Source organism: Zingiber officinale, chromosome 4A (genome assembly GCF_018446385.1).
Source record: "Zingiber officinale cultivar Zhangliang chromosome 4A, Zo_v1.1, whole genome shotgun sequence".
NCBI classification, from domain to species: Eukaryota; Viridiplantae; Streptophyta; class Magnoliopsida; order Zingiberales; family Zingiberaceae; genus Zingiber; species Zingiber officinale.
The window spans coordinates 23,617,332-23,761,510 of NC_055992.1; the positions used below are offsets into that span (position 1 = coordinate 23,617,332).

The 144,179-nt window shown below is 38.2% G+C and overlaps 1 protein-coding gene and 1 non-coding gene across 2 annotated transcripts; both read left to right on the forward strand.

Moving 5' to 3' along the window:
• Positions 1 to 67,269: 67,269 nt before the first annotated feature.
• Positions 67,270 to 119,190, forward strand: LOC121969713 (epidermal growth factor receptor substrate 15-like). Its single transcript, XM_042519940.1, has 13 exons — positions 67,270 to 67,656; positions 78,387 to 79,512; positions 80,754 to 80,966; positions 81,035 to 81,255; positions 82,265 to 82,339; positions 101,414 to 101,485; positions 102,690 to 102,788; positions 102,939 to 103,010; positions 103,079 to 103,193; positions 109,210 to 109,278; positions 114,123 to 114,441; positions 118,291 to 118,378; positions 118,499 to 119,190. Exons 1-13 carry the CDS (start codon positions 67,528 to 67,530, stop codon positions 118,961 to 118,963), a joined length of 3,063 nt encoding a protein of 1,020 aa, XP_042375874.1. The 5' UTR covers positions 67,270 to 67,527; the 3' UTR covers positions 118,964 to 119,190.
• Positions 119,191 to 140,455: 21,265 nt separating this feature from the next.
• On the forward strand, positions 140,456 to 140,561 carry LOC121973916. The gene has a single exon (XR_006109821.1). It is a non-coding gene; the product is annotated as a small nucleolar RNA R71 (small nucleolar RNA).
• The last annotated feature ends 3,618 nt before the right edge of the window (positions 140,562 to 144,179 follow it).

A 144,179-nucleotide genomic window follows, 5' to 3' on the forward strand; every position in this document is an offset into this window, starting at 1 on the left:
AAAACCAAGTGGGTCATAAAAGATCGGACACTTGGTGTGAGAAGTCCTAGTGACTGAAGTCAGGCAGTCAACAAAGTCCTGGTGAGCGAAGCCAGGAAGAGGAAAAGTCCTAGTGAATGAAGCCAGACAATTCGAAAGTCTTAGTAAGTGAAGTTGGGTAATTGGGAAGTCTTAGTGAGTGAATCTAGGTAATGAGAAAACCCTGGTGAGTGAAGCCAAGTGGAAAGTCCTAGTGAGTAAAATCAGGTGGTAAGAAAATCTTAGTGAGTAAAGCCAGGTGAAAAAATCCTAGTGAGTGAAGTTAGGTGGAGAAAAGTCTTGGTGAGTGAAGCCAGACATTAGAAAATCTAGGTGGATCAAAGGTTGACAGGGCACCTGGTATTTGGAAGTCTAAGTTGGTCATAGAGGACAGAACACTTGACACGAGAAGAAAAGTCCAGGTGAGTCAATGGTTGATTGGACACCTGGTGTTTGGAAGTCTAAGTGGGTTATAGAGGACTAGACAATTGGCATGAGGAGAAAAATCTACATGGGTCAAAGGATTGATTGAACACTTAGTGGAGAAGTCCCAGCAGGTCAAGGGTGACTGGATGCTAGGCAATAAGGAGTTCCAACAAGTCATGGTTGATCGGTTGTTGGACAAGGAACCCTAGGACTCGGGTTTAGGAGCTAGGATCAATCAATTTGGCAAATCTTAAGCGATTAAGTTCCATCTTAATTGCTTAAGGCTCAAAATCACGAGAACAGAAGGGTGTTGAATCACTTAGGGTAAGTGATTTAGCAGGCCTTAAGTGATTAAGGTAATCACTTAAGAAACCTTCTGTTTGAAACAAAAGCTATGGTAAACGATTAAGAAGGGAAGCTTAATCACTTACAACGTTCTTGCGATCGAGCAGAAGGGAGCAGAATTGATCAGGCTAATCAATTTTGCCCCTCTTAAGCTATTGGGGTAATCGTATAAGGTTTGAAAATATAACTATTCTGAAGAAGTTTCTGACATGGTAATCACTTAAGATATCTTTAAGTAATTAAGGCGCCCGAAGAGCTCTAGAAAAGGGTTGAATGAGCACTGTTTTAGATCTTATTCACTCACAATTTCTCAACCACATATGGCAAGTTTTTAGAGACTTAGAGTGAAATGTTGATGCATTTCCAAGTTGATTAAGAGGTGGTTTCAAATAAGAAGAGAGCAAGCTAGGGTTTCATTGTTGTACTATTGTAAGATTTCATTTGTATTAGCTTCTCATCCTCTTCTTCTTGTATTTCTTCGTGTGTGAGCTTGTATGAGACTTCTCCATCTCCGGATTATTTATGAGAAGGAGGTCTTTCATAGTGTATGTGTGAGAGAGGGTTGAATCCTTAGATTATCACCTCAAGGAGGTGGATACCAAGTAAATTAAAGCGTTAGCATTGGAGAATTTTTTGCTTCGAGTATTCTGCTACAAATAATCTTCATCGAATTGAGTGAGCTATTCACCCCCCCCCCCCCTTAGCTCCCCCTTGTTCCCAGCAAAGGTACCCTCGTGCTCCGCAGATTGGAGGCACCTCTAGTTGCCATGAGGCACCTTGTCACTATTAATCTGAGGCGCCTCTAGCTCCATTAGAGGCACCTCTAGCACTATTTATCTGAGAATGAACAACTCCAATCTCTTAGGTGATGCTCCATCATCCAGAGTTGAGCTCATCCAAATTCAACTCTAATCTTCTTTTTGAGCAAGCTTCCTCCCAGCTTCTCGTCCCTCGAATGCTCAGTGCGCATCCTTCTAGTCCACCAGTGTACTCTTCCATAAGTTTTCATCCCTCGGATGCACCGTACTGTCGAATCATTTTTCGTGCCACCCTTCTTGCTTGCCACATCTTTTGCTCAATTTCTTGTGTTCCTAAGTTCCCACACACTTAGACATAAGACATCAAAATGATACAGGACCTAACTAACTCAATTGATTATATCAAAACTAACCTGGGGTACTTACAGAGTGGACATCAATAGTGGATGCCTACTACATATTAAAATACCTGGAGATAAGTATTTTAGAAGAATTATTTTTAACTTTGGAATTACATGAGTCATGAGGTGCAAATTTAAGAAAAGAAAGAGTCAAATCAGAACCTAGCACTAAAAGCTAACAAGAATTACGAACCAGAGTCAGTTCCTTGAACAATGAAGACGAAGAAGCATTTATTATAAGAAAGCTAAATAAGTTTTTTAAAACTAATAAATTTAATAAGACGTTGTTCGTGTTAGGATCTTAGATGGCTAGAGGGGGGGTGAATAGCCTCTTTAAAAACTTAAACACAATTTCTATAAGGAAACTTGTTAGCACAGCGGAATTAGGAAACTAAAACAAAAGAAGCAAGGACACTAACACACGAATTTACGAGGTTCGGGGATAACTTGCCCCTACTCCTCAGCGTGTCCGTAAGGTGGACGAATCTTTGATCTTCGGTAGATCGCACCCCGGATAAATTCCGGCTAAAGATCCTCCTTCTCGATGGAGTAACCTCTCCACAAAGTCTCAAGAAATATATATGTTAAAGCACAAGACTTACAGAGCTCGGTGGCACAGAAGAATGAACTAAAGCTTACAACCACGCGAGGATCAGTGGAAACAGAGAACTTGACAGACAGCAGTTTTTCACCCGAGAGCTCAAGAACACCACAGCGATCAACAAAACGTTTTTCACTTTCTTGTTTTTTTTTCTTGTTCTCTCCTCTCGCTTTTTACTGCTTCTTAAGCTCCTGTTCTCACGCTGTCACGAATCGTGGTCAAGCTGCACAGAATCATCGCTGCAGCCAATCCCTCTTCCTCCTTACCTGGTTCTCTGACCTCACACCAATGAAATCACATTCTTCACTGGTGTCTTCTGAGCTCGAACCAATCACCAGGAGTCAAGCAGATCGCAGCCAGATCAACCAGTAGCCGTTGTTGCTTCAAATGCACCATGCGCCGCGAAGCACAGCAGAAAGGCCATTTGTCATATTCCTCTTATGGACTTAATTTGAAATTAAGCTCGGAATGTACCTGTGATCCTGCAAACTCAAAAGCTAACACCACAGAGGGTTATATGAATCAGGCAGATCAAATGCAGTGGAGGAATCGCAGAAACAAAACTGATTATGTGTGTGGATCGGTCACCAGACCGATCCATGGACCGATCAAGACATATCCTGATCGGTCCACAGCTTGTCTGATCGGTCGTGGAGACCGATAAGGCTGCAGGTGGATCGGTCTCCACGACCGATCCCTGCCTTCTTCTCTTCGCAATACCATCTCCTGATCGGTCTGAAGACCGATTAGATTGCACTCAGTGTGCTACTGAGTGTTTCCTGATCGGTCTACAGATCGATCAGATTGCACTCAGTGTGCTACTGAGTGTTTCCTGATCGGTCTACAGACCGATCAGAACCGAGTGTTTCCTGATCGGTCACCGGACCGATCCATGGAAACTCAATTTCACTGGATCGGTCTGCCGACCGATCCACTGTCTTATGTATCACTGGATCGGTCTGCCGACCGATCCAATGTACCATGGAATCATTCTGACCTAATTCGGTCCATAGAACGAGCTCCCGAGCCCTCTCTAACCTAGTCCGGAGAACGAGCTACTGTGCCCTCTCCGACTTCGTCAGGTCCAGAGAACGAGCTACCGAGCCCTCTCTGACCTAGTTCGGAGAACGAGCTACTGAGCCCTCTCCGACTTCGCGTGCCAAGTTTCAAACTTGGACTTTTCCCTTCCACTCGATCAACCTTGATCATTAATCAAAACGAGTTTAATTAACATCTGATACAAACTTAAATCCGTGTCAACATCAAAACAACAGTCTGGTTAGACTGTATCAACAATCTCCCCCTTTTTGTTGTTTGACAACACGATTTAAGTTTAGATCAGAAATGTTCTTATTTTCATAATTTTAGGGGAATCAAGATCCTCCCCCTAAGATGAATACACCATGATGTAAGGAAGTCAATAACAGAAATCAAGATCCTCCCCGTTATCTTCTCCCCTAAAATCAAATCTTCATACATCTCTAAACTTAGATATCCTCTCCCCCTTTGTCAAACACCAAAAAAGTGCAAATGAGGTGACAAAACTCAAAAGACTCCCCCTTAACCCATACTGTCGTTTTCTTAATGCACCTAGAATTCCCTCTAAGTGTATTATGAGACAGTAATAAAGAAATAAGAGGCAGTCAAGACAAAGCATATGGACAGCATATCAATAGTCAATAGGAAATGGCACATAAAGAAAAACAGGAAAATGAGCAGCATAAATAGATGAAATAAGCAAATATCCATGTCATACAAAAATATCCAACAGAATCACATCCAAAACACAGACAGTCAAACAGAGTGTATTAATCAATGTCCTCAACATGAGGAACATCATCATCATCTGTGGGAGGCACGTAATCCTGCGGCGGCATGCTGGAGCTCGACGGTGGATGGCCCGAGAAACGCTGCGGAGGTGGGTAGTTGGCCATCCAGCCCAGAAGCAGCTGCTGCGTCACCAACTGCTGACTACGTAAGTCATCGTAGCGCTGGTCGATCCGAACACGCAGTCCATGAAGCTCAGCAGACAGTAGCTCAGCGATCTGCCAGCGCAGATCAGGATCGGCCTCTCCATCGTCAGCAGCAGGAGGAGTAGCAACAGGAGCAACCTGTCGTGGAGGTCCCGTGGTAACTCACCTAGAGCTCTCCCATCCTTCCACCGAACATCCCCATTTTGTCCTATGATTCCAGACTTGGAAAATGCCCGTTTCCCAAGTCTGCAATCCTGTCTGACCATCTTGACTGTTCTACCCTTAGAGACATCAATCTGAAGGATCTCGAGCCAATCTGTAATTATATGCCCATAAGGCATATAAACAGTGGAGCTGCTAGGCTGAGAATGTGAAATGATCGAAGAATAGATGCTCGACATGATATCAAAATCGAGACGTCGACGTAAACCATAAAGCATAAGACAATGATATGGTCGGATCTCAGATAATGGTTTAGATGTGATAGGTAGAAGGCAGTTCGTGACAATCTTAAAAAGAATGTAGTCTTGAGGAGATAATCTCAAGGCTGCAAAAGTAGGGAAGTCAACATCTAGCTCATCTAGTCCATCCGGTCTAGGGTGTCCAAAGAAATACTCATAGATGGAATCAGGTGAGACATCAAGTGGAGGAGGTAATGACTCTGGTAAATCAGGATAGATGGGAAAAGGATCTCCTGAACACATCCGACAACCTAGATACCCAAAGAATTCTCTGATGGAGAAATCGATAGTTCTTTTAGCGACTCGGGTTTTATAAACACCATCACCGTTCTGATGAAGATTGTTATAGAATTCAGAGACTAGATCATAGTTGATGTCCCTTTCTAGGTAGACTACCGAGTCAAGTTTATAATAGGCTAGGGTTTCGGATACAGACGGACAAAATTCATCCATGTACTTTCGATCCACAGATCGACATGGAAGCAGCTTGAATGTCCTCTGTTGGAATGCTTGCTCAAACTGGCGGTTCGGGAATCTTGACGAAGAGGAAGGTTGAGGTCGGGAGGCTGCCTGGGACTTGGATTTCTCAGGTGACTTAGATTTAGAGGTCCCTTCACCCACTACTTTCTTTCTAAGGTTTAACAAAGTGGTAAAATGGGGCAATGAGTGAGCACCGGAGCCACCAGCACAACAAAAACATATATGGTTAGAAATGAAACCGAACTGCCAACGTTCTAGAGAGGTAGAGAGTTACCTTGGTGCCATTGAACTTTTGGCTATAATTTCGGAGAGCTAGAGCTTCAGCTAGGGTTCGGCTAGAGGTCCGCGTGCAATGAGAAGAGAAGGAGTGAGGTGAGGGAAGGAGTCGGCTAGGGTTCCACGTGAAAGAAGAAAAGAAGGGATCGGGAAGTTTTAATGGTGTACTGATGGGTATACAGTTGATGAAATGATCGGACGGCTGTCCGATCAGGAGAAATCCTGACCGATCAGGGAACGGCCTGATCAGTCAGGGATCAGGCCCAGTCTGATCGGTCCCCGGACCGATCCCAAGAGGTGGCTGCGTCTCCGATCGGTCGTGGAGACCGATCAGGCTCCTGATCGGTCCCGGACCGATCCAGCGATCTGCAGATATGTGCCAGAACCACTGATCGGTCTGCAGACCGATCAGATATCGAAGAACTCTCCTGATCGGTCGTAGAGACCGATCAGATATCATCCTGATCGGTCCCTGGACCGATCAGTGTCTGATAATCAGTGACTTCAGTCTCTGAAATTCGTATCGACAGCTCTGAAACTTGGTTCAACAACTTCCAAGTTCAGAACCTAGGATCTGAAGAGCCCACAGATTATATTCAGTGATACCAATGAATATTTCCTAATGATGAGCTCTAATGATTTGGAATTATCAAGGGCTCGAAGGTTTCAGACACAACAAATGTGTTGAATCTCAAAGTTTCAAAACCAGAGAAGTTTGATTTGTTTGTTTGCTGAAACTATGATTTATAGTGAACTAAGGTAATAAATCTGACTCAAGCTATCGGTTCAAAATATATCCTTCCTATGAGTAGTTACAAGTTTGTCAAAATATGTCAAATTTCTTCACCAACTTATCCTATTTTCAATCAAAATCAGGAAGGTATCAATCAAGGGTATCAATCAACACATCAACCAGGTTAGATGATTTTTAGACACAGATCCAACCAAGATTCCTTGGTTAGAATATATGAGTAAGATCTAGGAGCCAAATACACATGAATTATGTAATGGCCTTCCCCATACTCAATTTATGTCTCTTCAACCTAATTATTCAAGGGATGCATGATACATTTTGAATAATTTGGTTGATCCTAGCATCTCACCCCATTTCTAGCAAACAAAAATATTTTGTTAAACCTTATAGTTTGTGTGAGATGTCCCCAAGTTGCCCAAATTAATTTTCCAATTTCTCTTGTCATTTTAATGGTCCTTATTGATCATGATGTGGTCAAAATGACTTATTGAGCCAAGCACATTCCCAATTCCCTCCTTAAATGACTAAATTTATTTTTCGGAAGGGGTTTGGTGAAAATATCGGCTAAGTTTGACTTTGACCCAACATATGTGAGTGCAATGTCTCCCCTAGCTACGTGATCTCTAATGAAGTGATGACGCACTTCAATGTGTTTGGTCCTAGAATGATGGACTGGATTTTTCGTTAGGTTTATTGTGCTAATGTTGTCACACAACACTTGCACTCCTTTATATGAAAGTCCATAATCTTCTAGAGTGTGAATCATCCACAACAATTGTGATACACTCTCTCCCATGGCAATGTATTCAGCCTCGGTCGTGGAGAGAGCAACACAATGTTGCTTGACCAACTAATCAACGATGAACCTAAAATTGGCAACCCCACTAGTGCTTTTCCGATCAATTTGCACCCAGCATAATCGGAATCGGTATAGCCTATCAAATCAAAAGACTCAATATGAGGTACCACAGTCCTACTCTAATCATGCCCTTGAGATATCTTAGAATTCTCTTAACTACGATTAAATGAGATTCCTTGGCACAAACTTGATATCTAGCGCACATACCCCAAAAAGTATGTCCGGTTGACTAGCTGTGAGATATAGAAGACTACCAATCATGCTTCTATATTGCGTTAGATCAACTAGTTTCCCACTCTCATCATTGTCAAGACGAGTGTTTGTCGCCATTGGAGTGGACACTTCCTTAGAGTCACTCATGTTGAATTTTTTGAGCATCTCTTGAGTGTATTTCGTTTGATGGACATAAATTCTATCTCGAGTTTGCTTGATTTCAAGTCCAAGGAAGAAAGTCAATTCTCCTACTAGACTCATCTCAAACTCACTTTCCATGTGAGAAATAAATTCATTCAAATAGCCCTTGTTATTTGAGCCACAAATTATGTCATCGACATACACTTGGGTTACAAAAATGTTTTCACTATCTCTACGCAGAAATAGTGTTGGGTCTATTTGGCCTCTTACAAAACCCTTTTCTAGTAAATATGTTGACAACCTTTCGTACCAAGCTCGTGGTGCTTGTTTAAGCCCATAAAGTGCTTTCTTGAGCTTGTACACGTGGTTTGGAGCTTCGGTATTCACAAACCCAGGTGGTTGTTCAACATAGACTTCTTCTTTAATAAAGTCATTTAAGAAGGCAGATTTAACATCCATTTGATAGAGCTTGAAACCTCTATGTGCAGCAAAAGCTATCATCAAACGAATGGACTCTAATCGAGTCACGGGAGCATAAGTCTCATCATAATCAAGACCTTCGACTTGACTATAGCCCTTGGCTACAAGTCTTGCCTTGTTTCTTACAACTTCTCCCTTTTGATTTAACTTATTTTTGAAGACCCATTTAGTTCCAATAATGGTGGTCTTCTTAGGTCTAGGAACTAAGTCCCACACTTGGCTCCTTTCAAATTGACCTAACTCATCTTGCATAGCTATGATCCAATCAGGATCGCGCAATGCCTCATCAACTAATTTTGGTTCAATCTCTGAAATCAATGCGACTTCATTAGACTCATTTCTAAAGAATGACCTAGTCCTAACCCCTTGTTGGATGTCTCCCACAATTTGGTCTTGGGGATGACTAGTGGCTATCCTAGATTGTCTTGGTGTTGATGGTGCCTCATGAATGGTCTCACTAGGCACAGGCAAGGACTCAATATCAGGCAAAGGATCAGATTGAGTTCTTTGTTGCCTTTGCTCATCAACATCAGAGTCAACTTCGACTCGTTCTTCATTTTGATCATTCAAACTTAGATTTCTAAGTTCAAATTGAATTTCTCCTACATCCCTTGATCGATCATTTAAGTTAGGGATTTCTTCAAAAGCTACATCAGAGGACTCTTCAATCAATTTAGTCCTTTTGTTGTAGACTCGATAGGCTTTGCTGGTGAGCGAGTACCCGACCAGTATCCCTTCATCAGCCTTGGCCGAAAATTTTCCAAGATGATCCTTGGTGTTCAAAATAAACACCTTACAACCAAACACCCTAAGATGTTTAATTGTAGGGGTTCCCAAACAAAGTTCATGAGGAGAGTTTTCCTAAAACCTATGTCGGGACTCGGTTTTGCACATGTTCAGTATTCACAACTTGACCCATAAGTAACTCGGTGGTAGTACTCATTGAGCATACTGCGACCTCTTGTAAGACTCGGTTCTTTCTCTCCACAACCCCATTTTTTTGTGGGGTCCTTGGAGTAGAGAACTCATGCCTATATCCTTTTCTTGACGAATTCTAAAACCTATGATTTTGAAATTCCCCACCATGATCACTTCTAATGGTTTTAATTGTTGTTGATTTTTCATTTTCAGTTCTTCTACAAAAGGAAATAAAAATATCTATGGTTTGATCCTTAGTTTTCAAAAAGAAGGTCCATGTAAACCTAGTAAAGTCATCAATAATCACTAAACAGTATCTACTTCCATTTAATGAAATAACACTACTGCAATCAAACAAATCCATATGTAATAAGTCTAGGGCAGTAGTTGTACTTACAGTGCTTTTACCTTTATGAGGCGCTTTAGTTTGCTTACCCTTCTGACATGCATCACATAATTTGGTCTTTTGGTACTTGATGCTTGGTAAGCCTCGCACTAAACCTTTGTTGACCAGCTTCTGGATATTCTTCATGTTCACATGAGCCAACCTCCTATGCCAAAGCCACGATTCTTCTTCTTTTGACATGAAACACTTAGCAAGAGCATTAGTAGCACTTTTAAAAGAAACTTGATAAATGTTATCTACCCTTGTGTCTACTAGTACCGTGTCAAGTGTGTCAATGTTTTTGACTAGACATTGACTCGAATGAAATTCAATTGTGTAACCCGTATCACACAATTAACTGACACTTAGGAGATTAAAAGTCATCCCCTTGACTAGAAGGACATTCTTGATTTGGAGATATTCGGATATATGAATGTCTCCAACTCCTATAACCTTAAGACTACCATTGTTACCAAATGACACATTACCTCTATTTTTGTTTTGAATGGTAGAAAATAGTGACTTGCCCCCGGTCATGTGCTTGGAGCATCCACTATCAACAAACCAAGTTGATAGACGCTCCCCCTTTACCAATGCCTACAAGACACGAAAGATAGATGTTTTAGGTACCCAAATCTTGGGACCTAATGCATCTAAAATGAAAGACTTAGGCACCCATGCCTTTGTTACCTTCTTCCTAGTCTCATGAACCCTAGAAACATGTGATCTATGAAATTGGGTTCTTGACACTAAAGAAATAAAGCTAGACTCCTTAGGTTGGTATCCTAATCCAGCCTTGTTGTAGACCGCCCTTTGGGCATTTAGAATCATGTCTAGGGTCTTAGAGCTAGTTGAGAATTTCTCAAGCATTTTCTTGAGTTTCTCAACCTCACCCTTCAAGGCCTTGTTCTCACCCTCAAGGAGCTCTAGATGTAGGTCATCAACCTCATCTTCCCTAAGAGCTCTCAAGTTTTCTACTTCTTCTTTTAATGATTTATTTTCTGTTTTTGATTTTTTAAGCAATGTAGACAAATGTGTAATAGTCTTATAGCATTTTTCTAAGTGAGAAGAGGTTACCTCTTCATCATCCGAAGATGATGAAGTCGCGGCTGAAGTGCTTGAGTCATCACTCTCGGACTCGGACTCCTCCCTTGCCATGAGTGCCAACTGCCGAGTACTCTTCTCCTTCTTCTCTTCCTCCTCCGATGAGCTTGAGGAAGATTCATCCCAAGTGGCCTTGAGAGCTTTCTTCTTCTTGGCTCTTTCCTCCTTCTTTTTGGCCCGTTCCTCCTTCTTGAGTTTTGGACACTCACTCCGGTAGTGGCCTTTCTTGCTACACTCATAACATGTAACATTAGTCTTATCGATATTTTGATCATTAGGTTTACCTTTTCCTTTATATCTCCTGCTTCTTCTCATGATCCTCCTCACCAAATTTGCCATCTCGCTTGATGATGATCCACCTTCATCATCGGACTCGGAGGAGGATGAAGATGAAGGAATCTCTTTCTCCTTCTTCTTTTCTTTCCTTCTTCTCCCATCCTTGCTCTTTTCTCTTGCAACCAAAGCTATACCTTTCTCCCTTTGACCTTTGTTAGCAAGTTCATGAAGTTCCATTTCACAAAAGAATTCGTCTAATTTAACAATGGAAAGATCCTTGGAAACCTTGTAGGCATCTACCATAGATGACCACAAGGCATTCCTTGGAAAGGATTTAAGAGCGTACCTTACTAGATCGCGATTCTCCACGCGCTCATCTACGGAATGTAAACCATTGATGATTTCCTTGAACCTCCCATGTAGTTCACTTACCGTTTCGTTTTCCTTCATGGTGAGATTTTGTAGTTGATTCAAGAATAGGTCCCTCTTGGCTATTCGAGAATCTTGAGTTCCTTCTTGGAGCTCGATAAGCTTGTTCCATAAATCTTTTGCACTCGAGAATGGACCTACCTTGACGAGTTAGTCCTTGGCAATCCCACATTGTAAGGTGACAACCGCCTTGGCATCGGCTTGCCCTTTACGAGTTTGTTCAGTAGACCACCTTGATGAATCGAGTTCCTTACCTTCTTCATCCTTCGGTGGTGTGAAGCCTTCCTTGACCGAGAACCACATGGAGATATCAGTCTTGAGGTAATACTCCATGCGACTCTTCCAATATTGGAAATCTGCTCCATCGAAGAAGGGTGGTCTGTTGGTGCTGAATCCTTCCTTCATGGCCATCTTCTTGCTCCTTAGGATGTTAGTCCAGTTGAAAGAGCACCAGACTCTGATACCACTTGTTAGGATCTTAGATGGCTAGAGGGGGGGTGAATATCCTCTTTAAAAACTTAAACACAATTTCTACAAGGAAACTTGTTAGCACAGTGGAATTAGGAAACTAAAACAAAAAGAAGCAAGGACACTAACACACGAATTTACGAGGTTCGGGGATAACTTGCCCCTACTCCTCGGCGTGTCCGTAAGGTGGACGAATCCTTGATCTTCGGTAGATCGCACCCCGGATAAATTCCGACTAAAGATCCTCCTTCTCGGTGGAGTAACCTCTCCACAAAGTCTCAAGAAATATATATGTTAAAGCACAAGACTTACAGAGCTCGGTGGCACAGAAGAATGAACTAAAGCTTACAACCACCGAGGCTGGAAGCAGAGAACTTGATGAGTCACCGAGAGCTCAAGACCACCTCAGACGATGTAAGCCACTTTCTTGTGCTTAAGCTTGGCTCCAATATTCACCCATAGCTGCACAGAATCATCGCTGCAGCCAATCCCTCTTCCTCCTTACCTGGTTCTCTGACCTCACACTAATGAAATCACATTCTTCACTGGTGTCTTCTGAGCTCGAACCAATCACCAGGAGTCAAGCAGATCGCAGCCAGATCACACCAGTAGCCGTTGTTGCTTCAAATGCACCATGCGCCGCGAATCACAGCAGAAAGGCCATTTGTCGTATTTCTCTTATGGACTTAATTTGAAATTAAGCTCGGAATGATACCTGTGATCCTGCAAACTCAAAAGCTAACACCACAGAGAGTTATATGAATCAGGCAGATCAAATGCAGTGGAGGAATCGCAGAAACAGAACTGATTATATGTGTGGATCGGTCACCAGACCGATCCATGGACCGATCAGGACATACCCTGATCGGTCCGTGGCTTGTCTGATCGGTCGTGGAGACCGATCAGACCGCAGGTGGATCGGTCTCCATGACCGATCCATGCCTTCTTCACTTCGCAATTCCTTCTCCCTGATCGGCTCAAGACCGAATTATCGATTTCGATTGCACTATCGAGTGTTTCTGATCGGTCTGATTGATCGATTACACTCCGAGTGTTTCGATCGGTCACCGCGATCCATGGAAACTCGCGACCGATCCACCTTTATCATCGATCGGTCGCCGACCGATCCAATGTACCATGGAATCATTCTGACCTAATCCAGAGAACGAGCTCCGAGCCCTCGACCTAGTCCGGAGAACGAGCCACCGAGCCCTCTCGGACCTAGTCCGGAGAACGAGCTACCTCTTCCTTCCAGTCCAGAGAACGAGCTACCGAGCCCTCTCTGACCTAGTCTGGAGAACGAGCTACCGAGCCCTCTCCGACTTCGTCAGGTCCAGAGAACGAGCTACCGAGCCCTCTCTGACATAGTCCGGAGAACGAGCTATCGTGCCCTCTCCGACTTCGTCAGGTCCAGAGAACGAGCTACCGAGCCCTCTCTGACCTAGTCCGGAGAACGAGCTACCGAGCCCTCTCCGACTTCGCGTGCCAAGTTTCCAACTTGGACTTTTCCCTTCCACTCGATCAACCTTGATTATTAATCAAAACGAGTTTAATTAACATCTGATACAAACTTAAATCCGTGTCAACATCAAAACAACAGCCACGTCAGACTGTATCAACAGTTCGCTCTCCGCAAGTGTACGGAAATGTCGCAAGTAATATAAAAGATTATCGTATCGACAGGGATTGGAATAAGCACTAGAAATATTTCAAAGCGAATTAGCTAAACAACTAATCAATTGATTTCAAATGCTAAGGATGAAAAAGAAACCTAAAATGAAAGATTAACAAACAAGAGTTTTGGGGTTTGAGTTATGATAAAGGGAGGTTCTAGGAGTTTTGGTTTCTTTGTAAGATCTCTTGAATGCATATGGTTTACCAATTCTTATTTCTCAATTGTCTAATATGTGTAGAAGGTTGTCGGTTCTCTCTTGCAATAGATAACTGGCCTAGGACTAAAAAATGTACCTAATTGTGATCAATTAGATATGAACCTACGTTGTCCTTACATAGGATTGCACCTATTACTATGCTTCCCTCAGATATCAACATAGAAGTTCATAGCTTCTTAACCCATAAAGATACAAGGATTAAATCATAAAATCTATCCTACCCTTTTGAATATTCTCATTTCCCCTTCAAGGTTATCCCTCAAATGCCCTTACACGGGCTTGCACCTGTCACGTGGATCCCTCGAAAAATCGAGTGAGAGTTAATCTCTACAAAATCTATAAGATATCCAAACAATCAATCAAGAATGAGAATTAAGCCCTAATCACAATTAATCATTCAAGATCCAATTGATACAAACTAGGCAACATCATAGAAACAAAGAAATGGCAAATCCACAAGAGTTTACATCAATTTATCTCACAAATACTCCCTCCATCCTAGAACAAAAAGATCTACTCCATAAAACGAAGAAAGAAAACTAAAGATAAGAAGATTACAAACATTTCTTCAATCCCAATCCAAGAAGAGGAGAGAAAGAAAACTTATCTACAATATAGCTCCATCTTCGGATCCAATCCTCGCTCTCGAAGTCGAATTCACCAAGATCTCCCTTTAGATCGCCCAAAAATCCTCCCAAGAATGGGAGGAATCCACCAAATCTTGCTTTCTCCCAAAGGGGAGAAGATCCCCTTTCAAATCTTCAAAGAGACTTTAAATAGAGGGGGATTTCGGGCGCCACACGGCCCTGAGGCATGGCCGTGTGAGGTTCACACGGCCAGAGCCTTTCCCCTCTCTGCCATCCATACACACGGCTAGAACACTTTTAAGCGCTAGGAACCCTGCACGACTGTGTGGTGCACACGGCCAGGGCCTTCTTGGTCTTTGGAAACCTTACACGGCCATGTAGATCTACACGGCTATGTAAGGATTGAACTCTGATTTGCTTCAAAACTTGGCACGGCCGTGTGAGGTTCACATGGCCAGGCCTTCTTCCTTTGCTGTTGCTGCCACACAGCCTCTGAACTCCACACGGCCAGAGCTCCCTACCAATGCAGGGCCGTGTCTGGTACACGGCTAGGTGCCTTCTCGATTGCTTAGCTCATAAATTTTGTCCAAGAATGCAGAATCTTTACCGAATTTGACTCCTGTGTACAGAAAATGCACAAAAGCAGATCTCCGAACAAAAAAAGTAAATATGCTAAAAGGAAAACTGGAAGTACAAAAATGCATAGATCAAGCATGCTCAAAGTATGTAAATGTGCGTCAAAACATGCATAAAAGTATATAAAATCTACGCACATCAGACGCAGGCCAAGAAGTTTTTTCTGGGAAAAAGTAAAGTGAGATGCTGCAACTGCAATAAAAAAGAATATATCAAAGACAACTGCCCTAGTTTGAAAAAAGAGAAGGACAGAGTCAAGAAAGACCAAACAAAGGAATCTCAAAGCAATGTGGGACAAGTCTTCATTAGAAGAGTCCAAGCTTGAGGAGTATATCCGACTAGCATTAATGGCAAGTCACCCAAAAGAGAGCATCGATGAAGGGGGATCTACTTCAAAGGAAAGCAATGATGAAGGGGAAGACTCAAACTATGAGCTAGTCTAAAATGATAAGTGAGGTATGTCTTCTACCTCTGGACCAACTTTATCAAGGTATTAAATTGATGTCTAAGTCTTTATGAAAATTAGGATCCAAGAATGTAAAATTAAAAAAGGATAATTGATCTTAAAATTAAGTTAGCAACAACATATCCTTTAGAACAATTTGATAACCTTATAATTGGAAATAAAAAATTAAAAGATCAAATAGAATTGTTAAAAAAGAACTATGCACGCTCAAATTCAAATTCTATACGAATTTCAAATTTTAGAAATATTGGAGGACTTCGTTGATATTTAAAAAATTATAAGGGCCAAATTGTAAAAATATCACACTCTGCACTTCATTTCTACATTCATTCTTTAGTTTCTAAGCTACCAAAGCCAGTAAGAGACTACTCCACCTTCAACGAATGAGACCTTTCTAGTTGGGCTTCTACTACTTTGGATTAGCAACTTCTCGGATGGCAAACTAAATAAATTCACTATGTCTCTTACTTTATTTATGTTTTATTATTTTAATAAATTAACTGTGTGTCCTTGCTAAGTTCGATAGCAAGAGAAGTGTTAACTTTTTATTATAGGCTATTCGCCTCGCTTTAGCCAGTCCATGACTGTCCAATAGTAAATACTTACTTAAGGGTTAGTTCAAAAAATAAGAAATAATTAAAAAAAAGGTTATAAATCAAACAATACTTACAAAACATGTAATATGGTTCGACAACCCTAAGCTCCTAGTCCTCAGCCTATGATCAATCCTTCATGTGGATTACCCTCAAACAATCACTAGCTTTTTCCTTCTTGACAAATATGGAAGGTGGAGAAATCTATTACAATGCACTTAGGGATTACAATGTAACACACTTAGAAAGTTTAAAGAATATTCCAATGAAGCTCAAAATTTGCTTGAATATTGTTGGGAATGTTAGTCTTCAATCATCTATCAGGTTACTTTTAGCTTCTTTATTATTATTTGACGTCCAATAGTCGACTGGTAGCCTTCATCAATTGATTGAATCACTATTATGGTTAGCAAATCTGAGCATTATTAATTATCAATAACTTATTCCTCATAAATTTTTTTAGCAACAATCGATTGAAATCTTTCATCATTTAACTGATGTGATAATCAGTCAACTCATAATCGGCTTAGCCATAAATAAAAACATTTTATTTGTTGGTTAGTTGGCTCTAATCGATTAATCAGTTGATCGGTCCACAATAGTTGATTGAACTATCTCATTAATCAACTAAAACGAAATACAAGCTGGTCCATATCCCAAAACTCATTTTGGGAGTTGAAGTTTCACTAATCGATTGATCTAGTCCATAAGTTGGCTACTTAATACTACAAAATTGGTCTGGATCCTAAAACACCCCATTTAGAGTTTAAAGTTTCATCAATAGACTGATAAAGTGTTGGGATATGCCCGATGCGGTGTGTGCTAAAATATGTTTCGTAAATATGTACAGCGGAAAATAAAACAATAATAATTTCTAAATTATTACATCACATGTACCACACGAATACAAGGATAGAATATGTTAAACATTATTACATAATTAAATTTTTAAGGAAAGTAAATTTACGCTAGGTGTACTTTACAGATGGCCTATACAAGAAAGGCATCAACCGTAGCGACATTATCGAACCTCACCTCTATTTTTATCCACACCAAGCACCTCAAGACAACTCCTTGAGTGCAAGACTCTCCTTCGAAAGTTACTAGCCATGAGCGAAGAAGAGGGATCAAGAGGAAGAGGAAGAGAACACACACAAGAGAGAGTTTTCTATATTGTGGTGGTCACAACAACACAGGGAAAGGCTTCCCCTTGTTGGTAGCTGCAAAGAGAGAAGGGAGAGGGAGAGGAAAAGAGAAATTAGGTTAAGGTTTTCTAAAAACCTTACAAGCCAATTAATGATCTCATGTGTATAATTTTCTCTCAACCATATCAATATATAACCCTCATTAATGAGTTGGATTAGAAAGCCCAAATTCAACCCATTATCCCTTAACCAAAAATTAGCCCATTAACCTCTTGGTTTGGTTCACAACTAAACCAAGTTGGTTCATGACTAATTCATTATTAAATCAAATATGATCTAACTCTTCCATAAGAGATGTGACCCATCCGCGCTTCCATTGCGACAAATATTTCCATATTTGTCCTATGTATGGTTCAATCAAACATTTATCTCTTGATCTAAAGATCCTATTCTTTAACTTGTTTTACGTCTTTTAGAGACTCGTTAGTGCGTGTAACCCAATAAGTTCCTGGTTTATCTTGGTCGTCCATAATTAACTACTTAATTATAGAACGATCATGAGTGACACCTAGTAGTACATCATGATCCCTAATTAGCTAAAAAAATCATAGTTGATCTTAGAATTAATTCTAAACCCTTCAGCAGCTACAGTGAGTCATGCCTCGTTCCATTTACTCGTCTTATACCCACTTGGTTCAGGACATGGTCTATGTGTCTTGTCCCCACTAGGTTGACTACTATTGATTGCTACTCGGAAAACCTATCGGTTCCACTGTACAAAAATTTTGTATAAAGGTCTGAACATTTTCCTAGCTACCATGTGTTCTTTTAAATTAAACTTGGATCGCTTGCGGAACTTAACACGTTTGATCCTAAGTTTAATTTATTTGTTCTTTTAGGTTTAGACTTGGATCTCCTGAGGAACTTAACACGTTCGATCCAAATCACCTAGGTCATGAAAAAAATTAAATATCTATTTCCAAAATCGGCTTCCAGTACTGCATGGCGAGGCACATGACCTTCTTGGATATGGGAGCAACCACCACCGACTAGACAAAGCCTTTTAAAGAAATTAAATATTTAACCTTCCTATAGTAACCCTAGGTTAACCACTAAGAACAATCAAATGACAAGAAAGAGAAAAAACAAAAGAACACAACTTCGAAAACTAATTCGAAAAACTAGAATCGCATGCCTCTTGTATTTGGAATTTTTATAAAGAAACAAAAACTAACATGATGCGGAAAACTATTATTAGTTATACCTTTCTTTGTGAATAATGACCTCTAGGTCTTCTACCGTATTCCTCTTCTAATCTCGGACGTTATGTGGGCAACGATCTTCCGAGACGAGGACCACCTAGCACCTTCTTCTCCTTCCTTCAAGTTTCGGCCAAGCACAAAGCTTCCAAAAGATGAAGATCTTTTTCCACCAACCAAGCTCCAAGGGATGCAAGCTTTCTCTCCTTCTTCTCCAAGCTAAAATCTGGCCACCACTTGATCTCCAAGGAAGATGAGAGGTTCGGCCACACCAAGGAGAGGAGAGAACTTGAAGGGGTCGGCCACACCAAGGAAGAAAGAGGGAGAAAATAGAATAGAGGTTGTTCACCTTGAAGGCACCCAAACCCCCTCTTTTATAATCCTTAGCTTTGGCAAATAAGAAAATTTAATTACAATAAAATTTCCTTAACTTTCCTTGACAAGAATTAATTAAGAAAAATTAAATAAAATTTCCTAATAACCCATGTCATGACCGGCCACCTCATGGAACAGCAAATAAGGCAATTTTCAATCAACCAATTAAAATTCCTTATTTGTTTACGGAAATTTTAAAAAATAAAATTTCCCTTTAAAATCCCTTCATGGTTGATAAAAAGAAATTTCTATATTTTTAATTTTTCAACATGTGAATAATTTACAAAGAAGAAAAATAAAATATCCTTTCAATCTACAAATAAGGAAAGAGATTTAATTTCTTTTCTTAATATTTTGTAGAAACTTATAAAGAGATATTTTAATTTCTAATCTCTCTTTTAAATTATATCTTCCACATAAGAAAATTTTAAAATTAAAATTCTTTTCTATTTTAATAGGGTCGGCCACCTATGCTTGGGTTCAAGCTAGGGCTGGCCACCCATGGACCAAGGTTTGGCCGGCCCTAGCTTGGTTCTCAAGCTAGCTTGGCCGGCCCCTACAACATGGGTATGAAGGTGGGTATAGGTGGGTATAGGTGGGTATAGTACTCTATAACTAAGAGACTACGATAGGGACCAAGAGGAGGAAGTGGTTTTGGTCTCCCGATAAAATTAAGCATCCCGTGTTCGCCCCGAACACACAACTTAATTTTATCAATAATAATTCATTCCACTAGAGAACTATTATTGAACTACCGCACCAATCCCAAATTATATTTTTGGGCTCCTTCTTATTATGAGTGTGTTAGTCTCTCTGTGTTTAAGATGTCGAATGTCCACTAATTAAGTGAGTTACTGACAACTCATTTAATTAATATCTTAGTCCAAGAGTAGTACCACTCAACCTTATCATCATGTCAGACTAAGTCCACCTGCAGGATTTAACATGACAATCCTTATGAGCTCCTCTTGGGTACATTATCAACCTAGATCACTAGGACACAGTTTCCTTCTATAATCAACAACACACACTATAAGTGATATCATTTCCCAACTTATCGGGCTTATTGATTTATCGAACTAAATCTCACCCATTGATAAATTAAAGAAATAAATATCAAATATATGTGCTTGTTATTATATTAGGATTAAGAGCACACACTTCCATAATAACTGAGGTATTTGTTCTTTTATGAAGTCAGTATAAAAAAAACGACCTCTAATGGTCCTACTCAATACACACTTAGTGAACTAGTGTAATTATATAGTTAAGATAAACTAATTCTATTACACTACGACCTTTCAATGGTTTGTTCATTTCCATCTTGGTCGTGAGCTACTGTTTATAATTTATAAGGTACTGATAACATTATCTTCTGTATGTGACACCACATACTATGTTATCTACAATATAAATTAATTGAACAACTACAAATAAAAACAGATAAATTTGACCAAATGTGATTCTTTATTCAAAATAAATGTCTACAAAAGCTTAGGCTTTCAGTATACACTCTAACAATCTCCCACTTATACTAATGACTAAACTGCCATATCTCCTGCCATACATTTGATTCTCATCCCCTCCACATGCCGATCGAAAGCTTTTTCTGGAAGGGCCTTAGTGAAAAGATTTGCCAGGTTATCTGCTAATGCAATCTTGGCGATGACAACTTCTCCTCGCTTCACGATATCTCGTATCAGGTGGTACTTGCGCTCTATATGTTTACTTGCCTTATGGGCTCGTGGTTCCTTCGAGTTTGCAACTGCACCGCTATTATCACAATAAATTGTGATGATTTTGGGCAAACCAGGAATCACATTTAAGTCCATTAGAAAGTTCCTGAGCCATACTGCTTCTTTAGCTGCCTCAGAGGCTGCCACATACTCAGCTTCCATGGTTGAGTCTGAAACGCATTTCTGCTTAACACTCCTCCATGCAATGGCTCCACCTCCTAAAGTAAACACATAGCTTGATGTAGACTTACTGTTGTCCCTATCTGATTGGAAATCTGAATCCGTGTAACCCACAGGGAGCAAATCGTCTACTTGGTAAATTAGCATATAATCTCTAGTCCTCCTTAGGTGCTTTAATATATGTTTTACCGCAGTCCAATGTCCTTGTCCAGGATTACTCTGATATCTGCTAACCATGCCCACGACAAAACAGATATCAGGTCTCGTACACACCATTGCATACATAAGGCTTCCTACAGCCGAAGCATAAGGAACTGCTTTCATGTCCTCTACCTCCTTCGATGTCTTTGGAGACATCTCTTTAGATAGAGCCACTCCATGCCTAAAAGGTAAGAAACCTTTCTTGGAATTCTGCATGCTAAAACGAGCAAGGATTGTATCTAAATATGAAGCTTGGGGCAGACACAACATTCTTTTCTTGCGATCCCTTATAACTTTGATCCCAAGAATGTGTGCACAATCTCCTAAGTCCTTCATATCAAATTGTTTGGACAACCATACCCTTACATCCGATAATACCTTGACATTGTTGCCAATTAACAAAATATCATCTACGTATAGTACAAGAAATATCACCACGTTTCCGTTACACTTCTTGTATACACAAGACTCATTCGGACATTGAATAAATCCATATGACTGGATTACTTCATTAAACCAGATGTTCCAAGACCTTGAAGCTTTCTTCAGTCCATAAATGGACCGATTGAGCTTGCACACTAGATGATCTTTGCCTTTTTCAATGAACCCTTCTGGTTGCTTCATATGGATGTTTTCTTCAAGACTTCCATTAAGGAAAGCTGTCTTGACATCCATTTGCCAAATCTCACAATCCATATGAGCGGCAATGGATAAGAGTATCCGGATAGACTTAAGCATGGCTACCGGTGAAAAGGTCTCCTCATAATCGATTCCCTCTTTTTGAGTGTACCCTTTCGCAACAAGCCTTGCTTTGAAGGTTTCTACCTTCCTGTCTGTCTCTCTTTTCCTTTTGTAGATTCACTTGCATCCAATAGCTTTTACACCATCAGGTGGTTCTACAAGCTCCCAGACCTTATTAGAGTACATAGACTCTATTTCAGAATTCATTGCCTTTTGTCAAGATATTGCATCTATATCTTGAAGTGCTTCGTCATATGTTCGGGGATCAGGTTCATGTTTACCCGGGATCAAGTCCGAAGACTCTCCCAAAAACATGAATCTCTCAGGTTCCCTTACAACTCTCCCACTACGACGAGGCACAGTCTGTGGTTGTGTATCATATGTGACACGTGTTGCAGTCTCTTGTGGTACTTCATCTTGTACTGTTGGTACTAAAGTAAACATGTCCTCTCTAAGTTCTTCTAAAATAATTTTGCTACTAGGCTTGTGATCCATTATATAGTCTTCTTCTAAAAACTGGGCATTGGTGCTAACAATGACCTTCTGGTCTTTAGGACTATAAAATAAACCACCTTCGTTCCTCTGGGATAGCCCACAAACACACGAACTTCTGTACGGGATTCTAACTTATCAGCATCTGATTTCAGCACATGTGCTGGACTACCCCTTTCGCCCATTCCACAATTCTGTGGGAGTAGAAGATACTGATTTAGAAGGTACTAAGTTCAGAATGTGCGCTGCCGTTTCCAGAGCGTATCCCCAAAACGAATTTGGTAATTCTGAATAACTCATCATTGATCTAACCATCTCCATAAGAGTCCTATTCCTTCGCTCTACCACATCATTCTGTTGGGGTGTACCAGGTGCGGACAATTGGGATTGAATCCTGGCCTCTGATAAGTAATTCTTAAACTCTCCTAAGAGGTATTCGCCACCACGATCAGACTGTAGTGTCTTGATACTTTTACCTAGTCGTTTCTCCACATCAGCCTTGTACTCTTTGAATTTATCAAAGCACTCAGACTTGCGGCGCATTAGGTAAATGTATCCGTATCTTGAATAATCATCTATAAAAGAGACAAAATATTCAAAACCACCTCTTGCCTAGTAGACATAGAACCACACAAATCAGAATGAACCAATTCTAACACTTCTTTAGCTCTATACCCCTTGGCCTTAAAAGGCCTCTTGGTCATTTTACCTTCCAAGCAAGATTCACAAGTTGGAAAATTTTCCAACTCTAATGAACCCAAGAGTCCATCGGCTATAAGCCTTTGAATCCTACTTAAGTTAATATGACCAAGCCTTAGATGCCAAAGATATGCTTGGTTCATTTCCGAAGGTTGTTTTCTCTTATTAGTGTTAGAAGATGTGTTATAAATTTCCATATTTTGCTTTGTGGGAGAAATTGGTTTTAAAGTATATACATTGCCAACTAATGCACCATAACAGATAATCACTTTATTTCTCTTTATAACTACATTGTTATTAAAGGAAACAGAATATCTATCCAAATACAGTTTAGAAACTGAAATTAAATTCTTTCTAAAACTGGGTGCATAAAGATAATTTCTTAAAACCAATTTTCTATTCCTATCAAAAGATAAGTAGACATCTCCCACTGCAACAGCTGCCACCTTAGTAGCATTGCCCATGTAGACGGATATCTCTCCTTCATATAGTCGTCGGGTTTCCTGGAACCCCTGCAAAGAATTGCAGACATGATCAATGGCTCCCGTATCTACACACCAGGTGCTGGTAGATAACGCCGCTAAACATGTTTCAACAACCAGAGCATAAGATATACCTTTGTTGTTTTGATTCCTACGAGGACAGTCCACCTTCCAATGCCCTGACTGCTTACAGATGAAGCACTTACCCTTCGTCTTCTTCACTCCAGCTTTAGGTCCTGTACTCTGAGATTTATTCACCTTCTTTGCTGAGCTAACTTGTTTTCTTCTTCTTCTTTCCTTTCGGTTTAGAAGTAGTATTTTCAGCATAGTGAATCTGAGAATTGTGACGAAAGAAACCTTCTACTGCCTAAAGTTCTGTCAGTAGTTCCGCTAATAAATATACCCTTTTATTCGTATTGTAATTCAGGCGAAATTGCTCAAAACTTCTAGGTAGCGTTTGGAGGATCATATCGATCTGGGTTTCCCCATCAATTTCTCCTCCAAGGATTTGTATTTCATTTAGATAAGTCATCATCTTTAGGATATGATCCCTCACGGGAGTACCCTCTTGCATGGTGGCCGTCATTATCTTTCTCATGGCTTCTTGCCTAGAGGCCCGATCCTGATGACCAAAGAGTTCCTTTAGATTGTTCATAATATCATAAGCTGTTGGTAAATCTTGATGCTGATATTGCAATACATTTGACATTGAAGCCAAAATGAAACACCGCGCCATCTCATCTGCTTTTACCCATTTCTTATGATATTCAATCTCCTCTTGGGTAGATTCACCAGTGAGTGTATCAGGGCAAGGCTCAGTCAGTACAAACGTATAGCTTTCAGCAGTAAGAACAATGTCCAGGTTCCTTTTCCAATCTATGTAGTTAGGATCAATAAGTCTGTTCTCTTTTACTATGATGGCCAGTGGGTTGAAAGTCATCCTAAGAATCACAAATAACTTTTGGTCAGAACTCTAAATTTAGAATAATATTGATTCCTCAAATAATACTATTTTAAATTAACCAACACCTCAAAACACCGTGAATTTTGTATGCCATGATAGTGTGGACGTATACAAATTCAACATTTGTAAAAGGAGGGTGTAACCCATTAATTTTATTATCTTGTCACCCTAACTTTTTGACAAATAAAATTAATAGTTGGTTTCCTTTGGTCACACAAATAATAGCAGTGACTCCGATGGGGAGGATACTATTAGACGTGCCTAAGTGTATACCATTACTTGACACTAAGTTCATTAATAAGATTATGCCCCTTCCGATGGGGAAGATCACACGCTCTTAATTAATTTCCTATAGTCATCCAAAATGGAAGTTTGATCTAGTGATCCACAAACAAACTCATCCGATATGGAGGAAGGCACTCAGAGCCAACACGCAAGCTTGTTTGCATTACTTACAAACCAGTAATAGAGACCGTGGAATTTATTTAAAATCCCTCTCCCACTTAGTTATTTAAAGTGAGGAATTTTTGACTATGCTAGCCTACTTAATATGCATACTAACAAGCACACACAGTACAGTATAAAAGCAATAAATAGAAAAACTAATTTTCAGCTATTATGGCTTTTATCTATTGTTGTCCTCCGTGTGTTGCCATCCTTAGCTGCTGCCATTTTTGGCCACCGCCACCGGGTCTAGTTGTCGCATCCATCTTGCTCCTTGTTCCGCTGCGCCTCTGGTCCTCAAAAGGTTCCACGCCTTGCAAGATTCGATCCGCGACATAAATAGAATTTTACATTTTTCGATCCTATATTCCTCGAAGGAATGTACATGTATCTAGATCAAAAATAAAATCCTAATAAAACTAAATACAACTCCTGCTGTATTTTATAATACAATCATGCACACACAATAAAATGCCCTTGACATGTCCAAGGGTCCAATCACACATAATAACTATAAGCCATAATAGTTGGATCCTGCATCCACAAAGTTAGCACATCCTACTATTATCCTGCCTAAATTATGTATGACATGTGCATAATTAAACTAATACCAAATACACAGAGGCAAAACCCTAGCTCTGATACCAATTGTTGGTTGCTACTCGGAAAATCTATCGGTTCCATTGTATAAAAATTTTGTACAAAGGTCTGAACCTTTTCCTAGCTACCATGTGTTCTTTTAAATTAAACTTGGATCGCCTGCGAAACTTAACACGTTTGATCCTAAGTTTAATTTATTTGTTCTTTTAGGTTTAGACTTGGATCTCCTGCGGAACTTAACACGTTCGATCCAAATCACCTAGGTCACGAAGAAAATTAAATATCTATTTCCAAAATCGGCTTCTAGTACTGCATGGCGAGGCACATGGCCTTCTTGGATATGAGAGCAACCACCACCGACTAGACAAAGCCTTTTAAGGAAATTAAATATTTAACCTTCCTATAGTAACCCTAGGTTAACCACTAAGAACAATCAAATCACAAGGAAAAGAAAAAACAAAAGAACACAACTTCGAAAACTAATTCGAAAAACTAGAATCGCATGCCTCTTGTATTTGGAATTTTTACAAAGAAACAAAAACTAACATGATGCGGAAAACTATTATTAGTTATACCTTTCTTTGTGAATAATGACCTCTAGGTCTTCTACCGTATTCCTCTTCTAATCTCGAACGTTGTGTGGCAACGATCTTCCGAGATGAGGACCACCTAGCACCTTCTTCTCCTTCCTTCAAGTTTCGGCCAAGCACAAAGCTTCCAAAAGATGAAGATTTTTTTCCACCAACCAAGCTCCAAGGGATGCAAGCTTTCTCTCCTTCTTCTCCAAGCTAAAATCCGGCCACCACTTGATCTCCAAGGAAGATGAGAGGTTCGGCCACACCAAGGAGAGGAGAGAACTTGAAGGGGCCGACCACACCAAGGAAGAAAAGAGGGAGAAAATAGAATAGAGGTTGTTCACCTTGAAGGCACCCAAACCCCCTCTTTTATAATCCTTAGCTTTGGCAAATAAGGAAATTTAATTACAATAAAATTTCCTTAACTTTCCTTGATATGAATTAATTATGAAAAATTAAATAAAATTTCCTAATAACCTATGTTATGGCCGGCCACCTCATGGAAGAGCAAATAAGGCAATTTTCAATCAACCAATTAAAATTCCTTATTTGTTTCCAGAAATTTTAAAAAATAAAATTTCCCTTTAAAATCCCTTCATGGTTGATAAAAAGAAATTTCTATAATTTTAATTTTTCAACATGTGAATAATTTACAAAGAAGAAAAATAAAATATCCTTTTAATCTATAAATAAGGAAAGAGATTTAATCTCTTTTATTAATCTTTTGTAGAAACTTATAAAGAGATATTTTAATTTCTAATCTCTCTTTTAAATTATATCTTCCACATAAGAAAATTTTAAAATTAAAATTCTTTTCTATTTTAATAGGGTCGTCCACCTATGCTTGGGTTCAAGCTAGGGTCGGCCACCCATGGACTAAGGTTTGGTCGGCCCTAGCTTGGTTCTCAAGCTAGCTTGGTCGGCCCCTACAACATGGGTATGAAGGTGGGTATAGGTGGGTATAGTACTCTATAACTAAGAGGCTACGATAGGGACCGAGAGGAGGAATTGGTTTTGGTCTCCTGATAAAATTAAGCATCCCATGTTCGCCCCGAACACACAACTTAATTTTATCAATAATAATTCATTCCACTAGAGAACTATTATTGAACTACCGCACCAATCTCAAATTACATTTTTGGGCTCCTTCTTATTATGAGTGTGTTAGTCTCCCTGTGTTTAAGATGTCGAATGTCCACTAATTAAGTGAGTTACTGACAACTCATTTAATTAATATCTTAGTCCAAGAGTAGTACCACTCAACCTTATCGTCATGTCGGATTAAGTCCACCTGTAGGGTTTAACATGATAATCCTTATGAGCTCCTCTTGGGGACATTATCAACCTAGATCACTAGGACACAATTTCCTTCTATAATCAATAACACACACTATAGGTGATATCATTTCCCAACTTATCGGACTTATTGATTTATCGAACTAAATCTCACCCATTGATAAATTAAAGAAATAAATATCAAATATATGTGCTTGTTATTATATTAGGATTAAGAGCACACACTTCCATAATAACTGAGGTCTTTGTTCCTTTATGAAGTTAGTATAAAAGAAACGACCTCTAATGGTCCTACTCAATACACACTTAGTGTACTAGTGTAATTATATAGTTAAGATAAACTAATTCTATTACACTACGACCTTCCAATGGTTTGTTCATTTCCATCTTGGTCATGAGCTACTGTTTATAATTTATAAGGTACTGATAACATTATCTTCTGTATGTGACACCACATACTATGTTATCTACAATATAAATTAATTGAACAACTACAAATAAATGTAGATAAATTTGACCAAATGTGATTCTTTATTCAAAATAAATGTCTACAAAAGCTTAGGCTTTCAGTATACACTCTAACAACTACGTCATACCTAGCCCAAGTAATCCTTCCTTGTTATGTGGATTCAAATTACTCGTACATGTGTACAAGAATATCACACTCTTAACATGTGATACTTTGGCCAAAGACTTTGAGTAATAATCCTAATGAGTGGCCATAGGATATACATCTTCTCACAAGGAGCGGTGAATCCTCTATGGGCTATCAAAACACCTTTGGGTACTTCAACTTATATTCAATCATCCCGGGTCTACACCTCAATGAGATGCTTGCTTAAGATGTCAAAGTATAAGTCTCCATGACCAAGATGACTTATATACCTCAAGTCGAAGGAAACTTATACTCGTATCATAGTAAGAACTTCACAGACATATCTATTTATATGTAGAGAACCATATGCAGTCTTACAGCGAGTCACTTCAATGAACTAGTTACCATAACCAGCATCCACGTTTAACTCTCGACATCCCAATGTCTCCAGCTACTGAGAAAATAGCCCTTGGTCGAACCAAGGAGTATAACCCATGCTAGTCTTACAGAATCGATGGTATCTGAATACATCAATTCAATGACTAAGAAAATTTCAATATATTCATAATTACATATGTAGAGATAATCACCAGTTGCGATTTAATCATAAATTCTCTCATGCTATGAATTATTACAGGCATTTAGTAAATGAGTTTAAGACAATCAAATATATAATATGCACTCAAATAGTGAATCTATATTTATCAAATAAATAGAAAAAAGATAAGGTGATTTCCTTAGGACATTCCTCAAATTCTAACACTCCCACTTGGCCTAAAGTCAATCGCCATGGTGTCCTAAATCATAAGCACAGACGTGACTCTCAAACTTACTTTGTGGTAGAGCCTTTGTCAAAGGATCCACTAGATTCCTTTCAGTGGGAATTTTCTCGAGTTATATTTCTTTCCTATTAATAATCTCTCTGATCAGATGATAACGGTGAAGCACATGTTTTGATCGCTGATGAGACCTCGATTCCTTTTCTTGCGCAATGGCTCTAATGTTGTCACAGCAAACAGGTAATGATTCAACAATAGATGAAACCACTCCAAGTTCAGTAATGAACTTCTTGATCCAAACTGTTTCCTTTGTTGCTTCCGAAGCTGCAATGCATTCCGCCTCACAGGTAGAATTTGTAACAGTGTCTTGCTTGGAATTTTTTCAACTAAATGCGTCTCCATTTAATATGAATATGAATCTAGACTAGGACTTGGAGTCATCCTTGTCCGTCTAGAAACTAGCATCTGTATATCCACATATGGTCATATTACCATCTCCATAAACTAAGAACATAGCCTTAGTTCTTCTTAAGTACTTAAGGATCATCTTGGCAACCATCCAATGATTCATTCCTGGATCATACTGGTATCTGCTCGTAACACTCAGAGCATATGATACATTGGGTCTTGTACATAACATAACATACATGATAGATCCTATTATGGGCGCATAAAGTATCTTATCCATGCAAATTCTCTCATCTTCTGTGTATGGGCACATAGACTTTGAAAGTTGAATTCCATGCCTTATAGATATGAAATCTTTCTTGGATTCAGACATGTTAAACCATTTTAGCACTCTATCTATATACGTCGATTATGAAAGATCAAGCAACCTTTTCAATCTATCTCTATAGATTTTCATCCCGAGGATGTAAATTGCTTCTCCCATGTCTTTCATAGAGACCGTATTGGACAACCAAACTTTAACTGTCTGTAGAACTGGCACATCATTTCCTATAAGCAATATGCCATCAACATATAATATTAGGAATACGACTACACTCCCACTAACCTTTTGATATACACAAGGTTCATCTGGATTTTGTGAGAAATCAAACTGTTTGATCACCTCATCAAAATGGATGTTCCAACTCTTGGATGCTTGCTTTAGTTCATAAATGTACTATTGAAGCTTACATACTTTATTCTTGTTGGCAGATGTGAAGCCTTCGGGCTGTGTCATATACACATCCTCAAGCAGATTTTCATTAAGGAAAGTTGTTTTCACATCCATCTATCATATCTCATAATCATGATGAGCTGATATGGCTAGGAATATCTGAATGGATTTAAGCATGACTACATGTAAGAAAGTTTCGTCATAGTCAATGTCTTGCCTTTGATGATAAACCTTTCGCCACCAACCTTGCCTTGTAGGTAATAATATTACCATCCATGTCAGTTTTCTTCTTGAAAAATCCATTTGCATTCTATAGGCGTAATGTCTTTAGGTGGGTCCACCAAGTTCCAAAACTTGGTTTTCGTACATGGAATTCATTTCCGAATTCATGGCTGTAAGCCACTTGCCCTTTTCTGAACTATTCAGAGCCTCTTTGTAATCAGTAGGTTCCTCATCCTCAATGAGTTACACATCATTCAATTCTTTTATAAGAGATCTATATCTCTCAGGAATATTATGTGTCCTACCTAATCTACGAGGAGATTGTGTCATAATCGGTTGTGGTTCTTGACTAGGCAACTCATTAGTGTTTATTAGAGTCTTTTGAACTTCATCAAGTTCAACCATACTCTCACTTGCTTCTTGTATGAGAAATTCTTTCTCTAGGAAGGTAGCATGCCTTGAAACAAACATCTTTTGTTCCAAGGGGTGATAGAATTGGTAACCCTTAGTTTCCTTAGGGTATCCAATAAATAAACACTTATGTAACTTGGCATCCAACTTGTTTGATATAGTCCTCTTCACATAAGCAGGATATCTCCATATCTTCAAATAAGATATGAGAGGTTTCTTACTAGTCCATACCTCATATGGAGTAGTTGAGATCGCCTTCGTCGGTACTCTGTTTAGCAAGTAAACAGTTGTCATGAGTGCATAATCCCAAAAGGTCTTGGGAAAATCTACGTGATCCATCATTTATCTAACCATGTCTAAAAAGGTTCGATTATGCCCTTTCGATAGATCATTATATTATAGCATATAAGGCGGAGTCCATTGAGACAATATACCATTATCCCTTAGATAATCTAAAAACTCTTGACTTAAATATTCACCACCTTGATTAGATTGAAGTATCTTAATATTTTTACCAAGTTGTTTCTCTACTTCACTTCTGATTTCTCTAAACTTTTTAAACGCTTCAGACTTGTATTTCATTTGATACACATACCTATAACGAGAGTGATCATCAATAAAAGTAATGAAGTAGCTATAACCCCCTAATGTATGAGTTGTCATTGATCCGCATACATTGGTATGTACGAGCCCAAGTAACTCATCAACTCATTCACCCTTTCGACAAAAAGGTAACTTTGTCATCTTGCCTTTTAAACATGAATCACATGTATCTAATTCAAATGATTCGAGAACTACAATCTTTTGCAATTCGGACATGTGTTTCTTACTTATATGGCCTAGGCGGCAATGCCACGAGTAAATGGTTAATTGATTATCTATTCGAGCACGTTTATTACTCTTTTCGATATTGAGTACGTCACTAGATATATCTAATGCATAGATGTCATTGCATAAAGTTCCGGTCCCATAAAGAACACCATTTAAGGTTATATAACAATAATTGTTACTAAAAGTTAAATGGAAACCTTTTCTATTTAAGAAAAAAATAGAAACAATGTTCTTTATTAATGTTGGAACAAAATAACAATTATCTAGTTTTAAGACAAGTCTACTAGGAAGCTTTAACAAGTATATTCTGATGGCGACTGCAGCAACATTTGCTCCATTCCCAACTCATAGACTTATTTTTCTCTTAACGAGTCTTCTGCTATTCCTTAGCCCCTGTATGTCATTACATATATGTGAGTCACACCCAGTATACAATATCCAAGTGTCTGAGGAAATAACATGACAATCAATAATGAAAATGCCTGAAGAGGATGGGGCATCGAATGCCTTATTCTTCTTCACGGATTCAAGATAAATCTTGCAATTTCTTCGCTAGTGTCCTATCTTGCCACAATGATGGCATGGACTCTTTTGTGTCGATTCTACTGTCTTGGCCCTTTTGCTCTTCCCTTTAGCCTGATGTTTTGGCTTCATCTTAGAACCTTTCTTGGAGGAGTCTACTAACATCATAATCTTCTGTTCACCCTTAACAGAAGGCTCCACAGTCTTGAGCATATTTATCATCTCGAGAATGGTTGATTCCAAATTGTTCATCCGATAGTTCATCACAAATTGTGAATGACTTTTCGGTAAACTATGTAGAATTAAGTCAATACTTAACTAATGATCCATCGTAAAATCGAGTGATGCTAAACGCTTTATGTAGTCATTCATCTTTAATACATATTGTACTTCAGACGAACCCTCCTGCATCTTTGAGCAAAAGAGAAGCTTGGAGACATCGAACCTTTTGGATCTAGCTTGCTCATCAAATAGCTCACGAAGATGATAGACAATATCATAAGCATCTAAATGCTCATGTTGTTTCTATAATTTAGGAGTTATAGCGGCTAGCATAATGCAACTAGCAAGTACAGAATCATCCTTATATTTCTGAAGGGCCAACAGTTGGTCCACAGTTACATCAGTATCAAGACTTATGGGTCAAGGACATAAGCTACCTTCTCAGCTTTGAGAACAATTCTCAAATTTCGAAACCAATCCAATAAGTTTGGCCCAGTTAGTTTGTTCAAGTCCAAAATCAAACGCAGATTAATAGAAGTCATAATTAAATGATTAATCTAGAAATAAAAAATGAGAATGTATAAGAGACATGATTTTATTTATATAAATAATTTACATAAAAGTCCACTTATTTATCAAATTCAAATTCCCTTGTTTTGAATTCAGGAGATGGTAGATTTTCTCCAAGTGGGTTGATATCCACCATAGATAAGATTAACCTTGACTTTGGCTAACAAGTCATTCTTAGCTATAGTGGTAGATAACATATTTACCAATTGCATATCACTTATATGCAACTATCACATTATGCTAGCAACTAATTGATCTTCGCATAAACATCGGGTTGTTAACATACTAACAAGTATATATCAAAAGCACATCACCCAACTTCACCTTTATCCACATTAATCATGGCTTTGGCACAACAAATCAACGCTTCTGTTAGAGATTATACAAAAAATCTAGTTTTTTTGTAAACATTTATTTTAAAATAAGAATCACATTGATCAAATGTCTACATTTATGCTAACTGTAGTTGTCCATTTAATTTATATTATAGATAGCATGGTGTGAGGAGACACACAGAAGTTCATGTTATTAGTTCCTTATAAATTATAAATAGTTGCTCACAACCAAGATGGAATGAGACAAACCATTGGAGTGGTTGTAGTGTAATTAGGTATTAGTTTATCTTGACTAATAAATTACACTAGTACACTATGAGTGTATTAAGCAGGACCATTTGAGGTAGTATCTTTTTATACTGATTATATAAAAGAACAATACCTCTGTTATTATAGAAATGTGTACTCTTAATCATGATATAAAAACAAGCACATATACTTAATATTTATTTCTTTAATTTATCAAAGGGTGTGATTTAGCTCATTAAATTAATAGGCCCGATAAGTTGGGAAATGGTACTATTTATATGGTGTGGTGTTGATTATAGAATGAAACTGTGTCCTAGTAATCTAGATTGATGATGTCCCCTTGAGGAGCTCATAAGGATTGTCATGTAAACCCTGCAGGTGGACTTAGTCCGACATGACGATAAGGTTGAGTGGTACTACTCTAGGAGCTAGATATTAATTAAGTGAGTTATCAGTAACTCATTTAATTAGTGGGTATTCAATATCTTAAACACAAGGAGACCTAATACACTCATGATAAGAAGGAGCCTATATAGTAATATGGGATTGGTGCGGTAGTGTAATAATAACTCTTTAGTAGAATGAGATATTATTGTTGAACTTGAGTTGGGTGTTCGGGGCGAACACGGGAAGCTCAAGCTCATCAGGAGACCAAAACCAATTCCTCCTCTCGGTTCCTATTGTAGCTTCTTATTTATAAAGTCTTATATCCACCAAAACCCACTTTCTTACCCACCTCTTGGTGGCCGGCCAAGCCTAGCTTGGAACCTAAGCTAGGGCTGGCCAAACCAAACCAAGAAGGGAGCCAAGTTGTGGCCGGCCCTAGCTTGGAGCTCAAGCAAGGGTGGCGGTCCACATTGAAATCAAAAGAGAGTTTTAAATTTTGAAATCTTTCCTTTTGTGGAAGTCATGGTTTTAAAAGAGAGTTTTAAAATTTTAAAATCTTTCTACACGGGTTAAAAGAAAGATTTGATATCTTTCCTTATTTGTAGTTAAGAGAAAGATTTTAATTTTTGATAAAACTTTCCTTTTTTGTAACCATCCACATGTTTTAAAAGAGAGATTTTAATTTATAAAATTTTTCTTTTATAACAAACCATGAAGGGATTTAAAGAAATAAATTTTTTAATTAAAATTTCTTACCGGAAACAAATAAGGAAGTTTTAGTTTCATGTTTAAAACTTTCCTTGTTTGGATTTAAAGGGGTGGTCGGCCATGACAAGAAGAAAAGGAAGTTTTAATTTTTTTTGTTTAAAAAACTTTCCTTATTTGCCAAGACCAAGGAATATAAAAGAGAGGATAGAGGTGCCTCACCTCACAACACATCTATTATTCTTCCTCTCTTATTCCTTGTGGATGGCCCTTCTTATTCTCCTTCTCTCCCTCTTTGGTGGTCGGCGGCATCATCTCTTGGAGCTTGGTGGTTGGCTGGATTTTTCTTGAAGGAGGAGTAGAGAAAGGAGGCATTGTTTCCTATCATCCCTTGGAGATTGGTTGGTGGTCAAAACTCATCATCCTCTGGAGGTTGTTGGTGGCCGAAACTTGGAAGCTAGAAGAGAAGGCTCGGGTGGATTTCCTCTTGGAAGATCGTCGCCCACACGACGTCCAAGAGAAGTAGAGAAATACAATAGAAGATCAAGAGGTCTATAAGCTACGAAAGGTATAACTAGTTATAAGTTTCCGCATCATAACTAGTGCATCCTTTTTTTATATATCTTGTAAAACCAAACGCAAGAGGTTATCGATTTAAGTTATCATTTTTGTCATCGATTTTATGTTTTCGATTTCATATTTCGATAATGTGTTTCTATTGAGGTCTCTGTAGTTAAACCTAGTTTACTTTGAGAAGTTTAAATATCCGATTTCTTTGAAAGGCTTTGTCTAGGCAGTGGTGGGTGATCTCATACCCAAGAAGGCCTAGTGCCTCGCCACGTTTGACCTGGATGCCGATCTCGGAAATAGATATTTGATCAACTTCTGTAATATGGTTTAACTTAGGAAGACCACATCGGTTGAACTTGAAGTAAGAATGTTAAGTTTCGTTCCCAATTCAAGTTTAACTTTTAAAAGGAAAATTTGGATTAATAATGTTAAGTATCGTTTGCAATCCAAATTTAACTTTAGTAGAACACATGGGTAGCTAGGATAGTTCTATGCTTGTACACATTTTTGTACAGGGGAACTAGGACGGTATTCCGAGTAGCAATCAACAACTTCAAGTTTAAAACCAACCCATTAATCATGAGATTGCATCTCTATGGTTTGAACATGTTTAATTTCAAGTTGAGCTTGACTTTGGCCAACAACTCAAATAAGAACTTAAACTCTAGTTCTTACCATATTAACGAAAGGTGTAGGTTTTAATATTGAGTAAGGGATTTAGGTCTCATCTACATCATGTAAAATTCTATCAACATGACATTACGCGCATGACATAAATGATGACATGACACATCGCACGCATGACATAATAATGACATAACACATCACACGTATGGTATAGCATGACACATCATACATATGGTAAAATCTAATCACATCACACGAATAAAAAATCTAATCATATCATAATTAATACATCTACATGACATACAATATGGTATGTTCATGACATAAATTTACATATGCTATAATTTTATTTTAGAAATAAAAATATGTTATAAATATGATTTTAATAAATCAAGATTTATCTAAGCAAATTAGGAAATCAATTTCTAAATTTAATTAACATATCTCATTTAGAATCTTTCTATCAATTAAGAATCTTTAATTATTTTGGAAACAAATTTCTAAATTAATTTTCTAACCATTTAAGAAACAAATAATAAATATTTCTTAATTTATAACAAAATAATTCAAATCTAATTTTTTATAATTTTTTAAATCTTTATACATTTAGTATTTCCTCACAATTTAGAAAACTTTCCAAAAATAGAATATTTTAAGAAATATGAAAATTTCAGAAAATATTAATTCTATAATTTAATTTAGAATATCTCAAATCTAGATTTTATTATTTTTAAATCTTTCTAAATTTGGTATTTCTTGATAATTTAGGAAACTTTCTAAAAATAGAATATTTCAATAAATCTGGAAATTCTAAAAAAGATTAATTCTATAATTTAATTTAGAATATTATATTTCATATCTGAATTTTTTTAAAAAAAAATCTAGAATCTTTCCATATTTGGTATTACCTAACAAATTAGAAAAATTTCTAAAAATAGAATATTTCTTAAAATTTTAGAAAATTCCAGAAATAATAATTTCTAAATTAACAAAATATTTCTAAATTTAATTTTTTGAAATTCTATAGAAACTTTCCAAAAATGGAATTTCCTAATAATTGAGAAAACTTTACAAAAATAGAAAAATCTTAATAATTTCAGAAAAATTTTAAAATTAATTACAACACAAATTATAAACCATAAAATAATTTTATGATCATGTCAAAGCACGATCAGGCTCTGATACCACTATCGGAATATGCCTAATACGATGTGTGCTAAAACATGTTTCGTAAACATACGCATCCGAAAATAAAACAATAATAATTCATAAATTATTACATCATACGCACCACACTCATACAAGGATATAACATACCAAACATGATCACATAATTAAATTTTTAAGGAAAGTAAATTTATGCTAGGTGTACCTTACCGATGACCTGTAACGAGAAGGGCATCAACAGTAGCGACGTTGTCGAACCTCGCCTCTATTCATATCCACGCCGAGCTCCTCAAGACAACTCCTTGAGCACAAGCCTCTCCTTCGGAAGTTACTAACCACGAGCGAAGAAAAGGGATCAAGAGAAAGAGGAAGAGAAACACACAAGGAAGAGTTTTCTCCCTTATGGTGGTCACGACAACAAGGGGAAAGGCTTCCCCTTGTTGGCGACGGCAAAGAGAGAGGAGAGAGGAAGAGGAGAAGAGAAATTGTGTTAAGGTTTTTCAAAAACATTGTAAGTCAATTAATAATCTCATGTGTATAATTTTCTCTCAACTATATCAATATATAGCCATCATTAATGAGTTGGATTAGAAAGCCCAAATCCAACCCATTATCCCTTAACAAAAAATTAGCTTATTAACCCCTTGGTTTAGTTCACAACTAAACCAAGTTGGTTCATGACTAATTCATGATTAAACCAAATATGATCCAACTCTTCCATAAGAGATGTAGTTCATTCGCGCTTCCATTGCGACAAATATTTCTATATTTGTCTTATGTATAGTCCAACCAAACATTTATCTCTTGATCTAAGAATCCTATTCTTTAACTTGTTTTACGTCTTTTAGAGACTCGTTAGTGCGTATGACCCAATAGGTTCCCAATTTATCTTGGTCGTTCATAATTAACTACTTAATTATAGAACGATCATGAGTGACACCTGGCAATATATGATGATTCCTAATTAGCAGAAAAATCATAATCAATCTTAGAATTAGTTCTAAACCCTTCAGCAGCTATAGTGAGTTGTGCCTCATTCCTTTTACTCGTCTTATATCCACTTGGTTCAGGACATGGTCTATGTGTCTTATCCCCACTAGGCTGACTATGTCACACCTAGCCCAAGTAATACTTCCTCATTATGCAGATTCAAATTACTCATACATGTGTACAAGAGTCTCACACTCTTAACATGTGATGCTTTGGCCAAAGATTTTTGAGTAATAATCCTAACGAGTGGTCATAGGGTATACGTCTTCTCACAAGGAATGGTGAATCCTCTATGGCTTATCCAAACACCTTCGAGCACTTCAACTTATACTTAATCATCCCAGGTCCACATCTCAATGAGATGCTTGCTTAAGATGTCAAAGTATAAGTCTCCATGATCAAGATGACTTATATACCTCAAGTCGAAGGAAACTTGCACTCGTGCTGCAGTAAGAATTTCACAGACATATCTATGTATATGTAGAGAACCATATAAAGTCTTACAGCGAGTCACTTTAATGAACTAGTTACCATAACCAGCATCCACGTTTAACTCTCGACATCCCAATGTCTCCAGCTAGTGAGAAAATAGTTGCTTGACCGAACCAAAGAGTATAAACCATGCTAGTCTTATAGAATCGATGGTATCTGAATACATCAATTCAACGACTAAGAAAATTTTAATATATTCATAATTGTACATGTAGAGATAATCACTAGTTGTGATCCAATCACAAATTCTCTCATGCTATGAATTATATAACGAACATTCAGTAAATGAGTTTAAGACAATCAAACATATAATATGAACTCAAATAGTGAATCTATACTTATCAAATAAATAGAAAAAAATGTAAGGCGATTACCTTAGAACATCCATCAAATTCTAACATAAAGTACATCAATTGACTTAACCAGATAACCACAAACAAAAACCCTTTCTGTTTGATAACTACTAAGTCCATGACTCATCCATTAGTCGATTGGTGTTTAGTACTAGTTAACTAGTACATTGACTTTGACTATAGGACAAGTCTACCTATGTTGAGATCCACCCTCACCAAGATACATTTCTCTCAACACTCAATTAACCTAGAGTTTATACTTGCCTCAAAGCTATCTTTTGTTTGGCCCCATGTTCTTCGGATGCACTCAAGCCCTTGACTTCTCTCTATATCATCCTTAATATCTTTGCCTTAGAAGCTCACTTCCCTTGACTCTTCACTGATGTTTCTTGTCCTATGGTCCTCAAATTCTCATCTCATCCTTCATTGATCTACACAAATCACCTCGAGCCATGTGGTATCCATTGACCTTAATCATGCCAAGTCATCTCCATGTGTATTCCTCTAAGTCTACATGAGTTAAATACACACATCAAAACCAAAGGTAATCTTAACTTAAACTTATTGTCCAAACATCAAAACTTATGATCCTTCCCAATCACCAAGAAGGTCGATTGCACTAATATCACCTATGTACGTAGGGGTCTCTCACTCTTAACTCCTTCAAAGTCTTAATTACCATGTCTCCTCGGATTACTCCTTATCCTACGGGCTCTCAAATATCCACGTCATCCTTCTCTGAACTCCATGGACCTTAAACTATCAAGTCATCAATAACCTAGCCACGCCAAGTCTCCATGTATATTTTCATCAAGTCTTGCATAATTTTATATACATATCATATTCAAAGTGTTCTTAACTTAATCTCTTTCTCAAACTATCAAAATAATAATCAATCTCAATCTTAAAGGAACGATTGCACCAAATTTTTTTTTAATTTTTTTAGTTAGCACTAGGTATCCTGACTAATTCTAGGGTGATCGGTTTAGTCCCACGGAAGTTTTTCACCACCACCAAGGTAAATCAGAAAGCACTCATAGCAGGTGACCCATCAGCCCAACATTTTGAAGTCAACTATCTATTAAAGAAAATGTATCCATTAATTCGCCAAAGCTAAGACTCAATCTTTATATGTTAGGAAACTAAGAAGGCACCATGCTGCCGCACCATTGCCTTGGAGGCAATATTCTTCCTTTTTGATGGTTAATAATATATTTAAGTTAGGTAAAACATAAATGAAAATTAAGGATCTAAATAAGCTTCCCCTGCACCTAAGCTCCCTCTTGATCTAAGAATTTTGCAAATATTACTAGAGATAAGTTTAAGATTTTAAAATTTTAAACTACACTTACTTCTCCTCCTTTATGTAGGATCAAAAAGTACGATAGAAAAGGGGGGGGGGTTGAATTTCACTCATTTGAAAAACCTTTCTTTTACTTTTCAAAATCAAAGTAGATATGTAGTTGAAAATAAAACAAGACAAGAAGGACTCGGGATGCTTACTTAGTTCATAGTCCAACGACTACTACTCTAAGACCCACGATCCCTTGGACTATTTTTGAAGGAGCAGATACTAAAATCTCCTCTCTAAAAAGCTTTCAAAGAAGAAGGAGAGTGTACAGAGATAAAGATAATAGAAACAAACTACTATCCCTTTAATAGTAAATGCAAGTAATAAAAAATACTGACAACTGAAAGATGAAGTTTAGGCGTAGGTTGTCGAAGAGCCTATCGGTGTAGTAGCAGTAAGACTTGCATGAATGAAGTGGTATAAAGAGATGGATCGGTGAGAGAATTGATTGTCAGTCTAGGACCTCGAGACTTCTTTTATCATTTTTTTTATTTGGTCGATTGATCCATTTTCTGTCGACCAACATTCAAAATCATCTAGTTCACAATCTACTCAAATCGTATCTTCTGTGCCTTTGATGTTGACCAAGTCAGTAAGTCTAGGAGGAATAAGAGGGTGAGCTATGATATGCGTTGGTTATATATATTTTTAGGCTTGTTTGATGCACATTTACATGTATTTCATGTATATAATCTATGTTTATTGCACTATATTTTATTATTATATTATACTTCTATTCTATTTGTTCAGAGATCTGCTTTTTGCTTATTTTAATTAACAAGACACAATTTGAAGTAAAAAATGGAATTGAAAGGCACATTGAAGCAACTTGCGAAGATCCAGCTATTGTGCCCAAAGGATAATCACATATATTTATAATGGCATGATATTGTCCACTTTAGGCATAGACACTTATGACTTTGCTCTTAGACTCTACCCAAAAGGTCTCATGTCAATGGAGATATCATATATCTTTTTAAACTCATGATCTTTTCCATATATTTCTAATGTGGGACTTTGATTGAATCTCCCAACAATCCTCTCAAACAAAAGACCACCATTACTCTCATAGTTCGAGCTTCTCCGCGAGCATCCGATCACCTTAACCTACTCCGGGCCTTCCCCATGAGCATCCGTTCACCCTGACCTACTCCGGGCCTCCTCACGAGCATCCTGGTCACCCTGACATGATTCGGACCTCTCCATGAGTATTTGGTTACCCTGATATTCTCTGGGCCTTCACCGCGAGTATTCAGTCATCTTAACCTACTTCGGGCCTCCCCATGAGCATTTGATCACTATTGACCTACTCCAAGCCTGCCCTCAACTTCATTCGAGGTCACCTCACATGGCATCTGGTCTAGATCATATCTCTGATACCATTTATTGTGCCCAAAGGATATTCATATATCTTCACAATGGCATGATATTACCTACTTTGGGCCTAGGCCCTTATGACTTTGCTCTTGGACTCTACCCAAAAGATCTCATGCCAATAGAGATATCATACATCCTTTTAAACTCATATCTTTCTAATGTGGGAGTTTGATTGACTCCCCAACATTAGCAACCTAGTCGTGCCCCCTAGCACGACCGTGTGCCTTGAGGCATGGTCATGCCTCCCACCAGAGGCACTCCAAGGTGTGGTTATGTGAAACCACACAATCGTGCCCCCTCCAAAGCCAAACTCTAGCCTGGCCATGCCATTTTTCTAGAGATGACCAAGGGAGGGGTCGTACCTTTAGACACGACCATGCCTCCCTATCTAGGGGAGACACACATCTAGGGGATGCTAAATGGCACGGGCATATGGCGGAGAAAATGATGGGGTCGTGCCCCTACTATAAAATGGGATTTTCTCCCCCTTTCACTTATCTTGGGTTTGGGGTTTCACCCTCATTCCTTGGGGGAAGGTTTTCCCCCTTGCGAAAACCCTAGAGCTTCATGTTGGAGCAATCTCAATGGTCCGTGTAACCATATGTTTTGATGTTTGGGCAAAGGATTTAAGTTAGGTTTATCCTTGTTATTTGATATGTGTATGTGAGTGTGCAGGTTTGTAGGATACACATATGACTCAGCTTGATGGCTTCGGGTACGGTGATCGATAAAGCATCCGAGGGACCGTGGACATGACAGCAAGGACAAGGGTCGAGGGAAGCAACTTCGAGGCATACGCGAAGGATGGCATTGGGGACGAGCCGCGGGCTTGGATGCATCCGAGGAACGAGAGCCAAAGGAGGTAGGCTTGAAGGCAAGAGGTCAAGACTGTAAAGAAGAGTCAAGTGAGTCGTGAGGGTATGAGTGCATGAGAGATTGCACTCGGAGAAAAATCCCGATGGGTACCGTAGCAGTCAATGGGGGTACTGTAGCAGTCAACGGGTACTGCAGCAGACAACAGCACTGTAGCAGTCGACTGGTGCACTGTAGCACTCAACTGGTAGAGAGTCGTTGGGTTGGCACCAGTCGACTGGTGCAAGGACCAGTCGACTGGTAACGGTAAAATAGCAAGGCTATTTTCTTCCAAGCTCTATAAGGAGCTTGGGATGACCGGCCAAGGTGACGAAATTAGACTTGGTTAAAGCCTAATTAGTAGTCACAAGAGTTCTCAAGTGCTTGTGTAATCCAAGAGGTTTTGGTAAGTTTGTGGTGAGGTTTCTCCACCCACAAGGAGTGACTTGAGATAGTCGGAGTTTGCCGGGGACTAATTCATCGACGGATTGAAGGATCGTCCACCTTACGGACAGCCGTGAAGTAGAAGCAAGTTATCTCCGAACCACGTTACATCGACGTGTATTGGTTTGCATTCTTTCCTTTAGTATTTAGCTTTCGTATTTGAGCTTGTATTATTGTATTTCCGCTTGTGTAACTAACAAATAAGTAGGAAGCATTCGATTTGGGGGCACCGTCTATCCAACCCCCCTTCTAGCCGGTCACCGATCCCCTACACTTCATTCACCTCAGATTTGCATGATATGTCCACCTCCAGAGCAAGGATATCATCCAAGAAGATCGACATCGAATTGATAAACATTTCTCTATTCTTTATCACGTGTTTTGAATTGTAGGATATTTTATTTCTTATCTCTTATTTGTTATTCCTTCGCAATAGAATAGATCTCCAGATCTAGGATGTAAGGAGTAGTTATGATGTGATATTTGTTGGGTCACTCTGAAGCTAAAGGGTGAATAGCTCATCTCGCTCACTTGCTCGCTTCATAGATGTTGTTTTTGCAACAGATAAACTTGAAGTGACAAACTCCCCAATGCTAACACTAGGATTTACTTAGTATCCACCTCAAGAAGATGTGACTAATCTAAAGATCTACACTAAGCACATTCTTCACTATCAAAAACACTCCTAACAAACAATCCAAAGGTGGAGAAACCTCTTACAACTCACACAAGCAATACAACTCAAAACAAGAAGTAAATACACAAATACAAATGAAAAATCCTCTTGCTTGATCTCTTATTGCTAGTGAATGCCTCTTGCAAGCTTAGAAGTACAGCAACACCTCAACCCTAAGTTTCCAAGAACTGGTAGAGAAAATGGAGTAAAGAGTTATTATCGTTTGAACTCATCGTCTCCTTTATATCTGTGCTTTTAGGGCTTCTAATCGATTGAGCCTACTCTCAATTGATTGCCATCTCAGATCCAGTCAATCCCAGTTGCTCAAACCTCGCAACCTACTCAAGGGTTATATCCCAATCGATTGACCAATCAATTGAGGAGGCTTTAATTGACCAACTGATTGATTCAAAGCACCTCTGTGCTCTCGTAGAAGACCTCGGAATCAATTGACCAATCAATTCTGTTGGATATTGAGGCCTTAAATGGACCAAAACGATTTAGAGGAAGAAAGCCATCAATTGTTGAAAGTCGTAATTGACTTCAAAATTGAAATCTACGATTCGCGTAGATAGATTTAGACTATTAATTTGCTCAAAATCGATTAAGGGTGAATGAGAAATTAATGTTTAAAGTCAACCCAAAATAACATTTGTTATTCATTAATAAAGTGCATAGGAGAATAGTCCCACATCGGAAATTTTCGATGTGTATTCTCTACTTATTAATGAAGATGTGTTAATGGAGTTAACACAAAAAATAAAAGGACAGGTGACCCCTTAGCCCAGGGCGAGCAGGTGCTCGCACCTGTGAGCCCGCCACCCGCCACGTGCGCACGTGCGCAATGGGCGCTTTGTAGGCGCACTTTGCACTTCGCACTCGGGTGACGTGTCAGGCTCTTACCTGACGTGGCAGCGCCTATGCGGCATCCTCGTGGGCAAAGGGAGATGACTGGACAGTTGACTTAGGGAATGGATGGCTACCGTTGATCAACGTTGATCAAATAGATATGATGGATCGCTTGTGATGCGATCTAGAGCGTTGGATCGCAAAGAGTAACGATCTGACGGCCTGGGATGAGGCTTGATCTGAAGCATCGAATCAATGGATCCAGATCCGATGGCTGATGACAATAGGCGGGATCTGAGGGTCACAACTCCTCAGATCTGATGGATGAGATTGAAGTGGGCTTGGTGAAGGGTTACAACCCTTCAGAATAGATGATCTAGATCGATCCAGCCCAAGGAACACATCCACTCACCCAAAGGACACTCAACCTCTTCGTTCAGTATAAATAGAACCCTCCAGATGATGGAAAACTCACTCAATCTTCTCTTCTCTTCCTCAAGCATTCATCACATCTTGTGCATTCAAGAGTCCAAGAAGTCTACTAAAGGTTCGCTGGTCTCGAAAGTCGGAGTGCTACGATTCCGAGACGTTCGTCATCGTTGTATCTTGGGAACGAATTGCAACAATCCGTTAAGCACCGTAGCGGAGCAATATCGTTTACGGAGATAGTGTCGAACACTAGCCTCGACGATCAGTTTGCATACTCCAGAAGCTACCCGGAGACAACAGTCGTAAATGATATTTCCTGCAAACTGATATGGCTACCAACGACATTCCGACGGCCGTTCCGACCGTCGTTCCGACCGCCATTCCGACAACCATTCCGCACGGAGAAAAGCCGGAGAAATTCACCGGAACCGACTTCAAAAGATGGCAACAGAAGATGTTGTTTTATCTAACAACGCTAAACCTTGTACGGTTTTTGCACGAAGACACGCTAGCCGCTACGGAAGGAAGTAAGGCTGCTAGCGATGCGTGGTCTCATGGAGATTTTCTGTGCCGCAATTATATACTCAACGCCTTGGACAACACGTTATATAACGTATATTGTTCTCTGGAGACGGCAAAATCTTTGTGGGAATCCCTTGAGAAAAAATACAAGACCGAAAATGCTGGATTGAAGAAATTCATCGTCGGTCGATTTCTGGATTTCAAGATGGTGGACTCAAAAAGCGTCTCATCTCAAGTCCAAGATATGCAATTAATACTGCATGATCTGGACGCCGAAGGCATGAAGCTGAACGAGACATTCGCAGTTGCTGCAGTAATTGAGAAGCTCCCTCCGTCATGGAAGGATTTCAAGAATTACCTAAAGCACAAGCAAAAGGAAATAGGGCTGCAAGACCTGATCCTGAGGCTACGAATAGAAGAGGATAATTGAAAGTTATCCGACTCCAGAGGAACCAAGCGGACTATAGACGAAATGTCCAACCTGGTCGAGCCGAACGCCAAAAAGCCGAAGCAGTTCAAAAGGAAGGCTCAAGCAAAGAAGTTCAAAGGCTCCTGCTACAACTGTGGAAAGGCAGGACACCTATCCAAGGACTGCAGACGCCCAAAGAAGCCAACCAAGGGGCCAAAGGATGTTGCGAATCATGTCGCAACCTCTCTTGAGGACTTGGATCTCACTGCGGTTGTATTTGAAGCCAACTTGGTGGATACCAACCCGAAGCAGTGGTTCATTGATACTGGAGCAACTCGTCATATCTGTTCCGATAAAGCGATGTTCTCCAAGTATACTCCGATAAATGGCAGGAAGCTCTATATGGGTAATTCCACGACGTCGCCAATTGTTGGACTCGGGAAAGTTGTTCTGAAGATGACGTCCGGAAAGGAGCTAACACTCATTGATGTACTCCATGTTCCCGACATCAGTAAGAACCTAGTGTCTGGAGCGGCATTGGTAAAGGCCGGATTTAGGCTAGTGTTCCAGTCAGACAACTTTATACTTACGAAGAATGGTGTCTTCGTAGGAAAGGGGTACCTAGAAAAGGGTCTATTCAAAATGGTTGTAATGCCTGTACTCCGAAATTTTGATGGTAATAAAATAAATGCTTCCAGCTATGTTGTTGAGTGTTTTAATTTATGGCATGATCGACTCGGACATGTGAATAATAATACTCTCAAACGTCTCGTCAAATTAAATTTATTACAAAACGTCAATGTTGACGGAACACTCAAATGTGAAGTGTGCGTGGAAGCGAAAATGACGAAACTACCTTTTCATTCGGTGGAAAGGACGACAACTCCTCTAGAGTTAATACATAGTGATCTATGTGACTTGAAATTTGTGCAAACTAGAGGAGGTAAAAAATATTTTATTACTTTTATCGATGACTGCACAAAGTTCTGTTATGTCTTTCTTTTAAGAAGTAAAGACGAAGCCCTAGAGGCGTTCAGAAACTATAAAACAGAAGTTGAAAACCAACTTGACAAACGAATTAAAATAATTTGAAGCGATAGAGGTGGAGAATATGGTGCACCGTTTGATGAATTTTGTACAGAATCTGGCATTATCCATCAAACAACGGCACCTTACTCACCTCAATCAAACGGTGTTGCCGAACGTAAAAATCGAACACTAAAAGAAATGATGAATGCCTTGTTGATAAATTCAGGCTTACCTCAAAACTTGTGGGGGGAAGCAATATTATCGGCAAATCACACTCTCAACAGAATCCCTCATAAGAAAAATGATAAAACTCCATATGAACTATGGAAAGGCCGCGAGCCATCGTACAAATACCTGAAAGTGTGGGGGTGCTTGGCAAAGGTCGAAGTACCTAAACCAAAGCAAGTAAAGATCGGACCTAAAACGTTCGATGCGGTATTTGTCGGATATGCCCATAATAGTAGTGCATATCGTTTCCTAGTTCACAAATCAGACATTCCTGATATACATGTGGGAACAACCATAGAATCTCGGAATGCGATATTCTTTGAAAACGTATTCCCAAATAAAAAGGGAAACGTTGAAAGTGATAACAACGGAAGTTCAAACAAAAATGACGTTACCGAACTTAGCTGTTATAAAAGGACTATTGACGATCAAAGTGAAGAGTCACGTCGTAGCAAACGGGCTAGAGTTGAGAAATCGTTCGGGCCAGATTTCATGACTTTCATGTCAGAAATGGAACCAAGAACATTAAGTGAAGCTCTCTCTAGACCCGATGCTCCAATGTGGAAAGAAGCTGTCAATAGTGAAATTGAGTCTATCATAAATAATCATACTTGGGAATTAGTAGACCTTCCTTCTGGTAATAAACCATTAGGTTGTAAGTGGATACTAAAACGTAAGTATAAAGCTGATGGATCAATTGACAAGTATAAGGCCAGACTTGTAGCCAAGGGGTACAAGCAAGAGGAAGGCCTTAATTACTTCGATACATACTCACCGGTGACAAGGATTACGTCCATACAAGTGCTAATAGCCATTGCAGCACTGTATGACCTTGAAATACATCAAATGGATGTTAAGACTGCATTCTTAAATGGTGAGTTGGAAGAAGAAATTTATATGGAGCAACCCGAAGGGTTCATGGCTCCTGGAAATGAGAAAAAGGTGTGTCGACTTGTTAAGTCGTTGTACGGACTTAAGCAAGCGCCTAAACAATGGCACGAAAAATTTGACAAAGTAATGATGTCAAACGAATTCAGAATAAATGAATGTGACAAATGCATTTATGTCAAAAACACACCTGAAGGCTATGTAATTGTCTGTCTATACGTAGACGACATGCTAATAATGGGCAGTAATCATGATGTAATCATGACTACAAAGAAAATGTTGACCAGAAATTTTGATATGAAAGATATGGGTCAAGCAGATGTTATATTGGGAATTAAAATTCTCAGGACATCAGAAGGGATAGTTTTAACACAATCTCATTATGTAGAATCTGTATTGAAAAAATTCAATGCGTACGATCTCTCTACAGTGAAAACACCTATGGATCTAAGTCAACACTTAGCAAAAAACCATGGTGAGACCATATCGCAGTTGGAATATTCTCGGATAATAGGCAGTTTGATGTATCTCACAAACTGCACACGTCCGGATATTGCCTGTACGGTCAACAAACTGAGTCGTTTTACGAGTAATCCAAACGACACCCATTGGAAAGCATTGATGCGAGTTCTCAGATATTTGAAATATACTATGAACTATGGATTACATTATGGAAAATATCCCGCTGTGTTGGAAGGATATTGTGATGCTAATTGGAGATCAGATACAAAAGACTCCAAATCCACTAGTGGATATGTATTCATGATCGGTGGGGGAGCAGTATCTTGGAAATCCACTAAGCAAACTTGCATTGCTCGGTCAACTATGGAATCCGAGTTTATAGCACTAGACAAAGCAGCTGAGGAAGCTGAATGGCTGCGGAATTTCTTGGAAGATATTCCTAGCTGGGTGAAACCTGTGCCTGCCGTACTAATCCACTGTGATAGTCAATCGGCGATTGGAAGGGCACAAAGTAATATGTATAATGGGAAGTCACGACATATACGTCGTAGACATAATACCATTAGGCAGTTGATCTCGAATTGAGTGATTGCAATCGACTATGTTAAGTCCAAAGATAATTTGGCAGATCCTCTAACGAAGGGGTTGAGTCGAGATCAAGTATACTGCTCATCAAGAGGAATGAGATTAAAAATCTACAACTAAAAACGACTGTAGCGGTAACCCAACCTTGTTGACTGGAGATCCCAAGATCTTGGTTCAATGGGACAACGAAGTTACAGAAGTTGTGGTCCAACACATTAGATAGTTTATCTCTATCCCAATCCTAGGATGAATTTGTGCTGTCCTACCTCATGTAGTGAGGTTAAGCTTATGCTTTTAGTGACTTCTATACCTGATAAGGTGGAGTATGGTAGGATACTCTTGATAGAAGTGTCACCTATGTGAGTGTGAAGACAGGCCGCTTCAATGAAACACTCATGAATCCAAGATGGTATCCATGGCCGAAACGGAACCAACCATGAGAACCTAAAGTAGGTGAGATAGATCTCTGTGTGGGTGTTATTGTCTAAGTATACACCAACAGCTGAGCAGTTCAAGACATCACGTTCACTGCGCAGCCTAGTATACTCGATAGCATTTCACTACGGAAGGTTCAAAGCCACAAGCTACCTCTCCCGATGCAGTGACTTATCGATTGGACTCTTGAAAAATGTCAGCATGCATACACGCATTGCATTAATTTCCATTCATGTGGGGGATTGTTGGATATTGGGGCCTTAAATGGACCAAAACGATTTAGAGGAAGGAAGCCATCAATTGTTGAAAGTCGTAATTGACTTCAAAATTGAAATCTACGATTCGCGTAGATAGATTTAGACTATTAATTTGCTCAAAACCGATTAAGGGTGAATGAGAAATTAATGTTTAAAGTCAACCCAAAATAACATTTGTTATTCATTAATAAAGTGCATAGGAGAATAGTCCCACATCGGAAATTTTCGATGTGTATTCTCTACTTATTAATGAAGATGTGTTAATGGAGTTAACACAAAAAATAAAAGGACAGGTGACCCCTTAGCCCAGGGCGAGCAGGTGCTCGCACCTGTGAGCTCGCCACCCGCCACGTGCGCAATGGGCGCTTTGTAGGCGCACTTCGCACTCGGGTGACGTGTCAGGCTCTTGCCTGACGTGGCAGCGCCTATGCGGCATCCTCGTGGGCAAAGGGAGATGACTGGACAGTTGACTTAGGAATGGATGGCTACCGTTGATCAACGTTGATCAAATAGATATGATGGATCGCTTGTGATGCGATCTAGAGCGTTGGATCGCAAAGAGTAACGATCTGACGGCCTGGGATGAGGCTTGATCTGAAGCATCGAATCAATGGATCCAGATCCGATGGCTGATGACAATAGGCGGGATCTGAGGGTCACAACTCCTCAGATTTGATGGATGAGATTAAAGTGGGCTTGGTGAAGGGTTACAACCCTTCAGAATAGATGATCTAGATCGATCCAGCCCAAGGAACACATCCACTCACCCAAAGGACACTCAACCTCTTCGTTCAGTATAAATAGAACCCTCCAGATGATGGAAAACTCACTCAATCTTCTCTTCTCTTCCTCAAGCATTCATCACATCTTGTGCATTCAAGAGTCCAAGAAGTCTACTAAAGGTTCGCTGGTCTCGGAAGTCGGAGTGCTACGATTCCGAGACGTTCGTCGTCGTTGTATCTTGGGAACGAATTGCAACAATCCGTTAAGCACCGTAGCGGAGCAATATCGTTTACGGAGATAGTGTCGAACACTAGCCTCGACGATCAGTTTGCATACTTCAGAAGCTACCCGGAGACAACAAATTCTAGCTGCCTTGCATTATCATGAGAGAAACTTCCCCATTTGATCAATCGATCGATTGAGAATGCCTGAATCAATTGATCAATCGATTCAGGGTCTTTCTATTTTGTGATAAATGACTGTGAATCGATCATCTAATAGATTTGCGCAACCCCAATTGATCAGTTGATCGATTGGGTTGTCTTTGCTTGTAACACTCTCCCAATCGATTGGGACCTGGTTCAATCGATCATCTAATCGATTGACCAATCCTAACTTGTTAAACTCAAGTCTAGGATTTTCTTACCCAACATCGGGTCAACCATGACCTGTTGGGATTTCCTTGTGCCTAGCATCCGGTCAACCATGACCTGTTGGGATTTCCTTGTGCCTAGCATCCGGTCAACCTTGACCTGCTTGGACTTCATCACCAAGTGTCTGATCAAACCTTTGACCTACTTGGACTTTTCTCCTCGTGCCAAGTATCCGACCAACCTTGACCCACTTAAATTTATCGTCTCGTGCCAAGTGTTTGGTCCTCCATGACCCACTTGGACTTCCAAACACCAGGTGTTCGGTCAGCCTTGATCCATCTAGATTTCTACTAGCCTACCTTCACTCACCAAGGCTCTCCTTCTGCCTAGCTTCATTCATTAGGGATTTTCACCTGACTTCGCTCATCAGGATTTTTTTCACTGTCTAGCTTCACTCACTAAGACTTTTCCAACTGTCTAGTTTCACTCAATAATCGAGAATGAGATCGTCCGACCGTCGAAATCGGGAAGAAACATGTCGAGGCTGCATATGATGCAATGTCCTTGAAACAAATTTGTCCCACATTTGGCTGTGCTTTGAGGTTGTTATGGGTCATCTGCTTTCCATGATATAATGATAAACCACGATCGCCATCAAACACTAATGGTCACGGTGAATTGAGTTGGTACCAGATGTTCTCATGATGATTCTACCAAGCGAAATTGCACGGTAGAGAAAGTGGTTTGGAAACAAAGATGGAACAATTTTTTCTGTATCTCTCTATGGTTTTGCTCTGCTTATGACCCCCTCCTTATAAAGGAGCTCAGACTTTGGCTAAGTTTACCTCACTTACCAAATCATTTGAGGTATTCTCCCTTACTTCCCCTTGTTTGTCCTCACTTCTTCTTCTACCTCGTCCTCAGATGATGAGAAGATCACTCCATATCATAATTGATGGTGAGAGCTAAGAAGGTTTGTTTGTCAACTCCATCATCCTCCAACGAGGAGGATGTGTCATTCCATGTTGCATTCAAATTCCTTTTTTCCCACCTTTCTGTTGGTGTTACCTCCTTTTCTTTTTCTTTCTTTAACATGGAGCAATGATTCTCACATGCATCTTAGTCACGATTTCACCCTTTGGCATTGAGAAAGTGTTCAACTTTGTTCACTAGGGGATCTCTTCTTGCAAGTCTTCCCTCGAAAGATCACCTCATGCATTGCAATCACTTCCTCTCTTTGTTAGTTGAATACTTTTCAATTTTTTTCATTTCCTCTTTAAAAAGAGCAAATTCAAGAACTATCTTTACTTTTGTATTCACAACAATATATTTATTTATTTGAAAGAAAATCAAAATATAATATTACAAACCAATACATGATTCACTCACATAATCTTCAGGTCTTATATTAAGCTTGATTTCTCACCCCAAGTTCAGAATGGCTCATTGCTTTGCTCTCAATCCATAAAATGTATCATCTTGATCATTTTAATCTTCATAATCTCATGCTAAGTCTATCCTACGGTAATGAATACAAAAGTTCAAATATAAATATCTAATTGAAATTATATCGTTAACCTATGGTTATTGAGAAGTCTAATAAAAATTAGTATCCTTCAATTTCATTTGAGTTATGGAATTTTTTTAATTATTAGTTTTTGTTTTTTAATAAAAAAATACTTTAATATAACTATATATGAATACATATTTTTTTAATAAATTATTTGATTTGTCCTAAAAAATATTATAAAAATAGAAAAAATAAAAATGAATTATTTTCATGACCATAACTTTTTCATGGTTTGAGCTCTTTCTGCAATGTTAGGCAATTAATATGGAACGAAAAACTAATATAGATGTGCACTAGATTGTAAATAAATTGACTGTTTGTGAGAAAGTTTGATGCTTGGATTAAATGAATAAACTTCAATAAATTTTAAACCTAATTAATAATTAAATTTGAATGCATATATTTAATTTGTTAATGTTCATCAATAAAAAATTACGTGACCAGTGGAAAATTTCGGCTCAAAAAATTGAACACGTGGATTAAAAAAATTATGAATCATTCATAAATAATATTAATGAATAATATCTGCGAATGAAAATTATAATAAGTAAAAATTCTCAAAACAAATAAAAAAAAGTTTATAATATCAAACTTAATGACCAACTAAAAAAATATCAAAAATATAAAATTATAAAATAATTAAATAAACAAGTGTTCAATAACATCTAAATCAACTAAGTTTAATTTTTTTAAAAAAAATCATGTTGAAACAACTATTTTAATGATTTATTTTATTTTAGATTCATTCGATTATCTTGTATAATAATATACAATTTAACTTGGGCGTGTTTATAATTTTACTTCAACTTAAAAAAATAGTAAAAATAAAAAAGGGCACCCTGATTTTTATTATCATTAAAAATGTAGGATTGGGAAGTGCTAGGGGGTGAATAGTACTCATGACTTTTTCACAATTTTTGAAAATATACATAATAAAACATAGCAGAAAATAAGTAAAAGAATGAAAAAGAATACACGAGAACACAAGTAATTTTACTTGGTTCAGAGTCTGTGACGACTCCTACTCTTAAGGCTCACACTCATTGAGTGTTTACTTTGGACAATTCACTATCAATTTGGAATAGTACAAATATGAGTACAGCAGATTTATAACTTAAGTACTACAATTGAAAATATATTGATGACTTCTAGGGATCTAGAAGGTCGTACTTTCCATCGTTGGAGCAGAGTTCGAGTGTCGTAGAGGTTCTCGAAGCAGCGTACAAAAGCTAAAGATGCTTGGAATTGATTGTCTTGAAGCTGCTGGTCGAACATCTTTTTATAGCCAAGTTGGACGTGATCCAGATCTACTGATCTTGGGATCAGTGTTTGACTCAACACTGATCGGTCGATTGATCCTCCTGATCGGTCAATTGAATCCGCTGAATCCACCCAACCTTTCGTCCAGATGCTGCCATTCCGGGTAAGATCTTCGTTCGTCAACTGATCTCGATGTTCGGTCGACCGAACCCTCGATGATCCCCAACTTATCTAGTCCGATCAACCCGGCCCGATCAAGTCGTTGCTTATCCACCATTCGATTGACTGAACCTGATCGTCGACCGATCCCTTGGTCAAGGCTGCTCATGAGTTGATCTGATCACTGGGTTTCGGTCGACTAATCCGAACGTTCGGTTGACCGATCAAGGTAAAATCCTAACCTGCAAAATGTTAGTCTTCCTACAAAACAGAGTTAGAATAATAGGCAAACAATATATAAAAATTAACTTTTGACAGTCTCTCGACTGTCCGGTCCTAACTTTGAGTTTTGTTGAAACTCTAGGTCAGATTGATGCCTACTATTCCATCTTCGAAGAATACGTCATCACTTACTCCTCTCAGAAGAAATTAACTAGTGAAGAACTATGATTGTAACATTAATTATCATCTAGGTGACGCCAATGTGGTGACCGATGCCTTGAGTCACAAGTCCGCAATGTTGTTCTAGCTAACCACTCAACAACAGTTGATATCCGAATTTCAACGGCTGAGTTTGGAGCTAGTGGCACCAAATGAGCATATTAGTTTGTCAACATTGACCATAAAATCAAATTTATTCGACCAGATCCGGGAAGGATAGATGATGGATCAATAGTTAATGGAATGAAAATGTAAGGATGAGGAAAAGGGGCGTGATATCTATTTGACGATGGATGGAGTGGTGTGATACAAGAGCCGCATTTGGGTACCTAAGATAGGGTCACTCCGGGAGGACCTCATGATTGAAGCACATACCACTCTGTACTCCGCTCACCCCAGAAGCACGAAGATGTACAAGGATATATAATTACTGTATTGGTGGCCAGGCATGAAGAAAGACATAGTCAAAGTAGTGCACGAATGCCTTACTTGTCAGCAAGTAAAGATCGAACATCAGAGGCCAGCAGGACTACTAGAACCACTCCCGATTCCCGTCTGGAAGTGGGAAGAGGTTTTTATGAATTTTGTGGTGGGACTACCAATCTCACCTAGAGGATCAAATGTTGTGTGGGTTATTGTGGACCGATTGACAAAGTCACGTCGACACACTTTCTATGAATAAAAACCACCTACATGATGACACAGTATGCAGAACTGTACATACAAGAGGTAGTATGATTACATGGAATTCCAGCTCAGATTGTATTAAACAGAAATCCAAAATTTACCTCCGGATTTTGGGAAAGTTTGCACCATGGATTAGGTATAAAGCTCACCTTTAGTACCGTTTTTCATCCACAGACGGATGGTCAGTCTGAACAGGTGATTCAGATTTTAGAGGATCTGCTGTGAGCATGTATGATAGACTTCAAAGGAAGTTGGGAGTCAAAATTGCCCATAGTAGGATTTACCTATAATAACAGTTATCAGACCACTATAAGTATGGCTCTGTATGAAGCGTTGTATGGAAGGAAGTGTAGAACACCATTGCATTGGGATGAGGTCAGAGAGAGGACAGTTCTGGGCCATACATAGTGACCCATACAGTGGATCTGGTGGCTAAGATTCGAGACAGCATGCAAGCAACGCAAAAGCCGCCAGAAGAGTTATGTCGATCAGCGATGAAGGGATTTGGAATTTGCGGTAGGGGATCATGTATTTCTCAAGGTATCACCAATGAAGGGGGTGCTGAGGTTCGGAAAGAAGGGGAAGCTCAGTCCAAGGTATATTAGGCCTTTCGAGATTTTGGAGCATATTGGAACTCGAGCGTATTGGATTGCCCTACCACCCCATCTGTCAGGAGTTCATAATGTATTCCACATATCAATGCTTAGAAGGTACATTTCTAATCCTTCTCATGTGATTGGTCATGAGTCCGTGCAGTGGAGGCCAGATTTGTCTTATAAGGAGATGCTAAAATAAATCCTGGATCGCCAAATCTAGAAAATTGAGGAGCAAGGAGATTAAAATGATAAAGGTTTTATGGGGAAGACAGCTGATGGAGGAAGCTACCTGGGAAGCTGAACAAGATATGCGCAACCGCTATTTCGAGGGCAAATTTTTTTTTTAAGGGGGGGGGGGGGGGAAATTGTAAGGTCTCATGAACGTAAATAAGGGATTTATTTACATAATTTTTTAGGGATTCCGTGAGCGCTAAATATAGGTTAATTTATATAATTTTCTACGAATTTTAGGATTTTTTTAAAATTTTAAATGAACTTGTATGATATGATTTAAGGGAGATAAAACTGCTAAGTTTGATGGAAACATATGACACCCCATTAAGCTGAGAACTAATTGGCCTTAATTACCCTAAGTTAACAAGGTAACCTACGTATGAAAGCAAACACTACCGCTCAGTGTCCACTGTAGCCCTAAAAATGCCGAACCACGCCATTCCCTCTCGCGATTGTCGCTTCCCCCTCGTTGTCGTCGCTACACAGATCGACGGAGCACCTCACCAACAACTTGGGCTCGGACCAAGCTTCGCCTTCCGTAATTATATCCATGGAGGACATCTGGATTGGAGAGAGAAGCACTGTCGGCGCGGTAGCATGGGGTGAGGACTTTCGGAGGAGGCGCAAGGAAACGAAAGGCAAGTACCTTTCATTATGTTGAGCTGAGAACGGTGAGGTATGGAACAAGTAGCTAAGGAAATGATTTTCTTGTCTATAGTGTCCGATCTATGAGTTGTGTGGTGTTTTTTGATTCTCCCTCATGATGTTCTTAGTTCGGCTTGAAGTTCAGTGGTGTTCTTGCTTCGATTTGGATTTTCTATGAGGTTCTTGTGCCGATTTGTGATTTCCATAATGTTTTTGCTTCGGTTGGAGGCTTCCTTTGGATTTCCGCAATGTTTTGTAGCGTTTAAGAATGAATTTGGGGGTTGTAGGGTTTATTTGAGGTGTTTGTAATCTAGTTCGGTGTTTCCCTGTTTTCTCTGGTTGTTTATGTCTTGATCGTAGTTGTTTTGCTTGTCGTGTCATATGAAATTGTTGGATTAATTTAGAAGGATTGTTCGTTTCATTGCAGTTCTATTTCAAACCTAGATGTGGTTGCTTCTGTTTTTCCTATCACTTTTGAAATGCTGGAATGATTTGAAAGGTAGGTGTGTCGATTGGGATCTGTTACACTGAATTGCTGCGGATTTTCTTGTGGATTTAACTTGAAGTGTTCTGTTGCTTTGGCTAGCTGAGGTTTTAGTGTGTTTTGCTTGGAAATTGATTCAATAGTGTTTTGGATTCTTTCGATGACGTTCTATTCCACTAAATTTCCGTGTGTGTGTTAGGATGTATACTAAAAGCCTAGCTTTTGGTATAAACATTTATCTAGAAATAAGAATCACATTGGTCAAATGTCTACATTTATGATAAATGTAGTTGTTCAATTAATTTATATTGTAGATAACATGGTGTGTGGTGTCACACACAGAAGATCATGTTATCGGTTCCTTATAAATTATAAACAGTAGCTCACGACCAAGATGGAAAGGAACAAACCATTGGAAGGTCGTAGTGTAATTAGGTAGCAGTTTATCTTAACTATATAATTACACTAGTACACTTAGAGTATATTGAGTAGGATCATTAGAGGTCGTTGCTTTTATACTGACTTTATGAAGGAACAAAGACCTCAGTTATTATGGAAGTGTGTGCTCTTAATCCTAATAAAATAACAAACACATATATTTGATATTTATTTCTTTAATTTATCAATGGGTGAGATTTAGTTCGATAAATCAATAAGCCCAATAAATTGGGAAATGATATCACTTATAGTGTGTGTTGTTGATTATAGAAGGAAATTGTGTCCTAGTGATTTAGGTTGAGAATGTCCCCAATAGGAGCTCATAAGGATTGTCATGTTAAACCCTGCAGGTGGACTTAGTCCGACATGACGATGAAGTTGAGTGGTACTACTCTTGGAGCTAGATATTAATTAAGTGAGTTGTCAGTAACTTACTTAATTAGTGGACATTTGTTGTCTTAAACACAGGGAGACTAACACACTCATAATAAGAAGGAGCCCAAAATGTAATTTGGGATTAGTGTGGTAGTTCAATAATAGTTCTCTAGTAGAATGAATTATTATTGATAAAATTAAGTTGTGTGTTCGGGCGAACACGGGATGCTTAATTTTATCGGGAGACCAAAACCAATTCCTCCTCTCGGTCCCTATCGTAGCCTCTTGTATATAGAGATTTATACCCACCACATACCCACCTTCTTACCCATCCAATGGGGTCGGCCAAGCTAGCTTGGAACCTAAGCTAGGGCAGGCCAAGACCAAATGGATGAGTCAAGTTGGTGGCCGGCCAAAGCTTGGGTCCCAAGCTTAGGTGGCCGGCCACTAGAATATTAAAAAGGATTTTTATTAAAATTATTTCTTATGTGGATATCATGATTTTAAAAGAGAGTTTAAAATTAAAAATTTCCTTTTATAGCTTTCTACAAAAGATTAAGAGAAGAGATTAATCTCTTTCCTTATTTGTAGATTAAAAGGATGGTTTTAATTTTTGGTAAAAACTTTCCTTATTTGTAAATCATCTACATGTTTAAAAGAGAGTTTAAAATTTGAAATCTTTCCTTATTTGTTGATTAAAAGGTGGATTTTAAATTTTAAGAAAACTTTCCTTTTTAACCATGTTCATGATTTAAAAGAGAGTTTAAAAATTAAATATTCTCTTTTATAAGTTTCTACAAAAGATTAAGAAAAGATTTGATATCTTTCCATATTTGTAGATTAAAAGAGATTTTAATTTTTAGAGATAACTTTCTTTTTATCCACATGTTTAAAAGAAAGATTTTAATTTATTAAATTTCCTTTTTATAAACCAATCATGAAGGGATAAAAATTATTAGAGAAATTTTATTTTTAAAATTTCCGGAAACAAATTAGGAAGGTTTTAATTCTTGATTGAATTAAATTTCCTTTGCTTAGATTATTGTGGCCGGCCATGTTGATTAATAAAAGAGAAATCGATTTTATATCAATTAAATTTATTTTTCATGGCAAAGGAATTAAGGAAGTTTTTATTAAAATTTCCTTATTTGCCAAGACTAAGGATTATAAAAGAGGGGGTAGGGGTGCCTTCATGACAAGAACTCTATTCTATTTTCTCCCTCTTTTTCTTCCTTGGTGTGGCCGACCATCCTCTCCTCCTCTCTTCTCTTTGATGGCCGAACCTCATCCTTCTTGTGGAGATTCATATGGTGGCCGGATCAAGTTTAAAGAAGAAGAAGAAGAACGAGAGAAAGAAAGATTTGTTTCTAGCATCCCTTGGAGCATGATGGTGGTGGCCGAACCTCTTCATCCTAGGAGAAGTTTTGATGGCCGAACCTTGCAAAGAAGAAGAAGGTGCCTTGGTGGTTCTCGTCTCGGAAGATCGTTGCCCACACAATGTCCGGGATTAGAAGAGGAATACGGTAGAAGATCAAGAGGTCATTATCTACTAAGTAAGGTATAACTAATATTGTTTTCCGCATCATGTTAGTTTTATCTCCATGTAAAAATACCAAATACAAGAGGCATGCGATTCTAGTATTTCGAATTAGTTTTCGATGTTGTGTTCTTTTATTTTTCTTTTCCTTGTGATTTGATTGTTCCTTTTGGTTGACCTAAAGTTATTTAAGGAAATTAAATATTAGCTTTCCTTAAAAGGCTTTGTCTAGGCGGTGGTTCTTGTTCCCATATCCAAGAAGGTCATGTGCCTCGCCATGCAGTCCTGGAAGCCAATTTTGGAAATTAATATTTAATGGAATTAATAACCTAGGTGATTTGGATCGAACGTGTTAAGTTCCGCAGGAGATCCAAGTCTAAACCTAAAAGAACAAATAAATTAAACTTTGGATCAAACGTGTTAAGTTCCGCAGGTGATCCAAGTTTAATTTAAAAAAACACATGGTAGCTAGGAAAAGGTTCAGACCTTTGTACAAAACTTTTGTATAGTGGAACCATTAGGTTTTCCTAGTAGCAACCAATAGTGTGGAGCCAACTCAGTATTGTCATGGCTTTGATTCCTTGACTAGTTGTAGTTTTTGTGTGGATTAAAGTCGGATTGATGAAGCTATGCTCTCTCGATTCCTATCATGAATTCATAGATGAGTTGTTCATTCATGCTTGCTTCATAGTCTATGAACAAATTCTTATGGAATGTGTTCTATTTGCATTGTGGATGCACTTGATTGGTTCTCAGGTTAGCTGTAGTTTCTGGGAAGCAGTGGTAAATTGTAACGTGATTTCAAATGCATTTTTGTACCTTGTGAAGGTTTCAAATTTCTTTTGCCATTGTAAGGTGATTTCTTTTCTTTGGATTCCTTTTGTGTTCCTGTTCTTGGTTTTGGAATTACACTGCCAGTAAGGATTTAAGTGTTAAATTCAGTTTTAGCTTTCCTATGTGAATGTATACTTCAATTGTTTCTTTCAAGGTAAGAATGTTTACCGAATGAATGGAAGGAGCTATTGAAATAAATATAATATGGATAGATTATGTTTTCTTATGTGGCTAATTGGATGGGTATGAGCATATGTGGTGACAGTACGGGTTGGGTGCCCCAAGATGAGCTCCGGGGAGGGTCTTTCTAAACATGACTGATACTGTAATTTATGGCTGATACTGTAATTTATTGTTAGCTTCGGCTATATAACTACATGTCTCCTAGGAGGTACCTCTAGGCTCATGAGACTGATTGACTAGCTCAAATAGTAGTTACCGGATGTGTGACATATCTACCCATATAACTGTTTATGTATCGTATTTTCCCTCTTTATTCGGTATTAAGTTTACGTTCTATGTCTATCAATTACTGTTCCTGCTACTTACAGATTTGTTATTATTCATATTGGATTGTACTTGTTGGATTCGTAGACTCATGATGCCTACGTTATAGGTGAGAACGTCTCCTAGGATATGACAGAATGCATGCAGACGGAGTAGACGAGGAGGCGAGATGGACGCATGACACTGTCCCGATGCCTTAGGAGTGCATAGCATACTTGTTCCCGTGTGAGATCTTCTTCGTTTGTATAGGGAGATGTTTGGAGGATTTATCGTTTCTTTCTGTTAAGTTCTTACTTGAGATGCTGTCATTCATATTGGATAAGGTGATTCATTTCGATGAAGTTGTTACTACGGTTATTTCTATAACAGATGTTGAGAGGGTTGTTTTTTTTAAAAAAAAAACTTGAGGAAAAAACTGAGGATGTTTCACACCTCCACTTGTTGATGATCATTAGACATTAGTGTGTTTTATGAGTGCACTTGTACATGTTGTTTGCTTGACTTATCTACCTACTTGACTTATTGAGTATATATGCCTGGTAGATATTTGTTATTTACTTTCTTTTGATAATTTAGTAAACTTTTAATTATCCTTGAATATCTAATTAAAAGATAGGATGTCTCTTTCTTCAAATACTTTTAAAATTCTAGGCTAATTGTTTCTTTTTGCTTAACTCCTATTTTTTTAGTGTTTAAAAATTCGTTATAGATTTAGTCTAGGGTTTCCTTAGACAACATGATCGTATAATTTTAGGGAGTCACATCTCATAAGCACACTAGGATTACCTTGCTGGTGTATTAAAAAAAAATCTAGAATAGTGTGAGATGCATAGGGTATTGTTTGAACTTCAGATGTTTATATCTATGCATCAATATAAGTCTGAGCGAAAAATACTAAAGTACATTGATTAAGTTAAGTAATTCTTCTAAATGAATAATGAGCTGGATAAATGCACTTAACTTGACTAACTAAGTGAATGCTACAATCTTCTAATAGTTAACTAGTAACTAAAGGTTAGACATTTAAAGATATTTTTTATGATTATTTTTAAAGTAATATTAGATTAAGGGGGAAAAATCTTTTGAAAACTATTTAAAAATACTTTGAAAAATATTTTAAAAGATATTTTTGAATATATTTTTAAAATTATTTTGAAAATTACTTTGAAAATATTTGAAGACTTTTAAAAATTATTTGAAAGTTTCCTTAAAAAGCCATTACTTTAAAAATTACTTGAAATTATTTTATGAATTAAAAAATTACTTTGGAAATCATTTGAAAAACTTATTTGAAAATATTAAAAAAGTATTTTAAAAATTACTCTGAAAACCGATGTTAAATACTTGCAAAATATTTTTGAAAACACTTGAAATGTTTTTCTTAAAAATGTGTTGAGAATTACTTTTGAAATTACTTTAACATTTATTTTGTTTGAAAAATATTGTGAGAAATACTGAAAATTTTATTATATTTGAAAAATATTTGTAAATTATTATAAAGTTTTGAAAAAATTATACTTGTAAAATAATTGTCTTTAAAATTTTTTAAAAGCTTTTTGAAATTTTTTGGCAAGTATTATTGATAAATCTGTGAACAATAAAATATTTTAGAATAATCTTTTGAAATCTTTTTGAAACTCTCTCAGCAATAGACCTGAAAATCTTATTATTAACTTACTTATTTACATGTTTTATACTTTTTGTGGAACTTATTTATATGTCCATTTTTTTATGAATGTCAAAGATAGAGAGTAAGAGTTTAAGTAAGAAAAAGTAAGAGTTTTATGAAAATATATTAACCCTAAAATAATCAAGAGAATAAACAAAAAGTTAAACTATTTTTTATTCTCTTAAATCATAATCATATTATTTTGTTTTTGTAATTTTTCTAATTTTAATTCAGGTTGTCATTGCATAAAAAAGAAAGAGATTGTTGATGTAGAGTACTAATGATCAAACTTAGGTTTTGATAGATAACAAATGGATTAAAGTTAGATATTATGTTATATAACATTATTACCAAGTGTGTAGGACTTTACGTGTCTAGAGTACCTAACACTAGGCTGAAATCCAGCTAGATTTGTTGGACCTGATAGTTGGTAAGAAGTCTAGATAGGTCAAGGAGTGACTCAATATTTGACGGGAAGTTTGGCTGGGTTCGCGAAACTTGACAACTGGCTGAAGTCTAGTTGGGTCTACGGACCTGACAACTGGTAGGAACACCTGGTGAGTCAAAGGAGAGTCAAGTGATTCTGCATGGTAAGTAAGGTAAATGAGGAGAGTGATCTAGTGAGGACGAATCAATTAGGGACTTTATGTGCTAGTTTGGCTTAGATCTATTTTGAAAGTCTATGCTGAGACCATGACTAGATTCTGATATTGTAATAATAGGATCTAATTAATAATCATTTTATTCTATTGTACTAACTTTATTATATAGATTATTTTTTGTATTTTGGATTAACATTCATTGCAGGAGTTAGTATGCAAAAAGTAGCTTTGGATGAATAGTGTCTAAGGTGCCTTAAAGTGGCATGGAGGCTCTCTGGATCTAGTGGAGGCACCCTCGTGTGGATGAACTTTGAGGATAAAGTTCTCGTGGCGAGGAGAACCCTAGAGTGTGTTAGAGGTGTCCTAGAGTGCGCTAGAGGCACCTCAGAGTGTTTCAGAGGCACATCAGAGCTAATTACTAATTATTTTATTTTATTGTACTAATTTTATTTTATAGGTTATTTTTTTGTATTCTGGACTAACATGCATTACAGGAGTTAGTATGTAAAAAAGTAGCTTTAGATGAATAGTATCTAAGGTGCCTCAAAGTGGCACAGAGGCTCCCTGGATCTAGTGGAGGCGCCCTCTCATGGATGAACTTTGAGGATAAAGTTCTCGCTCCGAGGAGGCGTCCTGGAGTGCGCTGGAGGCACCTCAGAGTGTTTTGAAGGCACCTCAGAGCACTTGGAAGGTACCCTCAAGTGGATTGAAGCTGTCGTTCACGGTACTTATCGCGACTGAAGTTTTGGCGATCAATTTTACAATTAGAGTCGCCTTCTAGGAGGTTAGAGGTGCTCTCAACACTACTTAAAAGGCCTATTCGACTAGCATCAAGAACACATCTTTTCTATGAGCTACTTCAATCAGTCTGCAACTCTGACTACCTTGTGCTACTGCCGTGCTACTGCTCCGCTACATCCGACTACTACCAGTAGATCGAACACCGACACACGAGAATTCTACTTTGACTTTCTAATGTCGGTAACCATTTAATTACAGTTAGTTATTTTATTGCTTAGGTAGTGTAGGTTTATTACACTGTCCTGTTCCTTGTTTGTGTACTTGATTCTTTTTTGACGGTTTCGAAAGAGATTTATAGTGAATTGCCCATCGATATAGTCTGAATGATTATGAGTCTTAGAGTAGGAGTTGACGAATGGTCTGAACCAAGTAAACTGCTTGTGTTATGTTTTTTTTGTCGTTCTTTTTTACTTAGTCTATTTTCCATTGTATTTTGATTCAAAAAGTTAAAATTGTCACCCCTACTTCTCTCACATGTGTCTCGATCCTACAAAAGAGTCATTGGGGAATCCTTAGAGGTCCCTCGTATTATCCAATAAAAATTTAAAATTGTTGGGGTTGCAAGGTTGTAAATATAGTCCCATATTAGAAACACATGAGAAAAATCATGGGTTTATAAGAGAAAAGATATCTCCATTGGCATGAGACCTTTTGGGGAGAGCCCAAGAGCAAAGCCATGAGGGTTTAGGCCCAAAGTGGACAATATCATGCTATTATGGAGATATCTAAATTCTTTTCGATCCAACAATTGGTATCAGAGCTCGGACTGCCAGAAGATTTAACCGCCGACTATACACAAGAGTTATGGTCTGATTGAGCCATGTGGATACAATATTGACCTAGAACAAAGAAAGTGGGGGCTCCTATGTTCGGATCAAGAGGACCAGACACCAGGCAGGAAGTCCTAGTTATGACTAGGCAAGGAAGTCCTAGTAGGTCGGGTGGACCGAGGGGCAGGAAGACTTGGTGGGTCGAGGATCGGACGTGGGAAGCCTATAGTCCTTTGTTTGAGGGGGGGATTGTTGGGGTTGCAAGGTTGCAAACTGTTAGTTAGAGCCCTAGAGCCAATCATTTGATGATTGTATTATGGACTTGTTGTATCATATTCTTATTTAAATAAAGACATTTGTTTTTGGTTATTATACGTACTTGTATTGGTGCCAAATAAACTAAGTATAATAGCGTCCTTGAGAAGAAGGTTCTCATCTATATCAATCGGTTAGTTGAACCGATAGTGAGATGATATAGGGAACACTACTCTTAATCATTCATAGTCGAGTATTAACATTCAGAGACAATGTTAATGCAATAAGACTAGCATGTAGGTCAACTCGATGACTTGATCTCACAAGTCATGGATATAGAGATATCAAGTTGACACATGGGTATGCATTAGAGAATGTATACTGAATGACTCGCCATGAGAAAGTATCATGGATCGTTATATGAGTGTCATATACTTTCTCATGTGGCTATTAGTATGACTACTAGTCCTTGGACCTGAAGTCACCATAGATCCCTACATAAGAAGTTATGTACTTTGGTTTCGTCAAACATCACCCGTAACTGGGTGGACTATAAAGGCGATTACTGGGTATGTAACGAATTATGCAGAGAGATATGAGTGATGTAGATGAGATCTATCCCTTCTATATGACGGGAGCGACATCGGTATTCTTGATAGAGTGAGACCACGAAGTGCATGACCATGCCCAAATGAGTTAATATGAGATATTGAGCTCATTTGATTTAGTGAGTCTACTTGGAGATCAAAATTTGGATTGGTCAGAGGATGACACGGTCTATGCCTCACATTGATCAATCTAGATGTATAGGATAGAAGGACACTTGTCATATATTGTGAGGAGTCACAATTAGTAGTCACAAGGTGATGTTGGATCTCAACATTCTTGTAACTTGGGTAGTAATGATGTGTTGCTAGATACCGCTCATTACTTATGTTCCTAAATGAGTTTAGGGGCATTGCCAACGTTACAAGAACCTATAGGGTCACACACTAAGGATAATTAGATGGAGATTAGGTTCATATGATGAACCAAGAGGATTAGATTCATGTGATGAATCAAATTGGATTAAGAGTAATCCTAATTGGGCTAATTGAGTTGGACTCAAGTTGATTCATGTGTTCAATGAGTCTAATTTAGATTATGATTCATTAAATCAATTTAATTAAATGAATTAGATTCATTATATTAAATTGGCTTGAATTAAATGGTTGGATTAGATCAACCATGAGAGAGATTAAGTCAAGTTTGACTTGACTTGAGAGGAAGAGGAAGAGTCAAGTTTGACTTGACTTTATGCCACATCATTTGTGACTTGGCATTAAGTGGTCAATGATGATGTGCCACATCATTATAGTTAACACATGTGTGCGCCACCTAATGGAGGTTACAAATTCCCTTTGCTTTAATGTGGTCGACCACATTAATGAGAGGAGTTACACTTTGTTGTGGCCGACCACTAAGGGGAATGAATGAGATTCATTTTCATTCAAGGCATTTTGATTCCATCTTCTTCCTTGCTCTCTCTTCTTGCTCTCCCTCTCCTCATCTTGCCGAGACTTTCTTGGAGTGCTAGCACACTCTAAGGTTCTCCCTCCATCGATTTGTTCGTGTGGATACGCATAGAGAGTTGTCTACCTTGACAACTTGAGTTCCGGCATCTCCTTGGACAAACGAGACTCGCGAAGGGCACGCTACAAGGGTAAAACTCTTTAACATATAGTTCTAGTGTAGATTTATAGGTTGGTAAACTCGTACTCGTAGTTTTTTTTCGAAAGTTTTATTCTTCGCACGGATCCGGTGGCGGGGTTTCGGGGTTTCCGCGACGCGAAAAAGTTATTTTCGCGGCCCGAAAAACCCTACACAAACATAGTCCCATATTGGAAATACATGGAAAATATCATGAGTTTATAAGAGAAAAGATATCTCCATTGGCATGAGATCTCTTGGGGAGAGCCCAAGAGCAAAGCCATGAGGGTCTAGGCCCAAAGTGGACAATATCATGCTATTATGGAGATATCTAAATTATTTTCGATCCAATAAAAATCACATCATCATGGCATGTTGTTTGCTTCATAATGCAGTTGATGTAGATGAAGAACGAGTGGACTAATTTTAGAAGAAATCTTTCAATTAATATGTTCAATGCTTGGATAGTTCCAAGAAATCATATATGATTTGTTGTGTTTTAGAATAAATATATTGGATTGCATTCGGTGCAATGAAATATTTATTTATTAATTTTATTTGTCGTAATGGGTGTTATTTTTGTTTTTCCACCATTTGTTTACATTGATTGTGAAATAATACTTTTAAAGTTTTAAATACTTGTCATTTTTTTTGGTTATTTAATAAAGAATGAACAATCAAATCAAGAAAAGAGAGGTCTAGGCAAGAACAAAAGAAAATCGACTCATGAGGAAGATGCCAAGTTTGTTGAAGCACTTATATATATGATAAATCTAGCATATAAAGTGAAAAATAGGTTTAAACTTGGGTATTTATGTTGAGGAGAAGATACAAGTTTTTCTACCAAACTTAGGTTTGAAGGCCAAACCACATATTGAGTCAAGAATTAAAATCTTTAAAAGAGATTTTCATATCTTGTATGACATGTTGAATAAAAAAATGATAAAAAAAATATTGAATGACCCCACTACAAGTGGCTATAGTTTTGGTCCAATAAAAAAAATATATTACGATAGAAAAATCCATGTGAGATTCATATATTTAGATTTGCATATTTAATTGATTATATTTTTCATATGAAATATTGTTGATTATTTTATAATAATAATATAATTTATTTTTTTTATAGAATCATCTTTCTCATTCAGTTTGATAAAATAAGTCATTTTTTTACGATTTAATCATTATTTTTTTTAAAAGATCGAGCAGGAATAAAGTATTATTATTTTTGATATTTGAGAAGTTTATGTGCTCGAAAAACAAATAAAGTATTAATATATCATTATTATTTACTGTCGGAGAATGACTCATAACATTAACACATTGCCAACCCTGGCCACGACCACCCCTGACCTCATCAAGTCCTTTGACATTGAGACGGAAGAACAACGAAACCCCAAATCCACCGACCGCCTCCACTCGATAGATCGAGATTCAAGATCAAAATAAATCATCGAAATTCCTCTTCCGATTGTTCTCGGACCCTGGCTGGCTGCTTGGCCACCGTATCTATGCACTTGGGTGGCGGCGGCGGCGCCAGGCCGGATCCACAGCCCTGACCTTCGTAACTTTGAACTCAAAGCGTCATGGCTGCGATGGACATCTTCGACGAGTACTTCAAGCAGGCCGATTTGGATCGCGATGGTAGAATTAGCGGCGCCGAGGCTGTCGCGTTCTTTCAGCGATCTAATTTACCCAAAAACGTATTAGCTCAGGTTGGATTTTCTCGTTCTCATTTCTTGATCTGTTGGTTGTTTGTTGGCGGATCCGATTTCGTTGGTGTAGATGAAATTCTAATGAGGGTTTTATATTGACTACCTTTGTGATGAAAGGTTGGAATTTGTTCATAGGTCTTTTATGTAACGAGTAACACTAGTTCTTAGTATGATTGAGCCACGAATGGTTCCATAACTCTATGCGTTGGGTAAGAACAGATGAAAGTTAAACGGATCTTGTATCTCAATGCTGACTTCATATGCAAAAGTAAATTTTGGTTTGTACCTCGTAATCTTAGCAGAAGAATCATTTCTGATTTTCTGTGTCATGTAAGAGTTCCTTGAATTTGAGCTTTGGCTTTTGGTTGACTATCAAAATCCAATTCTTCTAGCATCCTAAAGGATCCCAAGAAGATATACTTGCCTCAATTTATGAAGAAGATTGTAATTGTGATGATTTCTGATGTTTGTTAGTTTGAATAGTCCCATAGTGCTAGTAGAGATGAGTTTTAAGGATTGTATACATACTCATTATGGGCATAAAGCCCATGGTTTTTGGCTTTGGTTATTACATGTATGATATTAAAGCACAATTGACAAATAGTATTATAAATGTGACAAGAACTAAAGTTTAGTTCTTAAAAACACCAAAGATAATAGTGTAGCATATAGAAGACATTGGTAGCGGTGTGAAAAAATTTAAGAAAAAGGACTAGGTCTAAGGATGACATAGTTTAAATATCTTCAATCATAAAAACTAATAGGATTTCTCTAACAACCTAAGAATTAAGAAGGATATTTACCATATTTTTAATACTTGAGAAGTATATTATAAAGATTTAGTTAAAATTAGATGTATAAAAGATGATTAAAAAATTCTTGCTGAGCACTCTAGATAAACTTAAGCTTTGGAGATTGACATCTATGATACTTCCATCATTATCATGATGATGATGATCATCATCAAATGAAATTGTATTTTTTATATTGATCTTCTTTTCCCTCTGTTCAGCTCTATGTTAGGATTATTGTAAGTAATATTGAAATCAATTAAATTATTTTTTTATTACATTAACTAGATTTTTTTAGTCTCCTACATAACTCCTCTTCTTTTCTTTAATCATCTTCACCATCATTACCCAACTACATATATCTTAACCCTCTACCAATAAGAATATTCAAATCAATTAAATTACAATTTTATTACTTTAACTAAAGATTTCTTTAGTCTCCCTTTGCCACCTACACCTTCCTCTAGCATCCATTTGACTCTTATTTCATCATCATTGATGTGGTGGAATATTCAAAAGTAGCCTACACAGGGCACCACCGGGATTATTAAAAGTCAAGCTGAGTTGTAAGTTAAGGAGAAAAGGAGATCGACTTTGGTCAAGGTGGACCTAAAATGGGTCAATGGAGCGCTGAGGTGCCGACGTGGTAGGTCAAGACACACCCTAGCACGTTGGGGCAAGCTTAAGAAGGATTCAACTCCCTCGACCACACCCGACTCCCTCAGCTCAACCACTCGACTATCTCAGCTCGGCCACGCTCGACTCCCTCAGCTCGGCCGCGCTCGGCTCTGGCCAGATACCTTCGGATGTGGCCATTAGCCCCCCTAATCATGGGGAACGCGGATACCGTGATAAGTGGAAGGCGTGGAGCGACTAGGGGTAGAGATAAGGGAGTGGGGGCCTACGTGGTATCCCCACAACTTGAATGTGGGGTTCATGCAAAAATCTTACTTTCTAAGGTTCTCTGCCAACCGACCCATTTCTAACATGAGCGTCGAAGTGGCCGCGCTAAGGTCAGCTTTGACCCCGTTCTAACCTCTTGCCGCGTGTTTCAGAGATCCCAAGGGCTTACTTCGCCACCAGATCATCAAGAACCCTCTTCACAATAGTTGATCTTGGGTGACTCATCCATCTGCGATCACAGATAATAACAATCATCATCAACAACTTGTATTTTCCCAACTGTTTGGGATCAACTATGGATTTTATCTTTCTATTGAGCTTTATCTTGGGCTCCATCACTAGTCTATTTAAATAAACTAAATCCTTCTTTTATTACATTAACTAAAGTTTTATTTAGTATCACCTTTTCTTATTACATCTTCCTATCTCATTTATTTACTCTTAACTATAGGATTAATTATTCACCACAAATATGCATAAACCATGTCGATTTATTTTTCTCACACCGCCATCAAGTAGACTATACCTAATTGTTCTCACTCATTAATATTTTTATTTTATTCTTCAAATGACCCCACACATCTATCTTAGCAATTTCAACTTTGATGCATTTTTTTTTCGTGTAAGCCACTTTTTAACAAGTTAACTTTTCGATCCAAAAAGTATACAGGCTTGCACTATAATCATTTCTTTTAGCCTACCACTATGGAGATGAGAGGGTAAGAGAGAGGAGAGGAATAAAAGTTAACTTCTCCATTTATTTGTCTTCACCAAGAGAGAGGAGAGGAGGGAAAAATATGATATTGTCCTCATCTTGTCGACCATAGTCTTGCTCATCTACGCACCCTGTTCATGGTTGTTTTTCTTGTGGACCATTTATCTTGTGTTACTTGTTTACGCATTGCACACCCTGTTCATGGTTGTTTTTCTTGTGGACCATTTATCTTGTGTTACTTGTTTACACATTGCACACCCTGTACATGGCCGCATCCATTGTTCTTTGCTCATGCTGTGGCCTTATCCTCATTTATGTAGGCTGACCACCTTTGCGTTTGTTGTTGTGTGTTATTTGAGATAAAAAGAATTCATAATATTTATTGAAGAGTGAGACATATTTATATACAAATTAGGAATATATCTTAAGAAACTATAATTAGGTTAATTGACAATTAGCTAATTGACAGATATGTTAACTAATATATATAGATAATATAATCACTAATATATACAGATAATACTCCCCCTTAAGTTGGAGCATAGAGATTAATCATACCCAACTTGTTACAAAGATAATTAATCCGAATCTCATTTAAAGCTTTTGTGAAGATGCCCCCTAGTTGTTCCCAGTCTTCACATATCCGGTAGAAATCAAGCTTTGTTCAATGTTCTCACGAACAAAATGACAATCAATTTCAATGTGCTTAGTTTGCTCATGTGATTTGATGCAATATGAAGAGCAACTGGTTATCACACCAAAGTTTTGCTAGAGTTGATATATCATATTATCTCACAAGTAGACGGTGCCATAGTCTTATATTCTGATCGTGACAACTTTTTTTTTTGCTTCTTACTCTTTCATGCAACTAAATTTCCTCCGACAAAGATACAATAACCTCAAGTAGATTTTCTATCCATTTTGGAACTTGCCTAATCTACATTTGAAAAATATTCAATATGAGTGTGCCCATGATTTGCATATATGATACCCCGTCTGGGTGCTCTCTTCAAGTAATATAAAATTTGTTCTATCGCTATCCAATGATGAACTGTAGGAGATGACATAAACTGACTAACAACACTAACTGAATATGCAATATCTGGACAAATCACATTAAGGTAATTCAACTTCCTAACTAACCTTTAATATCTCTCAGGATGTTCAAATAACTTCCATCTCCTGTGATGTGCATGTTCTAAGTGGAGCACTATAAGACTTTGCCTCCAATTTTCTTGTCTTAGTTAATAGGTCGAGGACATATTTTCTCTGAGATAGAAATATACCTTTTTTACTCCTCATAATTTCAACACCCAATAATTCATGTGAAACTGAGTATGAATGAAAGATTTAAGAGATGAGATTCTTGTAGTATTACTTCTAGTGATGACAATATCATCCACATACATAACTAACAGAATGATTCCAATTCCTAACTGTTGCTTGTAGAACACAGAATGGTCAGACTTCCTTTTTATTATACTAATTTTTTTAACAACTTGATGTTCTAAACCAAGCATGAGGACTCTGTTTCATCATACAAAGATTTTCGAAGACGAAAACTCGCCTCGACTACCCCTAGCAACAAAACCAGAGGTTGGTCCATATACACCTCCTCCTAAAGATCACCCTGAAGATAAATATTCTTAATATCAAGTTAGACCAATGATGAGTAACAGTTATTGAAATAAACAATCGAACATATGTCAACTTTGCAACAAGAGAAAAAGTGTTAGAATAATCCACACCATATGTTTGAGCATAACTTTTACGACAAGATGAGCTTTTAATTTGGCAACTGACCCATCCATATTGACTTTAACCGCGAATACCTATTTGCATCTAATATCCCATTTAAAGGTAGATCGACCAAGTCCCAAGTACCATTGCCATTTAAAGTATTCATCTCCTCTATCATTGCATCTTTCCGACCAGGATGAGATATGATTTCATAGATAGTTTTAGGAATAGAGATAGAGTCAAGTGAACAATAAAAGAACAAGAGAAAGGCGACAAGCCATTATAAGAAATAAAAGAAGTAGGATAAGTACGTTGGCGTTTACCTTTGTGTAATGCAATAGGAAGATCATTGTTTGGGACGAGATTTAATGACGAAGTAGTAGGTGCAGGACATGAATCAAGAGGTTGACACCTGGAGTAGACTTGAATAATAGGAGACTTGTTGGTTCCGGGATAGGTGCAGAGGATATGATAGAATACACCAATAAATTATCATCCTCCATTTGATAAGTCGGAATATGTGAGGATGGGAAATAAGGTGTGTCTTCCATGAAAGTAACATCAATTGAGACAAAATATTTGTTAATATTGGGACAATAACAACTATAACCTTTCTGAAGATGAGAATAACTAAGGAAAATACACCTCAAAGACTTTAGATCTAATTTAGTGACATGTGAACGAACATCTAAAACAAAACAAGTGTTACCAAATATCCTAGGGTTAATGACTTATTGGGAAAAAGGATTTGTAAGAGATCTCATCATGAAGAACAAAGGATGGCATGCGGTTAATGAGAAAATATGTTGTAGAAACTGCATCAGTCCAAAAAGGTTTGGCTATTTTAGGATGGAGTATCAACACAAGAGGTTTCATGAAGCATGCCATTTTGACCCATATAAGATTGGAATAAACTGAATGTATATTCTTGGGCATTATCACTTTGCAAAGTACGGATGAAAGCATTGAACTGAGCACAAAAGGCACAAAATAGATAAAATAATTCAGAACGATTTTTCATCAAATTACACGAGAATAATCATCCACGAAAGTAACAAAATGATCTAAAATCATGTTTAGATAAAATAGGGCAAGCACTCTAAATATCAGAATTAATTAATTCAAAAGGAATACTAACATATTTATTTGCTCTAGGACGTGAACTAAGATGGTGATGTTTTATAAATTGAAATGACTCACAATCTAATGAAGACACCTTACCATATTGTGGACAAAGCTTTTCGAGCAAAGGGAGAAATGGATGTCCCAACCTATAATGAGCCTCGAAGGGAGAAGTGACAGTCGAGTAAGTAAAAGAATTTGAGAATGATATGTTAAGAATGTAGAGACCTCTAGACTCATGGCATTTACCAAATAATCTTCTTTGTCAAAAGATCCTAAAATAAGCAATGATTAGGAAAAATGAGATGCGACAGTTAAGATTACGAGTTAGTTGACTGACAGAGAGCAAATTAAAGGATAAAGTAGGTAAATGTAAGATAGAGGATAGATGATAGAGGAAGCAAAAGGGTATGATTGATAGTGCCAGACCCACGAACACAAGATGGAGATCCATTAGCTAAAGTAATGGTAGGAGTGTTAGCTTTGGACTGAAAAAGTAGAAAAGAGACTAAAATTGTCATATCATCCGTGATATTAGAATCAATGACCGATTTGGAGGATGAGTAAAGAAAACATGTGTTTTGTTTACTTGAATCAATAATAGGATTGACAGAGGGAGATGAAGACTTGAGCGATTCTTGATATTTTGAGAACTTGGCAAATTCATTTGCAGAGATAAGGACCAATTTATCAGAAGCATCATTAGTGGATGCAATATGACCAAGTGTTTTTGTTGATTTTTATACTGAAGCTTTGTACACTCAAACTTTGTATGACCTGACTTATGTAGTTACACATAATACCATCCGAATTCGGCGTTTGAGTTTCAAAGTCCTGGGACCCACCGTCTTTGTTTCCACTAGGACTAGTTGATCTTTTCGGCACATAATTAGTATTGTGACTCCTTAAAGCACCACTAGGCGGAACAAAAATACATCTTGTAAAGTGGAGACCTTAGAACAAGAGATAACTTGTGACTTAGCGGATTCAAAGCCACCCGCAAGGAAGCTCATGATAGCCATCTACTCTCGTTGGCATTGTTGAACCTTCATATTAGGGTGAAAGGTAAGTAGTATATTAAGCTCTTCATATGTCTTCTTGAATGCCATAAAATAATTGATCAGAGGTTGATCTTGTTTTTTTACATGGTAAAATACTTTGCAAATCTTATACATGCGGGAGGGATTTCTTTTTCTAGAGTAAAATTCCAATTAATCCATTAGTTCTTTAACAAATTCACAATGATTGATCAAATCAATTACCTTACTATCAATATAATTCTGAATATGAAGGAACAAGCGAGTGTCCTTTCTAAGCCATGTCTGCTTAAGGTCAAATGACTATCTTTGTTAATACTTCATAGATAAGACAAATAGTCTTATTACTCTAATCCAAATAGTTCGAACCATTTAGCTTATAGTTCGTGATTTTTAACAGAATCACATCTATCATGCTTATTTTTAGCCATAGGACTTTATCCCAATGGAAATTAGATAAGAGAAGAATCTGAAAGAAGATCCAAACCAACAATTACAGATAAACCCATGCGCGCTTAGGTGCTGCTCACGTTGAGGAAAGCAGGGCGACACGTTCAGGCCTGCGGCAAGGATCGCTGGCGATCGAGATTGGGCGACACCGATGATGCTTCTGATGATGCGTATCGGGAGAGCAGTGACGATGATCGTTGGGGATAGGACTGACGTGGTGGCTGCTCGGTGGTCGGAATCTGAGACAACGACATTGTGGAAGGAGAGTCGACACCTGCGGCATTGGGTCAACGTAGCCCCATGGGTTGTGCGCTGATCAATGCGGTGACGAGCAGCAACTGACTTCGTGCGTGGACAGAGGAGGGAAGGAAAGAGTGTTGACGAGTTGGTCGTGGCTGGCCGGTGGAGGCATGTGCGTGTGGGCGACGATGAGGCAATGACACGCCATGAAGATGAAAGTATGTGAGTGGTAGAAGAGGCGGTGATGGAACCCTAATTTTGAATCCCTAATTTCGAAGTTGCTATGATACCATGTTATTTAAGATAAAAAGAATTCATAGTCTTTTATTGAAGAGTGAAACATATTTATATACAAAGTAGGAATCTATCTTAAGAAACTATAATTAGACTAATTGACAATTAGCTAATTGACAAATATATTAACTAATATATACAAATAATATGTTAACTAATATATACAAATAATACTGTGCAATGACACCACGGTCTTGCTCTCTCTCATTCACATTGATTGCCGCTAGTCGTTCTCCATTCTCACTGCATTCCTATCGGGAGGGAAGGGGTAAGTTGAAGATATAGTGCTATGCTTGTCCAAGTTAGGAGGACACCTTTTGGGGCTAAAACACTCGGTGGGAGAGCTATCTGATCTCCTCTTTGTCAGTTTTACATAGTAAACAAAGTAAACCTCGGTAAAGAGGCTGTGATGGACATATGACAACCACAAAAGATATGCATATGAAGCTCCTCTTTGTTTCAACTCATTGTTTATCCTATTAAAAGATATCTTTATTAATATCTCCTTCAAGGTTAATAGATAGTTTAGGGATTATAAATTTGTTTCATTGTTCGTAAAATTAAAATCAAGTGAGATTAATGCATTTTTTTGAGAGAAAACTATTGTAATAAATGTATAGTTACTGACATCATTATTGAAGTTTGATTAATTAAAATCAAAATATAGTTTGGCCAGATAAGTCATACAATAGAGTTTTGAGAATTAAGATTATGCTTGATGCATTGTGCAATTTTTTTTTAATTATAATTTCATAAGAATTAATGTAACTTACAATGTTGGTTCTAGTTATCTATGGATCAAGTTGATATGTCAAAACATGAAACTTTGTGATAGTTGATTGAGAAGAAAGATAAAAGGTAAAAGTGCGAAACAAATGATTATTGAAAATCAATTGGTTATACATTTTGAAGATGAATTGTATATGTGGTATTTAGACTAGTGAGGAATACCGAGCAAAGAAGAACTTTTTTCACTTGATCTCCATTGACTTGGAAAAACTAAGTTACTAGGAGTTTAACAAATAATTTTTCTACAATTGTAGCTTTTCGCCTAGGTTCGACTTTAAATCATATTCAAGAAATTCTACTTAATTTATGTTATTTAGTTTTGTAAAATAAAATCAGAGATTGAATTCTGTAAAGAAACTTTGAAAAAGTAAAGGGTTTTAGCTTGGTAGAATAATTTAGTTTCAATAATAAGAAAAATAGAAGTGAGATATAATTAAGTTTGATGGAGAAAAAATCCATATAAGTCTTGTATCTGTGATTCAACAATGAGATATTATTGATTATGCCATTTTAATATGATGCAATCTTTAGGACACAATCTGAGTTGCTGAACTGCGAGGAACTTTCAGATTTTTGTGTGTTCATCTTGCACCCTTAGATCCAAAGAATTTTGAAAAGACTATGATACCTGATTATATTTTATGCCTGGAAGACAGGAAACATGTATGGAATGTGGGTATAATAAATATGGCAACGTGAATTAGATATTTTGAGGCTACTGTAAGGATAAAACAAGAGTAGTTGTATCTCAAAATTGTGCATCTGGAGTTAGGTAACATGACTCAAATTCAGGCCTAGACATCAGATTCTGAACATATAATTTCATAAACCATTTTGTGCATCTCCCTCCAAATGTGACGTGCTTATTTGTGATGACAGAAGAAATGATTGAAATAAGCAAACCACATATATATATATATATATATATATATATATATATATTTTGTTTGGGGGGGGGGGAGGGTGCTGGCCAAAAGATTTTGGAGGCAACTATGATGTTCCATGTCTGCCAATTCCATTCAACAGGGTGAGTTGTGATGTTAGAAATCTTGAGATCTTTTACAATGATAACCAACTTGGCTTGGATCCCATTGCCCTCAATATGATCTCATGTTTGATCTTCTTTATACCTTCTCGAGAGTGAAACCAACTGTTTGCTGAAAACTATCACCCATGTGGATCTCTGATACCAAATTGATATGACCTTAGAAAGCTCGAGTAAGGATCTTGTCCACTAGCATTGCCAATCTGATGTTCTGATGAAAGATAATCTTGTCTTCATTGAACTTGATGAGTTTCCTCACTAGGCTGCTCTTATGCCCTATGTTGTTCTGGAAGGAAGGGAATTGAGTTGCATTAAATTTTGTAGGCTTGTTCAAGGAGAAACATAACCTCTTGATCTTTGTTGTATAAGACAATATTTTTGGAGAAGATAATGGTTGATCATTTTTTTTCATTTCTCTGTAAATATACTACAGTTACATGATATGATGCCATCTCCCTAATAACTTCTCTCCATAACCAACCTCCAGTGTACACTACATTAATAGTTCTTCAATGGTTTCACTCATGGATCTTAACATAACCCACAACATACAAACCACACACTGATGTGATATCTGCACAGAACACCTGGACATTAACACAATACATGCTACTTCCATGCACCATGTGCAAACAATTTATTGCTTGAATAGTTATTTCTTCGTGGGAAGCTACTGTTTTTGGAATTTTTTTTTCTCCTGGCATTGATACTTCTGCCTCAGCTGCTTTACATCATTGTTGCTTTATAGAGTCCAAATGCAGATACGATCCATATGGTTGAACCTGAAATAGTTAGGACCGATATTGGTTTGCCTTGGAGAGGGGATAATTTAATGAAGGCATGTGGTTGTTGACAAAAAAATATTATTGAATATTCACATGCCAAATTTTGTTTTGCAAGAATGTGTTTAAACAAATGCCCTTGAATCATATACAGAGTCATGTGGTTCTAAGATCTTAGCCTTGCAGTTCATCTTACCTGTCAGAGTTTGTTCTGTGATAAATCTGGGAAACAAACAATGAGAGGGGAAGTGGTTGATTGGAATAAGTAACCAGCTAGCCAACAACAACAAAAATACTCCTATGCAATCATTTACCTGTCTTTTTTCTAGGGTTGTGCTGAGATCAGGCAGCATTTAGCAATGAGATCATTTACCTGTATTTTTTCTACTGTCAAAAGTTGATATTAAACGATGAACTCTGTTTCCTCATAGCAAAACATGTTAATTTTGCCTTTATAACTTGGGTAAATCCCCCATGCACTCTCCAAACTTGCTTCTGAACAAGGTACTCTTAACTATTTGTATGGCTTCTAATATTGTAGGTGCTTAAAAATTAAAATCCTCAGGAGCCATGCCTAAATTTTAAGCAATCTGTTGTGCTTCTTATAGGCAATCTGCTATGCTTCTTCAGCTAACTGTGCTAAGAATATCTTTTCTGACTGATTTTTTTTTTCCCGTTGTATTTGTTTTTTTTTTGGAATTTGACATAAAGTTTTGTCTATGATAACATGTTGTTTCTTGTAACCATTCCTTTTGGATCTTATCACAATCGTACTAGAGGGCTCTGCTCATTGTTCTACTTTCTTATGTTTGTTTTATACAGGTATGGATGCATGCTGATCAGAATAGAACTGGTTTCCTTGGTCGAACAGAATTTTATAATGCCCTTAAACTTGTGACTGTGGCACAAAGTGGACGACAATTAACACCAGAAATTGTAAAGTCAGCACTATATGGACCAGCTGCAGCCAAAATTCCTGCTCCAAAGATAAGTCCAGTCGCTCAATCTGTACCCCAGATAAATTCTGCAGCTGCACCTCCACCTGGGGTCATAGCCAATGCTTTGCGCCCACCTTCTAATCAGTTTAGCAGCGTAACACCAAATGCACTTCAAAATTCTGGTTTCAGGCCAACACAGGCTCCACCAAATGCAGTTGTGAACCAACAGTTCTTCCCCACAGCAAATAACAATTTCGCTAGGCCACCTCTAGCATCTGCTGCTGCTACTTCACCTCCACTGCAGGCAGGCAATCTAGGATTAATAGGAGGTAGTGTTGCAAGTCCAAGTTTGCCAAACTCAAGCTTATCAACTGATTGGATTCCTGTTAAATCAAGTGGAACTTCGGTTGGAGTGACTGCTCACACTCCTATTAGGGGAAATATTTCATCTCAAACTCCGGATGGGTTTGGCTTAGCCTTTTCAGGTACAACAGGAGTGCCTTCTAATGCACAAGCACAACCGATGCAAACACCCTCAATTGTGACAAAACCTAATGATCCGAACTTACCATCATCTACACCCACACAGTTGAAGTCACCTGTTGCATTATCTTCTAATTCATTTTTTGGAGGGGATCTTTTTTCTGCAACTTCACAAGCAAAATCAGATGCTAAAGTGAATCCATCTAGCATTGTCCCACTGGCTTCTGGCCCTCAAAGTTCTAGTAGGCCTGGTCAACTTGATCCTACTCAAATTGTTCGGTCAGTTCTTCCTGCTGGAAGTCAGCTGCAACAAAGTCAAACAAGTGTAAAGCAAAATCAATCTGATAACCTGAAAACGAGTCCATCATTGCCTGCTAATTCTGCTTCAAATCAGGCATGGCCAAAGATAAGTCAAGCTGATATTAAGAAGTACACTAATGTATTTGTCAATGTAGACAAGGATAGAGATGGAAAAATTACAGGTGAACAGGCACGAAGCCTCTTCTTGAGTTGGAAACTCCCTAGAGGTAATGATCATATCACTTCTTAAGATTGTACTACAAGTATTCTAGTGGCATGAGCTAATGAAATAACCAACAAGTTACCGAAGTTCTTTAGATGAACATATTTGTTGTTAGACATTTACTCAATTTTTTAATCGCACTTCTGTTTTGATTTCCATGATTTATTTTTATTAACTTGATTGCCTTGTGATAACATCCAACTTGAGCTTAATAGTTTTTACTGCATCCTGTGCTTTCATATGTATGAACTAACTTTTCCTGCACTATTTAGAGCATGGTTTGAAATCTCATACGCGCTTGGCGAAACGGTTGAAATGTATCATTTCGGTAAATCACTGATACTCGATACCACTTGACACTAAGGTTGAAAATCTCAATTCGCATCGTAGTTTCGATCTTTGATTGAAGAGATCCTCTTGTGCCAATGCTTCAATGCAGAGTGTTGGCGACAAATTGGAGGTAGAAGGAGGGAGGAGATGAAGCAAAGGAAGGAAATATTGTGTGCGCTGAGTGATATTGAGTGTTAATAATTTATCAAAATGATGACCATTTCACCTCGCATGGTACAAGTTTTAAAACCAACATAGACAATGTGTCTTTCCTATGCTTTATTTCTGTCTTTCTTCAACTCCAATCCATTATCGACATTGCATTGAAACATCGACACGTTACCAAAATAGTATCATTCTAGTCACACACCAAAACTTCGCCAAAGATCAAAATTTTGAACCTTGATTCAGAGAAATATGAATCTCACCTAATGGGCCTTCTTACCCTTTGCTATAACAATCAGTATTCTTTATCTTTCTTGGAGATTTGATCCTTGATTTAACATGATGGGAGGGAAGGATGGCTTGTGGTTCCTTGCTTTGGAATATCAAGCAAGTAGCACCTTTTTATCTGCATGTGAATAGTGGCAATGGATGAGGGAGTGCATCTGGAATTTGTTATTTTTTTGTCGTATTGTCTGACTCATGCGCTTCTGTGGATGATTGCACCATTTCTTAATAATTGGTGGCAACCATTTCTTAATAATGAATGATTTGCTGGAAGTCTGGTACCTGTATTCAATTATATTACTTTCTGCATATAATGTTAGTATACTAATTTATGATTATCTTATTTATTAGGCTTTTGTGTTATGCTCTAGAATTGTACTAAAAGTTAATACATAGACTTAATCAAATTGCATGTTTTCTTGTCTTGGCATATTGGTCATGTTTTCTGTTCTTTTTGGGTGTCAGAGGTCTTAAAGCAGGTGTGGGATTTATCTGACCAAGATAATGATAGCATGCTATCTTTGAGAGAGTTTTGTATTGCTCTTTATCTGATGGAAAGATATCGGGAAGGGCGTCCTCTTCCACCTGTGCTTCCAAATTCTGTTATGTATGATGAAACACTACTGCGTGCGGCTGGTATGCCTTCAGCTGCTTATGGTGTTCCAACGTGGCAGCCAGGTGCTGATTTATGTTACCCTTGTCTCTTTATGCCTTGGCATCTTGTGCTAAATGCTATTATGCATTAGGATTACGACAACAAGGACACCCTGGTCATCGTCCTCCAATACCAACTGGAGTAAGGCCTCCAATGCCAAATTCTATCCCTTCACAGGCTTTCAATGCAGGACACTTGATGCCGAAAAACTTAGGAACACCAGGGCCAAATGATAACTTTGTAACAGATTTTGGGAAAGATGGACACACTACATTGAGCTCAAATAATGAAGCAGCAAATATGGACAAAAAAGTAATTTCTGATCTGAAAGCATTTCCTTTTTTATGCTAACTAGAAACGAAAGTAACTTTCTTAAAGGCTACATGGCTTAGTTAGTATGCACATCATAATTGGTAATATCTATGTTTGAAAGTCTTTTTTAATTTGACTATATCTTGTCCTAGTATAACTTTTGTATTGTTTAAAAAATAAAAAAAAATCATTTTCATTATTCTTGAAAATCTTTTCTTGGTAAGACAATCATGTAGAAAAAGAAATTGTTTTTCCTCTTCTAAATGGTATGAAGAATTGGTGAGACCATCTCATTATAAGATTATTTCTCAACTCATACAACATAGAACCATTGGTATGTGGATATATTGTTTGGAGGTAGCAGGCTTCTAGTCAGCACTGATGGTGGAAATTGCTGGTAGGTCCATTTGGAAGCTGTTGACTGTATATAATCTTCTATAATGGTGGCATATACTAGTTTGGTATGGGCCAAACTACATACCTCAGCACCATACCGAATTGGTGTACAAGTCAAGCTTAGGTTTAACAGACAATCTGTTTGTGCCCAACTTGTTGCTTGATTTTGTCTGTTAAGCTTTTTATTTGATGAAGTGATTTTTATCAGTGAAATAAATTCTCTCGTGTTACATACTAAAACCATAAATATTCAAGCATTTAATAGTCAAGTAAATGAAGGTTGTGGTTCATTTATCATTTTGGAATGGTGTGAATGAATGAATGGAATTGTGTTCAATGCACAATTGCTTAGAAAAGGTAAGACTATTTTTAACTGTATTTATGGTTACTTGGATTCGTCAGAGATAAATCAGAAACAGACAAACATCAAACTCTCCTTATATGTTAGACATTAAATTTCTTTTCCATTTGGGATTTCACTTTTTTAAATAAAATCTTGCTTATAAGCTTTTTATGTATGTATATCAATAGTTATCTAACAGTCACATAAATTTTACAGAAATGCAAGTACTCTTTAAGCGTCAAAGGTTTTTCTTATTTATCTTTGTTTCAGGTTCAACAATCAGAAATGCAAATTCTTGATTCAAAAGAGAAGCTGGAGTTCTACCGTACCAAGATGCAGGAACTTGTGAGTCTTTTTCTGCAAACAGTTGGATAAAATCACAAACAAATTACTTAAGAAACCATTTACTGTGATATCTGATTAGAATAGTGTTCACAACCTATTTGTGAATAGAATAGGACTTGATTGAAACATACAGATCATAGAGGTGTAAATATAAAATGACAGTAATGGTAATACATAACATGGTAGAGGGGACTACCTAATGTGATAATCCTAATAACTTTACCTAAATTTATCATGGTATTAGGGCTTCCTTTATCTGTATTTTCTCCTCAATTCGTCTTTATGTTCTGTGACCTTGTCACCTTCATACAGACCATATATCGGATTACTTTCTGTGTTGTTTATTTCCAGATTTCTCTCTCGACAAAGCTTCTATTCGTCCCAGATTGATTGTTGCTTTCTGTTTGTTTGTCTTGTGATTTCAGTATCATGATTCCATCTGTCCCTGTACCTCAAATCATCTGGGTGGAATCCTGCAGACTCTTGTGTTCTCAGCTATATCTGGGGGAAGCTGCTTCTTCCCAGTTCTGCTGATGAGTACGCAGATACAAATAAAAAATTAGATCTGTTCTGAGACTCACTGTCGTGGAAAGAATCATAGTTGTTTTTCAGATCTTGGATAGGAAATATGTTTTTGTCATGTCCGAGAGTATTATTTTCATTTATTAGGAGGGATCCCACTGGGCGACAATATGCTAAAAGGGAACTAAGAGATATATGAACAGATTGTTAATTTCTAATTGTAGAAAAACAATAATTTTTATTTTTTATTTTTTATTTTTTTAATCTTCACAAAAAAAATATATCTCTGATAAACTCATCACCTGTAAATATACTAAAAAATGAATTACTAGAGTAAATATCCACTCACAATATGCTAAAAGGGAACTAAGAGATATATGGACAGTTTTTTAATTTTTAATTGTAGAATTTTTTATTTTATTTTTATTTTTTTAATCTTCATAAAAAATGTATCTCTAATAAACTCATCACCTATAAATCTACTAAAAAGTGAATTACTAGAGTCAATATAATGTCATCTAACATATAGAATAAAGCCTTCATCGGTGATATACTACAATATAACACCCTTGCACAAATAAATAGTGATCATGGATGACCACTTACTACCACAACCGCATTTGGGTATTTTAGGTGCTTTGGTATAAGAGTATATTTGAATATGACATGGGATAAGATGACATCAAATTTTGAAAATCGTGGCCAAGAGTGTATTCGGTGAGTCAAGAGGATGAACACCACTAAATAAAGGATATTGGTAGTGGAATGAGCGCAGACGGTAGGCGCATGACATCTCTGGCGTAATGGCCAGACGTTGATTTTGAGGAACTGACGACCTGAGATTTACCCCACCATTGTGGCAAAAGGCGAATATGCTCGCCCCCAGCGCCTCCGCCAACCCGTCCCAAGGCTAACATGGAGGAGGTAAATCACGGGCGACTACTAGCCTTTGGAATAGTGACTAGCACATAAGGGAGACATTTATCTTGAGATTTACCCCACCATGCACTTATGGCCTTTGTACTTGCATATACCTCCCTCCATATCCGTGAGGCCGACACTAGGGGGGCCGCTAAGGTAGCGGATCTACCTTTGGTAGTGGAATGAGGAATTACAAGAGAAAATGACAGAAAAACAAATAGGATGAGAAAAACAAATAGGATGAGATAATAAAAGACCGATGGAAGATGTATTTTCATCAATAAAAGTTTAGATGATCAACTTAGCTTAGGGAATTTAAGTTGTTTAAAAGAGTATATAGATTTAAATTTTGATAGGAGAATTCAAAATTTAAAAATAAAATTGATGTTAAATGGGATGTAAAATAGAAAAGTCGTTGTATCAGATGATATTTCAATAGAGGCGTGGAAGTCTCTAGGGAAGTGTCTTGGAAAGTAGAGTATTGAATCATGTACGAAGTTATTTAACCTCATATTAAAATGAAGAAAATAAATGACTAGTGGAGGGTAAGTAGTTTAGTCCCCTTAATAAAAATAAAGGAAATGTATAAAATTATGCAAATTATAGGAGCATTAAACTAATAAGTCATATTATAAAATTTTGAAAAAGAGTGTTATGAAAAAAAATTAATAAAAGGAGACTAAGGTCACTAAAAATCAATTTAGATTTATGCCTGAAAGGCCAATGATGAAAACTATACATCTACTAATTGAAAAGTATTAGGAAAAGAAGCTATATATGATATTCATTACAACAATAAAGCCTTATCCCACTAAGTGAGGTCGGCTATATGGATTCTTTTATGCCATTCGGCTCTATCCCCCACTATATCATCATCCATACTTTAATACGCTTTATCTTATTTCATTGTTGCAAAATTTTTTTTTGGTCTTTTTTTTCCTCGTTTGATGTGCGTGTTTGTCATAGTTTCACATCGCCCAGATAGAGCATGTATTGATTGTCTAAGCATATGTTTGTATCGTCTTAAATATGTCTCTCGAAATTTTCCCTCAATAGATTTAACTATGATTTTCTCTAATGTCCATACTCGTATGTCCACACATCCACCTTAACATCCTTATCTTTGCAACTCTCATTTTCTACTCATGTGCTCGAGTCCCAACATTTAACTCCATATAATATAGTAGTTTTGTAGAACTTTCTTTTAAGTTTTAGAGGTACTTTACGATCACATAAAACATCCATGCTCTCTTCCATTTCAACCATCCTGCTTGTATTCTAAATAAGAAATCTCTTTTAATTCCTCCATCGGTTTGTAAAAATGATTATAAATATTTAAACTCTTAGTCCCCGATAACTAATCATTTCCTATCTTAACAATTGTCTCATTACGTTTAATATTGTTAAACTTAATTCCATATATTCTGTTTTTATTCTACTAAGTTTAAAACATTTCCCTTCTAGTGTTTCCTGCTACAATTCTAGTTTAGCATTTACTTTTTCACATATTTCATCTACCAAAACAATATCATCTGCAAACATGCACGTACTGTGTCTTGAGTGTATGTAATGAGTTCATCTATAATTAGTGTAAAAAGATAAGAATTTAGAGCTGATTCTTGATGTAATCCTATCGTTATTGGAAATGCTTTAGTTACTCTACCTGAAGTTTTTATTCTAGTCGTTACATCCTCATTTAAGTCCTCGGGGCTATGGTGCCGCGGTAGGACATCCAGGTTGTCACCCAGGCACCCGCGGTTCGAACCCCAACTATGACGTATAGGTAGGAATTTTTCCTCTAACTGGGGGCGCAATCAAAGGATGCTGGACTTTTGGGTTGGCTGCCGCGTTTGCTTCCTGATTTACCCTGGTGGCCGGTGGGAAACTTCCGTGGGGCTGGGCCGGTCACCCTAGGGATAGTCAATGAGGCTAACTGGGATTATTATTTTTTTTAAATTAGTTTAATATATGTTACACTAATATCTCTCTTTTTTAGAATTCTCCTTAGGACTCTATCATAAGCTTTTTCTAAGTCAAAGAATACATCTTATTTTTGCTTCTGATATTTTTTAATTAGTTGTAAGAAGATGTATAGCTTCTATTGTCGACCTTCCTGGCATGAACCTAAATTGATTTTCAGTCACCGTAGTTTCCTTCCTCAATCTTTTACAAAAGATGAAGGGGTATGCGTTACATAGGATACAAGTAATATGATGGAGGAGAACGTCGATATTCTTTGTGAGCATAAGCTACTTCTTAAGTTTAATGGAAAGTTTTATAAAACGGCAGTTAAACATGCTATGTTATATGTAACTCAATGTTGGGATATAAAGCAAGCACATGAGTAGTAGATCAAAATCACAGAAATGAGAATGTTAAGGTGGATGAATATGATAAACAAATATTAGAGGAAGAGTCGAGGTTGTACCTATCAAAGGAAACTACAAGAGACGTGTTTAAAATGGTATGAATTTGTACTTATGCGACTAATAAATGTCCCAGTTAAGTGATGTGAAACCCTGACAAATGCACACATTAATCAAAGAAGAGAGAGACAAAAGAAGACTTGGCTAGTAATGATAAACTATTATAAAATTTATTTAAATATAAATAAGGATATAGCAGGGATTGAGCCCAATAATGCAAGAAGATCCATATAGCTGACCCCATTTAATGGAATAAAAGTTTGGTTGTCATTATTGTGTATACAAGGATAGACTCAGAGTTTTCATGTTTTCATATTTTTTTTCTCTATTCAAATTTATCAGTGTATCACTATGAATCTTTACACCACAATTATTTTATTATGGAGTTACATCTTATTGGCTAATTTAAACGACTAATCTAAATTAACTTTTATGATAAGTTATGCTAAGTTATTGTGTAATAGCTTGTGGCCTTCCGGTACAAGGCATACTACTTATAACGAAAGTATCAATATTTAAGTCAATAAGGAGCATGAAAGGTAAAATAGTCTAATAACATGTATAACCAAAGTAAAGAATAAATTAGAGTATCTATTTTAATTTTAAAAGTCTAATTTACCATACAACAAACTCAACTTTGAAAATACCAAAAACATGCACTTAACTTTTAATTTTACCCAAAATTCCTTTCCCCCTTTGGCAAAGAAAAATGACACAAAATAATAAAATCACGAAAAAAAATTAAGCAAACTTAGGTGAGACCGCGAGCATTTATGACCATAAGCTTATGATAAAGCTCACGACCGTTATGAAATTGTGGCCATGCAACCTTGACTATAAGCTCATAGCAAGGGGGTTATGATTTTGCGTCTGATCGGTATCTCTTAGCCGTGATTTCAAAGCCATTTGGACTTTGCCATAATTTAGTAGCAACCATAAGCTCCATTGTGAGTTCGTTGCTACGTATGCTCGTGGTCTTGAGATTTGTAGCTAGAATTTTCTTGAATTGGGTTTTTAATTTTTTTTTGTCATTTTTTTACTAGGAGGAAAAAGAGAATTTTGAGAAATAAGTGTCTTTTGGTAAATATGAAAGCTAGGTGTCTATGGTAATTTTTCAAAGTTGACTACATAATATGATAAATTACCTATTTTTGAAGCAATCTTTATATTAATCCTCATATGAACACCCATATATATATATATATATATATATAGATAGATAGATAGATAGTATGAAAAGAATATTATTTTTCTACTTATAATAGTTTAATTATTTTAAAACTCATTTTACCATTTTAAATATCATTTTAATCTTATTTTTCTAAACAATCATAGAAGCATAATATACAATTTATTTTGTATATTTATTCATGCATAAGGCTCCGAGCGTTTGAAAATCAAGTTACTATACTGAATATGTCTAAAAATATCTCAGAAAATTCAAAATAAATATTTATACTGATAATATCACAAAAATCTAGAAAATTAATTAAAATTGAAGTCTATGGATCCATTCTTGATCTTGCTATCTTGATATAATCATAATTTCCGAACAAGATATCTATTGTTGAATAATAATTTATTTTCCATCCTAAACTAGATACACAAACCTAAAATAGAAATTAAATAAAATATTTACTTTTTATCTCAATCAATGAAACAAGATCAGTGTTTCGTTGATACAAAACGCTCGAGCCAAGTGAACCTAACTGTGATTAGTCTAAAACAACCAATCATTTCTCCAATGTTAATAATACAGTTTCTCTCCAATTCTTATCTTTAATTGGCTAGTGTGTAAGCAACGACCTTGTTCAAGGACACTGAAAAGCTTGAAAAATGACAAGGGCTAGTAGTCTCTCTTGGCTCGGCTAGAAGAAGCCGACTAGTGGATGTGGGTGTTGTAGAATGAGGGTCCTCTCAACTCGACCAATAGCATCTAATTGATAGGTTGTAGGCATTGGAAAAATAAGAGAGAAAGAAAGAGGGAAAGGGGCTGATAGGTAGTGGTCATTGGAAAAATAAGAGAGAAATAAGAGGGAAGGGAGGAGGGTCCTCTCTAATTGTCATCGAAGGATGCCTCTCTTGGCTCTGGCGGCGAGCGACAATGATTGCCCTCGTGCGCACACGCAGAGGAAAATAGAAGAGGGAGAAGGAGATTGGGAGGAGAAAAAGACAGATATCAGCGGAAGGCGGAAGAGGTGGTGTTATGAGCCCGGAAGAGTGATGTTTGCGTTGCTCACATTAGAGGAAGAAGAAAATGATAAGTCTAGTGTTGGGTTGGGGAATCGGCACATGGAGAGGAGAGGTTGTGTTCGGGAAAAATTGCATGACTGGGAGAGAGACGAGGCGAGAAATTATAATACCTAACTGCTAAAAAGTTCTGTAATTTGTCAACGTTTATCCCTCTTTAAAATTTGGTTAGGCTCATGGTTTGAAATCTTGTACCATGCCAGATGAAATAGTTGAAACATATCATTCCGATAAATCATCGAAACTCGATACTACTCGGCACTAAGGCTTAAAATCTCAAACCAGGTTGTACTTTTGGTCTTTTACTCGAAAGATATTGTTCTAGTATCACGCCAACGCTCCAATGCATGGTGCTGATAGATTGGAGGTTAAGGAGGAAAGAAATATTGTTTGTAGAGTGGTATCAAGTTTTAGTAATTTACTAGAATGATATGTTTTGACGGTTTCTCTTGGTGTGGTACAAGATTTAAAATCACACTTAGCATAGACATTGTCTCCTTCCAATGCTTCATCTCCTTCCATCTTCAACTCCAATCCATTACTGACACCAAATATCGAAACATTAGCATAATGATAGAACAATATTATTCTAGTAAAAGACCAAAACCTTAGCACGATTCAAGATTTTGAATGTTGGTGTGGCTATAAATTGGCTAAAATTGACCGAACCTATGTGCCCCTAATCACCATGACTACTTGATGGATTTAATTTGAACCCAATTTGACTTCAACTTGATATCCAAAATTTATTTTATGGTTCAATCTATTTAAATAATTCAATTCAACTTATTTTGTTGTTTTAATTTATTTAGAAAAAATAATTTAAGATGCAAAATATTTAAATCAATTAAAACTTGATATTTTACATCTCCCTCATTAATTTTCTAAGGAGAATACGTGAGGGAATATGACGCACATCTTATTCTCACTAGGTCGGAGTATAATTGAAACCGAATAATTGAATTTTGTCGAACTAATCGAACCACTGAATTTTCTAATAAAAATCGAACAAACCGAATTGATAAAATATCGGTTAATTCAGTCGAATTAACCGAATTAATCAAAATTTTCAAATTGTTTGGTCTGTTTGTTCATTTTAACTGAACTTTTGCTCATCCTTAAATCTCATGCTCCCAAGTCACTTCCTAAACTAAAGTAGTCCTCGTAGGGTTGAAGTGGTACTTTAAGATCATCCAAGATATGTGTTGGATTCATAACATGCTTTCACAACATAGAAATATAGAAGATGTTCTACACTCCTGCTAAGACTAGGGGTAACGCGATTTGATTAGCCTGCACCTGATCAAGAATTTGAAATGGATTAACAAATCTGGGAGCCAATTTTCCTTTCAGATCAAACCTCCTTACTCCTTTGATAGGTGAAATGTGTTGCAAATTCCAACATCCTTCATCGGCAGTTATTTCAGTCAACTTTGAACATTGAGTAGTCGTTGTCTAATAGTCCACACTAAGCATTTGCTAAATACTCTGCGGAGCTAAGAGTTGATGTTTTCTAACCTCGTCCCATAAAATAGAAGATTTATATGCTTTGCTATAGGGTGCCTTGAAAGGTGCCATCTAGCTGAATGGTAACTAGTATTACAAGCAAGGTGTCAACTAACAGAATGGTAACTATTAATATAAGCACTTTATTAAGGCAAGTGGTTGCCTAACTACTGCTCAAATCCAATACACATACCCGCAGTAGATCATTCAAAATTTAGATAATGCACTTTGACTGCCCATGAGTTTGAGGATTAAAAGCAGTGTTAGAATGGAGTTTAGTATCTATACCTTTTGGAAACTCTGCTAGAACCTTGAACTAGAGCGTGGGTCTGGATTAGAAATAATATTCAAGGGAATGCCATGGAGTCTAGTAATCTCTTTGCAATACAACTTCATTAGATAGTCTAAAGAGTCCGTCCTACGAGTAGGCATGAAATGAGCTAATTTGAATCTTGTTCCTTTTTAGCCTTCAATAACAAAGTCCATAGTAACATGCTCTCACTTATATTCTGGCACTACAATCTTCTAAACCAACCTAGTCTGTCTCTAGTGTTCTACCTTAATCTATTGGCAAATTAGACATCGAGCTATAAGGTCCATAATGTCTATTTTTATACCTTTTTACCAGTATTATTGCTTTAAATCTTGATACATCTGTGTGCCACCAGGATGAATTGGAAATCTTGATCGATGTGCTTCTTGAAGGAGGTTTTCCTTTTCAAGAATGCACAAGTTGCCTCAAAATCGAAGATATCCATCCGTATAACGAGAAAATCGTAGCTTCGAACTTGAATGTAGCTTACTATCTCGAACGATATTGTTTAGATAATGTCAGCAAGATTTTAATGTATGGCACCGATGGAAAATTAAAGGTGGAAGGAGATGAAGAAAAAGTAGAAGATAAGAAAACTATATTCTTAAGTTCAAATTTCATTTTTCATCTAAAATGGTAACATTATCTTCTATGGAGACAAGTTGTAAAAAAATAATAATATTATTTAAATTCATTTAGAGTTACTTTTTAATATTTCAAGGGGTGCCAAGTATTGACGTGAAACGATACTTATTGACATCATTGACACGACGACACATGAGACATTTTGAGTTTCACTAATTTTTAGGAACGATATGTTTCAACTGTTTTGCTCAAGGCAATATTAGATTTTAAATCATGCTCCGTAGAGATAGTGTCGCCAAATTGGAAGAGCAAAAATAATAGTTGCTAACTCCAAATCATGAATAGGAGAATTCTTCTTGTGGTTTAGTGGGAAGTATAAGATACCATTTAATCATGTTGCACGTCAATCCTTTAATAGATGCATCTATATAAAGAACGAATCCATCTTCTCTGTAAAGGATAACTAACACTAGAGCACTCATCAATCTCTATTTGAGCTAGCTTGCTTTACAAGCCTCATTTCAAGTAAACATAATCCTTTTCTAGTTAACTGGGTCAAGGGTGCAGTGATGTCGGAAAATCCTGTGACAAATCTCCGATAGTAACTAGTGAGCTTATGAAAACTATGAGGGACTACTACAATTAAGCCAAACGACATTTACTATTAGAAACTACATGTTATAACTTCTTTAATCTTTTGAGGGACTACTGCAATGCCTCAATTAGAAACTACACGACTCTGAAATCCTACATAATAAAGCCAAAAGACATTTACTATACTTTGCATATAACCATTCCTTTCTTAACATCTTCAAAATCATTATGAGATGCTGTTCATGTTCGTCTCACTAGGAATATACTTAAATGTTATCAATAAAGACGATCACAAAACTATTTTAAAATTGTTCAGTCCTTGAATCCATAGCAGTTGCAAGACCATTGGCGAGCCCAAAAGATATTATCAAAAATTCATAATGTCTATAATAAGTATGGAAAACGATCTTCTGAACATTTGTATCGCTATCCCTCAATTGGTGATACTACATTTCTAACCCTCAGTTGGTGATAACATGATCTTAGGTCGATTTTTGAGTACACACCAGTACTCCTAAGTTGATTAAACAAGACAACTACTTGTAGTCATAACATTTAGTTGTCTATAGTTAATGCAGAGCCTCAAAGATCTATTCTTCTTCTTAACAAAAAGAATTGGAACACCCCATAGAGGAATACTAGGGCAGATGAAACCCTTATCTAACATCTCTTGAAGCTGGGGGCTTTCAATATTGGAACTGAGTTAGGGAGTAACTCAATGACAAACTCTACTTGTGACAACTCTGCTAGTTCTTTTGGAAACACGTGGATATTCTTGAACTATGTCAACATCGAAAGATATACTTAGCTATCCATATCAGGACTCACTAAGGAGAGAATATCCTTACATCCCTGAGCTAACAATTGTCGAGCTCGGAGTGCTGAGATAATTGATATGCCATGGTCTCTAATCTAACTAACTCCCATGGAAGTCACCATTTGGGCTTGACAATCAAATATAGCTTGATTCTCTGACATTCAATCTATAGCCAACTAATATCAAATTTAGACATCTCTATTGCCTGCAGATCTACTGCAAGAACATAACTACTGAAATCCAAAAGACAACCCTTAACCTCCCACTTTAACATCAACACCACAGAGTGATGGTGTCATCAACGTTAATTCACAAGATTTGGGAGTTGGATACCTTCCAATCTTGTATGCAAAAGGAGAAATAAAGAAATGTGAGTTACACTATCTATCTATATATCAACAAGAATACTATAAACTGAAATAATACATCAAATAACTTAGCTTTTGACTCGGGCCGCCTCAGGATTCTAGCGCAAACATGTCCCAACTCAGAATCTTGTTAGTTGAATGCAACTCAACTCTGGTTCTAGAGAATCTGATATGGTTGTTGCAGGGATAGATAGGTCAGAGGTAGTGGATATTCTAGGATGGAAAATACTGTTGGGGTGGAGGTAATAGATAATGCGTGGATGAAGTTGGTGGGTACTGCCTCGAATGATCCTGATGACTTGTTTGGGATTGTAAATGGTAAAGTTACAGTCGTTAGGCAGATTGTGAAGGTGGGGATTCTAATTTTAAAATGGTTGAGATCTCTATGGATCTCTCTGCTGTTGAGAGTGTGGGGGTCCTGATGTAGGTCAACCTTATTGGGACTGAGAGTTTGCTGCCTGATGCTGTGCCTTCAGGGTGCAGTCTCCGCTCATGTCTTGGCAGGTTACAATAGAAACATATATCTTGATCCAATGGATGATTCAGACACTTTCACTTTATGGCTTCAGGCACTACATCTAAAACACCTTAATATGGATTCATGCACTCTCTTCCCTCAGGGTGTAATCTTTGCTCATATGTCTTGGCAGCTTGTAGTAGAAATATATATCTTAATCTAAAATACATTTAGTCACTTTCACTTTATGGATTCATGTACTACATCTAAAACACTTTAATTTGGCCGATAGTTGCAGTGTCACATGCATGGTTTCACTGAGATGGGGTGGGCGTGAAAATCCCTAGATATCTTCACCACCTTTTGTGACTATGAGGACTTCGTAGTCTTACCCTTTGTGACATTGGGTAAAGTCACCCTGACTACTAGATTGACTAACGACTTCAATTGTTAGGTTTGGCGACTAACTTTATTCTCTTGGGAAACTTGCTACTTAGTCATATCAATAAAAATAACTTCTTTAAGTGCCTCATGCTAGGTATTAGTAGGTAATTCGAACATTGTATGTTGCAAGTCCCTCCTGCATTTTTGACATAGATTAATGCAGAAATGCTGCTGGAAAATATTGTTTCTCAAACATATAACTGCCAATAGATAATCTGATCTCCAAAGACATTCTTCTGCAGGTGGTTAATTGCACCTTGTCTATATCTAAATAAGACATATACTTGAAGGTGCACTCAATGTCCTCTAACCATGTACGTGCTTCTCAGGGGTCAACACCTATGTGGAAGAATGCAAAATGTAGGCGACACATCTAACTGTTGGGATTAGGTTGAGCTCCCATTAGCATCTCCAAGATGAAGATAGCTACATCATCCAAGCATTGGTCAAATCCTTGAGTAGCATACGCACGACTACGTGAAAGCCTTCGACTATGACTATAACCACAACCACAAGTACATCCACCTTGTGGTTTCACCTGACTAAACCAATTAAATTTTTTTAATAATAAATCAGAATTGATTTTTTTAAACAACAAGTAAAGGGACCCCTAATCTAAATCGTATGACTCGTATAACTTAAAGATACACTCGACTCAAGATACATCTCGACATGACTTGCATGTGAATTCTTATGTTAGAAAATCATAAAATCAAAAGAAAAAAGAAAACACAATAAATAAGAAACCTACACATAAATTGCAAATCAGACTTTAATATCAACTAAGAGTGTAACACACACCCTGAATGTATAAAAAGAAACCAAGAGCCATGCAAACTGATAGTAACTCAAGATAAATAAGAAATTCAACAAATTATATGCATATTCATTTTTTTTCTACGAAATACAATGAAACATTTAGATTCACAACTATTATCATTTAGAATCACAGCTATTATCATAATCTTTTATTATAAATTAAGATAATTTTTTATTATCATTTTCTTTTAAGTCTCCACCAATAAATTGTCACCAATAATATATCTCTAATAAATTTATCATTAATAAATCTACTAAAAAGTGAATCACTAGTGTCAGTATCCTCGAAGTATAATAACATCATCAGATGCACGGGCTAAAGCCCTCATCATAATATACAACAATATAGCACCCTCATGTAAATAGATACAGACAATGGGCGACTGTTCGCTACCACAATCTTATGTAGGAGATTAAGTATCTTCTATGAGGTTAAATTCAGAGTTTTCTCTTTTTAATATTTTTTCTCTATTTAAATTTATTATCGTTCCACTTTAAATCTTTACACAATAATTATTTTAGTTTGGGTTTACATCTTATTTGTTAATTTAAATGACTAACCTAAATCAACTCTGTATAAGTTCTGCTAATTTAGTGTGTATTAGCATGTGGTTCGTATGAGATTTACAATATAAAATACAAGTATCAATATCTAGTCAACAAGTAGCATGAAAGGTAAAACAATCTAATGACATCTATCATTTGAAGAGCAAATCAAGGTATCAATTTTAATTTTTAAAACAACCTTTCCAATATTAATTCGTATATGAACACCCATGTGTATAGCATAAAAAACATATCATTTATTTACCCTTAGTTTAATTTATTTTAAAATCCATTTCACTACTTTAAATATCTTTTAATCCTTTTTTTCTAAATCATTATAGAAGCATAATGTACAATTTATTTTATATTTATTCATTCATAAAGAAATGTATACGAGTCAAAGGATTTATCCACCTGTATGCTCCACTTGAATGCTTATTTACAAATAAACAACAACCAAGCTTTATCCCACTAGTTGGGGTTGGTTATATAGATCCTTTTACGCCATTAGACTCTATCCACTGCTATATCATAATTTATATTTAAATAAATTTTATCTTATTATATTGTTGCTAACTAAGCCTTTTTTATACTTATTGACATCATTGACACGACGACACATGAGACATTTTGAGTTTCACTAATTTTTAGGAACGATATGTTTCAACTGTTTTGCTCAAGGCAATATTAGATTTTAAATCATGCTCCGTAGAGATAGTGTCGCCAAATTGGAAGAGCAAAAATAATAGTTGCTAACTCCAAATCATGAATAGGAGAATTCTTCTTGTGGTTTAGTGGGAAGTATAAGATACCATTTAATCATGTTGCACGTCAATCCTTTAATAGATGCATCTATATAAAGAACGAATCCATCTTCTCTGTAAAGGATAACTAACACTAGAGCACTCATCAATCTCTATTTGAGCTAGCTTGCTTTACAAGCCTCATTTCAAGTAAACATAATCCTTTTCTAGTTAACTGGGTCAAGGGTGCAGTGATGTCGGAAAATCCTGTGACAAATCTCCGATAGTAACTAGTGAGCTTATGAAAACTATGAGGGACTACTACAATTAAGCCAAACGACATTTACTATTAGAAACTACATGTTATAACTTCTTTAATCTTTTGAGGGACTACTGCAATGCCTCAATTAGAAACTACACGACTCTGAAATCCTACATAATAAAGCCAAAAGACATTTACTATACTTTGCATATAACCATTCCTTTCTTAACATCTTCAAAATCATCATGAGATGCTGTTCATGTTCGTCTCACTAGGAATATACTTAAATGTTATCAATAAAGACGATCACAAAACTATTTTAAAATTGTTCAGTCCTTGAATCCATAGCGGTTGCAAGACCATTGGTGAGCCCAAAAGATATTATCAAAAATTCATAATGTCTATAATAAGTATGGAAAACGATCTTCTGAACATTTGTATCGCTATCCCTCAATTGGTGATACTACATTTCTAACCCTCAGTTGGTGATAACATGATCTTAGGTCGATTTTTGAGTACACACCAGTACTCCTAAGTTGATTAAACAAGACAACTACTTGTAGTCATAACATTTAGTTGTCTATAGTTAATGCAGAGCCTCAAAGATCTATTCTTCTTCTTAACAAAAAGAATTGGAACACCCCATAGAGGAATACTAGGGCAGATGAAACCCTTATCTAACATCTCTTGAAGCTGGGGGCTTTCAATATTGGAACTGAGTTAGGGAGTAACTCAATGACAAACTCTACTTGTGACAACTCTGCTAGTTCTTTTGGAAACACGTGGATATTCTTGAACTATGTCAACATCGAAAGATATACTTAGCTATCCATATCAGGACTCACTAAGGAGAGAATATCCTTACATCCCTGAGCTAACAATTGTCGAGCTCGGAGTGCTGAGATAATTGATATGCCATGGTCTCGAATCTAACTAACTCCCATGGAAGTCACCATTTGGGCTTGACAATCAAATATAGCTTGATTCTCTGACATTCAATCTATAGCCAACTAATATCAAATTTAGACATCTCTATTGCCTGCAGATCTACTGCAAGAACATAACTACTGAAATCCAAAAGACAACCCTTAACCTCCCACTTTAACATCAACACCACAGAGTGATGGTGTCATCAATGTTAATTCACAAGATTTGGGAGTTGGATACCTTCCAATCTTGTATGCAAAAGGAGAAATAAAGAAATGTGAGTTACACTATCTATCTATATATCAACAAGAATACTATAAACTGAAATAATACATCAAATAACTTAGCTTTTGACTCGGGCCGCCTCAGGATTCTAGCGCAAACATGTCCCAACTCAGAATCTTGTTAGTTGAATGCAACTCAACTCTGGTTCTAGAGAATCTGATATGGTTGTTGCAGGGATAGATAGGTCAGAGGTAGTGGATATTCTAGGATGGAAAATACTGTTGGGGTGGAGGTAATAGATAATGCGTGGATGAAGTTGGTGGGTACTGCCTCGAATGATCCTGATGACTTGTTTGGGATTGTAAATGGTAAAGTTACAGTCGTTAGGCAGATTGTGAAGGTGGGGATTCTAATTTTAAAATGGTTGAGATCTCTATGGATCTCTCTGCTGTTGAGAGTGTGGGGGTCCTGATGTAGGTCAACCTTATTGGGACTGAGAGTTTGCTGCCTGATGCTGTGCCTTCAGGGTGCAGTCTCCGCGCATGTCTTGGCAGGTTACAATAGAAACATATATCTTGATCTAATGGATGATTCAGACACTTTCACTTTATGGCTTCAGGCACTACATCTAAAACACCTTAATATGGATTCATGCACTCTCTTCCCTCAGGGTGTAATCTTTGCTCATATGTCTTGGCAGCTTGTAGTAGAAATATATATCTTAATCTAAAATACATTTAGTCACTTTCACTTTATGGATTCATGTACTACATCTAAAACACTTTAATTTGGCCGATAGTTGCAGTGTCACATGCATGGTTTCACTGAGATGGGGTGGGCGTGAAAATCCCTAGATATCTTCACCACCTTTTGTGACTATGAGGACTTCGTAGTCTTACCCTTTGTGACATTGGGTAAAGTCACCCTGACTACTAGATTGACTAACGACTTCAATTGTTAGGTTTGGCGACTAACTTTATTCTCTTGGGAAACTTGCTACTTAGTCATATCAATAAAAATAACTTCTTTAAGTGCCTCATGCTAGGTATTAGTAGGTAATTCGAACATTGTATGTTGCAAGTCCCTCCTGCATTTTTGACATAGATTAATGCAGAAATGCTGCTGGAAAATATTGTTTCTCAAACATATAACTGCCAATAGATAATCTGATCTCCAAAGACATTCTTCTGCAGGTGGTTAATTGCACCTTGTCTATATCTAAATAAGACATATACTTGAAGGTGCACTCAATGTCCTCTAACCATGTACGTGCTTCTCAGGGGTCAACACCTATGTGGAAGAATGCAAAATGTAGGCGACACATCTAACTGTTGGGATTAGGTTGAGCTCCCATTAGCATCTCCAAGATGAAGATAGCTACATCATCCAAGCATTGGTCAAATCCTTGAGTAGCATACGCACGACTACGTGAAAGCCTTCGACTATGACTATAACCACAACCACAAGTACATCCACCTTGTGGTTTCACCTGACTAAACCAATTAAATTTTTTTAATAATAAATCAGAATTGATTTTTTTAAACAACAAGTAAAGGGACCCCTAATCTAAATCGTATGACTCGTATAACTTAAAGATACACTCGACTCAAGATACATCTCGACATGACTTGCATGTGAATTCTTATGTTAGAAAATCATAAAATCAAAAGAAAAAAGAAAACACAATAAATAAGAAACCTACACATAAATTGCAAATCAGACTTTAATATCAACTAAGACTGTAACACACACCCTGAATGTATAAAAAGAAACCAAGAGCCATGCAAACTGATAGTAACTCAAGATAAATAAGAAATTCAACAAATTATATGCATATTCATTTTTTTTCTACGAAATACAATGAAACATTTAGATTCACAACTATTATCATTTAGAATCACAACTATTATCATAATCTTTTATTATAAATTAAGATAATTTTTTATTATCATTTTCTTTTAAGTCTTCACCAATAAATTGTCACCAATAATATATCTCTAATAAATTTATCATTAATAAATCTACTAAAAAGTGAATCACTAGTGTCAGTATCCTCGAAGTATAATAACATCATCAGATGCACGGGCTAAAGCCCTCATCATAATATACAACAATATAGCACCCTCATGTAAATAGATACAGACAATGGGCGACTGTTCGCTACCACAATCTTATGTAGGAGATTAAGTATCTTCTATGAGGTTAAATTCAGAGTTTTCTCTTTTTAATATTTTTTCTCTATTTAAATTTATTATCGTTCCACTTTAAATCTTTACACAATAATTATTTTAGTTTGGGTTTACATCTTATTTGTTAATTTAAATGACTAACCTAAATCAACTCTGTATAAGTTCTGCTAATTTAGTGTGTATTAGCATGTGGTTCGTATGAGATTTACAATATAAAATACAAGTATCAATATCTAGTCAACAAGTAGCATGAAAGGTAAAACAATCTAATGACATCTATCATTTGAAGAGCAAATCAAGGTATCAATTTTAATTTTTAAAACAACCTTTCCAATATTAATTCGTATATGAACACCCATGTGTATAGCATAAAAAACATATCATTTATTTACCCTTAGTTTAATTTATTTTAAAAGCCATTTCACTACTTTAAATATCTTTTAATCCTTTTTTTCTAAATCATTATAGAAGCATAATGTACAATTTATTTTATATTTATTCATTCATAAAGAAATGTATACGAGTCAAAGGATTTATCCACCTGTATGCTCCACTTGAATGCTTATTTACAAATAAACAATAACCAAGCTTTATCCCACTAGTTGGGGTTGGTTATATAGATCCTTTTACGCCATTAGACTCTATCCACTGCTATATCATAATTTATATTTAAATAAATTTTATCTTATTATATTGTTGCTAACTAAGCCTTTTTTGATTTTCCGCATTTGATATGAACATTTGTCATAGTTTCATATCTATAACTGAGCATTTATTAGTAACCTAATTGGAGTATTTATTTGCAAATACAATAGAAAAAAAACTTAGAAAACTCAAAATAAATATCTAATAATGATAATAACGTAAAAACTTAGAAATTGACTAAAACTTTAAATTCAAAATTGATGAATCCATTTTTTAACTCGTTACCTCGATATAATCCTAATTTCTAAACAAGTCACATATTCTCAAACAATAATTTAGTTTCCTATCTTGAACTAGATATGCTAACCTAAAACAAAAATATAATAAATATTAACCTTTTCCTCAATTGGTGAAATATGATAGATATTTCATCAATACAAAAAGCTTATGCCATATTGTGATTAGTCCGAAATAAGCAATTATTTCTCCTTTATCATCCATATAATTTTTCATTAATTCTTACCTTTAATTGGTCGATGTGCAGCAACGACCTCATTCAAGGACACTAGAAAGCTAGGATAATGAGGGTTGGTAGTCCCTCGTGGCTCGGCTAGAAGAAGCCAACTAGTGATTGTGAGTGTGAAGGAGAGAAGGAGAAAAAGGAAAAAGAGGAGGGTCTTAAGGCCTTCTTTATTTCAGCAGGCCATATCATTTGAAACAAGGTCTTCTTCATTTTGGTGGGCTATAAGGTAAAGCCATAAGCCTACTCCTTGGTCTGCTCTTCTCCTGATTGGTGCCATTGGCACCATGTGTCGATATGGCGTCCTGATGTCAATTATTTCATTTTGGCTAGAGAATAAAATTTTATGTGTTGGTACTATTATTGTTTATTTAATTTTATTAACAATCATAGTTTTAAAAAGCACCTTAGGTGATGGAATTCCAATGGGTTTGCCTCACTTAGAAGCAGGCAGTACCTATTAGGTGAACCAAAGGGTTAAGTGGGGCTGTCAACCGTATTAACAGGACTATTAAAAAGTGGTCTAAGTGGGACCACCTAGGCATTGAGTGTATACAAGAGTTGTTGTCTTTATGTAGTTTTTAGCTTTGATTAATAAAATTATCCCTTTTGTAATCTCTTTGTGAATTTCTTTCTTTCTTTCTTTCTTTTTGTGTGATAGTTGTCCTTTGTTTCATCAAACTTCTCTTAATTTTTCATGTGCTCTGAGGGTTCGATTCAGTGCTTCATCACTAAGTGAGAAGAAATGTTGCACTTTGGATCACATAAGAAATGTTAGAAACTTATTCAATAAATGCTTGCTATCATATAGATATATACACAAATACATTTTTACCTTCTCACATTTGCATTAAAATCAACTTTGGTAATTGTACATGATGACCATATTGATGAAGTTTGCTAAGAAATCTTATCCATTTTCTTGTTAGTTTAGCATATATGAGCAAGATCTTTTCTACAATCAAATCATTCTATTTGTTCCTTTTGTGTTTTAGGTTCTTTATAAGAGTAGATGTGATAATAAACTAAACGAGATCACAGAAAGAGCATCTGCTGATAAGCGAGAGGTATGACAATTGTTTATTTTACTTAGTTATTAGTTTCTTGTACTTGAGAGTATTTGATGATTTTATCTGCATGTAAAATTTTCTATTTTTCATATTCTTTGTTGCATTTTCTGGATTTTAAGACTGAAACTTTACCCTATGGGTTTGGTGCAGAAGCTAAGTAACACTAAAGGTATCACAAACCCGTGTACATTTCTAATTTGAATCTTTTATGTTAATCAGAAAAAAATATAAACTAAACAATGAAATGGAATGGTTATTGAACTTATAGAAGCATATTTTCCAAACTAAAGAATTTTCAATCAGAAGCATAATTAACAATATCAAGATACATTGAGAATGAAGAAAAAAAATATATTGTTAGCACGTGTACAAGTTGAAAATAATCATTAATATCCAAAATAAATATATTTTGTTTTCCTCTTATGTGAACATTTGCAAAATTTAAAATATTGGTGTTGATCTGAGTGATTGGGCGAGATGGTAGGTTTTGGTGATGACAGGCAAGTTGTGTTTCAGTTTGAGGAGCCAACATACTGGCCAGAACTCAGATTCATCTAACAATGACCAAAGTTACAAACCATGTTAATTTGTACACATGTTCTTGTTCGAGGTAGCTTCTTGGGAGTTGGAACATATATTAAAATATTATTTGATAACTCTTTCAACAGATTATCAGCACCTATACTGCCATGAAACATTGGCACCAAGCATCAATTTTTTTTTCTTAGTAAGAAAAGTTGTAATCAGACTCTGAAATTGTCACAATATAAGCATTTGAGGTTTCTGAACAAGATTGGTGACTTTGAAAGAAATCATCAATTCTTAGGTCCAGGCCTTGATCTTAACTGTCCTAAAACATTGGTAAATTAAATCTTCAACATTGTGTTATTCTAGAATATCATATGCTAGATAGAGTTGTCAATGACGGCTAAAGTGGTTAGCTGTTGGAAATTAGAAATGTATGCGATTATTTTATAGGCATTGCTAGGGAAGAGTTAGGATTAGTTAGTATCTTTGGTGGACACTGCCAGCATGGTATTGAATCTATTGCTTTCTCTTTATATATATATATATATATAGACAATTTCTTCCACTTCATCTTTATGCTTGTGTTTTCAACAGTGTTAAATTAAGGCCAAGTATGCATACAATTTCTTTTGTCTGTGCTTTAGTTTCTCCTGTATTGAATGCTCTTTTCCAGGTTGAGTTGTTGGCCAAAAAGTATGAAGAAAAATACAAGCAGGTTGGAGAGTTAGCTTCAAAGTTAGCATTGGAAGAGGCCAAATATCGCGACATTCAGGTCAGCCTACTATCATGGTATTGTGAAAACTGAAAAGAGCACAGGGATTTGTTTGTTTTATATTTTTACCTTTAAACTTCTGTTCGATCTCTTATTCTGTTGATGTTTATGTTGTATATGGGATTCATCCGTTTTTCTTTTATCTTATAGGAAAGGAATGCAGAATTGCAAAATGCAATAATTAAGATGGAACAGGGAGGCAGTGCTGATGGTTTGCTTCAGGTAGGCTTTACTTTTGAAAAGTTTCCAAACACAGTCTGATAGTAATTATATATTTGAAACATATATAGGTTCGTGTTGATAGAATACAATCTGATCTCGAGGGTTTTGAGAAAGCTCTTAACGAGCGGTGCAAACAACATGGTGTTCATGTTAAAGCAACTACAACAATTGAGCTCCCATTCGGTACTCACTTATGTTTGGCACTCATTGTTGCTTATGCTATTTGATGTTTTTTTTATTATTAATAAGTACAGAAATTTGGCAATTATAGAACAAAAGAATCTGCTTATGTCTAGTGTTGCAATTGTTGAAGCTGGTAGTGATGGTATTGGAATTGTTAACTTTGCTCATTTACCATAGAAGCAGCATTCTTTCTGGGTGTAGTAATTGATAAATATGGTTGCATATTGAGATATTATTGTTTCATCAGTGCATTTTTTTTTTGTATATATACCTTTTCCTCAATGGGTTGGATTTATGTTGGTTGAGTTTGGTTACTACTTTCATAGGGATTGTTCCAAAACTTTATTGTAAAAATTTGGAAAATCATTGAGCAAAATAGTATACACAGATGGAGGTTAACTTCATTATGATTTATGAGGCTGGTTATACTAACTTCAACTAGCATTGATGTTTTGTTGTCTTAATACTATTTTGAGGTAATTTCCGCCAATAATAATACCATGGTTTCAAACACCAATAATTATAATGCATGACCGAAGTGTAGTCTTTTGGTCATCAACGGATGTTGATAATGCGTCAGCACGAGTGAATGTCAATGTACACTCATGTCAACACAATTTTGGTGGTATCAATTGAGATTGTTTCAATCGTTACTGCTTGAGATGGACTGAAATAAGAAGATTCTCTTCTAGTGAGTCCTTCCATTTCATTTCATGAGCTGGCCATGAGAAATAGATGGATTGCCATAAAAAGAGAGGAGAGAGGGAAAAGGGAAAGCATCACCACCACCAACTTGGAATGAGTGGCTCAAAGTTAAAAGAAAGGGGATGTCCCATATAATGGAGACATGTCTATTCAAGTTCCAATTGAGCCAATTAAAGTCTTAACTCACTCCAAATGACCAATGAGCTACAATCATTTTAATAATATGAATATTTAATCATTAATATGAATGCTTATTATATTTTTATAACTTTTCACTCTAATATTTTAAGCAACTTTGTAATTCTATCAAGGTTTAAAATCTTGACCCGTGCCAAGGTTTTGATAACGGATATGACCATGTTGATACAGTTTTCAGTATTTTTTAAAATTTTAAAATATAAATGTATATTAATTTTATTAATATTTAATTATTAAATATGCTCTATATTTTGAGATATTGAATTATATTTCGATATTTTCTCCTAAGATAATGCTTATTACATTTTTCTAAAAATTATTTTAAAAAAGTAATTCTTAAAATTCAAAACTAAATCTAAAATTTTAAAATCATTTGAAAGGTTAAAAATAATTCTAAAATCATTTGAAGGTTTTTACTTTTGAATGTATTTTATAAATTTTTAATTTTGTAAAATTTATTTTAAATGTTTAAGAATTAGATTTTGAAAAATTTTAAACTATTTTTTATTTATATAAAAATTCTAAATTATTTTATAATTAATTTTTAAAATTATTTAAAAATTTAAAATAATTTTTAAAATTTTATAACTATTATTAATAATAGTTTATTGATAATAAAAAATACACGATGAAAAATAAAAAAATCAATTAAATGAAAAAAATTCGGAGAGGGACGCCTTGGCACGTGACCTTCGCAAAGGGTCGCCAAGGGTTGCGGCGTTCTCCGCGACCCCTACAGAGGGACGTCGAGGGGCTGCAATGCCTTCGTGACTCCCGCGGCCCTCACGGAGGGATGTCGCGACCTCTGCGATCCCCACGGAGGGTAGCCATTGGGTCGTGACGCCTTTGCAAACCTCGTGGAAGGATGCTCTGCAGTCGCGGCACATGTAACGACCCGCCTTCTACTGATTAGGCTGTGAGGCCGATCGCTACATTATGCTGTGCAATAAATTACTATTGCGGAAATCTGGATTGATTAAAATTTTACTAAACTGATTACTGTAAAATCTGAACTTAATATTCTAGGTGTACCTAGGAGTTGTACACATGCTAGGGAAGATAATCTATGCCTCTCGGATGTCCTGCTAGCTGTAATCAGGCATTTCAATCGATCCATACTGGATCGATCCAGATTGATACTGGCACGGAGAAAAACTCTGGATCGGTCGGCCGACCGATCCATAACTATATTGCTTCAGATGCGGCTGGATCGGTCTACCGACCGATCCAGAGTACACCGATCGGTCGGCCGATCGGTGAGCTTCGGGATCGGCCGATCCATAACAGCGCTAACTCTCATTGGTCGGTGACCGATCCAGACAATCGATCGATCGTAGATCGATCCGGGTTTCGATCGATTTCAGCACTATTTCGTGCCCAACTCATACACATTAAGTCTATAGCAGCTAGAAACATTTTTAACATGTATTAGCTAACATTTTAAACATGATATCTCGCATGGTTCACTAATTCATGGCATGCAAATGTACTATGTGTAGAATAATAAGGTTCTAACAGTTAACTAATTTTGCTGAAAGTTCAAATGCATAAATAAAACTGGTTAGATCCCTAAGATCTTTTATTCCAAGTTCCTTCCACACACATCTTCATCGCATTGTCCTCCAGCCTCCGCTAGTCCATTTTTCCTTTACCTTTATCTGCAGTATAAGGAAAAAGTATCTGTAAGCTTAAAGCTTAGTAAGAAACCAGCTACGATGCAATTTATGTTTTGAAAACATGCTATTTGAAATACGTCTTGAACATAGATGAGCATGACATAGCAAAGTTACTAAGCACAAATCTTGAAACATAGCATGCATATCAAAATCTAAGCATGGAGCTAACTCATGGTATCAATCGGGAAGAACTAAACTGAAACTGAACTAAACTAAGCCGATATTGAATTAAATCCGATCACATAGGTGACCGAGAGTTTTGAAAATTGTATACATAAGTAGATTAAAATAATAATCATGCTGCTGAGTAGAAGGCGCGTCGCTAGACCGGGATTGCAAGTTCCAAATCTAGTAGGGTTTACTAGGTTATCTGAACCTAGGGAGGACTGTGGGAGTCCAACCCAATAGATATCTAATCCTGTACAGTGCCACTGCTGAAAATAAAATACTGAATAGCTGTACTGTTTTATTTAGCCGTTTCTAGGTTATCTGAACCTAGAACTAGGTTGTCTGAACCTAGAGGCGACTGTGGGAGCCCACCCATTGGACATCTAGTCCCATGAAAGCTGTAATACAGCTAATTAACTGGATCAATACGTCTATACGGCATTTGACTGAGCTGAATAAATGCCCACTGAATCAAAAGCTGTCCTAATCTTTTTATCGAGCATTTGGTGTGCTCTAACTCTCCTCTCTAGTAGGGAGACCACCTCTAGGCACCCGACAACGTCTAACACCTCAAACTGAAGAGGGCAAACGCGTCCGGCCCATCTAGAGGTGCTCGCCTAATCCCTAAAGCTGCGAGGAGGGTTAAATACACCCTAGATGTCGACAAAAATCCGAGTATAACTAATCTAAAAGCATGCATTCAAACGGAAGCTACTTATACTGCAGGTGAGGGGTTTCTTACCTCCTATTCGTAATTTCTTACGATTCTAATCGCGTGAATTTCCGGAGAAGACGATCCCTTCGACGATCTTCTCGCGTCTATGTGTTCCTCTCGCGAAGGGGACGCCCTCGTGTCGAAGTCCTCGCTTGCTCTTGTGGTTGGCGCCGAGAGGAGGAAGAAAAGGGAGAGGGTCGGCGGAAACTAGGGTGAGGAGGAGCAAGTCACGTTCAAAGAGAAAACCCAATAACTCTTCACCCATTAATTCCCTATTTATATTAAGTGGGTATTTCGGCCCAACTTAAACTTAAATATTTCAACTGGTTACTAGAATTACCCGTAAACCATAGGTCTCGGGTTCAATTCCCGCTTAGGCCGTTTTCACTTTCTATTTGTTTTTGCTACTTCCGCTACTCAAAAAATTCTGTAAAAATATCCTAAAATAGTTTTGAGAATATTTCTAAAATAGTTTTGAGAATTCTCGGGCGTTACAGCGCACTCCGTGACTTCGCGAGGCCGCTGTAAGCTCATGACACCCTCGCGGTCGTTGTGCCGGTCCCCCATTAGAATGATAAATACTGACCATTTTGGGTGGCACAACATTTCAAATCTTGATTACTATAGTCTTATATTTGGTGGTAAATAAACTAAGTGGAAGAGAATTATAATATTAAAACTCATTTTAGTTTATATTGACATATTTTAAAGTGAGTGTTGACATGACATGATATCAAGATTGTACCATCCTAGTCCCCTCGGGACGGACAGTTGGCTTGCACATGGTAGTGTTGTCACCATGAGGTCTGGGGTCAAATCCCGATTAGTAGCCGAGTGGCTGCCCTCTCCCATATGCTATTCAACTGCCCAAGGCTAGTAGCTACACGTGATTTACTTCTTCCGTGTTGCCTTGGGACGGACTAGCGGAGGCGTTGGGGCGAGCGAATCACCTTTTTGCCACCAAAATTGTACCATCCTAGTTGGAGATTGAAACTCCCACATGGCATGATACTTTAAAGTTTAATGTGTAATAAATGCGAAAAGTGTCACACCCTACTTGAGCTAGGCTTGCTGAGACACTAACTTTGCTCGTGCGTGTGAATACAATAATGTCAAAGAAAAATACACTCAAAAATTAACTAAACTAGCTAAATGCATATCTCTAAATAAACTTATCAGTACTATATATAAAAGCCCAACTAATAATTAAAGTTCAAAAATTCCAAAAGTGAGTATAAGAAAGAACATGATGTAAACATCTCGTAAAAAAATACATCAAAAAACAAATAATCAAGCTTATCATATCATGTTCCCACGATATATGTTGTTCCATGCCATTTGAAACTAGCGGTATATTTTGTCCTGACTCAGGACCGACATTGGTGCCCTACCCGCACCGTGACCGAGAGGCCGTTGCGACCTCGTGACGACCTCATGAGGTCGCAACAAGATCATGGCAAGGTCGTAGAGGGTGTCGCAACCCTATAGTCGCCCTTCGGCTTGGAGGACGAGGCAACCCTTTTCGGGGGAGCGGAGGATGCCATGGCCTTTAGTGCCCGAGGTTGCCGTGACACAACGGCCTCCACCGACACTCGTTGTCGTGATTTTTTAATTTTTAAAATTTTTAAATAGATATTTTTATTATAAAGAAACTATTAATTATATAATAATTATAAATACAATATATTATTAATAATAGCTAGAAAATATTTAAAAAGTTATAAATTAATAAGATATTTTATAAAATAATTTACATTTTTTAATAATGGAACATTTGCTTGAATTCAAGACAACCTAACGCAACCCTCACCCTTTCTCATCGCTACTTGGGACCGACCGTGGCGGGCTTAATTTTAATATATATTAAAAATTGAATATGAATTTAAAGTAATCTAATTTTTTAAAAATATAATTCTTAAATATTTCAAATAAATTTTTAAAAATTTAAAATTTACAAATACATTCAAAAAAATAATAATTTAAGTCTTTCAAATAATTTTATAATTATCTTTGAGGATTTTAAATAATTTTATAATTTTAGATTTGGTTTTAAATTTTAATAATTACTTATTTTTTAAAATAGTTTTTATAAAATTTAATAGGCATTATTTTATAAGAAAATATTGAAATATAAAGTCAACACTTTAAAATATAATATTAATAGTGAGCATATTTAATAATAAATATTAATAATATTAATATACATTTATATTTAAAAATGAAAAAGTACTGAAATTGTATCATTCCAGTCGGGGACCAAAATCCGGTCGAAATCTTAAACCATGCATGTTCCACCAATTCAATCTCATTAATCTCTTACCATAATTTCTCTTAATTTTTTTTGTTACTGGGTCATCATATCTCACGTTTAATTTTTTATACTCTTACAACTATTTTCTTTTTAATTTCTCAGGGAATCAACCAAAAAGTGGTCATTTTTTTCACTTATTTTATTCTAGAGTCTTATATCTTTACAGAATTTTATTTGTGTTTTGTTCTTAATATTTATCAATTATCTTTATAATTGCTGAGTCTCTTCTTTGTTTTTTATAAGGATGGGAATCTGTACCAGTGGAGGCAGCAGATCATTGGGATGAAGACTGGGATAAATTTGAAGATGAAGGTATTCCCATTTGCCTATAAGGACTAACACCCATTAGTTTATGATTTTCAGAATTGACTTTTGTGTTTACGTCATGAAGCTCAACAAAGGTTACATGGACGTGGAAATTGTCAATACTGTCATTTATACTACCAAAATCAGACATTGTGGTTCCATATTAGCTCTTGTTATTTCTACCATATTTGAATTACATATGTATACAATCAACCTTTTGCCACTGCTAGGTTCTTAGCGTATATCTATTTTTTTGTTCATAAATATTCAATTTATCTATTTCAGCATGATCTTTGTTTATTGTATTCATAAACTTTAGATTCTAGTTATTTGATGCTGGTATGCTAGTTGAAGTATGTGGAAATCCAAAAGCATGAATATGTACTCTCATCCTATTTAAGTAATTTGTTTTTTTGTCTAATCTAATGATTCACATAATATACAATTGCGTCATTGAATGATCATGAACTTATGGCTTTAAGATTCACTATTCACCAACTGAATGCATATATTACATGCAGAGTTACAAGTTCATTGTTACTCTGCTATTAATATAAGAAAGAAGATTTATATGAAAGATGTTAGGTGTTTACAAAAGATGCTAGATAGGAAGGAATTTGAAACACAAACCTTACAGCTTTATGGTCTGTTATTTTCGAAGAAAAGATGGTAGGTCTTTAATAATTAGAACACCTGTATTTCTTCAAGGAAGAAATGGGAACCCAACAGATCATGAATGGATGCGAGGATGAGGAAGAGTACATGTCTTCCTTAGCCTACTATCTGTTACCTATCAACTCAAACCATGATGGAAAGAGAATTTTGGCCAATTAGAATCGAATATTGAAATATTTTTTGAAAAATGTGTCATGGGCCCTTTTGGCTGGGATTTAAACCACTCTTATGTAGATTTCCATGTCCATACTTGTCTTCATCATCTGACCCTTATTGTCCCCACTATTACAGATCAATGCATGGATCTTAATTCTCCATTGAGCTCTAAAAATCATTAGTAATTGTCAAATTAAGCCATTTTTATTACATATAGTCTAGTTTTCTTTGATCTTTTTTATATGCTTTACACCTTTGATTCTAATTTTTTTTAGTCTTCAATTGATTGCTTCTATCCATTGCCTTGCATACTAATTACCCCTATATTTTTATTCTCCAAAGTAACTCCACACATTCATCTTTAGCAGTTTCAACTTTGTTACTATATTCATTTTTTTAGGGGATGTGGTGCTTTCTATCAACTCCAAACTCTCAACTTTAATGTATGGCAAGCTATAACCTATCCTTATAAAATTTCTCTTTTAGCCTAAGAGGCACACAATGATCGCACAAAATTCTAAAGTTCAAGTCCATTTCAACTATCTATTTTCTATTATTGTATCAATGATATCTATGTAAATATCATCCAACATATCTAAAACTCTTATTAGAATTTCATTTCTATTCATCTTACATAATCCATTTATTTTTTTATTATTACTGAAACTGTATTTGAAAGGTTCAATTTTAGTTTTATTTCAAGATTTTAATTTTGTACACACTTTTATCAATTAATATGATATTGTTTGGATGCAAATAGGTATATCTCAAATATGGTAAGTGTGTGCATCTAGTAGTGATTATTAGATTTGCCTTTAATATAAACCTATGATTATAAGAACATCCTATGATTATAAGAAAATACTTTGTCAGAGTCCCTATATATCTAATATTAGCAATTATATTTTTCATACCTAGCTTTTGTCACATTGATATTTTTTTTAGATAATTTTTTATTCTCTAAAATTCACTATGATTGTTAGCTAGGGACCGCTTCATAAGCCTTTTTAAAGTTGGAAAATATCATATGCAAATTCTTCTTTTCATTGGTTGCAATCTGGTTAATCTTTTACACATGAACCCAAAATAATTTCTTCAACGTGTTGTCACATATTTTACTTTGCTACAAGACCCTCTCGACCCAACCATAGACATTCTAGGATCCTTTTTTAAACTTGTTCTCTTTGAGTTAAGAGAGATAATTAGACACATCCCATTGGGGTAACACTCATAGCGACTAACAGGCCAGAGACCAAGAAGTGAGTTACTTATACAAACATCAAGGAATTAAATTTCATGTCATGTTGGTTTGGATGGACGAAATTTACCATTCCGATCGGCACTGGCACCGTGAGGCCGCTGCAAGTTGTGGCAGTTGCCGCAAGATGCTACGAGTTGTCGTGAACTCACGGTGACCTCCAAGGCCTCGCAAGGCCGACGTGAGTCGTCACTACCCTGCGACGACCTTAGCGGGGCTGTGATAGCAGTGTAATTTTTTATTTTTTATTTTAATTTTTGGGTTAATTTTTTAATGGGTAACTCCTTTCCCTTATTAATTTGTCCTTCTTATTTTTTATTTCTTTTATCCATTAATTTTTTTCCTTTGTTATTTTTTTTTACTCTTTCATTTATTAATTTTTTTTCCTTTATCTATATAAAAAGGTAAACAACGAGAAAAGAATACCTCTTAAGGATGATTATTTTTTTTTCTCTCTTTATTTCTTCACAAGGTAAATAGAGGAAAAAAAGCACCTCTTAACCTTAAAATGATTATCCTTTTTCTTTCTTTATTCGTCCACATGATAAACGTAGAGAAAAAAAAACTTTTAAAGAGGTAGGAAACAAATTATTAAGAAGATAAAAAAATAAATATAATATAATTTTTAACTTTTAACTTTTAAAATATACTACTAATGAACTAAATTAATCTATATATAAATTTGATTTTAAAATGATCAAAACAAATCTAAATTAAATGTATTTTAAACCTATTTCATCCTGCCATGTTTTTTTTGGTGGACTTCAGCTAACCTAAATTGACTTTAACTCAATAAACATTAAACATTTCACAAGATAATATCAAAACTTAAACTCAACATTTAATCTCGCAAATATAACTCAATAATAAGCATGTATAATATCAAATATTAATAAAAATATTTTTAATTAATATATTTTATATTTAAAAAAATATCAAAATCGTAATGACATGACATGATACAATATCGAAATCATATTGTTTTATTGACTTCATAAGCTTTATATGCAGCTTATGCAAAAACTTTTTAAAACCACTCTCAGTAACTTTCTAAGTTTTTAGATTCATCAATTTGATCACTTTATAATTTGACAATATTGTATCTCATTTGTATTTGTAGAATTAGATGATAAGAATTCTTTCTTTTTATTTCTTGGGCATTTCATTGGTCCTCAAATTTTTTTAATTAACTTGGTTTAACGAAATTGCAATTTGATCTCTTAAACACTTCTAAACTTCAATAGGAATATTATCAGCTCTACACTTTTATCTAACTTTGAGCCCTTTTCAAGCTTCTTTAATCTCATTTGATCTAATCTTATGAACAAATCTATGATTCATAAATTTTCATAGTTTTGTATCTTTTAAATCAAATTTTGTGTAGAGTGCACATTAGAAAGACTATAAGGATATTTTTTCCCATATTTTCTTAATCACCTTCTTAACAAAATTCTTTTTGTTTTCATCTTTTATACATTCAAAATTACCCAAGGCTTATGATTTTCTTTTTATATCAACCATATTAGTTTGTGTTGATTTGATAAGTGTTCTCTAAGCATTACCTTTCAAATTTTATCAATAATTTCATCAACTTTTGTAGTCAACAAATAAATCAATTTGATTCTGACTGTAGCACTCTTAAAAGTAATCAAATGCTCTTTTTATATCATAAGATAAGTAGTAGCGACCAGAAGATACATAAGTAGCAAAATCTAAAACCATACTATCCTCTTCATTTATTTTCCCAAATCCAAAATCTTCACAGGCCTTTAATTTTTATGTTCCCGATACACTCTCCCTAGTTGTCCATTAAATTCTTTTTAAATTTTCAACCATTGGTATACTTGTAATTTCATTTTAATTCTCCTATAATTCTTCTTTGATTTGATCATTTAATCCTGTTTGAAGGGCATAAGAACTTAAAACTAGTTTCTCATTTTCTCAATATTTTTTTTCTCCAATTCTTTCAGCTTCAGCAACCTTATCCTAGCTTTTATAATCCTTAACATGATACCTCGGAAGGCTCACAAACTACTAAATGTTTTAAATATCAGAATCTGGTAGCTATTTCTCTATCTTTTTCTGCAATACTGTAAGCACGCTTTTGGTTGTTTTCCTTCTAATCCTAACACCCATCAATTCTATTTTCCAGCTAGCAACCTTATTCTAAAACTATGATTAGCTTCTTTACTTGCATTGATCCATAGAAATGTGAAAATTTATTGGCTATCATGCATGCATTCACTTATTTGATGGCTCATTTTTGAGGTGGCCTCCTAGTCCCCCTTTTGCATATCAAGGTATTTGGGTGGGAAAGGACCCTCACGGGTTGTAGGGGACAACCTGACCTTCAAATACAGTTAAGATCTACGCTTATTGAGGTTTATACATTTTTAACATTCGCTGTTAAGGCCCAATGTAAACCTTAACCTTTCTAATCTTCGCTTGGGATAACACTGACATTTTTATGGTAAATACGTGACGATTTCACCTTTTAACCCATGATAAAGTTATTTTTTGCTATCATTTTTGTATAATGTAATTGTGTTCTTTGGATTTGAGAATAAAGTCCATGTCACATTGATTAGCAAATTAGAAGTGACACATCCTACCACACGTTCTCCCATTAGTACTAATATTTGGGTGAGGCCACCTATACTAATGATCACAACAGAGTATATTTCCTTGGAAACTTATGATTTTCCTTTGATGTCTGATAACTTCTCTGAAGAAGTTAAGCTGGTAATTATCCTTTTTACAGGATTTACAGTCACAAAAGAACTTAGCTCAGGGGTTTTTAATACTGTTGTTAATGGAGGCTCAAAATCTCCTTCAATTTGGAGTGATAAAGCTTCTACTGAAGATTATTCTCCTATTGCATCTTCTTTCAATGCTGATGGCAAGATTGAAAAGCTTAATGGTACACATGAACACATGAATGGATCTGCCTATGATAACAGTGAGGAAGGATCAATGAAAAGCCCCACTAGCAGTCCTGAAAGAAGTACCTTTGAAAGTCCATTCAGTTCCTCTCAATTGGGAGTCAATGAAGTTTCACCGCACAATAATGAAACTCATAGGTACTTTTTTCTCTCTTCATTTTCCTCTTAATCTAATGAAGTAACAATCTATGCTAGAATTAAACTTTTACAGTGAATAGTAGGAACTTCAATTTTATCTTTATCCAATATGGTTGATTTTTTTTATTGTAATACATATTAACTTGATGATTCATGATCCTCATCTTCTTGTGCATGTTCTAATTTCTATATTTTTCCTGATGATGCCGTATGGTGAAGGAGTTGTGAATATATTTTAATCATTTTGTTCTTTAATAGGATTATGTGCCAGAACTAATTTTTCCTAGGTACCTTCCATCTTTGTTTCAGAATAAATTCTGCAAAATCATTCATTACAGACCTTCATGTTCTACTTGACATGTATATTTTTTTGCATGCAAAGGATATTCAGTCTTTTTTATTTTATTTTATATCAACATGTCCTCATAACTTTATTGTAACTAGTTTCCTTAAAGAGCCAGGTTAACATTGATCAAGGTATTAGATCCAGTTTATTTTTAATGGGGTTATTAATTTAAATAATCCTATAGAGTCTTGCAGATTAAATTTTTTAGTTAGACCAAGTTATTGGAGTTGATTATATATGTTGTACTATTACATCAACCATATTATTCATCAAAGAACTTTATTTCCAAATTAAAATTTCCTGTATCCTCTCTTCCACTTAATCCTCTTCTAATACGATCTAGGTTTTCTTGTCCCAGAAAATCTAAGAAGATTGATACTGTCTTCTGTTAAGTACCTTAGATCCTGCATTTCTCCTTCATCTTGCTTGCACCTCTAACGCAAAATCCCTTTTCTGATTTGATTTATTTGAGATTCGCTTTACATGGGTTTTGGGTTTTAGGACTCACTTGTGTGTTAAAGACACAAATTTGGAACCTAGTAATGATAAGTAGCATTAGTTGGGCTGGGAGAATGCAAGATCTTAGGTATTTGTTGAGAGGGGAGATCAACCTTCCTAGGATTCTTTAGGAGAAGAGATACAGTAGCTTCCTAGTTTCTAGATGAGGATGAAGGAGAAGAAAGGATAATAGAGAGAGATTATTTTGATATTAAAATGATTAATATCATTGATGTAAAACCCTCTAAAGAATCCTCTAAAGCATGGTTTAAAGTGTCGTGCCGAGACGGGCGAAATGGGCGAAACATCTCGTTCCGCTCGGCGATCAGCATCGGCACGACCCCAATACTAGACCCGCAACGACTGCAACATGTTGCGCGACCCCGTGGCTGCAACGGAGGGGTCGCATAACCCTTCCGCTGCCGCCGCAAAGGTGTCGCGCGACCCTGCGACCGCTGCAAAGGGGTCACATGACCACCACGGTCGCGCCGAAGGAGTCATGCAATCCCTGTGGCCATGGCTAAGGGGTCGCACAACCCCGTGGCAGCGCCAAAGTCGCGCGAGCTCGTGAGGTGTCGAATTTTAGATTTTTTAAAATTAAACTTAGGTTAATTATTTTAATCAACTCTTAGCTATGATGGAGATAATCTAAAGAGACTTTATTAAACCCTAATAAAATTATCTAATTAATTTTATATTTCATTTATTTTAATTTAAAAATTATAATAAAATTTTTATTTATTTATTTATCTATTTTCATATCTTTTCCTTTTTTTTAAAGATTATTTTTTATATTGTTTATTTTGTAAAATATTTATGTTAAATATGTTATTTTTTAATTAATATATTTTATATTTAAAAAATACCAAGATTATATCGGCACGACACGATACGGTATCGAAATCATATCGTTCCGGTCCAGAACCGAAACCTCGACACGGGTCAAAATTTTAAACTTTGCTCTAAAGTCGCGCACGACTATTGTGCACACAGGGGTGTGCAGCATAACACACCCCATTGAACATGTATTTCGAGGAAGTTAAAAGTGACACATCAACAGTTTGCAGAAAGTGTAGGTGGTTGGCAAGGGAGAAGATACATCCTATGTTAGTCTTTCCTCTTGTACCCATGTCAACTTGACACAACATGAATAGAGGTATGCAAAATAAATTCGCGGAATCAAGTTCGAAGAACTGGTAACAAGAGGAAGAACATGCAGACAAGGAAGGTTACCTCCTAGGCTTTGCATGTTGCATGTATAGGGAAGGAGGGGATGCATCTGACCACTCATTTGGCCACATAGGCTGGTATCCATGGCGATGCCGCTCAAGGTCGGCTTCACAAACCACAACGTGAGAGAAGGGAGAGTGATGGGACTCGTGTCATGGGGAGAGAGGGTGGGCAAAATTAAGTGCTATAAGTTATACATCTTATATAATAATAACTTTAGTTGTGAGAGAAGGGAGAGTGATGGGACTCGTGTCATGGGGAGAGAGGGTGGGCAAAATTAAGTGTTATAAGTTATACATCTTATATAATAATAACTTTAGTTATACTATATTAAGAATTTTTTTAATAGATTAATTTATTAACTTAAGTTGTATTAATTAAAACTATATTAATAGATCAATTAATCATTATTAACTTATTTATTAAGAAATTATTGTATAAATTTAGTTAACAGTAATTTGTAGCATTGCTGTGTCTTAGTATATATGGTTTCGAATTTTGGATCCTTCTCACTCAGGAAAAAAACCATGTCCCACTTTTGGATCCATACTTGTGTCCAATACTCACACTCGAGTCTAAGTTCCATAGGGTACATCCTAGGTGGATTTAAAAAGGGTGAGAGAATGGTAGGGAGGTGGTGGATGATGGAATTTGGAGAAGGGGGAGAATCTGAGAGGGTTTCCCTGAACTTGGAGGGGAGGGAAGAGGCTTGTTTGATGTGGGTGGATTGGTGCTAGCAGTTTAGTGCGCATAGCAGTTTAATGTGGCATATTTTTGTTTTTGTATTTCAGGGAGTGGGATGAGGGAATAATGTTCATTTTTTAATGTTATTTGGTGTTGAAAAGGGTATAACTACCAGGGAGCTAAGATTTGTTTTAGAATGGAGGCGAGGGTGTGAAGAATTTTTTTATTGTGATTTTTAGTATCAATTGGTAGTGAGGGAGAATAAATTGTGAGTTTTAAAGGGAGGAATAGAACAAAGTTGTTTTAGAGTATGGGCGAAGGGGTAGGATGGGAGGTGCTTTCAGCAAATGAGCGAAGATGAGTACTGCTTTCAGCAGAGGATGATAAGAGGAAGTGCATGCAGCAAATGCTTCCTATTGTTGTCTTTGTCCTTGTGTCATCTTCCAGTAGGTCATATGATGTTTATGGAGTTCTTTGAGGAGTTAAAACAAGTTGGTATGAGGATCTTTGAGGTGATGAGAGTCACTATGAAATGATTTTGATACCTAATAGGATTGAGACAAATGATGATGACCAGCATTGGTTGGGTTAAGAGTATGCTGGATCTCAAGTATTTGTGGTGAGAAGAAAAGAACACCAATTTTCTTTGGTTGAAAAAGTACCCAAATTTACTTGGAAGAGGATGAACAATAAGGGGGTATAAAGTGGGGATTATTTCAAGATAAATTCAAAATGGAATTAAAATTAAATTAATTTCATACTCTTTTTCATTGTTGACCTGAAGTTCAAATTGATTATAGTGATTTTTTTCCATGTTTCATATAAAATTTTCCATGATCTAGAATTCAAGTTCACAGTATGAAATCTTAGTGAATTTATTTTTCTTCCTATATCAACTAGCAATCGTTGTTGTTTCCTTTTAATATCTTTGTGATAAGCATTTGGAGCCTTTGGCATCTTTCCCTTTATCTGCATTAGATACAAGTGTTAATAAGCACAAAAGTAGTGATAATATTTTGGGAGTTCCAACTGCTATTGTCAAAGAAATATACGCTAGATTATGATGCACTTGTCCAAAATAATTATTGCAGTGATCATGTTGATGCTGAGTCTACTATTTCTGGAGATAAGTACAATGATGATCCATGGACCTTTGATGATACTGATTCAGCATGGAAGGTAAATTCCTATGTAATCTGTTTTGTTTTCCTTTTGTCTTGTGCAAAATGAAGGCATAAAAGAAGTTAGAAGATCTTTGTCAGTGGATTCATTAATTGATGTTGCTGTCGTTACCTGCAGGAGAATGATTATGATGGCGGTAATAGGAATACTTTCTTTATGTCTGACTTTGATTCAGTAAAAGCAGACTCTCCAAGTGCTAGTAGTGTTTTTGGGAAAGAGAAGAGGAGCTCCTTTTTTGACGATTCTGTTCCAAGTTCTCCAATGTTCAACTCTTCCTCTTCATCAGCGTTTAATGGTGGGCGAGATGCCTTCTACAGTTTTGGCAGATTTGATTCTTTTGCAACGCATGATAGTGGCACTTTTACTGCACGCGAGAACTTTTCTAGATTTGACTCCATCAGCAGCTCTCGTCCTGAAACTCTAGCACGGTTTGATTCAATAAGTAGCAATAGAGACTTTGGTCACAAACGGGGGGCATTTGAATCTTTTGACGATGCCGATCCATTTGGTTCAACAGGACCTTTTAAATCTTCTGGAGGGAGTTCCCCAAGACAAGGGTCCGATAATTGGAGGGCTTTCTAAGTCTTCTGCAAGGAAACTTCCTGAATCGTGTATGATGCAGAGTTGTAAGCATAAATATTGGTTTCATTCTACAAATTCATGGCTCAGTTTGGCTTGTATGATTAGTTTTGCAGTTTGTTGTGTGCAGTGTATTTTATGTTACCATTCTTTTCCATTGTTCTTGTTTTGGGGTTTAAACTTTTCAAGATTGTAATTTTTTAACCCTATGTTAAGAGCATTTAATATCATCTACTGGACATTTATTATTATTATTATTATTATTATTATTATTATTCAGTTTAGATCGATTAAATCTGAGATTGATCGGTACGGCTCTATAGAAAATTTTTATCGGTAAGTTAGGAAGTATTTGAAGTGGATGATCATGGCTTCTGTTGGTAAATTTTTCCATAACAAAACCATGGTAGGTCCACAGGCCTACGCTACCAAAGCTATCTTGTGACCTGTCGTGGCTCTGAGTTAACTGACTAATAGTGATGTATTACAGAATTCGGTCATGACTGATCCAGGTAACCTGCGACTTATAATTCTAATCCGTGATAATTTTCTTTCTTTAGATTAAAAAAAAGAGATTGATACCAAGTAGCTTACGATATTAAAATAAATGATATTTTATAAAGATTTAGCATTTTTTTTATAAAATAGCTAAAATAATATTTTATCATTATTACAATAGTTATTTACTTACAATATGTCCAATACGAGAGGAAAAAGCAAACATCTTTGTGATGGAGGTCGCAGCGAGGTTGGCGTGACCTAGCCCAGTGACATTTCAAAGATTTTAGGAAATTGGGACATATTATCTTGTTTGTTTGTTTGTTTTTCTTGATTTCGGTAATAACCAGGAAAGAACCAGAGCTGTGTGTTTTGGGTGCATTTTCACTGATCTGGTTTCGATGATGCAACCGTTCCTTTTGTGTTTTTGAGTTTTTATTTATCTGCATCCATCTTGTCCTGCATTGCGGTGGTACTACATTCACCTGAACCTGTTCTTCCACTCGAGGACTTTAAACTATTGGCCTTGTAGCATGCGGTTGATGCTTGAAGTTCTCTTTGATATTAGCTCAGCTATAGAGGAAACCTGTGGTTCATTATTCAGGCTTTTAGTACCATAGGCAACTGCTTCATTAATTTTAAGAAGCAATTTTAAGATTAACATTGATGATCAACATTACACATTTCCCCTAAATTGTAAAAACATTGAAACCATTTCATACCAGTAAAGGGTAAAATGTCATAAAAAACAATATTTAAGATTTGTAAATTTTGAGCCAAATATTTGAAACTGATTGACAAAAGGGTAACCCTGTGTAATCAACAGGTGGTTAGGTTGGCCATTAAGAGAAGTTTAGAGATAAATGCTTCTTGAGCAAAGGAAGCTGAAGAGATTAGTGCTAGTGTTTTAAGGATCAAAACTATGAAAGAGGTAATACCAGAGAACAAGGCTCCAACAAACAGAATAACAGACAAACAAATAGTTGGTATTATTCACCGAAATAATAAATTCCCAAGTAAAATCAGGTGCGAGTAGAAAGTTGAAGAGCAGTATTGGCGTTGAGAGATCGAGAAGATCAATTCGTTGCATGTCAAATAAAAGGGAGGCAATGCCATTGCACAAGGTTTCAACCAATGGATACTTATAGAGCCTCACCCAAGCATAGCAAAAAAGATTACAAGGACTGAAATTCTAAGAAAACAAAGGGAGAAGTGATGAAAAGTGAAGTCTCACAAAATTCTGAAAAGACCAATGAAATCTAGGGTATTGTTTTTTAAGATACACTATTACAAGATGGTTGCAGAGATGTACAAGGAATAATAGCATAATAATCACAAAAGTTTTTCTTCTTCGGTTAACATGAAATGTAATAATATGGTATCATATCAAGGCATCAAAGATTAAACATCCGAGTTAGACAAAAAGGAAAACAACATAATACGAGTTAATGGACTGCCTCTTGACTAGGGTTCTTCCCATAAGAGAAGATAAAACATTTTGATAACTTTTTAACTTTATTTCTTGCTTCTTTGCTATAATAAGAAACTAATTGGAAGTGTTTTTGCCATTAGATATCTACACCTCCGATCTGATGTCCCCAATTAACCACCATTAATTGTTTAAAATTTATCCCTCTCTATACTCTTTGATCCGGTGGTAAGGTAGACCCCGCTCCACAGGAGGTCAGCGACACGTGGAAGGTCAGAGTTAAGGCGGTCGATGCCCTAGGCTAGCGTCCGATCGGGCGACCCCATCAGCCGGTCGGACTAAGGAATAGTCGGTCCGACGTTATTACAGCTCGGTCTTGCATCGAGCTTCCGACGCTCAAAACTATCACCAAAGCAGACGTCGACCGGCAAGTCAGGTGCCGAGCGGCTGGGCATTTGCCGGACGGACATCCGGATAGGCCATAGATCATATCACAGCCATCAAAGCACAAACCCGACCCGACAAACCTGGTCAATGGAAGTAGTCGAATGGTCGTCCCGATCGGCCCAGACAGCAGAATTAGCCGAGCGGCCTCCCCGCTCGGCCCGCTAGCATACAAAAGCTGGTCAAGCGGCCCACCCGCTCGGTCCACTAGCAGACAGAGGCAGGATCAACTAGTATCCTCCTCGAGACCCGTGTCGTAGACAGACAACCTGGTCGGCGACATGATCAAGCATAGAAACGTACAACGGGAGCTTCCATTGTCTTATCAGGATATGCTCGGACTGTTGAGGTATGGTGTCAGATACACTTTTCTGACACGTCATATCAAGAAAAGCCTTGAGATGTGTGCATGCCTCGAGAAGCGTGCATGGACACCCCTAGGAGCCCTATATAAATGACCCCAAGCTTCGACGAAGGTATGATCATTCTACTGTACCTACAGTTACGCTGCCCCTTTCATTTCTTTGCTTGCTTACTGCTTTCACCGGAGATCTGACTTGAACGTCGGAGGACCATCGTCGGGGAACCACTCCCTGGCTCGGCACTGACGCTTTTATGCTTGCAGGTTAGTCTCATAGGGGGTCCACATACGGTCAATAGGAGCGTCACATCTTCAGCATCCGTCATCTCGATTCTCGGACAGGATCAGTTATACTTTTGATCAAATTAAAATAATTTTACATATATAAGCGACACTAGAACAATACTATCGATATCGCACGAGAAGCTTTGATTCTTGTATGTCAGGTGGAAGACAAGTGTTAGTGCATCGGGCGATAGTATTGGAGTTGTCCCATAGGCGAAGCAGTGGAAGCAACCAACATTCAAAAAAATCTTTTAAATTAGTTATAGATATTTTTTTTAATCCTAGGTAATCTAATTATTCAAGCGTAAAGAGGGCCTAAAAAAATAGGTTGTAAAACAAAATAGGTTAAAAAGAATGTATAACACAAACACATCGAGATATGGTGATGGCAACGCGGTGATGTGTACAAGTGGTGAATCAATAATACAATCTGTTTCCTTTTAAAATTTACATCTCATTCATTTGATTGAGAGTCGAGAGGTAAATTTTTTTTGCTAGTTGTTATATTCCATTTGACTTAAGATTTGTTTTCTTTTAAATGTATTCAGATTTTAAAAAAATCATAGGAAAAAATAATTATATATTTTAATTGTATTTGATCATTACGATGTAATTCAATTCTTTAGTTGCCCTTTCTTATGCAAGTATATGCATCATTAATTTGTAAGGATCTCGAATTAAAAACAAGACAAGCGCAAAGAAATATATTTTAAAGATCTTTTCAGAAGATCCATGCAAAAGAAATTACATACCAATTGGATTTAAAGTTATATATTTGTTGCATAAATACGAACTCTCGACAATAACTTTGTCCTTGTTAGATCTCAACACGATCAAGTGTTCATGTCTCTTTTGGTATCTACACGAACAAGTTTTGTCCGTCTCACGAACGTACAAACTTGGAGAAGAAAAACCACCTAAGGTTGTACTAGCAACTAAACAAAGAGATTTCGGTCAAAGAGGAAGAAAGATTAGAAGAAGAGCATGAACACAAGTATATATTCAATAAATGAATCAAAACCCCTTTTGTACTCATTCAATCAGCTGTCTTAATGTTAATTGCCTTAATTGACATTGATCCTGTCCGAACGCTGAATCGATGGACGCTGGGCACGTGGCGCTCTCCGAACTGCTGACGTGGATCTCCGGCCGGCCGTAAGGGTCTCTGGCGAACCTGCAAGGAAGTTGGGCCGGGAAGGGGTTCCCGGCGACGACCCTCCGACGCTCAAGTCAGGCAAGAGGAAAATGATAGTGGCTTCGAAGATGTGAGATCGTGTGATTGCGTACCTCCGGTGAAGTCTGAGGGCTCTTATATAGAGCTGTGGGGAGGCTTAGGCACACCTAACGAGGCGTATACGTGTCCTTTGCCCATACCTTAGCATGAGCTTACCAGAGGAGCATGCCTAATACCATACTGCTACAGTCCGAGAACCTCTCTGATGGGCTAGCAGAACCTTCTGTCGTAAGATTTTGCGTATGGTTTGATCGTTGAACATGCATGTTGTCAGAAGATGTTTCCCAATGTCCCCTTGCCCTTGTCCTCTTTTACCCGCGCTGAGCGCCACCCGCTCGGCAAGCACATTATCGGTCCGACCGGGAAGACTCTCCGGTCGCGTGCTTAGCTCGGCTGAGACTGTTCACAGCATTGCTGGTTTTATGCCTTGGCCAAGCGGGTAGCCTGCTCGGCCGTCACTATGAGCATCGGAGACCCGACTCCCCGTCGGGTTGTCTTTGATTCTGTCCTGACCTGTTCGGCCGGTTCACCCGACCCTTTCCGATCGGCCGAACCTCATACTGCCCTTGACTTTTGACCTCTATGTGTCATTGACTCCCCTCAAAGGGGGTCCCGCGTCTGTACCGTCGGATCACTTGCCTCCTCTTCAAGTCTAGTCGAAGGAGGCGATTAGTCCGACTGATTGGACCGTTAGTTGCACCGAGCGGTGTCTCCGTGAAATTATCCTCCGCTCGACCCCCACGGGGGTAGCTATGGCGTCAGTCAACGACAACATTCCTCAGATCTCTTCGAAACTCGCGCTAATCTTCGACATTAAGGCTAGGCACGCGCTCTGTGCCTCGTTAAGGCGCTCATTAAATGCACTCCAGTGGCTGAATGCCACATGGGGCTGCTGCCGTCATCGTACGGCGGCGGTGTCGCGGGCGATGAGACCGAGGCTATTTGAAATGGATGGCCCGATGCGTGCTCCGGTTCCCGTGACCTGCATCCGACGGTGGAGGCCGCTCGGGCTCAATCCTATAAAGCCTTCGCCTTCTCCCCCTCCTCGCCGCATTTGCGTCTTCGCGTGTCCAATAGCTTCCTTTGGCGTTTCAGTGCTCCAGTGATCTCGTTGCTACTTCTTCCGGCGACTCCGTGTTCCTCATCGATCTCTATTCTTCTCTGTAAGGCTCTTCTTCTTTTCTATCTTTGGTTTTCTTTGCGTTTCTTTCCCGAGTTTTGGTCCTCTGGGCGCTGTCTCGTTTGTCGTCCTCTTCTTTCTATCATCTGCCTTTCTTTGTCTTTTGTTGTTTCGTCCGTTCGGACAATGGCTAGTTCCTCTTAGCCTCAAGACCAAGCCCTCGGCCCATGGTATACTACCATGGAGTCGCGCTTCGATCGGCGCGACGCCGATATTCTGATGGACTCTTTTGAAATCCCTTCTGATTTTGAACTTATATTACCCTCCCCCTCCGCTCGGCCGCATAGCTGGTCTGCGCTTTCCAATCCATCCCTTCATCGTAGAAGTTTGTAATTTTTTCGGCATTCCGCTCGGAAGCCTAGTCCCTAACACCTTCCGCCTTCTATGCGGCGTCGTCGTCTTGTTCAAAATCCACAACATTCTCCTCCGACCGGAGGTCTTCTATTACTTTTATTACCCTAAACAGTCCGAGCTGGGCACATACATGTTCCAGGCTCGGCCCGGTTTAGTTTTCTTCAATAAACTGCCCTCTTCCAATAAACATTGGAAAGAGTTCTACTTTTATCTTCGTCTCCCCGAGCGGGCTGCTTTTAGGACCCAGTGGCAGGTCGGACCGCCAATCTCCCCTGAGTTGAAGAGGTTCAAGACCAGACCGGAGTATCTTCATGCCGCCAACATGCTAGCCGGTCTGAAATTTGACATCAATAAGTTCCTGCCTGAAGGGGTGATGTACATATTTGGCCTGAGTCCGATCAGGACCCCCCTTCCGAGCGGCTTCGGTAAGAATTTTACTTGTGCATTCGCTTTGATTTCTAACTAATTTTCTTCTTTTTCCTTTGCAGCGGACATCGCCATGGAGTCCGTGATGGCCGGCATTTTGAAAAGGAAAGCGGCGGCACTCGAGGCCGTAGCTGCCAAGGAGATGGAGGCGCTTGGCATTGAGCCGGTCGGCTCAGGCTTCTCTCCCGGAGCCAGCGGTTGGCATAACTTCCAGCCGAGGGCCTTCCGCTCGGGAGGAAGGCTCCGCTCAGGAGGAGGAGCGCCCTCTTCGACAAAAGAGGCGCCGAGCGGAAACACCCCTTCGATCGGCCACTTCCGCGGTCCAGCCGTCCGAGCGGACCACCGCAGATTCTCGCGGCAAAGCCCCAGCGGTGGAGGCGATTTCGTCCGATCGGACTCCGTCCCATCTGGACGCGCCCGCGGACCCCCTCGAGGCTGTGCCTGTCAGCGCCCTTCCGCCTTCTCCCCGCCGAGTCCAACGCTCGACCATTTTGTCCCAGATGTCTGCACCGGCCTCCGATCCTTCCCTCGCTTCTGCCCAAACGACTCCCGGTCGGCACCGCACCATTAGGGTCTCCTTGCATCTCCCCACCGAAGAGCTGATGCCCGAATCCGATCGGCCCACCGCGCCCGAGCACATGATCACGATGAAGGGGCCCCTAGCCGAGATGTGGGCCGACGCTTGGGCGCGCGTCGCAATGATTCCGCTCAGCAATCTGGCCAACAGCCATATGCAACAGGCCACTGGGGTAAGCGTGTTTTCTAAAGTCCTTTTTGCATTCTTTCCGATCGGCTATTAACAACCTTGCTTATGTCAGAGATGGGTAGAGGAGATCGTTGTCTCCAATCGGCTCGCCATGGTGGACGAGGAGCTAAAAAGATTAAGGAGTTCGGGCGGCGCGCCTTCTCAAGGTCCTTCTTACGCCGAGCTGCAGAAAGAGCTCAAGAAGACCCAAGCTCTGTTGGCGGCGGAGCAAAAGAAGACAGCCGACCAGGCGCATACTCTATCCGAACTCGATCGACAGGTCAAATCACTTGACCGAAAAATAAGCCTGGCGACCGCGGAAGAAGACGACCATTGCCGACCTGGAGAAGAAGAATGTCGAGGCTCGGGGCCTGGAGCAAAGAGTTAAGGAGCTGATAGACCAGCTGGCCGGCGAGAAGGCGGCCCGATCGGACGAGGTGAAGAAGCTTGAAGCTGCCTTGCAAGAACACTAGGCCGCCGCCGACGCCTCCCGAGCGGCCTTCAAAGAATACCAGGAGGCTGAGCCAGGCCGGGTCGCTGCCTTGAGGCTAAATTACATCCGTTCGGTCGAATTCTCTGAAAAAGTTTGCGAACGGATGTACACTGCCTTCGAGCTTGCTATGACTGCCACCACAACTTATTTGAAGTCCAAGGGTCATCTTCCTGACTTCGTCCTCATCCCGGCCCAAGACCAAGCGAAGCTCCTCGGCACCATCCCAAAGGACATTTATGATTTTCTTGAGTAGAAGTCTTCATGTAATTCGGCCGCTCGGCCAAAAACTATCCTTTTTTTGTAATTCAGCCGCTCAGCCTTAATTTCCCTAATGATATGCTATCCTTTCGTTTGTTTTTTCTTTTGCTAATCAATACGCGTGTTGTCCGCTCGGATCACCAACTACCGTTGTTCATGTTCCCGCACTTCTCCCCGTTATTCGCCTCTCATCCCACCTCTCTTGTGTTCGAAAGGGATTTTTTACGAAGTATTTTGCATAGCTAGTCCGCTCGACTGAACATATCTTGTTTCGCAAATGGGCATTTCGCTAGATGTTCACGAAGTACTTTTGGTTACTTGGCTGATAGGCCAAACGACTCACAAGTCGACCTCTTTATTGTCTTCTTCCGGCCGGAGGGTTTATAGTCGCCGGCGCGACTCTCGATTTTTAACGTCGGAGCTCGACGGTCTTTCGGCCGGAGGGTTTATAGTCGCCGGCGCGACTCTCGATTTTTAACGTCGGAGCTCGACGGTCTTCCGGCCGGAGGATTTATAGTCGCCGGTGAGACTCTCGATTTTTAACGTCGGAGCTCGACGGTCTTCCGGCCGGAGGATTTATAGTCGCCGGCGCGATTACCGATTTTTAACGTCGAAGCTCGACGGTCTTCTGGCCGGAGGGTTTATAGTCGCCGACGCGACTCTCGATTTTTAACGTCGAAGCTCAACAGTCTTCCGGCCGGAGGGTTTATAGTCGCCGGCGCGACTCTCGATTTTAACGTCGAAGCTCGACGGTCTTCCGGTCGGAGGGTTTATAGTCGCCGGTGCGACTCTCGATTTTTAACGTCGGAGCTCGACGGTCTTCCGGCCGGAGGGTTTATAGTCGCCGGCGCGACTCTTGATTTTAACGCTCGGCGGTCTTCCGGGAGGGTTTATAATCGCCGTGCGACTCGATTTTTCGGAGCTCGGCGGTCTTCCGGCCGAGGGTTTATAGTCACGCGACTCTCGATTTTTAACGTCGGAGCTCGACGGTCTTCCTACCGGAGGGTTGTCACCGGCGCGACTCTCGATTTTAACGTCGAGCTCGGTCTTCCGCCAGGAGGGTTTATAGTCGCCGGACTGACTCGATTTAACGTCCGAGCTCGGCGGTCTTCCGGCCGGAGAGTTTATAATCGCCGACTCTTGATTTTAACGTCCGAGCTCGGCGGTCTTCCTACCGAGGTTTATAGTCGCCGCGACTCTCGATTTTAACGCCGAGCTCGGCGGTCTTCGGTCGGAGGGTTTATAATCGCCGGGACTCTCGATTTTAACGTCGGAGCTCGGCGGTCTTCCGGCCGGAGGGTTTATAGTCGCCGCCTCTATTTTAACGTCGGCTCGGCGGTCTTCCGCAGGAGGGTTTATAGTCACCGGTCGACTCTCGATTTTACGTCGGAGCTCGGCGGTCTTCCGGCCGGAGGGTTTATAGTCGCCGTCGCGACTCTCGATTTTAACGTCGAGCTCGACTTCCTCCCGGAGGGTTTATAGTCGCCGCGCGACTTTTAACTTGGCCACGGTCTTTTGGCTGGAGGGTTTATAGTCGCCACGCGACTCTCGATTTTAACGTCGAGCTCGGCGGTCTTCCGGAGGGTTTATTTCGCTAAGCGACACTCGATTTTTAATTTAGCTCGGCTCGAGGGTTTATAGTCACCGCGACTCTCGATTTTTAACGTCGAGCTCGATGGTCTTCCGGCGGAGGGTTTATAGTCGCCGTCGACTCTCGATTTTAACGTCGGAGCTCGGATTCTCGGCAGAGGTTTATAGTCACCTATCGACTTTAGCGTGCGAACCGCTCTCCGGCCGGAGGGTTTATAGTCGCCGCGCTCGATTTTAACGTCGAGCTCGGCGGTCTTCCGGCCGGAGGGTTTATAGTCGCCGTGCGACTCGATCTTTAACATCGAGCCGCTATCCGTCCGGAGGGTTTATAGTCGTCGGCGGACTCTCAATTTTAATGTCGAAGGTCTCGGCGAGGGTTTATAGTCGCCGGCACGACTCTCGATTTTTAACGTCGGAGCTCGACGGTCTTCCGACCAGAGGGTTTATAGTCGCCGGCGCGACTCTCGATTTTTAACGTCGGAGCTCGACGGTCTTCCAGCCGGAGGGTTTATAGTCGTCGGCGCGACTCGATTTTTAATGTCGGAGCTCGACGGTCTTCCGGCCGGAGGGTTTATAGTCGCCGGCACGACTCTCCATTTTTAACGTCGGAGCTCGACGGTCTTCCGATTCGGCTGTTGATGCCCTATACTTGTGCTAAATTTCGGATTTTTTTACTCCTGCATTTCAAATATACAGCCGAACAGAAAATATACAACATATATTACATTGGCGCACCTTTCACCTCGCCCGGTAAGGTTGGAGGTGGTTCGCGCTCCATGGTCGATCCAGTTATCGTCCGTCTTCATCCTCCAGATAATAGGCACCCGAGCGGAGCTTTTCGATGACTTTGAAGGGGCCCGCCCAAGGAGCCTCCAGCTTGCCAACGTCCCCGACCGACTTTACTCTCTTCCACACTAGGTTGCCGACCTGGAACGCTCTAGGGATCACGCGCCGGTTGTAGTTCTGCTTCATTCTCTGTCGGTACGCCATCAGCCGGACGGACGCCTTGGCTCGCTCTTCGTTGATCAAGTCTAACTCCATCTTCCTCCGCTCGGCATTGTCATCATCATAGTTCTGGATCCGGACAGACTCTACACCGACTTCAACTGGGATAACTACTTCGCCGCCGTACACTAAATGGAATGGTGTGACGCCCGTTCCCTCCTTTGGGGTCGTGCGGATAGCCCATAGGACGCCCGGTAGCTCATCCACCCAGCTTCCTCCTATGTGGTCAAGCCGAGCCCGAAGGATTCTGAGGATTTCTCTGTTGGTTACTTCCGCTTGGCCGTTGCTTTGGGGTATGCCACGGAAGTAAAGTGTTGTTCATTGCCATAACTTTTGCACCATTCTTCGAGCTGCTTCCCGACGAACTGTCGCTCGTTATCAGATACAAGCCGGTGAGGGATGCCGAACCGACAGATTATATGCTGCCAGATAAACCTTTTGACCATCTGCTCGGTGATCTTGGCCAGTGGCTCGGCCTCCACCCATTTGGAAAAGTAGTCGACCGCCACCAGTAGAAACTTCCGCTGACCGGTCGCCATAGGGAACAGACCCACGATATCCATTCCCCACTGATCGAACGGACAGGATACCGTAGACGCTTTCATCTCCTCTACCGGTCGGTGGGAGAAGTTGTGGTACTTCTGGAAGGAGAGGCACGTCGCGACGATCCGAGCGGCGTCCTCTTGCAGTGTTGGCCAGAAGTACCCAGTCAGCAGGATCTTCCTAGCCAGCGATCGTCCGCCCAGATGTCCTCCACACGATCCTTGGTGCACTTCTTGGAGGATGTACGCCGCGTCTTCCGAGCTCACACATTTCAACAGTGGTCGGGAGAAAGCCTTCTTGTAGAGTTGGTCTCCCACGAGTGTAAACCGGTCGGCTCTCCTCCTCAATAGCTGGGCTTCTTCCCGATCGGACGGTGTTGCTCCCGATCTCAGAAACTCCATGATGGTTGTCCTCCAATCACTCGGAAACGCGAGGCCCTCCATCCGGTCGACGTGCGCCACCAAAGATACTTGCTCAATTGGCTGCTGAATGACGACCGGTGATATTGAACTTGCAAGCTTGGATAACTCGTCTGCTGCCTGGTTTTCCGCCCGGGGTATCTTCTGGATAATGACTTCTCTGAAGTGGGTCTTGAGCTTTTCAAAGGCCTCAGCGTAAAGCTTGAGTCGAGCATTATTAATCTCAAAAGTGCCCGAGAGCTGTTGGGTGGCCAGCTGAGAATCTGAATGGAGTGTCACCCGACCGGCTCCAACATGCCGGGTGGCTTGCAAGCCGGCTATAAGGGCCTCATACTCCGCTTCATTATTTGTGGCTCTGTAATCCAGCCGGACGGATAGGTGCATCCTTTCTTCTTGGGGAGAGAGTAATAGCACGCCAATCCCGCTCCCGAGCCGAGTGGACGATCCATCCACAAATATTTTCCACATAGCCTCGGGCTCTGGCTTTTGCACTTCGGTGACAAAATCTGCTAAGGATTGCGCCTTTATCGCCGAACGGGGTTGATACTGAATGTCAAATTCACTCAACTCCGTTGTCCATTTGATGAGCCGTTCGGACGCTTCTGGGTTCAACAGCACTCTTCCCAATGGGCTATTGGTCCGGACGATGATTGTATGTGCCAAGAAATAAGGACGAAGTCTCCGTGCGGCGAGGACCAAAGCAAAAGCCAACTTCTTGAGCCCAGTGTAGTGAGATTCAGTGTCTTTTAGAATATGACTCAAGAAATACACAGGTTGTTCTTCTCCGCTCGTCCTCACTAATGCCGAGCCTACTGCCTGCTCGGTTGAAGACAAATAAATACAGAGCGGCTCGCCTACAGCTGGCTTGGCTAGTACGGGCAAAGAGTTCAGGTATGTCTTCAGCTCTTCAAACGCCCGATCGCAATCCTCGTCCCAATGGAACTTAGTAGCTTTGCGTAGAATCTTGAAAAAAGGGAGACTCCGGTCGACAGTCTTCGAGATGAATCTTGACAATGCAGTTATCCGCCCGGTCAGACGCTGGACTTCCCTCAGATTTCTTGGGGGCGGCATATCTTGCAATGCTTTTTCACCTTGCTGGGATTTGCCTCTATGCCCCGCTCGGTCACTATATAGCCTAAGAAACGCCCGCCTTTTGCTCCGAACAAACATTTCTGAGGGTTCAGCTTGACTCCATACTTCCTCAGCATTCGGAAGGTCTCCTCCATGTCTTTAAAAAGATCAGCCGCTCGGACGGATTTGATGAGAATATCATCCACGTATACTTCTAAATTGTGTCCGATCTGCTCTTTGAATACCTTGTTCATCAAGCGTTGGTAGATTGCGCCCGCGTTCTTCAGTCCAAACGGCATTACATTGTAATAGTAAGTGTCGTCGGCTGTGACGAAGCTGACATTCTCTTGATCTTCTTGGGTGAGCGGCACCTGATGGTAGCCCTGATAGGCGTCCAGCATACATATCAACTCGCACCCGGCTGTGGAGTCCACCAGTTGATCAATCCGAGGGAGAGGGTAGAAATCCTTTGGGCACGCTTTGTTGAGGTCCCGAAAATCGATGCAAACCCTCCACTTGTTGCCCGACTTGGAGACTAGCACTACATTTGCGAGCCAGCTCGGGAACTATACCTCCCTTATATGGCCAGCCTCCAGGAGCTTCTCGACCTCCGCTCGGATGATGGCGTTTTGCTCGGCGCTAAAGTCCCTCTTCCTTTGCTTCACCGGCCGAGCGTCCGGTCGGACGTGAAGCTCATGCTGTGCGATACTTGGCGAAATTCCCGGCAACTCATGCGTCGACCAGACGAAGACGTCGCAGTTTTTCTCCGGAGACATTTGATCACCTCCTTTTTCTGGCTTGCCTCCAGATCGGCCGCAATGAATGTGGTGGCCTCCGATTGGGTCGGGTGGATCTGCACTTCCTCTTTTTCTTCATACACCAAAGAGGGTGGTTTTTCGGTTATGACATTTACCTCGATCTGTGGCGTCTTCCGAGCGGAATTAGCTTCGGCTCGGACCATCTCGACGTAGCATCGCCGAGCCGCCAGCTGATCTCCTCGCACTTCTCCCACTTTATCTTCAACCGGGAACTTAATTTTCTGGTAGAAGGTGGAGACGGCCGCTCGGAACTCACTGAGCGCTGGTCGCCCCAAGATAACGTTGTATGCTGAGGGAGAGTCGACCACGATGAAGTTTGCCGTCCGCGTCCTTCTGAGCGGCTCTTCTCGCAGCGAAATAGCCAATCAGACCTGTCCGACCGGCAGAACTTCATTGCTCATAAACCCGTAGAGGGGGGTTGTCATGGGCAGCAGCTCAGCTCGATCAATTTGCAGTTGGTCGAAGGCCTTTTTGAATATAATGTTGACCGAGCTGCCTGTATCAATGAAAATGCGGTGAATAGTATAGTTAGCTATTACCGCTTTGATGAGGAGGGCGTCGTCATATGGCACTTCGACTCCCTCAAGGTCCCTGGGCCCGAAACTGATCTCGGGCCCACTCGCCCGCTCTTGACTACAGCCGACTGCATGGATCTGGAGCTGCCTGACACTCGCCTTCCTTGCTCTGTTGGAATCGCCTCCGGTCGATCCGCCAGCGATGATGTTGATTTCGCCTCGGGACGTGTTGCTTCTATTTTCTTCCTCCCGTGTGGACGACCTAGGCCGTTCCTTGGACATCCGGGGATTGTCCTCGTGCCTTTGAGGATGATGCCGCTTGGGAGAGAGTCGTCTGTCGGATATCCGCTAATCAGCTTCATGGTGTCGCTGTCGCCTGTCGGATGATGGCGATCGACGACGGCTACTCCAAGGAGCAGGGTGGGCGATCAGGGGAAGGCTTCGGCAATCTCGTGTGTTATGCGTGTCGGTCCGGTGGAACGAGCAAAACATGGGGGTCCATACCTTCTTCTTTGGTTTGGGCCGCTCGGCAGTTACCTCTTGGACGGCATGGGACCTCACATGGTGAGAGCGGACTGCTTCGGCCCGCGGTCCTCTGGGTGGCTCCTGTCGAGTGACAGCCTTCCGCTCGGCAGGGGCTAGCCGCTCAGTTGGAACTTCTTTTCTTCGGGCCGCCTGGGCTTCCTCCACATTAATGTACTCATTGGCCCGGTGTAACATATGATCGTAGTCTCGGGGCGGCTTCCGAATAAGTGAGCGGAAGAAGTCACCGTCCACGAGGCCTTGCGTGAACGCATTCATCATCGTTTCTGAGGTGGCCGTTGGAATATCCATGGGCACTCGATTAAATCGTTGGATGTAAGCTCTGAGCGGCTCCCTGGGCTCTTGCTTGATGGCGAATAGGCTGACACTGGTCTTCTGGTAACGCCGACTGCTTGCAAAATGATGGAGAAAGGCGACGCGGAACTCCTTAAAGCTGGTGATGGATCCGTCCGGCAGCCTCCGGAACCACCGTTGTGCCGATCCTAAGAGGGTGGTAAGGAACACCCGGCATTTCACTCCATCTGTGTATTGATGTAGTGTAGCTGTGTTGTCGAACTTACCAAGATGGTCGTCCGGATCGGTGGTTCCGTTGTATTCCCCGATCGTCGGGGGCACATAATGTTTTGGAAGAGGGTCCCGTAGGATGACCTCTGAAAATTGCCGGTTGATCCGCTCGGGGGAGGCGTCTGTTCGGGGGGCCTTGCCTTTTCTGTTGTCTTGCATGGGCGCCTCGTTGGATGAAGATCCTCGATCACGGTTAACTGTTGCGACTTCAGGAGGCATACGGAATAGGGCCCGATGAAATGGAACCGTGGCAGGCGGTGCTTCCGCTCGGCCTCCTGATGCTGACATCGCTTGTTGCTCCAGCCGCTCGGCTTGCGCTTTCTGCTTCTGTTGCTCCACTAGCTTAGCTGCTCTTGCCTCGATTAGAGTGTCGAGCTCCTCCATGGAGAGCATCACCGTATGCGGTCATCCAGCTTCGTCCATTACTTCCGCTCGGATGCAGGTGCGTTCCCACAGACGGCTCCAATTTGATCCTGTCCGAACGCTGAATCGATGGACGCTGGGCACGTGGCGCTCTCCGAACTGCTGACGTGGATCTCTGACCTGCCGTAAGGGTCTCCGGCAAACCTGCAAGGAAGTCGGGCCGGGAAGGGGTTCCAGGCGACGACCCTCTGACGCTCAAGTCAGGCAAGAGGAAAATGATAGTGGCTTCGAAGATGTGAGATCGCGTGATTGCGTACCTCCGGCGAAGTCTAAGGGCTCTTATATAGAGTTGTGGGGAGGCTCAGGCACACCTAACGAGGCGTATACGTGTCCTTTGCCCATACCTTAACATGGGCTTACCAGAGGAGCATGCCTAACACCATACTGCTACAGTCCGAGAACCTCTCTGATGGGCCAGCAGAACCTTCTGTCGTAAGATTTTGCGTATGGTTTGATCGTTGAACATGCATGTTGTCAGAAGATGTTTCCCAATGTCCCCTTGCCCTTGTCCTCTTTTACCCGCGCCGAGCGCCACCCGCTCAACAAGCACATTATCGGTCCGACCGGGAAGACTCCCCGGTCGCGTGCTCAGCTCGGCTGAGACTGTTCACAGCATTGCTGGTTTTATGCCTTGGCCAAGCGGGTAGCCCGCTCGGCCGTCACTATGAGCGTCGGAGACCCGACTCCCCGTCGGGTTGTCTTTGATTCTGTCCTGACCTGTTCGGCCGGTTCACCCGACCCTTTCCGATCAGCCGAACCTCATACTACCCTTGACTTTTGACCTCTACGTGTCATTAACTCCCCTTAAAGGGGGTCCCGCGTCCGTACCGTCGGATCAGACATTAATATTTATCTTCATCCAATGCATGATTTCGGTCCCCTCGGGGCGGTGCGATGGTTAAGGCACGGGGTGTTGCCACATGAGGTCTTGGGGTCGAAACTCGGCGTGCCCGAGCATAACCTCCCCCATGTCTTGTCCATTTGCACTAATGGCTAGTAGCCACCCGTGATTTACCTCCTCCGTGTTGGCCTAGGGACGAGTTGGCTGGGGCGCTGGGGGTGAGCGAATCTCCTTTTGCCACATGATCAGTTCGAAATTGACCACCTTTTTACTCTTCATCCAATGTATGATCAATTCTAAATTGAGCACTTCTCTTCCTTGATGAATTCAAATTCACCAAGTCATTCAATGAGTCTAACTCATTGATCATCATCAATCCGAATTGATTTAATAAGTCTAATTTGAATTAGACTCAATCCAATAGTTGGATCCAATTGAGTCTAACTCAATGAGCATAATTCAGATTAGATTTAATCCAATGATCCATCATATGAACTATATCCAAATTAACATTTTTTTTTTTATGTATGATCTAATAAGTTCTCATAATGTTGGCAATGTTTCTAAAACTATTTTAGATACATAAATAATGAGTGACATCTAACAAGACATCATTGCTAGCCAAGTGACGAGAATATCAAGATCTGACCTAATCTTCCGGTGTCTATTATCTTGTATGATGCAATCCTTCTATCCTTAATATCTAGATTGATCAATAGGGCATAGACCGTTTCATCCTCTTATCAATCTTTATGTTTTTTTATCTCTAAGTAGACACACTCAATCAAATAAACTCGATATCTCATATTTACTCATTTGAGCATTGTTTACCTCCGCAAGTGTACGGAAATGTCGCAAGTAATATAAAAGATTATCGTATCCACAGGGACTGGAATAAGCACTAAGAATATCTCAACGCGAATTAGCTAGACAACAAATCAATGGATTGACAAAGTCTAAATGTAACTATGAAAAGTAACAATGAAACAAAAGAATAAGAAACAAGAATAAGGGCAATGATAAAGGATGTTCTAGGAGTTTTGATTTCTTTGTAATGTTATTTAATGTAGGATCTACCAAATCGTATTCCTCAATTGTCCATTATTTGTAGAAGGTTGCCGGTTCCCTCTTGCAATAGACAACCAGCCTAGGATTGAAATATATCTAGATGTGATCAATTAGAAGTAAACCCTATGTTGTCCTTACACGGGCTTGCCTGTCACGTGCGCTCCTCGAAAAATCAACATAGAAATCACTACTTTTCAACCCCATTAGATATAAAGATTAACGTATACAATCTATCCTACCCTCTTGAAATACCTAATTTCCCTCTCAAGATTTCCCCTCAAACGTCCTTACACGGGCATGTTCCTGTCACGAAGATCCCTCGAAAAATCGAATGAGAAGTAATCCATACAAGATCCACAGGATATTCAAACATTCATTCTAGCATAGTAATTAAGCCCTAATCTCAACAATCCACACAAGAAAGAATAGATACAAACAGGGCAAAATCATAGAAATAGGAATCTTGGCAAATCCACAAGAGTTTTCATCAAATCCCCATTACAAATACTCCCTCCATCCTAGAACAAGAGATCTAATCCATGGAACAAGGAAAGAATCCAAAAGAAGAAGAAAAGATAAACATCTTGATCCCCAAATCCAAGAAAGATAGGGAAGAAAAGCTTATCTACGATGAAGAACCATTTTCAGATCCAATCCTCGCTCCCTGGAGTCGAAATGTTGAAGATCCGCCCTTGGAATCGCCGAAAATCCCTCCAAGAAGGTGGAGGAACGCCCAAATCTTCAATTCCCCCCAAAAGGGAGAAGATCCCCTTTCAAATCTTGAAGGAGGCTTTATATAGAAGAGGGGTTTGGGCGCCAGACGGCCCCGAGGCACAGCCGTGTGAGGTTCACACGGCCTACTCCACTCTCTTCTCTGCTAATCTCACATGGCCGTGTGAGGTACATGGCCGTGGCTTGCCTTTAACAAAGCTCCCCTTGCACGGTCGTGTAGATCCACACGGCCTGCACTACCTTCACCTGTGGAAACCTGGCACGGCCGTGTGGTGTACACGGCCAACACTCTCCTACTCTCTGGAAACCTCACACAGCCCTGTAGCACACACAGCCGAGGCTTCTTCTGTCTCTGGAAAACTGACATGGCCGTGTGGTGTACACGGCCCAGGCTTCCTTGGGCTTTAAAACTTGGCACGGTCGTGTGAGGTTCACACGGCCTTGCCAACTTCCTTCTCTGGTGCAGCTACACGACCTCTCATCCTTACACGGCCTAGGCAACTCCCCATGGTAGGACCATGTAGGGTTCAAGTGTCGTGGCTTCCTCCATCGCTTTGCTTGCAGATTTGGCCTCAAACACGCATCTTTCACCAGATTCGACTCCTGAGTACAAAAAATGCACAAAAGCAGATCTCCGAACAAAGAGAGTAAATATGCTAAAAAGGAAAGCTGAAAGTACGAAAATGCATAGATTAAGCATGCTCAAAGTATGTAAATGTGCGTCAAAACATACTAATAAGTGTATACAATCTACGCACATCACACCCCCAGACTTAAACCTTTGCTTGTCCTTAAGCAAAATGTTGCAATCTAAATTCATATGCTCTACAATGCTCTCATATCCCTAATGCATTCTCCTAACTCTATCAACAGGTCTCATTAGTAAGCATGATCATGAAAACATGTTAAGCATGGCTCAAGCATAAGTACCTTGTACACAGTACAAAGACAACTCAAAACTCTTCAAGTTTCAATCTATGTCCTAGTCAAGTTATCATCAAATTTGAATTCCTAATGTTTCCAGTGATAGACAAGTAACCAGTGATAGGCACTTACTTGCCAAACACTTGGTTCATATTTCTCAATCAACCTAGGGCCTCAAAGGCGTGCTCAATCTCAAGAGAAGCTAACAGTCATTTCCCAGTAACCCAACTCGGTCTCAAAGGGGTGACTTGCTAGATTCCACTCACGACAACTATTTTTTTTATATCCCTTATTCACTTTTTTCTATTTCTTTTTTTTTCATAAGCATTTGCATTGTGCAAATCTTATTTCACAAGTGTACTTTTAGCACAAATGTTGAGATATTAAGATTTTTCCAAATGAGCTTGCATGAGTTGAGCCTCATCCAGTAACTAAAATGAAGTTTGAAAAATCACCATGGAAACCAAGTACTAAACAAACAAGATGAATCATGACTATTTCAATGATATCAACCATTCAAGCATCAAGTCAAAGTGTAGTGAAAATAAGATCCTTAAGGTCAAGCCAAGACTAAAACTTATCTCCAAATGATACTTAGCTTATATCATGCTACCCAAGATAGAGAAAAGAGGTACATTAAGCATACTATCATCATTTACAATATCATGAATCAAGATAAATAACATGCTAACAATTTTCTTTAGGACAAGAAAACATAAAAATGGAGTTTGATGTTCTCAAGATGTATGCAAAAAAAAAAAAAAATCAAAACAAAATGCAAGACATAAGCAAAAACAAAAACAAACAAAGCAAATCAAATGCATTTAATGCATCCCCCCAGACTTAAACTTTTCATTGTCCCAATGAAAACTAAAAACAATGTGGAGGAGATTTTAAGAGAAGTTACCAAGTGATGAGCTCCAAATGGTTGACATTCATGTTTTTAAAGATACTCCTCCATCCAATACTCACATTCCTCCACAACTTTGAATTCTACAACAATAAGATAGACAAGAAAAATTAAGTAGAGGGTACATGTTTATTATAAAGAGAGAACTAAAGACATAAAAGAAAATAAGGAAAATGAACTTGGGTTGCTTCCCAAGAAGCGCTTGTTTAAGGTCATTAGCTCGACCACCTCATTAGATTCATCTAAATCTTGCTCTTGGAGGGGTAAGATATTTCAACACTCTCCTACCAAGGGCTCTTATTATGGAGGGAGCTTTCAATATAGGAGTTAAAAAGTGAAGTATCGCTCTCTCCATTTTCGTCTTCTTTAAATTTCTTTCGGGTGGTCGAAGACAGTTCAGATTGAGCTTCCAATTATTAGCCCAAATGAAATCTGCACATGCAAAGAAAATACAAATCTCCCACAAACAAATTAGATAAGATAGAGCCATAACCATATTAAGATAAGCAGAATAAGAAATAAAAACTGAATCACATCCAACAAAGTCAATGATAGGTACCTCTATAAAATTTTCCAAAAGATCACAAGAAATACTAACCTTACTTTGCTGAGAAATACCTAAAATTTCTAAACATGTAGATGTGACTTCCTCTGAATCAAAAGTTGGTTCTGGCTCTGGCTCAGGTGTTGGTGATATCAAAGATGGTGATTCTTGAGACTCAATCATATCTACATGAGTCCCTACACATTGTTCCATAACATGATCAATTCTTACAACCTCTAAGGGTTGTATGAACAAAGGTGGTGATCCTTGAGATGCTGCTTCCACAACACAACTCCCTACACATTTTTCCATATCATCATCATCAACACAAACATCAAAAAATAAACCAACATCTATGTCCTCAATAAGAGAATCAATAACAAGAGGATCAATAACTTCACTTGCAGTTTTAAGTTGATCTATCACATTACATTTATCATCTGAAAGTTCAATGTCATTATAACACCCTATAAAATTTGGAGGTAGATCTGAAAACTTATTTACCACTGCATTATCTTCACAATCCTCATCTGAAGAGTCTTCATCTTTATACAAATTCAAAAATCTGCACTCAACCTTACCAGTGTCACAAAATTTTTTAAAGTCATAGTTCTCATTGACCCCCACTAACCTTTGTGAACAAGGAACCCTTAGTGAAGGTCTTGGGAAAGGTACTTCTAATTTCCCATATTCCCTTTTAGCTTGTGGAGGATATTCAACTTGCTTATCTAGTGTTGGTATGATCAATCGTTGAGGGAAAGGTACTTGTGGCATTTGGGAACCTCCTGGAATAATGGAACTGAGTTCATGTGGTCTTCTATTGTTCTTTTCCTCAATTCTAAACATGTCCTTCTTCAGAAGTTCTTCATAATTTTTTTCAATTCTCAACCCAACATCATCACACTTTTCACTAGATCTTGTCTGTGAAGGAGGGGGATCTTCTTTAAATCAATTTGAAACAATACTTTCAATCTTTTCCCCCAAATGTTTGAACTCCCCATTCTGTGACTTGTGATTTTCAAAACTTATAGATGGTTGAGTTACAATTTGTTTGACAGGCTCTATAGCATTTATGGCTTGCACTTCTTGAATGTTTGAGGGAGATTCATCCAACTTATGTTCGACCATTCATGGAGGTTCAATGTCACTTGATCAATTAACATATATGCTTCATCTACACTTTTGTCCATAAAAGAACCTCCAGCTGATGAATCCAATAAACTCTTGTCTGAGAAAGAAATTCTCCCATAGAATATGTGCAGAATCAACTATTTTTGAAAACCATGATGAGGGCACTGTCTTTGAAAACTCTTAAATCTATCCCATGCTTCAAATAATGATTCTCCGTATGTCTGAGCAAAATTTATTATGCAATTCCTCATATACACTGTTTTGCTTGGAGGAAAAAAATGATTCAGGAATTACTTCTCCAATTGTTCTCAACTTGTGATACTTTGAGGATGGAGAGAATATAACCAAGTCCTTGCTTTATCCTTGATACTGGAAGGAAATGCCATCAATCACACTACATCTGATGACACTCCTTCACATTTCACCATATCACAAATCTCTAAAAATGTTTCAAGATGCAGATAAGGACTTTCTGATACTTCTCCTCCAAATTTATGACCTTGTATCATAAAAATTAACTCTGGGTCTAGTTGGAAACTTTCTGCTTCAATTTGAGGTTGCACAATGGGAGATAAAAATCTTACAGAAAAGGGTGTAGGAAATTTTCTCATGGGGCTGCTTGACATGTTAGTGCTCATGGATATTCAAGAAAAAATTATTAGAAGAAAAAAATTGAAGAATCAAAGACAAGAAATAGAATGCAATATGAGAAGCAAGAAAAACAATGCAGAATTAAAATTGCAAGAAAGAAAGTGCATAATGAAAACAAGAAAGAAAAGATAAAAGGAAAAAAATGTCTAGAATAATTCATATGCTAAAGATTGCAAGATATGTTTACAAAAGAAAAAGAAAAAAAAAGACTAAATCAAAAGAAAACAGAGAAAAGTTAGACAAAAATGTTAGAATCAAATATGCAGAATTAGAATTATAACGAAAGGAATTGACAAGAATGCTATATAAGAAAGGAAAAACTTATGAAAATAGAATTCTAATAATTAGTTACAACTATGCAAATGAAAAGAAAAAGTTATGTCTAGTCTAACTCAATTGAAAATCCCTAATGTTATAGCGCAGTCCCCGGCAACGACGCCAAAAATTTGTTTACCTCTGCAAGTATACGGAAATGTCACAAATAATATAAAAGATTATCGTATCCACAGGGACTGTAATAAGCACTAAGAATATCTCAACGTGAATTAGCTAGACAACAAATCAATGGATTGACAAAGTCTAAATGTAACTATGAAAAGTAACAAAGAAACTAAAGAATAAGAAACAAGAATAAGGGCAATGATAAAGGATGTTCTAGGAGTTTTGGTTTTTTTGTAATGTTATTCAATGTAGGATCTACCAAATCGTATTCCTCAATTGTCCATTTTTTGTAGAAGGTTGCTGGTTCCCTCTTGGATTAGGCAACCGACCTAGGATTGAAATATATCTAGATGTGATCAATTAGGAGCAAACCCTATGTTGTCCTTACACGGGCTTGCCTGTCACGTGCGTCCCTCGGAAAATCAACATAGAAATCACTACTTTTCAACCTCATTAGATATAAAGATTAACGCATACAATCTATCCTACCCTCTTGAAATACCTAATTTCCCTCTCAAGATTTCCCCTCAAACGTCCTTACACGGGCTTGCCTGTCACGTGCGTCCCTCGGAAAATCAACATAGAAATCACTACTTTTCAACCCCATTAGATATAAAGATTAACGCATACAATCTATCCTACCCTCTTGAAATACCTAATTTCCCTCTCAAGATTTCCCCTCAAACGTCCTTACACGAGCATGTTCCTGTCACGAAGATCCCTCGGAAAATTGAATGAGAAGTAATCCATACAAGATCCACAGGATATTCAAACATTCATTCTAGCATAGTAATTAAGCCCTAATCTCAACAATCCACACAAGAAAGAATAGATACAAACAGGGTAAAATCATAGAAATAGGAATCTTGGCAAATCCACAAGAGTTTTCATCAAATCCCCATTACAAATACTCCCTCCATCCTAGAACAAGAGATCTAATCCATGGAACAAGGAAAGAATCCAAAAGAAGAAGAAAAGATAAACATCTTGATCCCTAAATCCAAGAAAGATAGGGAAGAAAAGCTTATCTACGATGAAGAACCATTTTCAGATCCAATCCTCGCTCCCTGGAGTCGAAATGTTGAAGATCCGCCCTTGGAATCGCCGAAAATCCCTCCAAGAAGGTGGAGGAACGCCCAAATCTTCAATTCCCCCCAAAAGGGAGAAGATCCCCTTTCAAATCTTGAAGGAGGCCTTATATAGAAGAGGGGTTTGGGCGCCACACGGCCCCGAGGCACGACCGTGTGAGGTTCACACGGACTACTCCACTCTCTTCTCTGCTAATCTCACATGATCGTGTGAGGTACACGGCCGTGGCTTGCCTTTAACAAAGCTCCCCTTGCACGACCGTGTAGATCCACACGGCCTGCACTACCTTCACCTCTGGAAACCTGGCACGGTCGTGTGGTGCACACGGCCAACACTCTCCTGCTCTCTGGAAACCTCACACGGTTGTGTAGCACACACGACCGAGGCATCTTCTGTCTCCGGAAAACTGACATGGTCGTGTGGTGTACACGGCCCAGGCTTCCTTGGGCTTTAAAACTTGGCACGGCCGTGTGAGGTTCACACGACCTTGACAACTTCCTTCTCTGGTGCAACTACACGACCTCTTATCCTTACACGGCCTGGGCAACTCCCCATGACAGGGCCATGTAGGGTTCAAGTATTGTGGCTTCTTCCATCACTTTGCTTGTAGATTTGGCCTCAAACACGCATGTTCCACCAGATTCGACTCCTGCGTACAAAAAATGCACAAAAGTATATCTCCGAACAAAGAGAGTAAATATGCTAAAAAGGAAAGCTGAAAGTACGAAAATGCATAGATCAAGCATGCTCAAAGTATGTGAATGCGCGTCAAAATATGCTAATAAGTGTATCCAATCTACGCACATCAAGCATGACCATATATTCTTGTGTATTACTAATCAAGGGATCTATAGATATCGCTTTCATCATATGGAAGGAACAAATCCTATCTATATCACTCACATTCCTCCACAAAACTTATTATATATCCATTGATCGACTTTATATTCCACCCTGTTACAAGTGACGTTTGTAGATACCAAAGTACACAACTCCTTATGTAGGGAACCGTAGTGACTTCAGGTCTATTCATGCTAATAATCACTATGAGAATGTTTATGACACTTGTATAATGATCTACAAAATATTTTCATGGCGGGTCATTCATTACATATTCTCTACTATATAACCATGTGTTAACCTGATATCTCATATCCATGACTTGTGAGATTAAGTTATCAGTTGACTTAAATGCTAGTTTCAACGTATTAATAATGCCCTTATATATTAATGCTTGACTAGGAATATTTAAGAGTAGCATTCTATATATGTATCTACAATATCTCACTATCAATTCAACTAATTGATATATTGTAAACTAGAACCTACGATCCTAGGACATTATTCATTCTAATAATCACTATGAGAATGTTTACGACACTTATATAATGATCTATAAAATATTTTCATGGCAGGTCATTCATTACATATTCTCTAATATATAACCATTTGTCAACCTAATATCTCATATCCATGACTTGTGAGATTAAGTCATCAGTTAATCTACATGCTAGTTTCAACGCATTAATAATGTTTTGTATATTAATGCTTGACTAGGAATAGTTAAGAGTAGCATTCTATATATGTATCTATAATATCTCACTATCAATTCAGCTAATTGATATGTTGTAGACTAGAACCTACGATCCTAGGACATTATTATACTTATTCATTCGACACTGCACTAAAG

Bases quoted from the DNA above. Each gene is read 5' to 3' on its own strand.
- LOC121969713 (XM_042519940.1), top strand. From the start codon at position 67,528: ATGGCTGCGATGGACATCTTCGACGAGTACTTCAAGCAGGCCGATTTG. The intron at 102,789-102,938 runs GTCAGCCTACTA...TTTATCTTATAG, and splicing joins CCAAATATCGCGACATTCAG to GAAAGGAATGCAGAATTGCA. The intron at 118,379-118,498 runs GTAAATTCCTAT...CGTTACCTGCAG, and splicing joins ATACTGATTCAGCATGGAAG to GAGAATGATTATGATGGCGG.